This window comes from Arachis ipaensis, chromosome B1, assembly GCF_059453495.1.
Source record: "Arachis ipaensis isolate K30076 ecotype BB chromosome B1, ASM5945349v1, whole genome shotgun sequence".
In the NCBI taxonomy this organism is placed as follows: Eukaryota; Viridiplantae; Streptophyta; class Magnoliopsida; order Fabales; family Fabaceae; genus Arachis; species Arachis ipaensis.
The window spans coordinates 688,911-830,636 of record NC_142436.1 but is presented as its reverse complement, the minus strand read 5'-3'; the positions used below and the strand labels follow the sequence as shown (position 1 = coordinate 830,636).

Here is a 141,726-nt window from a genome sequence, read left to right as displayed (position 1 = left end):
ATAGCTCGTTGGTTTATATTTTGGTAAAACTCGCTTATGTGAATTTTATAGTTAAAAATTATTAAATAATTTAAATTTATTTTTAAATATTTTTATTAAAAAAGAAGTATTGTGTTTTTTGTTAACTAAATAAATTTTAATATTATATTTTATATTAATGACTTATATTTAAAATTTAAATTTTATGATTTAGAAATTAATTTCAAAGTTTTAGCATTTAAAATTTATGATTTAGAATTCAAAATTTAAGATTTAAAATTTAGAATTTTAACATTAAAATTTTCTACAACGTTATATTTGTAATTGATAATTTAATATATTTAACTAAATTATTATTTAACAATACTAAACTAACATGAGTTTTCACCTTATATTTGTTGTCATTTTGAATGTACTATTTAATTGTCTTTATTTTCTTAGAGTTGAATTTTTTCTAAACTAAAAATTTATTTATCCAATACACATGTTAAAAATTTTATTTAAAGTAATGCAGGAATCAACTTATCTAACAAAAATATTTTTTAAGACTTTTAGAATAATAAATTTTTTTAAGAAATAAAATAATCGATCTAAAATTTCTTCGGTACAATATAAATATTTGATCTTTTTTATATATATAGATTCATATGTTTGGATAATTTATTTTAAATTTCAAATTTAAATATTAATTATTTTTATCAATGTGATAATATTCTACGTAAAATCATGTACAATATTGATATATGGAAATTAAATTATATTTGGTATGTTGTTTATCTACTTATTACTAGTAATTATATTTTGCATTAAGTTTTTTTTATCAAGAAAATTGTTTCATTCATAATAAAGTCGTACAACATTTATAGATAACAGAGATAAATTAAATTTAAATCTAAAAAATTAAATATTTTTTATATTAAACAATAAACTGAAAGTAAATCGAAAATATATTTTCAAAAAATCTTAAAAAATAAAATAAAGACAACTCTATAACTATAAAATTTTTAGATTTACAGAAAAAAATAATATATTAAAAAATCTGCTTAAAATTGAACTTTCTTCTAATTTAAAAATATTTCCATAAACAAAAATCAAATATCTATATATCATTCTGTCAAATCTAATAAATGTGTAGCACCATACCTGAACAACTCATAAAGGGAACAATAAAATAATTAACTTAAGATCGGATAAAAGAATATTTTTTGGTGTCTATCAGATAAAAGAATATGTAATTAAAGAAGAGCAATGATTAATTTTGATCTTCTTAGGGCACTTTTTATTAAATTAATATAAAAATTATAGAAAATTTAACTTTTTATATTTTTAAAAGAATTACTAAAAATGTTTTGAATGAATTAAAAAGTTAAAGTTACTATTTTCGTCTCCTATCGGATGCCGTTGGATAATTCCACTAACACAATGGCCAAGTTTGTAATTTAATTCCTTTCAATAATTTTTTAAATTTATGTAAAACATTATTTGAAGTGTTTAGAATATTTAAACTTTATGGAAGAGAATATTCTCTATCTCAAGTTATTTAGTTACTTTTTGAAATTAGATACGTTCAAAACTTATTATATTTACCAAAATTTTAAGTCAAAAAGTTAAAAGTTAGATAGTTTAATATATTTGATTAAATTATTATTTAATAATTTTTAATTATTAATTTTATACAAAAATAACTCCATACGAATATTTACCAATTTTCAAAGTACTTGAAAATTTAAAACGTTGTATTTAGATATATCGAATTTTATATGTATTAAATTATAAAAATATATATTAAAAATCAGTTAAATATATGTATGTTTATACACAAATATTAATACATAATAAATTATTTTTTATGTGCACATGGTCTTTTTTATAAATGAATTATAAATTATAAAATTTGACTATAAATATATATAAATGTAGTTAAACTTTATGAATTGTATTGTTTATAAAATTTGATATTAATTATAAATATAAATATGAGATCATTCTGCATTATTAGGTGAATGCTTTCGGTGACCTCCATGTAATAATGTATTTAAAAAATATTATATATACACCAAAAATTAATTAATATACATTGTTATATATATATGCACATATTATTTTACGTATAACTAATATATATTTGATATAAATAATTAATTTTTATTGTAAACATCGTAACATATAGTTAAATAAATTTTTGGATAATTTAGTTTAATAATTCTCAATTCCTAAAATTAAAACACTTTTTTTTTCTATATTATTAAATCAATTGACTTAATTTAAAATGAGAAGACATCACATCCAACTCAAAACTTTAAAATGTCAAGTTAATGGGTCTCTCATCTTATAAACTCCTTACTCTTCCTTATTTTCTTTGATATGGGACTAATTTCAACACTCCTCACACTTGCAACACTAACATCAATTTAGATGTATATATACAAATCGAATTTAATTGATTCGATAACTGAACTCTAATCAGAATATTTATGTAATTTTAGATTCCAATCATTCCATTAATCTAAATTACTCTAGATTTTATCTTTGAACCCATATGGCGATGATAATTTGAAGTGAATTATTGTGCAGATCTACGTACTTTCAATTTCAAATAGTTGACCACCGAAGAGATAATGTTGTTAATTTGACTTGCATGTTCTATGTTTCTTGATCTTGACCAACAAAACCTCGTGTATGTTGTGAACGTAGTATACATGTTTTAAGAAAAGGTACCTCCAACATTGCCCTTTGCCCCAAGTTTTTTGCCGCTATTGTCGCCAAAACATAGCTTCTTCATTCTTCAAAATTTCAATATTCTTAGCTGTTATTAAGAGCATATCCAATGGGTTGGTTGAGTGTTCAGCTCACTTATCCACTTAAATAAGTGTCGAAGGTTCGAATCTCGCTTGTCGCAATTCGTTGACTAGCGGTAGACTCTTAATTTTAATTTATTTTATTTTAAATTTTATAAAATATCACATAAGTATTTGTGAGATTATATATCATAAAATTTGATTTAAAATTTAATGTGAAATTTATCGTCATAATATTTAGTCTTATTTCAATAATAACATTACAATAACGTTACAATATTTATTTAATAAATTATACAAATGATAATATTTTATTTAATTTTTTTTAAATGATCCGGTATATTCTTATTAATACTAGTATCATTTTAAAGATGGTATCTAATATAAATTTTAATTTTAAATAATTTCAATTACTGTAGATATAAAAAATGATACCTAAAATTAATTTCATTAGAGTTGCTCTAACTAACTATACAAGTAAAAATTAATGTTAGATACATAAAAAGTCAACCAACATATATTTATATTATTTAATTTATTTTTAATATATATTTTATATTTTATATAAATAACTGAATTTTAACATACACTATCAGGATTTAAAAAAATAAAAAAAAACTTCGATTTTATTTTATTTTGCTGACTTTTTAGTTTTTATCGTCCTTTCATGCATCCTTCTAGGTGCATTATTGCATTTTATTAATAAATACTTTATTTATTAATAAAATATTAAATTTTGCTAATATATATCTTAATAACATATATTCAGATTATCAGTTAAAATAATTTTTATATCAAAATATAAAATTTAAGTTTCCAAGTTATTATATTTTTATTAAAACAAAAAATTTAAAATTTTTTATTAATAATAATTATATATATAATTATGTGAAATATATACTAAAATTAATTATATAATGTAAAATATATATTAAAAAATTAATTAAACAATACGTATATGATAATTGATTGGATGATTAATTTTAATGTATAAATAATATTAGAGTAAAGTATTGTTTTTGTCCTCAACGTTTGGGATAAGTCCTATTTGTGTCCCTAACGTTTAAATCGTCCTATTTGTATCCTTAACGTTTATAAAAGTGATTCAATGTTATCCTACTATCAATTATACTAACAAATCAGATTATATTTTTCAATTATTCTCACTTGAATGTATTCATTTTCAATTAGATCTCACTTGAATGTGTTCGATTTTAATATTATACCCATTATTTCTGTTTAGATTCAATTATGTCCATAGAAAAGTGAATTATATAAATGTTATAGGAATTAGTTTTAACTTTTGATGAGCTATTTTTCGGAGTGGATCATCGATTCTATTCCAGACATTTGTATTCTAACTTCAAGAAGAAATTTTTAAAACTCAAACTAAAACGTTCATGATGTGTAATTGACGACAGGATAACATTGAATCACTTTTACAAACGTTAAGGATACAAATAGGACGATTTAAACGTTAGGGACACAAATAGAATTTACTCCAAACGTTAGGGACAAAAACGATACTTTACTCATAATATTATATATATGTATGTATGTATAAAATCCATTTTTTTTATGCAGAGATTTAGAAAATACACGTCTCTCATACTTTAGAAAATTTGAGAGTAGTTATCAATGTAGCATTGTCACATAAAAACAAAGGCGTGTATGATTTGTTTATAATTAATCACATAAAATACCCGATAATCCCTAAAAATAAAAGCCGAGTTGTCCCATCGGAGCTTCTAAAAGCTTGTGAAACAATTTTTTTTTATTTGTAAAAAACATATGGTGTACAAAAGATTATATTATCATTATTTTATTCATAAAAGTTTAAAATGCCTGATAAATTACATAAATGAACCAATTAATTTTGTATCGATTAAAATTGTAGTTTTTGTTTAACAAAAATATTCAAATTTTGGTTTCATTTATAGATAAATTTGCCAATATTTTAAATTTTTGTAAATAAAAATATTTACATTTTACAAAATTTATTTTATTCATTTATGACTAAATTTATCAGTATTTTAAATTTGTATAAATAAAAAAAAGTTTAATTATTCTACTGGTTTTTATAGTTTTGTAAAATTTTCAATTAGGTCTCTCTATATATATTTTTTTAATTGAGTCCTTGCACCAAATTTTTTTTTAATTGGGTCTTTACACTTTTTTTTCTTTTATTTAGGTTCCTGTACCAATTTTTTTTTATTGGGTCCCTATAAAATTAAGACAATTACTACTAAGAGGGACTTAATTGAAAAAAAAAATTGGTACAATGACCCGATTAAAAAAAAAAAAAGTATAAAGACCTAATTAAAAATTTCACGAAATTATAGAAACCAACGGCGTAATTAAACCTAAAAGAATCAGTTATTTTTCTTTTTATTGCAAATGAACGATCTAAACCTAAAGGTTAGGGAAGATCTTGGTTCGTGTGACAAGATTTCGTTATTAGATTATTGTTATCATAGCTAGATTTGTCTAGAAATTCAATCTTTGACGTGACTATGAACATATATATATATATATCTTGATATTAAGAATTAAAGTTTGTTATGGGCTATACAACTTAATTAATTAATTAGGATATTGTTAATTACTTCATTTTTGATTAAGACAATTGTCTTCTTTTATAGAGTTGCAAGTTATAATAAATGACCAAAACCATGAACAAATGGAAGAGACAAAAGACATACAATTAGTTAATAATAAGGTAAGTGTTGGTTAAAAAGTTTGGATAAATTTATAGAAAGGTACGTAATTCATAAATTTTAGTGTGATATGCTGAGGTGTGTATGTATATATACTGATGTACACTTGTATTGCACTACAAAAACGTATATTTGGATGTTCATAAATAAAATAGTTTTTCTAAAATTATGTTAAATTATTTAATTTTTCCTTATAACATATATATATGTATATATATAATATAATATTAAATATATTTTTTTATTCACGATAATTGATAGTATGCAGCTATATTTTATTAAAGGTTTAATTACTCTGTTGGTCCCTATAGTTTTGTAAAATTTTCAATTAGGTTCCTATACTTTTTTTTCTTTTAATTGAGTCCTTGCATCAAAATTTTTTTAATTGGTTCCTTACACTTTTTTTTCCTTTTATTTAGGTCCCTGTACCAATTCTTTTTTTTTAGTTGGATCCCTATAAAATTAAGCCAATTACTACTAAGAGGGATTTAATTGAAAAAAAAAAATTTGGTGCAAGAACCTAATTAAAAAAAAGGTATAGGGATCTAATTGAAAATTTCACGAAACTATAGGGACCAATAGAGTAATTAAACCTTTATTAAACTCAAGAAAAAATGATAGATAAATCACTAATTTTTAATTCAAAAACACATAAATTTCTAACTAATTAAAAATATAAAAATATTTATAATTTTTTAAAATATAAGACATTTAAGTTTTTCTATCTAAGATATATAAAGACAAATTGATTTCTCATAAAGATTTAGATGTTAGATGTCTCACATTTTAAAAAATAATTTTTTTTTTGTATTTTTAATTAGTTTAAAATGCATTTACACGGTTAATTAGGTTGTTTGGATATATGAGACAAAGTTTTTTTTTTTTTTTTTAAATGGTTTACGAACTGGATTAAAATAATATTTTATTAGTATCTTTTATAAAATCTTTTATTATTATTATTATTATTTTTAATTGTAAGTGTAATGGACGCGGATAATAATATTTGTTATTTTTTTTTTAAAATAAAAATGATTTAATGTTAAATAACGTTGTAGGCAGTTGGTTGGTCGTTAGGTGGTTTGCTTTCGGTTGAAGGATTCTTTCTTTGTTTTCGTCGGTTGCTTGACTGACTTATTCATATCTATCTTTGGTCCCTTTCCTCTCTCTCAGCTTTGACCAATAATTATATATTATCTCCTTCTTTTTTCTTTTAATTATATCCTATTTTCAAGAACTTTCTGAAAAGAAGCCAAATGAATCACACCCCTTTTTGTGAATACCATTTGCTTCAACATGGAATATCCTTTTCTTCCACACCACACTTTGAACAAATGCTGTGGGGAGACAAATCTAGTCATCCCCACTTCTATTCATGCTTCTTATATTATTATTACGATGAAAATTCAAGTACAGTCAAATTTTATGTGAAATTGATATTTAAAAATAATTAAATAATTTAATTAAATATTTATTTAATAATTTTTAATTATTAATTTTATATGAAATTGACTGTATTTAAATTTTCACTTATTATTATTATTATTATTATTATTATTATTATTAGGGTAAAGTATATTTTTATTCTTAAAATTTGGTAAAAATTTTAAAAATACCCATAAGTTTTATTTTGTTTTAATTTTGTCTTAAAAGTTTTCGATTTGTATCAAATATATCCTCGACGACTAAATTTTTAAAAAATTTAAGATTAGTCTAATAATAATTCATGAAAATAATGCTTGATTTGTTTGTGTTGAGGGGTTGTTCTTATGAAATTGTTGTTGAATCGGTTTTAAATTTTTTGAAAAATTAGCTGTTAGGGGTATATTTGATGCAAATCGAAAACTTTTGGGACAAAATTGAAACAAAATAAAATTTAGGAGTATTTTTGAAACTTTTATCAAATTTTAGGAACAAAAAATATACTTTACTCTTATTATTATTATTTGATGTGTATTGTTATTGTGAAAATTCTATAGATATGAAATTGTTTGAATAAATTTATTATTTTAAAAGTATTACAAAAGGCAAAAATTAAACGTAAAAATTTACATACAGTTATCTTTATGTGAAATTAATATTTGATAATTGTTAGATGATTTGACAAATTTAATTAAATTATTATCTAGCAATTTTTAATTATTAGTTTTACTTTTACATAAAAACAACTGTACGTGAGTTTTCGCAAAAATTAAATTATTATTAGATCAACTATATTATATATTATATAAATTGAAAAAATCAACAATCAATTAGTCACCGTATAAAAAAATATTAAATATTTATGAAAAAGTTTGATTATTATGAAATGATAGGTTTGATTATTGTTCTATATGACGGATTTCATTAAGAAAAAATGTGTAAAACATATATAAATATATATAAATATGGTAATTGATCGATTTATTGATAGATATTTTTTTTGTTCTTGGAGATTTTTGTTATTCGGTAACATATATATATATATATATATATATATAGGTTACATTTGTGTCCTTTGGTTTGTTTAAAGCATTTAAATTAACTTGTTTAGTTTGCTTAATTTAATTGGGTTGATTAGTAATATATTATTATATTACTACTATATACATTTACGATTTTTCACACAAAAACGAAATAATGATAATAAAAAAACATTAGTAACGGTGACATTTGCTGCATTCGAGTTTTAGTTAAAAGAATGTTGAAATAATAAAATATTAAAATGATATAATATTTGAAAGTATATGTGAGATTTGAAAGCTAAAGGTCACAAACCACATTGAAAAGTAGTCAACTTAAGGGGGAAAAAAAAAAAGAATACATGATTTTAATATTTATTTTATCTAAATTAATTATATCAAATATTTATTAGATTTTGTCTATTTGACGTTTTAAGTGAAGAGTAGCTAGCAATGGAAATAAAAGTCTCTTTCAACATATTTTTTAATTAGTAGCAAAAAATAAATTAAATGAATAATTAGATATTAGAAAAATAACTTCTTCCTCTTCATTCATTTATTTATTTATTGTCAAATAAGCTTAATAATATTTATTGGATATACAAATATTAATGGTGTATTTGGTTTGTATTTGTATTTTTTATTTTTATTTTCAATATTTTTTTGAAAAAAAATGAAAATAGATAACATGATTATATTTTTTTTTACTGTTTCTCTTTTTCTCAAGATTTTAAAAATCGAACCAGTGGTCGAACTAGTACAATTAGTGGTTCAAAAGTTTAAATTTCAATTGAAATTCAATAATTGAATCGAATATAATAAAATAATATATTTATGTATAAAATATATAATTTTTTAAAAAATTAATCTTTTAGTATTTTATTATTTTAAATCGGTTAATCGCTAAAAAATTAACTGATTACTTAGTCGATTTTTTTAGTTTTTGACTGATTTATTATTGATCAGTTTTTATCTTAAACCAAACTGATGATCCAATAATTAATTCTCAATCAAATTCTTAAAGTAGTGTTTTTTTCACTATAAAATTTAAAAATATTAAAAATAAAAATACAAATTAATTAAATACATTCTAGCTCGTTCCGTTCAAATCAAATGGAGTGGAAAACATTTAAAAAACACAAATGAATTATTCAAAAAATAAAGATTTAATTATTCTACTGGTTCCTATAATTTCGCAAAATTTTTAATTGGGTCCCTATACTTTTTTTTTCTTTTAGTTGAGTCCTTCCACCAAAATATTTTTTTAATTGGGTTCCTATACTTTTTTTTCTTTTATTTAGATCCCTGTATCAATTCTTTTTTTTTAGTTGGGTCTCTATAAAATTAAGCCAATTACTGTTAAGAGGGACTTAATTGAAAAAAAAATTGGTGCATGGACCAATTAAAAAGAAAAAAAGTATAAGAACTTAATTGAAAATTTCATAAAACTATAGAGAGCAACAGAATAATTAAACCAAAAATAAAATAAAAAATGGTGGTTTGTCATATGTAGAGATGGAGCATATGAATATGTTGTGATGATGCATGTTGAAGTTGGGGAAGTGAGGGACCGCATGTGTATCAATGTTCATAAAATAAATAGAAAGTGGGGTCCCTTTCTTATTCACAAGTTGTTGGGTGGTTAATTTGGCTCAAAAGAGGTTGTTGGGTAGTTAGATCTCATAAAACAAACAAACAACAGATCACAACATCATCATATATAATGGATTATTATTATTTCTTCTGAAATCTTGAGGATGTGAGATAAGCTATATAGGAATCCATATTAGAGTATCTACTTAAAAAAAAAAAATTTAAGAAATTAAAAAGTTGTCCTATATATATTTCATAAAATAAAAATATTACGTATAACATAAAAAATATCCACAAAATTAATTATCATGTACTTATCTAATATATATTTTATATGTATAATTAATTTGGTGACTAATTTTTAATATAAATGTAATATAATTACTATAAAAAATTAACATATGCAATTACAATTTATATTTATTAGATAAGTCAAATTAGCAAACCTACTTTTGGTATCCAATTTCAGTTAAACTTTTTGTGGAATTTATTTATGATTTTTGTTCACAATCCCTCATTTCATTTTTTTTTCTATTAATGTCACTCTCGATATCACAACAACTTCATTTTTTGTTATCATCGCTAATTTTAAATCATAAATTTTAAATTCTAAATTTAAAGTTTTAATATTGTTCTGAGGTATTATCTAAAATCAGAGTAAATTTAGACTCAGACGTATAGTTCAAGTGTCTTTAGGTGAGCTTCGACTTGTTCATAGGGATGACAGAAAATTTCAACATCCTTACTTGAACGGTGGTGAAAGTACTTGCAAGAGATTTCGATATTTAAGTTAATAAGAGTTTAAACAAGTTTTAAGTAAGATTGGATTAGAAAAAAATAGTTGAATATTGGGTATTTAACTATTTATAAAATACCATCAATGTAGGATTAAGGTCTTTATAGAGTAGTAATATACAATTTAATTTTTTTTGAGATGGACATTCACTTACAAAGAGTGAGAGTTAATCCGTATTCAGGTTGGTTATCACTTGAGGATGATAATTACAGTAGTAAGAGAACGTCTGACTTACTTCTCAAATCAGTTCAATTACACTATTATAGTTTCAGAGACATGTATCTAAGCTGATCCGACCTATGCGGATAAGACCGTCTGGGTTGGATTTGATCCTATTAGGTCAATTTTGTGTAATTCACTTTTAAATGTAATTTATCTGTTGGTCGATCCATATAAATAAGAACATATGAGTTGAATTTGATCTTATTGGATCGATTTTGTGGACCCACTTTTAAATATAACTTGTCTGATAATTTAGATATAAATATATATTAAATTTTAAACCTTTCAAAAAGTGAGGGTTAAAAAATAATGATAACACAGACAAAAATTTGACTAGTGCCGATTAACATATAAATTAGTTTCCAATATATTTATTTATTTATTTTTTTCTGTTGGAACAAATTAAATCGAAAATTAAGAAGGGTGTTGTAACTGCTTGTTCGGCTGTGCTATGCCAAACTAAGAAAAGCTATCATTACGTAGGCTTAGTTTGGTAAAATTTTTAAAAAAGGTGCTTGTATTTTTTAAAAGTCATGTTTATATTCGTATAAAAAAATAGATTGCCTAAATTATACTAATCGATTGTAAGACCTATTTATAAATAAAAGATTGCAACATGAATTGATATAATAGTTTAGATGCTATATTTTGTTGGTTATTCTCTCATTAATTAGAAAATAATAATAATAAAAAGTATACATGAATGTAACAAGGTGATAAACTACTTTTTAATATAATAGTGTTATACATGAATGTAATATTTCTTATTATACCCCATAAAAAATAATTAATAAAAACTTGTGACGGTTTTATTTTATTTGCTACAACAAAAACTTAGTATGTACAATTATATCATCAATATATTAAATATAATTTTTATTCATATATAATAAAAAAATTGAAGAAAGAATTAAATTAATTAAAGTGATTTTTTATTATACCAAAAAGTTTCATAGCCAAGAAAAATATTATCTACACTCTAAAGCTTATTTATACAATATACTAAATAAATACGATTTATAATAGTTTATATTTTAACTAATTTGAGTTAGATAAATAATTAGTTCACTTATATATTTAAATAAGTGTCAATAGTGTTTTATATACATTAAATAAATCTGAACTTGAATTGTAGAACTTTAATTATAAAATATGTCCATAATCAAATATATCATAGTCAAAATTATTATAAGTCTTAATTTATCTTCTTATTTTAAATAAAAAAATCATTTTTTTTTAATTTTTTTGATGTTTTCAAAAACTAATTTATATATTTGATTTTTTATTCATTTAAATATTAAAAAAGAAATTAGGACTCATAAATTTTTTGGGTAGCGGTTGTATGGTTCGCATGTAGAATCATATATACTCTTTTGAAACTTGGTTGAAATTTGAAAATGAATTTTGCATGTGAGATAAATAAATACACATGAAGTAAAGTTTAGAGGATTTAATTACATTTCTCCCTTTTAATATTATAGTATTCTCGTATTTATATGGTATGGTATATTCATATTTCTACATCTATCTACACATACAATTATTTAAAAAAAAAAAATCTATCTACACATACATTCCTACTGTAAATATGCTTTTAAGCAAAGGAAAAATCATATATTGAAAGTTTGATAATTATATTTTAAGAATCATCATTATTGTCGGGAAAAAAAAGTATTAGCATTATTGATGATGACCCTCCCCTGGAAAATTTAAATAACTATTTGTTTCTTTCTAATTTCACTGTCTTGATTTACAAAAGAATTCTTTTTTTTATGAAGAAAATATTTAATTTTCACAAAACTCTATTAATAACAAATGACCAACAAAATAAATTCTACTCGATGTTATTTGTGTTTTTATATGAAATCTTAAATTTTATATATATATAAGGTACTAAAAACTGTTAAAAAAAGGAAGGTAGAAGAAAAGAGAGAGGGGGGAATTTTAGTGAGTGATTATAGTTTCACATTCAACAACTTAAAGATCTTTACGTGCAAAATATTTATATATAGCTTTTAGACTTGATGAGCTGGATGGTTAATTACAACAAATACAGCAAGTCTCTAACAATAACTTTTTACATTCTTCTAATTTTTAACTGTCTTTTAGCTTTTAGATGCTTTGTTGAGTTGACATCTTATACAATTCTTTCATACTTCTCTAACTGTACTTACATCAACCCTGCTGCTTCATAGGTTTGTTGCCTTGGTCTCTTTCAGTTACCCTAAGTTTGGCTTTGAGCTGCAAAAATTGCGGTGCTGAGAGTGGCTTAGTCAGTGTGTCAGCAGTTTGACCTTGAGCTGGGATATGTTGAATGGTGATCTTCTTTTGGGTGACATAATCTCTAACAAAATGGAGGTTCAACTCAAAGTGCTTGCTCTTATTGTGTAGGACAGGGTTAGCAGCTAGTAGTACTGCACTCTGGCTGTCATAATAAAGATTTGGTATGGCTGTACATACAACATGCATTTCAGCAAGAAGATTTTGGATCCATATAATTTATGTGAGCCCTGCAGCAAGGCCTCTATACTCTGCCTCTGTAGAGCTCTTGGAGACCGTTGTTTGCTTTCGACTGGACCAAGAGACAAGATTTGGTCCTAGGTACACACAAAATTCACTTGTTGATTTTCGTTATCCACATCATTTTTCCAGTTTGAGTCGCATAACCCGTAAAGTCTGCAATCTTTCGATTTCTGGAATCGAAGACCATGGTGAACTGTTCCAGCAAGATAGCCTAAAATTCGCTTTACTGTCTTCCAATGACTTTTAAGAGGACAATGCATGAACTGAGAGACCTTATTGATGGCATAAGAGATCTCAGGGCGTGTGATTGTAGCATACTGGAGCCCACCAACAAGGGATTGATATAGGGCTGGCTTGGAAAAGGGTTTTCCTCCATGGGCTGAGAGCTTCAGACCAGAGGTCATGGGAGTGGGCATAGATTTTGCATTGGACATTTCAGCTTTGTGGAGGAGGTCTATGATATATTTGGTTTGTGAGAGATGAATTTCTGCATCATGGTGTCTCACCATTTCAATGCCTAAAAAGTAGCTCATCTCACCGAGATCTTTAAAAGAGAAAGTGGAATGTAACTGCCTGACCAGGTCCTGAATTTCAGAGTCAGAGGAGCCAGTGACTAAGATATCGTCAACATAGACAAGAATGAATGTTGCTGAGGTGGCGGTGAATTTAGTGAAGAGGGTAGTGTCTGATTTGGTGTTCTGACAGCCAAATAGGAGCGTGCTTTAGTTTTGTGAACTAGGCTCTTGGAGCCTGCTTTAGGCCATAGAGGGAGCGCTGGAGTTGACAGACATGTTGAGGGTAAGCAGATGAGATGAATCCTTCAGGCTGAGTCATAAAGACCTCTTCCTCTAGGTCACCATTAAGAAATGCATTATTGAAGTCATACTGACGAACCCGCCAGCCTTTGGCAAGTGCAATACTCAATACTATCTGAACAGTGGCCGGTTTAGCCACGGGACTAAAGACCTGGTCAAAATTGACGCCCTCCTTTTCATGAAACCCCTTCGCAACAAGCCTCGCCTTGTACTTCTGTACCGTGCCGTCAGGATACTTCTTAATGCGAAACACCCACTTGCAGCCGATGACAGGGGCGGTGGGTGTGGGCCTATCGGTGAGACACCATGTATTGTTACTTATTAGGGCTTCAAATTCTTCCTCCATTGCCTCGCACCAATGGGAACTGCGTAACGCCTCATCAACCGAGCTAGGGATTTGAAGCAATGGGTGAGAGGCATCAACCATCACCGTTGCAGGGGCTAGGGCTCGCGCGAGCTTGCCGGAGACACCAGCCGCCACCGCCACAGGGGCTCGAGTACTAGAACCACCGCCACCTCCGACTGGGTCAGCGGCTGCAACCAACGCCGTCACTGCAGAGGTGCAACCGCACCACCCAGAACTGCCATCCATCGCCGCCACGGGAGCAGGAGGGGCCGAATCAACATCACCTAGCATCCCAGGAGCTGGTTCGCACAGAGGGGCACTCGCACGGACCTGGGTACCCTCACGGACCACCAATGTATATGTGCGGGGCTTGAAAATTTCCGATTTGCTACGAGTCTGCATTGAGTGGCTATTCGCAGGGGGAACTCCGGCAGGCAGTGGGTGCGGCACCTGCAAATCTCTCAAAGCAACACTTGTAGGGGCATTAGAGTTGGGAGAACTTTCAACCACATTATTAGAAGAATTAGGATAACAAACAGATGCAGGAAGTTGAGATACAGGCAGGGACGGACCCAGGTAGTGAAATAGGGGGCATTTGCCCCCACTCTTATTATTTTTTTTAAATATATACATATATAATATGCCCCCATTTTAAATTTTAAATGACCCCATTACAAATAAATTTAGCCTAATTATTTAAAGTCTCAACTCTCAAATTCACTTTATCTTTCTATCATTTTGACTATTAGTTAACTTAATCAAATTTAGTTTTCTCTCATTCTCAAATCTCAGCCGTCATCACTCTTTTATTCTCTTAAATCCTCTTCTTAGTTTTAACCTTCTTTTTCTATTCCTTTTCTAGTGGTCATCTTTTCTTCATCAAAAGGTAAATTTTAAGTTTTCTATTTTTTTAATATAACTCTTTATGACTCTATGTATCTTTCAATTTCATTGTTTCTCTTTTTGATATTTTCAATTACAAATTATAATTCAAGCAATTATAGTTTAGGTATTAATATAATTTTTTATTCTCTTTATAAATTTATATATTTTATTTTATTCTTAATTTAGTGATCCTTATTATTTATTTGTTTATCTTTTGTTCTATTTTATTATATGTAATTATGTTGCATATAAATTTCTAAAGTCAATTGATCAATTTACTAATTTAGAATATATATTTTTTATTTATAAAAATAATAATGGAAAAATATTTTTTATTTGAATAATTAATATACATTTTTATTTTTTTTAATTTAAATTAATATATCTTTTGATAGTAATGTATATTATTTTTGCCCCATAACATAAATTTTCTGGATTCGTCACTGGACACAGGTATGCAATTGCTATTAGTATTGGAAATTCTATATGATGCATGCATGGAATTGAGGGCTGGTATGATGAATGCAGAAAACGGTGGGTATGGAAACTGGGCAGGAAAGGGCAGGGGAGGGGTGAGAGGATTGAGGGGGGGAATGTTGTGGCTGATGAGAGGGTGCTAACGGCTGAGGGAGGGGAGGTATAGAACCGGAAGCTAGATGGTCAGGGGAGGGGCTAGAGGGTTGAGGGAGGGGATGTTGTGGCTGATGAGAGGGTGCTAGAGGCTGAGGGAGGGGAGGTGCAAGGCAGGGACGGGTAGGCAGAATAGGAAGTGAGTGTCGGAGGGGACGTGAGTCGGCGGGAACCGGTGGTGCAGGAGGAGAGTCAGATAAGGTCGGGAAGAGATGGGGAATGAAAAGTCAAACTCATTGAAGATTACATCTTTGGAGACGAACTCCTTTCTTGACGGGGATAAGCATCTATACCCTTTCTGGTTGTTTGTGTACCCAATGAAGATACACTGGTGAGACTTGTGATCAAATTTGTGAGGGTTGTGGTGCTTGAGCAGGGGGTAGCATGTACAGCCAAATGGTTTGATAAATGAGTAGTCAGGTTTTCGTCCAATGAGGAGTTCTAATAGATACTTGTGGGAGGGCGTAGGGCTGGATAATTTGTTGATGAGGTAAGTGACAGAGAGACGCATCCCCCCAGAAAGATAAGGGTAAGGATGCTTAGGCAAGTAGAGTGAGAGTGGTTTTAGTGATGTGGCGATGTTTTCTTTCAACAGTCCTGTTTTGTTGATGGGAGTAGGGGCATGTTAACCTGTGGTGGATTCCATTAGAGGCAAGATAAGTTTTGAACGCAATTGAGAGATATTCCTTTGCATTATCTGTTTGGAGGGATTTAATCTTTAGACCTGTTCTATTTTAAATGGGCGCTTTAAATTTCACAAACGCGTCAAAGGCTTGGCCCTTTGTTTTTAATAGATAGGTGTAGGTATACCTAGTGCTTGCATCAATGAAACATACATAATATCGATTTCCTAGTCTACTGTAAACAGGGGCTGGTCCCCAGATGTCTGAGAATAAAAGTTTTAGAGGTTCGTAGGTTGTGTGGGGCTCAGGGTAGGGTAATTGAGGTAATTTACTGATGTAGCATGCATGACACAAAGTAGGAACAGAATTCTCTTTGTTTATTGAATCATGAGGGATATTACATTCTTTCACAAGAAGACTTACTATTTTATCACTTGGGTGACCAAGCTTTCGATGCCATAACTGTATAGCTTGGTTGCTATTTTTACAAGTAATGTTTGCATATACATTTCCTATAGAGCTGTGATTGTCACTTTTGTTCACATTTGTGATTGTTGTAGAATCAGGACTCATGCGATTAGCATCAGGGTCGGTAATCACAATGGCATGAAGAAAGGGTTCTGAGGTTGAAGAGGTGTGTAAGTTTGTTTTTCTGGTTTTAATAGATGCTTGGGTTGTGTTGTGTGTTGTGTAGGTGTTCACATTTACTGGTGTATAAGGGGACTGTGGGATGTTGTGTGTTGTGCTGGGACTTGTATTTATTGAAATTTCTTTAAATCTGTAGAGGCCATCCTTAAGAAGTCCTTGTAGTAGAATCTATCTGGTTATCTGACATTTCACATTGCGTAGATAAGGCCAAAACTCAAAGAAAACGCAGTTGTCCATGACAAACTTAGCTACACTTATTAAATTTTTTGAAATGCTGGGAACATGAAGCAGGTTCTGCAGTTTAAAAGGTCTATTTGATAGAGATGCATGCATTATAGAATTTTTAATATGTGTAATTTTCATACCTTGACCATTACCTCCATACACCTATTGCGATCCATCATAATCTGATCTTGTGTTGAGGTTGCTCTGATCGAAGGTAATGTGATGCGATGCACCAGAGTTCGTGTACCAGCCGGCATAAGGTAATGCAGAAGGCAAGGCAAGGTAGGCCTGGGGACTTTGAGCAATAGACTGGTGAGGACCAAATTGTGATGTGTGGTGTTGCTCCTGGCTGCCATTGTGGAATGCCATGGAAGGAGGAGGTGCCGCATTTAGAGGTTGTAGTTGTGGATTAGTAAAGCTCTGGTCAAAGCGGTGGTAGCATTGTAGAGCAATGAGCCCTACCTTTCCATACACTTGGCATTGGGGCCGGTTTCCTTGCCACTATGAGGATCTGCCGCCTCCACCTCTGAATCCTCTGGTACATTCACCTCTAAAGCCTCCTCTGAAGTTGTAGAAACTATTGTTGTTAGGTGCATCATTCTTTTGCGTTAGATTTGCTTGAACATATTCGAGCTCTACTTTCCTAAACCTTTCAATTAATTCTTCTTGTGTTTGCAGCGAAAATTCGAATTCGTTCTCAGACAATTGATCTATTCTTGCATTAGTCACTGTAATGAAGGTACTGTACTCTTCACCTAGTCCTCCAAGCGCTGCCTCAATGTAGTCCTCAGTTGATAATGGTGCTCCAAGCGCGTTTAGAAAATCAGCAACTTGATTGATTTTTGCCATGTATTTTGACACTGATGAGCCTAACTTCTTGAAGGTCTTCAGTTGTGCCTTCAGTTGCTTGATTTTTTATTTCACGCGTGCAGCAAAATATTCTTCAAGAGCGTTCCAGATCTGGTAAGCAAATTCATATTCAACCACACGATTGACAAAGGTTGCTTCCATGGACGACATGAGCCACGACACCAGGCATTGATCTTGCGCTTCCCAGTCAATGTATGATTGCGTTTCTGTTATGTTAGATTCAGTTTTGGAATTGAATTTTGAAGGAATTTTTCATGGATCTAAATGATTTTACAGCTTGTTCATCTTGATGCATGCTAGGGCTTGCTTCCTCCATACTTTGAAGTTGTGCTCATTGAACTTGATTGAAGAGAACGGAGCAAAAGTGCTTTGGCTAAAAAAACTCGTTGGAGTTCTTGAAGCGGCACTTTCATGGCTTTTGATGGGATTGGATTCAGGTTCCATGGATCATGCAGCTCAGATACCATGTAAGGTACCAGAAACTGTTGGAAAAAGGGAGGTAGAAGAAGAGAGAGAGAACGAAAAATTTTAGCGAGTGATTATAGTTTCACATTCAACAACAACTTAGAGATCTTTATGTACAGAGTATTTATACATAGCTTCTAGACTTGATGAGCTGGATGGTTAGTTACAACAAGTGCAACAAGTCTCTAACAATAAGTTTCTATACTCTTCTAAACTCTAACTGCTTTTTAACTTCTAGATGCTTTGCTGAGTCAACATCTTATACAATTCTTTCATACTTCTCTAACTGTACTTACAATACCATGACCCAAAAGAATAAATCTGTGATTCAGAAGTAATAGATCTACTAATTATGAGCTATTTAAACTAAGATGATTGGTCCAAAAATATTACATAGTACTTATAGGAACTTAGATTAGATCATTCGATCTACTTGAGGCACGGATACCACAACCGGTGTTAGACCCGACTTGGAAAGTAAGTTATTTCTCTTCACCACTATCTTTGTTAGAATTTGGATCCTCTAAATTTTGAATTTTCACTTTAGAGGATAAGGTGTGATCTCTCATTCTTAAATGGCTTTTTTCTTATATTTTTTCTTGATCCCACCTATGAAATAAAGGGTGAGAAATCACACTTTACCTTCTAAAGTGAAATTTAAAATTTAGAGGATCCAAATCTCTTTGTTATTATCCATATAATGATATTTACATAACGTGAAATAACTTCTTATGTATTAAGAGAATAAACTACTCACTATTTATACAGAAAAAATCGGAAATAATACTCAAGTCATCACTCTTTTTTATAAATAATTTATCAAATTTAAATATTATTCGTTTTCGATTCTCATGAACCTGTTTAAACTATTGCTAATTTAAATATTCGAATCTCTTGCTAATCCCACCATCATTTGAAGCTGACGTGGAGGCACATTCAAGATCCTAAACGCTACTTTCGATCTCTTTCTTTCAAGCCTAAATTATTTTACAAATCCGTTTAGGTACAATAAATAATAAACTGAATTTTTAAAAATTTCATGAATTAAATTCATAATATAAATAGACTATTGCAGAATCAGTCTAAGATTTGATTATTTCATATATAATAATTGTGTATGCTCCTTATATGAAGTTGGTCTATTGGAAATGAAAAATTTTGGTTATCAGAGGGCATTATTAACTTTTTTTTTTCGTTAAATTAGTCAAATTCTAATTACTATCAAATAATAACCTTTGTGCTGATAGTGAAATAAACACAAATTCATTACAAAAATGAAAAATCAGTTAGTTGATGTTGATGCAATATGCGACATTAACATTAAATGAATTAGGAAAAGTATATAGAACCAAGAGGTGATCAGCCAAAAAATAAACAACTTAACTAATTTATAATTATATTTAATTAATTTTATTTATTTTTAATTTATAATATTTGATATTAATTACTTCTCACCCTAAATTAAAATTCTGAATAATACGTTAGAGAAATAGGGGCGGAGATCACGGAACTCTACTTCCAACAATCCCAATTCTTAGTATATAAAAAAATTTATAAAATATATAAAAGAACATCCATTTAGTATGAAAAAGAAACATTCTGATACTTAGTAGAAGAAACATTCTAATGTCTAGTATAAGCACCATCTACGTAAAAATTTTAGATTCACTCAGAGATATTTGACTGATTTTTGGCTGGTACCTCTTAATTCCCTAGCATTGTTGAATGAATTAACATATAAGTGGGTAGTGTATTATAATTAATCTTAATATTTTTTCACTTTTAGAATATAATTAAAAAATATTGTGTACATTACTGATATACGCTAGATGATGTATCTTGTACGATACAGCATGAAATTTAATAATGGTCTCTTCAATATAAAGAAAATCCTCAAATTAAAGTAGTTCTTCTCTAATTTTGTACTTTTAACTTTAGCCTTTTCGGTGTTTCCAAAAAAACCATATGACTTAAAATACTACTTAGAAGGATATATATAAGGAGAATGAAAGAAGTAATCATTGTAATATATATTTATTTAATTAATTACAATTTATCTCTTTTAAAATATTGAGTAAAACCATATAATTGTTGAGGGTCCTATAATTATGAATAAATATCTTTTTCATCTCTTGATTATTTGTTTACAAAATAAAATGTATCTTCACAATTCAAAAATTAACTTATTTCTAATTATCTAAATAATTATTCTAAGTAATTTTTGTTATTGGATTTAGTGACCTCTATTACTAGATTAAGTAGTTCTTGACAAATCAATAATTTAGCATTTAGACCAATTACTTAAATTATTGAAAATTAATTATAAATTTTTAAATTCTATAAAAATATTTTATCTTTTAAGTAAATAGTCAAAAATAAAAAAGAGTATTTACTCTTACTATTAGTACCGGTCAAATATATATATATATATAAAATATGAAAAAAGACATGTTTGGGAAAATATTTGGATAAAATGTGTGTATAACACATATTATTAGGGGTGTTTGCCGTGCGGTTTGATTCGGTTTTAACAGAAAAAGTCATCCGATCCGAACGCTTAATTTATGTGCGGTGCGGTTTGGATTGGATGAAATTTTTTTGGAAATTCGATCCGATCCAATCCGATTACAAACGGTTTGGATCGGTTTGGATTTCGGTTTTTTAAATAAAAAAATTAAATACATATAACAAGTCTCAACATCAAATTTTAAATAATCAACAATGACATAACAAGTCTTAACAATATCTTAAAAAGCTAACGATAACATAACAATAGAAATAAAATTATAGGTTAGTTAAAATAAATAAATAAATAATATTTTGAACATAAAATATTTATTAAATAATAATAATACATAAATAATAAAAAAATGTATAAAAATTGAACATGTTATAAGTATAATTGTAAATATAATAATAAAAGAATAATATTATAGCACATTGTGCGGTTTGAATTGGATTGGATCGATTATGAAAAATAAATTCGAAATCCAATCCAATCTGCGATTTGCAAAAAATAGAATCCAATAAAATCTGAATTAGTATGATTTTAATCGATTTTCAATTTGAATCAAATTACATAAGCAGTTTAATTTGGATCGGTTTGAATTTGAACACCCTACATATTATTGGGTGGGTGGAACATTGAGATTGCAATGAGCCCCAAAAATTTGACAAATTAGCAGAATGGCCCCACCAACATTGGAGTCCTTTTTTCCTGCCGCCCTCCACACCAACCAAGTTTTAGAAATTCTTATAAATGAGTGTTTTAAAACAAATTAAATATCTAGATAAATAAAAAATAAAATATGAGTAAACATGAATACTTTTAGACAATTGAGTTCATCATAATTTATTGATTAAGTTCTTCACATCTCTCATTTAAATTTATAATTATGTTTTTGATTCATCATTTTTTTTTCTTCATTACCTTTGATGATAAACATATATATATTTATATTTAGAACATGTATTAAATAAATTTAAATAACCTAAGCTACAAAAATTTATATGGCAGGTATGTCTTGTGGTCCTAAAAATTTCGTTTTCTCTTTCCTAATTTCCTACATGGAGCTGACACGATGATATGTTTGAGTTTCAAGGGCAAGATTTCATTTTCTATAATAATAAAATATTTAGATGAATTTGTCATCTATTATCAGTTCATTGGTCAGAGTTTTCTCTCAAATTTAACGAATGTTTATAGAAATATTTATCGATTGTCTAATATGGAATTAATTTTCTTATGAAATATGTTTCCAGTCTTTATCACTTTGTATCGTATTTGATATATATTTTTTTCAATCACAATTAATATATATTTGTGTTTTATATGGAATAATATACAAAAATATATAAAGTACTTTTTTAGAATTTTTTAAATAAAAAAATGCATAGTATTTCTTATTATAATTTTTTTTAAAGTTAATTAAATTTAAAATTTAGCTATTTTAATATTGAAAATAATGAAAACAATGAGTAATAATTATACTTGTTTTTAAGATATAACAATTATTTATTAACTATTAATCACTAATGTTATTTAAAAAAAATCTTCAAAACATAGATTTCTAATATAACTATTTTAAATAACATTAGTGATTAAATTTATAGATATTTTTTCATAATTCATGAGTAAAATTTTTAAACATTCGCAATTTTGTATTAAATTTGATTTGAACAAGTACAATTTAATATGAAATAAAATTTATCCTTAAATTACTTTTTTTAATATCATAGCAAAAAAAAATATAGGTTAAATTACGCAGTTGGTCCCTACACTTTCAGTGAAATTGCAAATTAGTCCCTACACTTTAAAAGTTTATAATTGGGTCCCTAGAGAGAATTAAAATTTGTAATTTAGTCCCCGCCGTTCAAAAAGTGTTTGATTTACAGAATATTCTCAGAATATTCTGTATTATGAACATGTGAGCTGCACATGTTTGCAATAGGGACCAATTTGCAATTTTAGTCAAAGTATGGGGATCAACCGTGTAATTTAACTATTTGAAAATGACAAAAAATTTCCTAGACTATCTAAATCCATCCTACGCCTCCCCAGCTCTCTCACTCTCACTTTCTCACTTTTCAAAATGGCACCCCAACCCCGACGCTCTCTGTCTCTCATGCAAGATTTAATTCATGGCAAACTATATGTGACTAAACCCTAATTCCTTAGACCTTTTTAGTCTCCTCTAAAATTCATTAACCGCCAATTTCTTGGTCACTTAATTCCAATTAGAGGGTGAAGTTCAATTCTAGTTATATGCCACAAAAACCCTAATTATCCAAATATAAGATGATTATATATCACGTAAAATATATATTTTCTAAAACTAAATAATATATTTTTCTATTTTTAAATAAAATAAAATTTAAATCAGAATTAATAGGAGATTGCGTGCTTGCTTCTTGGAGAGTTGGGGACCACTTGATTCCTTAATAGTCCACGCCTAACTTGAGAAATCTCAAGTTAGGCTCAGCCTTGGCAGAATTGATGGAGAAGAAGTATGGACTATTATACATCGTTGGAAAGCTTAGGAAGTTAGCTTTTCAACGCCACTAGAATCACGTCAATTGGACCTCTGTAACTCGAGTTATTCAGGTTTGAGTGCAGAGAGGTCAGGGTTGACACCATCATTCGCCTTCTTCTCTTTTTCTGTGGAAACTCCATCAAATCCATCCGAATACTACCTAAAATAAACATAATTGCACACGACTTAAAGTAGCATCCATAGTGGCTAAAAGATAATTAATTCTTGGTTAAACTCTACAAATTAAATGCAAATTCACTAGGAAAAGGTAGGAAAGATGCTCACGCATCATTCGCCTCCGTCATCGCGCCGGATTCACTAATAAATTGAGTTGCTATTTTTGTGTTGATTTGTTACTATTTTTTTCTTAGACATTAAATTGTTCGCTTTGAGCATGCTTGGGATTGGAATTGTTCTATTTCATTTATCGTCGGTGTTCAGTATTGGGATTGGAAGAGAAGAAAAAGTTGTCGGATGAAAGAGGCGAGATGGAGGAAGGAGGCGAGACCCGACTCGGGAGCACAAATGTGGTGGATCCGGCGTAGCGACGGTGAACCAAGGTGAGAGATAGAGAGCGGTGGGGTTCGGTGTCGTTTTAGAAAGTGAGAAAGTGAGAAAGTGAGAGTGAGAGAGTTGGGGAGGGACAGGGTAGGTTCAGATAGCCTAGGGAGTTTTTGGTCACTTCAAATGATTAAATTATACAGTTGATCCCCATACTTTTACTAAAATTGCAAATTGGTCCCTGTTGTCAAACATGTGCAGCTCACATGTTCAAAATACAGAATATTCTGAGAATATTCTGTTAAATAAAACACTTTTTGAACGGCGGGGACTAAATTGTAAATTTTAATTCTCTTTAGAGACCCAATTATAAACTTTTAAAGTATAAGGACTAATTTGCAATTTCACTGAAAATATAGGGACCAACTGTGTAATTTAACCAAAAATATATATTATAATTTTTTTTTATTAAAATTTACCTTAAACTATTTTATATTCTAATATTATATTTATTTTTAAAATTAAAATAATATGACCGATATTATTACCTAATGAAATTTATCAAAATAATATTTTGTTTATTTTGAGTTAAAGTAGTTGTATTTGTACCTAAAAATTATTTTATATTTGTTTGTTAGTTTAAACTCTTATTAAAACTACTAAAAATAAGATGAATGCACAATTCAATGCACAATATATTATCACAACTATAACAAATTTATTGGTTCAAAATAATTTATAATATTTTTTCTATTTCAAGATAGATAATAAAAATTTTACTAAGATAAAATATGATACAATTTATACTTATCATTTGTGTATATATTAGCACCATTGTATATAAATTGCTCATGATCCCTAAAACAAATAGGTAAGTCAAAAAGATAAAGAAGAGGAGGCACAACAACATTCATCGATGTTATTTTATCACTTAATTTCTCAATTAAAAATAAAATTAAGCACATAAAAAATATAATTTAAATATTGAAAATTCTCAACATGTAAAGAGTTATGATAAATTATCTTGTATGGATAAAAATGATAAAATTTATAATAAAAAATAAAAAAATTTAAATAAATAAAAACAAAATAAAAGAAATAGAAGAGATAGAGTGTAACAACGAATGATAATGATTTATTATTTACAAAAAAAAATATAGAATAGAAATAATGAATTATAGGAGGAAAAAAAATTACCGAATAAAAAAATATTTGATAAAAAAATGATAATCTTTTTTAGTATAAATAATTTTTTATATTGAATATAATAAGTTATGAAATATAGAAATAAGTAAAATAAAAAAGAACGAATGAAATTATATTTTTTTAATAAATTAAAGAAATATTTACGACTATATATTAATGGTGGGCATATAACGATTATACAATAAATTGTAAGAAAACATTAATAAAAATATTAGATTTGATATTAAAATAAAAAAATATAAACGATGAATAAAAATCTGAAAATATATAAAAAATATTTGAGATTAAAGACCACTCAAATATTAACGTGATAATCAATTGAATAAAATAATATATATTTAAATTAATTAAATTAAATAATTGATATAATAAATTGGTTATAATTATTTGTCTCAATGAAATAAATTAAATAAATAAAAAATATTTTATAAGTATGTCATGTAAAAATTATTATAGCAATTTTAATAATCATCAATCAAAATACATAAGATGAAAAAATTAATACAAATTAAAACAAAATAAATTTATTTATTCCACTCAAATCAAATAATTAATGTAATCAAATAAAATATTAAATAATCTGACATCTAACTCAATCAAATTAAATAAATAATACTCTTAAAAATTATTAATCAAATTACACAAAATAAAAAATTAATGTAATTAATTAATTATAATTAATATGGTAAAAAAATATTAAATAATTGATGTATTTTTTTCAATCACAATTGCATTTATCGGTGTGGACCATATATTCTTATTTAATAAAGCATTTTGAGATGGGGTTTTAGAGTATATTTTTTTTTTTTTTTTTTTTTTAAAGGAAAGACAGTTTTACAACTATTCTAGTAAGATTATTTAATTTAAGTAGGATTCCTTTTAATAATAATAAAAAAGTAGACATGATTTGAAAAATAAATAAATAAAAAACTATTTTCTCCATACAGAAAGTGTGATGATCCAGATGTTTATAATAACTAATGAAATCTAAATTGAGTACATAAAACTAAAAGATATCTTCGTCATCAGTTTTTGTTGTTATTTCATTATAACTTATAAGATCATGCATGCATGTCGCTTGTTTATTAATTAAAAATGGAGAGTTGAGAATAGAATATAGTGATGTTGTTTAATTTATTTATTTTCTTCTTTATGGAGCATAAATTAAACTATTCTTATTTGGTAGCTGAATCCTGCATGGATCTGATGATGAGCTGAGTCAGTTCAATTCAGCCAAAATACTTTGGAACAACCAATTTTGGTCCTCACTCTCATTCAATTTTATACCAAATTAAAGATTAATTAAATTCGTCTGTGACCACAATTTTTACCTAATTAAACCAGCTTGATGTTGATTTTTTTTTTTACAAAAATATTTTATATATACTAAAAATTAATCATTAAATCAGTTATCATATAATTATATATTTTATATTTATTATGTATAAATATATATTTTTTAATTTATTTTTAATATATATTTTATTTTTAATATATTATATATTAATGACTAAATTTTAACGTACATTTAATATGATTGTTTTTTTAATTTTAAGATAAGACAACTTATTGAATTTGAATATACATTAATTAATTTGTGAGGCAGAAGCATTCTACATCTGATATGAAAATATTTAATAACTAAAAAAATATTAGAAAAAAATAATTAAAATTTATTTTATTTAATATTTATTAATCACTGTATCAATTAATGAATACTAAATAAGATATATTTTAGAAATTTTTTTTTGTTTCTCTAATATTATTGTTCTACATTATTATACATACATATTAATCTTAATAAGTAATGTTAGTAAGAATTAGAATAATATTATACATCTAAATTTTTTTATTAACGAAGTCTGATTAAATTAATATAATATAATAAAAATTAATTATGACTAGCATTATTTCAAGTCTTATTATTTAACTTAATTAGGTTTGATTTATAAATATATTTATATTTATAACACTACTTTTTTTTATAATGCTTTATAATTTCTAACACGTGAGATTTATTATTACCAGAATAGAATTCAGATATCATTAAATTAGGTAGTTGTACTCTTGTAAGATCTTATATAAATCTATCTAGATTAATCTATATATTATATGTTATTGAAATCTGGTTAATTGAGTTTCTTCAATTAATAATGTAGCTGATATATATCATATTTTAAATGTATTTTTAATTAATTTTATTTAATTCATTATTTAAATGTGTTAATTAATTAATTATTTATTTGATTTAACTAAGAAAAATATAAAATTATTTAATATTTTGTTTGACCACATTAACCGTAATTAATCAATGAACATTATTTAATTAATTTTTTTATTAATTGTTCTTTTATTTGGTAATATTTTTCTCCTATAATTCAGATATCATTAAATTAGGTAGTTGTACTGTTGTAAGATCTTAAATATTGTAGTTATAAAATCTAGATTAATTATCAAATTAAAATATACACTAATATCTACTCCTAATAATACAAATATATAATGTTGATTACAATATAGATATAAAGAAATGGATAATTGCAAATATACAAAATTGTGATAATATATGATAAGAATATTTGAATAATATTAATATTAAAAATATCATAAAATACTAAAATGTATGTAATGTTATATAAAAATAGATTTAAAAGTGTCATGTATAAAGCCAATGAATTATAGTTCAAATGACATAGTCTCTCCATACTCAATTAAGAGGTTGTGAGTTCGAGACTTCTATTTTTGATAAAAAAAAAAAAGTCTCATGTATAAAATACTATGATTTTACTTTAATAAATTTTAAAGTATGACCTTTATTTGTTTGTCATAGATAGTACAGTCAGCATAAGTCAGTTTATAAATTCAATGGTCAAATTCAAATTTAAGGACCTACATTAAAAATTGATAACTTTAATTTGTTCTATCCATTTTTGGATATGTGGCGTTTTCTAATAAAACTATGGAGGAAAAAAAAAACCTTGAATATATTGTAAAGAAAAATGTAACATAAATAATTGGTTTCAAGTATTCAACAATTATATAAAAATAAGAGACGTATATTACGTGATAATTAATAATTTTTTATCCATTGCTCATGGCTGTTTTTCCGAAGAGATATTTACTATCTATTATAACAATTAATTTAATTTTGTTAGTTTATAAACACATCAATAAACATACAGGACAATTATTTTAAAATATTAAAAATTTCCTATATCTAAAATAAAAATAAAAGATAGAATTTTTGACATTTAATTAAGGAAATATGAATTTCTTTAGCTCAATTCAATTATTATGAAACATAGCATTTATTTGGATATAAATGTTTTATGCCTATAAAATATGCATTTTCCTATTTTACTTTGGTAAATTTCAATATTTTCTTTTTAATTATTTTAATGTAAAAATATATCTATTTTAACCCTTTCTTTTTTTTTTTTTTTGGTGACTATTTTAACCCTTTCTTTAATTTGTTTATTTTTTATCCACCTTTTTGTCTGTAATATGAAATTGTTGTTTAATTTTTATCTTTTTGAACTCATCTTTAAACATTTTTTTATTAAATAAAAAATAATATTAATACATAAATAATATAAAATATTTTATAAAATTATTCAATTACAGCTAAAGTTTTTTAGCTAATCATATAGATAAACAAAGTAAAAAATAATTAATTTTAGTAATATAGTTAAATAATTAAATGTTCGACTCAAATCCGCAACTTCTAAATGAGTCTAAAAAGACTTATACTATTTAAAAAAGAGCTCGTTATCGATTTTATACGAATATTTAATTACTTAGTTTATTTATTAGTGCATCAAAATTAAATTCAAAGAAAAAGTATATGGAACCAAGAGGTAATCAGCCAAAAAGTAAACAACTTAACTAATTTATAATTATATTTAATTAATTTTATTTATTTTTAATTTATAATATTTGATATTAATTATTTCTCATCCCAAATTAAAATTCTGAATGATACGTTGGAGAAATATAGGCGGAGATCTCGGAACTTCCAACAATTCCGATTCTTAGTATATAAAAAAATTTATAAAATATATAAAAAAAATCCATTTAGTATGAAAAAGAAACATTCTGATACTTAATAGAAGAAACATTCTAATACCTAGTATAAGTACCATTTACGTAAAGATTTTAGATTCACCCAGAGATATTTGGCTGGTATCTTCTTGGTTCCTAGCATTGTTGAAACTCAAATTAAATTTATAAAAAAAAAAAAGTAAAAATTTTGATGAAGTCGACTTCACGTGAAGTTAATACCTAAAATCTGTTAGATAAAAACTTCACGTAAAATCGGCTCCACCCGTAAAAAATTGTAGTGTTTATTTTGTCTCCTCCCTCTTTCTGTGTGTGAAGAGAAATTAGAAAATATATGTCTTTGTCAATGGAATCATGAGAATTGAGAAGGAGCAATGCTAAGTGTGTGTGTATATAAAGCAATCCATTGCTACCACTTTCCTTCCACCTTCCATCTTTTCCGTTTTCCGTTTCCCTTTCTCTTCCCTCTCTGTTTTCTCTTCTTACCTTCTTCACTCACTCACTCACACGAAACCTAACAGCACAACGAATTGAATCGAAAGCGAAGAAGAAACAAAGAAACAAAAATGAAATATGTTTTGGTAACCGGTGGAGTTGTGAGTGGACTTGGAAAGGGAGTAACTGCTAGTAGTATTGGCTTGCTTCTCAAAGCTTGTGGACTTCGAGTAACCGCTATCAAAATTGGCATGTTTTTCTTTTCCTTCAACTATATTTAACCATGCACGCGCGATAATTATTACTTTCTTTTCGGATTTAGATTTACAAAGTGTTCAACTCTTTCTTTCAATTTTGGAACGGAACGAGCTGCTACGTTAAATTGAAGTCTCACATTCTGAATTTTGATTTACAGATCCTTACTTGAACACAGATGCCGGAACAATGTCACCATTCGAGCATGGAGAAGTGTTTGTGTTGGATGACGGAGGCGAGGTACGCAATTTCTCGCTAATTATCCATCTTCAATTTTCGATTTGACGCTAAAAATGAAAAGGAAAAGCATGTCTGTTTGTTTGAAGAGAAAATGAAGGGAAAAGGAAAAGTTAGTTAGGTAGCAACTTTAGGCAAAATTTTCCTGAGTGAATAGATCAAAAGCACATGGTGTTTGTTAATTTCTTACTTTTTTTTTAAGTAGAATTATAAAAAGAGAAATGATGAATCTTGATAGGTGGACCTGGATCTTGGAAACTATGAGCGCTTTATGGATATCAAGTTGACTCGTGATAATAACATAACCACTGGGAAGATTTACCAGGCAAGTTTCTTTTTTTCTTTCTTTCTTCACACTACAACATGTTTTCAATAATATATGATGTTGTTTACTTGTTTCAGTTCAGTGTTTTCTCCTCTTTTAGATTCTGAACCAAAAAAAAAAAAAAAAGAAATTGCAAATTTACAAAAGAACCCCTTGTTTATGTTTATCTCCTTCAGTTTTGGATTTTTTAAACCAGTCAAGAGTTAACAATATTCAACTCATACAATGAAAATTTGTGGTTGTGGTTGCTGATGCAGCACACATTAAGATTAAGACTCTGTTTGGATATTGTCACTGGAGATAACAAAATTCTTCTGTATTTCTGAAACAAAAATGCTATCCAAACACTAAAAATCAGCTATCAAATATGTTTAACTCATTTTTAATGTATATTTTGTATTACGACTTATATTCTATATGAACGACTGATGTTCTGTCTACGCGTGAAAATAGAAATAGAAAATATCTGTTTCTATGGTTTCTCCTTTTTTTAAAAAAAACCTCAGCTGAGCTGAATGTTATATTTTATTTTATTTTTATTTTAATTTTTATTTGTTTATTTATTTTTTGCAGTCTGTAATTGAAAAGGAGAGAAGAGGAGACTATTTGGGAAAGACTGTTCAGGTTCCACAGCTTAATTTTGTGATTTTCTTTTTAATTCTTTTTTCAATGTTTGTGGTGTCTAATGATGTTTTTGTATTTCATCTTTTTAGGTTGTCCCTCATATCACGGATGCAATTCAAGAGTGGATAGAAAGGGTGGCCCACATACCAGTAGATGGAAAACCAGGTTCAGCTGATGTCTGTGTCATTGAATTGGGTGGAACCATAGGTAACACACTTGCACTCTTCTAAACAATCTTTTCTTTTTCTTCTTCTTTTTTAATACATTTTTTAATGTCTAAGATAACATTATTACTAAATCCTTGGTTTTATTATATGCAGGTGATATTGAGTCCATGCCATTTATTCAGGCATTAGGACAATTCTCATATAAAGTAGGTAAGAATGATACTAAATTTTATGGCAAAGATTGTTTCTCTGATGAATACTTGATGTACAAATTGAAGTATGTGTATCTGTATCCGTATGGAGTACTTAAATACTACTAATTTTATGGCAAAGATTGTTTCTCTGATAATACTTGATGTACAAATTGAAGTATGTGCATCGTATTTGTATCTGTATCCCTATCCATATCGAGTACTTAATGTGTGTGTATGTACGTATGCAGGTGCTGGCAACTTCTGTTTAGTTCATGTCAGCCTTGTTCCTGTTTTGAACTGTGTTGGTGAACAGGTAGGGATAATAACACGTCTTTTGAACAATTCTTCAAGGACTGTGTATGATTCATGTAGAAGAGTTGTTTGGTTTCATCTGAACGTGGCAAATTTTGATTTTGATTTTGGTTTCAGAAAACAAAACCAACCCAGCATAGTGTTAGAGGACTAAGAGGTCAAGGACTGGCTCCACATATCTTAGCATGCCGCAGCACAATGGTTCCTTTCTCCTTCCCTCTCTCACACATGCGCACGCATGCACACACATACAGAAATCAATCTTGTCCGTGACAAAAAAAAACATACTGGTGACAAATTAGTCGTTCAGGATTTTGAAAGGCGACGAATTTGTCTCTCACTAGTTCTTTAGTGGACAAGTTTGTCCTTACTCATCTCGATACATGTACAAATTTTGTATGAAATGACTAACCTGTCGCTTTCTATTTTTAAATCCCGAGAGTTGGGTTTATACCTCTTATTAGTGAACAAATGTGCACAAAACACACAAGAATTTCAATGTATATTTTCATTTTAGGGGTCTAACACAATTGCTTCTCAGGTTCTGGATGAAGCTGCTAAAGGAAAACTCTCTCAGTTTTGCCTGATTCCGGTATGTGGTTTTAAGGATTAAAGATATTTAGATGATCTTAAGTTTTGAAATGATTATCAGTTTTCTGAATTGAAATTATGTATGTATTTATGTATGTTTCCAGGGAGAAAACATAATTACTCTGTATGATGTTCCCAACATCTGGCATATTCCTTTGCTTCTAAGAGTAAGTTTCTTCCTAAAACTGCTGAACTTCACAAATCATATCTTAGTTTTAGGTACCAATTTCTTACAAAATTTTCTTATTCTGGTCTATAGGATCAGAAGGCTCATGAAGCAATATTTAAAGTGCTGAACCTTAATTGGTTAGTTTCACAAACTCCCTCAAGAATTGTTCTATTTCTTGTCCTTGAATTAATGGAAATTGAGGATTTTTTTTGTCCTTTTGATCTTTCTTGACGGCTTAATTTGTGGTTTTGTATATACAGTGTAATTAAGGAGCCTAGATTAGATGAATGGACTAATAGAGCTGAGGCTTGCGATTTGCTGCATGAACCAGTGAGTTTCTGCTCGAAATCCAACCTTGTTCGTTGTTCGTGATTATTAGCGATAGTTTCAATGTTATGTCTTGCAAATTTCAGGTTCGTATAGCCTTGGTGGGAAAATATACAGAGCTTTCGGATGCCTACCTCTCTGTTCTTAAGGTCGAGTTAGTTATATAAACTCTTGCTGCATCATTATTATGATTTTCCTAAGATTCATTCTGCTATGAACATGTAAAGCTTATTTAGATTTTCTTAGAATTAACATTGTTACTTACAATATCGACTTTTCAGGCCTTAGTGCATGCTTCTGTTGATTGCCGAAAGAAACTTTTTGTCGACTGGATTCCAGCAAGCAACCTTGAAGATGCAACTGCAAAGGAGGTAACATCAATTTGATTCATTTACATTGCATGAGCATGTTATTTTTTTTTTTTTTTATAATCTCAGCTTCTTCTCATTGTTCCTTTTTTTAATGTTGCAGAATCCAGATGCTTATAAGGCTGCAAGGAAGTTGTTGAAGGTTTGAATTACAGTCTTTTAATATCAATTACCTTCTCTTTAATTCCAAGAAATTTCAATGTTCATTATCTAACTGGAGTCTTTATATTCAGGGTGCTGAAGGTATTCTTGTTCCTGGAGGATTCGGGGATAGAGGAGTGCAAGGAAAAATTCTTGCAGTTAAATATGCCCGCGAAAACAGAATTCCATTCCTTGGCATTTGTCTTGGAATGCAGATTGCTGTCGTAGAGTTTGCACGATCTGTTCTGGGTGTAAAAGATGCTACAAGCACTGAATTCGATCCGAATACCAAGAGTCCATATGTTATATTCATGCCTGAGGTGTCTATTCTTGTGTCAACTATGTTCAGTGCTAAGAAAAGTGTCTGTTATTCCTATGTGTGATTTTCTTAAACCAATTTTTTTAGGGATCGAAAACACATATGGGGGGTACCATGCGTCTCGGATCGAGGAGGACATATTTCCAAACCAAAGAATGCAAATCTGCAAAACTGTAAGTATTAATACTCTACAGAATTATTTGTTGAAGACCATTTTTGTGATCATGCAGGAGAATATGATCATTTTTAATTTTGCATTCAATAAGTAGATAAACATATACATATACATATATACTGTTATTAGGATTTTAACCTTTAGACCCTCCCTCTTAGATATGGCTGCAGAAGCTTCATTGATGAGAGACATCGGCATAGATATGAGGTATTGCATTGCCATGCATGAGAAATTATTATTCTGTAAAATTTGTGTATCGGACAGAAAATGATCGTCGCCATATATATGCAGGTGAATCCTGATTTTGTATCTCGCCTCGAAAATGCTGGTCTTTCGTTTACTGGGAAGGACGAAACCGGCCAGCGCATGGAGGTTAATACATTCTGATGGAACTTACACTTAGTATAAGTCTATAAGCATATGCTTTAAATCTAAATTCTTGTTTGTTTATTCATGCTGCAGATTGCTGAACTACCTAATCATCCATACTTTGTTGGTGTTCAATTCCATCCTGAATTTAAATCAAGACCAGGAAAACCTTCTCCTTTATTCTTAGGTAATTCTTTGATTCTTGTCATCCAAGTTAAATTTCAAGTTTATCATCTATTGCATTCTGGTACTAAGACTAGATTGAGACCTGCACGATGCATAGACAGAAAAAATGGATAGTAAAAATTTCTGTTTACATGATCTTGTCGTGCACAGGGTTTATCGCGGCAGCATGCGGCCAACTGGATGTGGTCTTACAGCGCTGTTCAAACGTTGACAGCAACAGTCTTCTAAAAGTCCCAGCAATCAAAACATACCAAAAAAAAAGTTCACTAAAGCCAAGTTATAGGCGAGAATATGTTTTGGAAAGTGTCAAGGGTTTGAATTTCTAAGTTGGCTATGCTGGTCTTTTGTTTCTTGTGAATTGGTGAAATTACTGTGGAGGGCTTTTCAGTTATTGTTGTTGTCTCTGAGAACCAAGTCTTGTACAGTCAATTGAACCTTGGTGGTAGGGTATATAGTGTTTTTCAGAGGATACAAAGAGAGAGAGAAAGAAAGAAAGAGCTTGGGATCCCTTTCTTTTTAATGGGGGCAAGCTTGTTTTATGTTTTTATTATAATTGTGTCAGCAGGGTGAGGAACTCTCTTTTAGCTTCCTTTTTATCTTATGTTTTAGTGCAATGGCAAAGCTTTGGTTTTTGCATAGATTTTCATGATGTCTATAGAGTGCAAAGAAATTTCTTGTGGACTTCAATGTTTTATTTCTATATTATTGACTGAATGACTGTAATGTTAAGCTTCTTTTTCCTTTAGGTTGTCATGTACTAATTATTTCAAAACCAGCATATATGTATCACAAATTTACAAAGATTAAGAAATGATTTAACCAAACCATATTGTCTTAGATTCTTAACCATCAAAGTAAAAAAATTGGTGCATCAACAGAACTTGTCATAAAGTTTGGTCCCCTCTCTTTTTGGTTCCCTAAGTGAAAGCTGAGGTGATATCCACATCAACTTTTTATTTTAACTTGTAAGGGGAAAGTGGAACCAATGCATGTGATGTTTTTCCAACTTGACAATGAATCCCTAAGTTGAGAAGGGTCCTCCTACTTACCCCCCAACAAAGATGAGGTAAACAACTAAACATACTACAACATCAGTCAACCAACAATTCAAGGTGGTTTGATATTTTTCGTTTGCCATTGCTCGAGTCTAACTGTCTAAGTTACTCTCATGCCTTTGGGAATATGGTGCTCACAGCACCTTAAAAAGAAGAAACATTTTAGTTTATTAACTAAAGATGTAAAGCTCACTTGAATTATTATATATTTTTTCTCACCTTATTCTAGTCTGACAAACCGAAAATTAATCCGCCGTAAATCTGAACTACATTTAAGGATTGTTACTGGCCAATAGGTTACTGCATATACAAAACATGATTCAAACATCCCGACACATGTTTTTAAACAGACGAGTGAACTCGACCAACTCAAATTTGTTAGCTCACTTGAATTATAAAATTTAGTCCCACATTTTAGTATGAAGCATTTTTTTTTCTTTTTTGGATGAAACAACTAACATTTGGGTTTTATTACTTGGAAGTAAAATCCTAACTAGTTCTGCCTGACCCAACGGAGGTCTCACAAAGGGATAGAAAATTTTCAGCCATTTTTTAAAAAATTATTATTTATTTCTAAGGATCAAAGCAAAGACCATTAGTTAGGGTGTTAAGATGATAGTATAATCTTTTTAAGAATTATTTCATTAAAAAAGTAGAATTGTCAAAATAATATTTTAATATAAAATTAACTACTAGTCTATATTATATTTGATATCTTTGATACTTAGCCAAAAAAGAATATATATTGTTTTTTCCTTATAAACAAAATTGTAAGAGATATTGCTATTCAATTCCAGAAGGTGGCCAAAGATATTGGTACTTAGTTAGAAGAAGAAAATATTTCTAATAATTTGATGTTCCTTATGATTAATAATAACTGTCAAACTATAGTAGTGTAATATAGACACAAAAAAAAAAAAAAAAAAAAGAAGAATAGTGTAATATAAAATTATAGAGCACCCTATATTATATTTTAAATATAATTCATTTGGTATTCATGGAGCATTTTTCTTAAATGTATGAAGTTTTTGATTTGTGATATACCACTCTTTTTACAAACACTTATTACTTGTTAAACCAAGAAGCAATAACTTGCACAAGGAAAAACCATCCCTTATTAGTGGTCCAAACCAATCTAATTTTGAGTTTGAATTGGATTTTCTTTTTCTTTTTTTTTTTTTCCATTCTTTGTCAGAAATTTAAGACACATTCATGGGTACTAATTTTAACAACTGTATTCACTAAATTTAAATTATAACAGAAACTCATCATTTTTTTTACAATGGTGGCACTGATACAAATTAGATTACAAACAAGTTATACAAAGTGACTAGCAACATATATGATATTTTTTAACTCTACAAAACATATTATTGATTTATTGTTGATAATCATAGCTAGGAAGCATGATCCTAAGAAAAAACTGTGGCTTTATTCAATGTACATAATACTTTCATGCTGATCCTTCACAAATTTGTTTGGATAATTGGATTTGGTTATGCTCTTCTATTGTAAGATCAAAAGTTGCAACTGGATTCAACGCAGAACCATAGACAAACTTTTTGTGCTTGAAGTCTCCATTGATTGATTCTTGAAGGATGGATCAGGCATGGTTCTAGACAAAGCATCTTGATGAGTAACTTGTGTTTAACCCTTTTCAGAAAATATTATCCATATCAATTGAGGTAGAAAGAACACCATCATCTTCCCACTTTATATCCTTGGCCACTGGAACTTTTTCTATCAATTTTAGAGGAGCCTCTAACGGAGGTGGATTCTGCATGAAAATAAGCAACTCAAAGGTTGTCAGTATAATAAACCTGCTACAAGTGTTAGATTCGAAATATTGATTTTGAGTTGAGGGGTTAGTAATTTATTTTTCACTTCGTTTTATCTAATAATTTTAGAGGAGCCTTGAAGCAATAATTGAGTTGTTTCCGTGTGAACTCAAGGTTATGGGGTTTAAGCTGTGTAATCAGTCACTGATGTAATATTAGGTTAGGATGTCAACATTACACCCTTTGGGCGTGACCCTTCCCCGGATCTTGCGTTAACGCAGGATGCTTATGCACCAGGCTTTCCTTCGTCTTATCTAATAATTAACCACTCTAATTCTGTTGAAGATTGAGGCTATATTTTTCGGACTATGTTATAGCATGACTTTATTAACAAAAGAAGGAAAGAGAAGGGAGGTTTCCCATTTTAAGGTAATAACATCCACTCGAATAATACTGATAAATTCATATTTTATGATGATTTTTAGATTGACAGGAGTGGAATTTATCAACTTAACTTGCACATATTCCTTGTAAATGCATGCTTTTGTGAATTTTCTCCTAATTATGCTTAATTGATTGAAACATACTTTTTAGGCTTTAGAATTGTCAAATTCGATGCCTTGATATGTTCGTTTAAGTTGTTTAAGGTTTAGGAGGCAACTACCATGTTGCGGATTAAAGGCCAATTGATTCCACGGAAGAATGGATGTTGTTTGATCTCATTGGCACCGGTGGTTGAGCCTAGACGACTGGCCGGATCTCTTTGCAGTAGTGCATTGATCAACTGCCTTGCTGCAAGGCTTGCCTGGAAATTTGCAGAAAGCTATCAATTGATGCATGATCATAGTATCCAGTGTGTGAACCGTTTATACATTTAGGTGTATAATTTAAATTTAGATATATAAAGTGATGAATACTGATCTTTCAATGCAAAATAATAATTTTGGTACCAAATAGAAATTTGAGAGCAAATGTCATGCATATGCTTAATTATATGCATTGTGTACTTCACTTTACTCAGAATTGAGAATTGCATGATGCAATAACTTATTAGTATTTTACCGGGATGCTGCTTGGAAAGGTAAGATCCTTGTGTAAGATGTTGGAAAATGTCCTCTGTCTATTCTTTCCTCGAAATGGTGTACGGCCGTAGAGCATCTCATACAACAAGATACCTATATTTAGAAAATCAAAAACATAATTTGTAGATATTAGAAAAACGGGTACATATTTGTTATTAAGAATTTGATTTGATGCATTGTTAGTATAAATATATACTTGAAGTTGAACGGTTTTCAACTGGAAAGTACACTAACAATATAATTTAATTATGAAATTATGATAATATAGCAATGAATGCTCCTCCATAATTTGTGTGCAAGCACAAGGATGGAAGAACTTACCAAGGGTCCACCAATCAATAGCACTACTATGCCCAGCTCCAGTAATAATTTCCTGTTATATAAGCACTTTAGAAACCTTGTACATGACAATGATAATGATGATGATAATACATAAACAACAGAATAATGCATTGACACTAGTCTTCTCCCTGGTTCGATTTTTTAACATAACAAACCTAATCTTTGTAGTGTACTAAGGTACTACAAAGAAAATACTGAACAGAAATTCACCATACAGGAGCTATGTATTCTTCAGTTCCAACAAATGAATTTGATTGTGTAACTGGCTCTGCAACAAATGTCGGAGGTGGTTGACTTCGCGATCTTCTTCTATTGCTAGGTGGAGGATGCTTAACAACCTGTAGGGATAACTTCCAATTTGAGTGTTCTAAATATTTCAAAGTACAACTCTAACATGTTGATCCATTCAATTCCCCTATGAAATGGTAGTAAAGATAAATGGTTTTATCAAAATGAATTCAATATGGCACAAGGATTTAAATAAGAAGGGCTATGTTTACAGAGAATAAGGATGCATACCTGGGGTTTACAATTTGTCATAAATGATAGATCAAAGTCAGTCAATACAACATGGCCTTCCTTGTTAAGTAATATATTTTCGGGCTTTAAATCTCGATAAATTATACCTAGACAGATGAAGTAAAAGAAAGCATTATTCATATTATTTAAGAACTATAATTTTTTTTTTCTCTTCTCTTTCTTATCATCATTGAGCATAGTGAGAATGTCGATGATTATATGCGAGCCATGTAGAACACACAAGCACAAAAGATATTATATGGAAGAAACAACCAGAAACACTGCCGAAATTCGTGGAAAGCTTGGAACTTGGAAGAAAGAAAACATGCCTATCTCAGTTGATGTGTCAGAAATCTTGGACTTAAGATTCTAAAATATGTCCAAAGGTACCATAGCAAATAGCAACACACAGATTGAGGATGTATTGAACACGAAACTGCCTAAGCAGGTGATACGAACCGATGAAAGGAGGAGATAATGATCAGCATACCTAAACAGTGCAGATATTCCAAACCAATCACAACCTCTGCTGCATAAAATCTGGAGATATGATAGAAGTTAACATCATATATAGGGTCTACAATATGAATTTATAATAAATATAGACATATATCTTTAATAATGTTTAGAAAGATTAGATAATTAGGTGAAGTGAGTATAATGATTTAGTAGCTGTAATTAGGCCTCCCAAGCTATAGCTTGATTTATTATATGATTAGTATATATCAGATCCATGTAACCGATTGAGGCACACAGTTAATATAGGAGTAATTAGGAACTACTCGTAATTAGATCATAATAACCAGTAGTTAACTAATTATAACGTGGCTATGTATTCTAACACAAATGCTAATTACTATTTTAACTTATAATAAAACTATAAGTTGTTAAGGGCATGAGATGATAGATTCCAATACTAGCAACCAAATAATGAAAAATGGAAACAAAAAGTACCTTGCTGAATCCTCTTTGAAAATCTTCATAGGTTGCTTGTCGAGCAAGGCAAACAACTCTCCACCGGCACAGAAGTCAGTAATCAAACATACATGGGTGGAAGTCTGTAAAGACAAAGGAAACATTAGAACCATTAGTCAACAGCCAAATGTGTGTATCATGCCGGTCGTTTGATCCTCCACTATAGACCACCTTTTTACTCTACTATCAAGTGAATGAAATAGATGGTTCTGATCGTAGACCTTGCGAGATGGATAGAACGATGAAGACAGGGAAAGTGTTGAATAGAAGCTTATAAACTAACTACTCCCTACCACTTTGGAAGGATCCTATGTCAATCATACTCATTAACATATTTTTTATGTAATTTTGTATGTAATACTTAATGGACTTTGTCATAAGTTTTGTCATGTTTTTTTAATAGATTCATCCTAAGTTCAAGTGACATGTTATAGCACTGAAGGGTTTCTGGATTTTAAAAAAGAGCCATGACATTTATACACAAAAAAAGAAAAGTTACCTCAAATGAAGTGTACAATGTTGGAAGAAAAGGATGATCTAGTAATGATATAATCTCTCTCTCGATACATGCTCGGTGAACCTGTAATAGCAATTACAGAAATTTATTATAACTAAACAAAAGATAGGCAAGAAAGATAACAATAACAGGATAGAAATTGGTAATTTGATATGGTGTGTTGAAAACAAAAATGTGAAATTATAACTACACTTGAGTCAGGTACTAGTTAATTAGTACAAAACAAAGCCATAGATTCATATAAATGGTATATATCAATCAAAATTTTCCCCACTTGTATTTCCAGAGACCTTGTTACGGTTTAACATTATAGACTTTTCCATTGCCTTCATTGCATATAGTTCGTCGGTACCTTGGAGTTCCACCAGATGAACACTGTCGCATAAATGAAAACACCAAGGTTTCAGTGAATTTAAGTCCTTGTAAATTTTAGTTTGTTGCTTATGTAGATTGTCAAGCACCAACTTTCTATAAAGCTTGAGCTACTAGATAAAGATACAAGAAGGCCTTTAGGCTTGAAGCACTAATAATGCATAATACTCTCTACTTAAATGTTGAAATTCAAATTAATTTGAAGTATGATGAAAACAAGGATTGAACTATTGACCACTTGATTAAAGAGGCCTTGATATTATGTCAATAATAAATAATCTTCTGTTAAAAGCTTTATCTACAAGAAATTACATTCAAATAGCAACATAGCCTTTTCAATGAAAAGGAAAATATTATCAATATCAATGTATTAAAGGAAGTAAAGATGGGAAAGAATCTGTTTAGAGAAGATATCCATAGTATGCATGCTACATATACAATTTATTCAGCCAAAGCATCTGAAAATTGTTACCTGCCAGTGTCTCCACAACCCAATGGCCTAATAGGCGAAAAATGATGCAGGCTGATTTTCTCACCCCTTGCAGCAATCTAAAATATTCAAACAAATAAATTCATAGAAAAAAATTGTAAATCTCACTAAACAATGTCTATAAATTTAAAAACATCACACATTTCAGATGTAAAAATTTGTGTTACTATAACAAGACTTATATTTCAAATAAGATAATTATATAGAATGGATCAAGTATTTGTCTGTCTTTACACCATCAAGGAACATTGCTGGTACAAGTTACATGAAACAAAGTTTATAAGAGAATACATATTATTTGTGTAACCTTGATGACAAAGGAAGTAAAATATATACATTGGTACCTTTTTTATTGCTACCCAGGAAGGATTATCCTTCTTGTGAGGTAGTGGAAAGACAGGTTGAGAATGAATTGCCCATAAATCTTCTGGTCTCTTCAATATAAACACCCATAAAATGTCAGTCTCAAAAATAAATAAATAAATAAATTCAAATGAAAAAACAATCTGCTAAGGAACCGTAGAATTCACAGGCAGAAAATCCTTTACCAAGTTGGCATCAGGAAGTTCTCGAACAGCTTCGTCAACATTTTCTGCAGTGGCTTTTACCTGGAGGAAAAAAAGAATTATTCAAGCAAAATCTAATGTTGAGCAAGGTTCTTTAGGAAAAGAAAATGCATACTAAACTAATAACTTCAGTAGCATCAGAGTCACCTATGAGTTCATGGTACTTGCTGCTATTACCTTCACACAAATAACATTTTCAAATATCTTTCATTTAACAATACAAGTTAATATTTTCACTAATTTTAAATATTTAATATAATTCTTAGATATATTGCATGCACAAAATATTTAGATTCTACAGAAGTAGAAATCAACAGGAAAATCTACAGAGTTTGAACAATTGAGCTAAAGGAGCATTTCTTAGAATTACACAACACTCACCAACTTAGCACTTTGTAGCTCAGCATTCTCAGACAGGCGATTTTTTAAGGGTTCGACATGATCACTTCCATCTAACTGAACGCCAATGAAGTATTGAAGTTCACCCTAAACACAAAATAGAGAAAATAATATTAATAAATGATAACAGATATTGACTTTTCAATATCAAAATTTATTTGTTTTCTAGGAGAATTGCAACACCTTTTGGTCACGCATAGGTTGCAAGTGAAATAAATTCCAGAACTTCTTTCCTACAGATTAAAAAAAAAAAACCAAGAACAGGAGGGGATTAGATTTAGAATACAAAAGCTGCAATGCACACATCAACCTGTTGATATATTATTCAAAGCTTTTAGGCATCCTTAAAAATGCAACTTTTTGTTTTCAGTTACTTATGCACACACACACAAAAGTGAAAATACTCAACAATTTGATCAAATGCTAACCACTCTTAGTATAATTGATCAACTGAACAGTAATTTCCCTCTGCTCTCTGATGGCATCTCTAATCTTTTGGACAGTTGCTTGATCTGTTTCTGGTCCTTGAAGAAACCTACACAATGGAACAAGGACATTACAGTTTCAAAATCCGAATTTAATGAAGTATATATCAATTTAAACTTTAAAGATCTAAGGAAAAGGACCTTGTATCCAAACCACATATGATTTATCAGTCACTCATTTATCTTTTTAATTTATAAATAGTAAAAATTGATTACCACAGAATTGAAAATGATAAAGTTTAAAGACTAGCTAACTCTAGTATAAAATAAACATCCAACAACCATAGAGGTTATTAAAAAAATCTCAACATTTGAAAGCATTCATATTTCTTTCTTTTATCACATGTTATTTCATATCTCGTGTTGTACATTTGTCTCTAATACTAGAACATTCGGTTCAAAGAAAAACTACTAGCAAGTGGTAGAGGACAACAAAATCAGGAAACACTGAAACTATATGCCTCGTAGTTAATAGAAAAAATTTAACTTTTATGTAGATAGAGTAAAATTTGTACCGACAATTTCTTCCCAAAATTTCTTCTCGAGTATATTCGGTAAGTTCAAGGAAGCTATCAGATGCAAATATCTGCACAGGGATCAATATTAATCACTTGAGGCAATGTTAGCAAACGCCAAAAATTAGTCACATTAAAGACGTCTGTTAAGTATATGCATGCATGTAGAACAATATAACAGTAACCAATTCAAGCTAAGATAATAAGATATTAGTATTACAAATACAATACCAGCTCCAATGTCATAAAGAAGAGAAGAAAAGACAATGTCATAGATCACAGTATGAAGAGTTTGATTAACATAACAATTGAACATGTATATCTGATATGTTTTCTGATCTCATAAAGGATGTAGAAGAATTAAGACTTCCATGATAATGTAGCTTAAACTTTATTTGTTAAGACAATCTTATTAGAGAAGAACAGAAGCAAGTGTCAATATAAAACTTCATCTTACAATTGGGCAATCTGGAAGTCTAGGATCAGAAATCACAAAATTCTTTTCTATCCGCTCCAATGTGGTTGCTAGATCTATTCCCTGCCTTATATCCCTCTCTCTTTCAGCGCGCTCCCAACTTTCGGTCCGGGTTATTTCCTGGGTCATCAATACCTCTGGCTCAATGATGGGTGTCTCCTCATCTCTCCCAGTAGAACTTGATCTCCCTTTAAAACTGGAAAAGGTTGGAAAACAAATTAAGCACATTTTCTGAACCCCACAAAGAACTCATACTCCCAAGCTAAACATTCATCCATAACATTGGATACAGTAAATACAACATGTAGTTACAAAGCACAAAAGTTCACTTTCTTTTTGTTTGTCAGTTAAATACTATTGAGAAAAGAGCTGAATTTTGAGAGAAATTTAAAGAAAATAAGTACCCCTTTAAAGAAACTCGTGCAGATTTTCTTGAAGCCTTGTTTCTCTCCTCATAAGAACTCAAGCGTGATGCATCAGTTTCAGAATTCTTGGGAGGAATTTGTTTGCTAAATTTACTTGTATTCCCAGCTTCAACAGACTTTGGCAAAACAAATTCAAAATCAAACTTCTCTTTCTCTTCATGCTTGGTAGCATTTTCTTCAATCATAGGCTTACTAGAGGATTTTGGATCCTTCACAGTTTGGACAACCTCAGTGATGGAACCTAAAGCTCTCTCCTTCTGACGAGCTGATAAATGAAATTAGATGATTAGATGATTATACATAAACTCAAAATCACACATAATGCTAAAAGGGTTCAATATTTTACCATCATAACGAATCAACGATGTAGGTAATCCATTCGGTCGTAACGCCTTTTCACTCAATCCTTCTGTGTACTTGCTCACCTCAACCTGCATTCTGTAGTAACAGTTGTATAAGACCAACCCTCTTGAAGCCTTAAGCTATTGAATAAATTTCCAAGGATGGTTATATTTCTCTAGCATCATGTTGCTTCAAACCTTTGGTTAGATAAATATAAAATCAGACCACATTTGCAATTAGTCAATGGAAGTTTCCATTAAGTTTTTACTAAAAATGCCAAGAGATCATTATAATTAAAGCTTCTAAAGTAAGAAAACCAGGTAGGTAAGCCTGGACTAACCCGATGAATTTGATAGTGTTGCCATTGTCATCTTTAATGGGGGTAATAGTGAGAAGATTCCAGAATGGAGTTCCATTTTTCTTGTAGTTTAAAAGCCTGCCACAATAACTTTTCCCATTTCTAGTTGCATCCCGAATTTTCTCCACTTCATTCATGTCTGTATCGGGCCCCTGAAGAAATCGACTGAAACCAGAAAATTGCTGGTTTGATTAAAAAGATAACAATATTTTCTAGCTCAATACCTACTAAGAACCACTCTCACAATTTAACCCCAACCCTCACTGAAAATCACTAGAAAAGTTTTCCATTCATTGTTTAGTAAACAGGTTTCGGTTGAGATCCGAAACTAAAGATGCAAGTAGACTCCAACAGCATATATATATAGAAGCAGCACACATGCTCACCAATTCCTTCCAATAACCTCCTTTGAAGAATAACCAGTCATATTGAAAAAGCCACTGCTGGCATACATGATAGGACAGTCTGGCTTGGTTGCATCCGAGACAACGAAAGTTTGTTGCAGCGTCGCCAACGCTTCTTTCAACTCTTGTGAGACTCTTGGGAACACCCCTGATGATGATTCAGATCCATAGTTCGAGTCCCCGGATGTCCTTGTTGATTCAACAAATCTATCTGATAAGTTTTTGGTTTTGTCACCATCAAAAGAGGAGCTTGTTTTCTCTGCTATTGCCTTTACACTACTTGAGTTCATTGGAAGACCCCATTCAGCAGTTCTCTCAGCTATGCTTGCTTCGGTTAAAGTTCGATGATTCGTGGAGTCATTGACTTTTGCTGCACTTTTAGCCCCTGAAAGATTGTTCATTGCAGAGTTACCATCATTGTTGAAACCAGAATCTCTGGAAAATGCCATCCACTTGTTCATAGTTTCTCTATTGCCGGAAGAATTAGAGGGTGCGATCGCCGGCACAGAACCCACGCCGTATTCCTCTCTTCTAAGATCTTCACTCACAGGAAGTTTAAATATTGGAAATGAGTCTGGATGATCACTGCCAGAAGAATCAGGATCACACTTAACAGGTAATTTGAGTTTCTCCATTTATGAATTTCCTCAGTCACTTGGTGTGCAAACTAAAGGGTACCACCTAAAATCATAATGAAAAAAAAAAAAAAATACATCAACATATAAACATATAAACATGTTCTTCAGTCTAATGGTCTTTGAATAACTGGAAACAACAACAATCATTGGAATTCACACAAAAAACTTGTGAGTTATATTAAATGTAAAATGATGAATGCAGATACATACTTTATCATAACTGCATGGTGCTAATGGAATGACAAAGACATTAATTTCATACAACATATCACACATTGCATAATCAGAAGCTATAAACTATAATAAGGAGTTTCTTAAAGGGAAAGTAAACTCTAAAAATGGCAAAGCCTTTTGAAACTAAGCTGAGGGATTAGTTGGAGGATGAGTAACCTGGACTGTGTCAGAGCTCAAGCTCCAAACAGAAAGGATAATGTTTCAGAGTTCACATAATAAATACAAGAACTTTGTCCTCAATAAAACATTATATGTATCTTCATAAATAATAATAATAATAATGTCTAAGAGTCTTAAGACACAGTTATGTCTAGTTAACCACTATTTTTTTTTTTTTTTTTTGGTTGTTGACTAGGACTTGGATGAATTACTATGATCCCTTTTGTGGTTAGGTGATATTAAACATAATAATATTTTAATTTTTACAATTGAATTTAATTTTGATGTATTGATAGTGTAAAATATTGGTTTAATTACTCTGCTGGTCCCTATAGTTTTGCAAAATTTTTAATTAGGTCCATATACTTTTTTTTCTTTTAATTGAGTCCTTGCACCAAAATTATTTTTTTAATTAGGTCCCTACACTTTTTTTCCTTTTATTTAGGTCCCTATACCAATTTTTTTTTAGTTGGGTCCTTATAAAATTAAGCCAATTACTACTAAGAAGGACTTAATTAAAAAAAAAATTTTGGTGCAGGAACCCAATTAAAAAGAAAAAAAGTATAGGGACCTAATTGAAAATTTTATGAAACTATAGGGACCAACAGAGTAATTAAACCTAAAATATTTTACACAATAATCTAATTACATTTGTTTTTTGGACGATTAATCACGTGGTTAATATAAAAAGTAGTTATTTTTTATGACGTGGTATTATATAATTGGATGCGCGTGTAAAACGGTTTTACAACGACAGCGCATTAATTTTTTTTTTTTTTAGAAAATAGAAAATTATATAATGTAATATCACCCAAACTTCAGGTGATATTAATGTCATATTTTACAAATATATGTAATATAATTGTTAATTATATTTATATATCACTGAAAATTTTACTAGAATCAAAATTAAATAATTTTCTTACAATTGGCCAAAAGTAGATTAATAAATTCAAGTATTATGGATAAAAACACAACTAACATGAAGAAATATCTTTTCCAGTATAATACAAAGTGTATATTGTATGTGTACCATTTACTACCATTTATTTATCCCATATTTCTTGGTTGGAGGAAAAAACACAAGAACAAAACATTAAAAATCATGGAAAAAATTGTGAATTTTTTTAATAAAAATAAAATAAAATTGAGGAGGTAAAGGGCTAAATATTTGTGAGGTCACAAAGGAATTGGCGTGGCATGTCGTTAAAGATAAATTTCACTATCATGTATTTAATATCTGGGTTCCCTTCTGAAAAATGACAAAGGAAAACGATATATACATGTATTTAATATTTAACATATAATATTAAATAAAATAATATTGCTATTTGCTATATGAGGTTAAGGAAGGTTGTGTTTAAATGGTGGTGGCAATTGGTGGTGTGGTGCTTAGAAGTTCCACGTCCATGGTTTCAACTTTCAATGGAAGAAGCTTCAATGGCTTGTCACCAATCACAAATGATCAAATATAATATGTATTGTATTATTTTTTTATTATTACTATTACTATTATAAGAGGGACATACATATAGATCTCACCATATTAATTTATTTATGGATTTAAGTTTTCTAAGGTAAGTATTATTGTGGAGTTAATTCCCATTTTGATATCTGAAATTGACGAATTATACTGATTTAATTTTTGAAATCCTAATTGTGATAATTTAGTTTTTAGATTTAAAAAAGTATATTACATTAATTCTTCGTGTATTTTTTGTTACCGAAATTCAACGCCATTAGTGATGTGACCTAATCCTTACTATGCTGGACATAATCAAATGATGTCATATGTGTTTTGGCGCTAAATAAAGATTGAAACGAAAGACTAAATTATCACAATTGGAATATCAAGAATTAAATCAGTAAAATTTATTTAATTTAGGATTAAAATAGGGCTTAACTCGTTGTTGTGTGAAGTTTAATAAAAAATAAAAATAATGTGTTTGGTTTGTATTTTTGTTTTTTATTTTTATTATTTAAAAAATTTTATATAAAAAAGTAAAAAAAATTAAAATAATATTTTTTTTCTGTTTTTGTTTTATTACAAAATTTTGATGATAAATAATATTAAAAATGAAAATACAAACTAAATACATTTTAAAGGTTGACCAAATCCATTTTTCATTTGACTTTATTATATATGATTACTAAGTATTCATTTAAAAAGTGAGATTTAAACTAAATAAGTGATATAAGAGAATAAATCATATATATGATATTGTAATGAGATCACTGAAAATAGTTGCATCTCTCCTAAGAAAACCTTATATAATATACCTAAAATTAAAGTTTTAACAAATCATCAAAAGGACTTATATTTAACAATGGGTTAGTTTGTTGTACTTATTTTTCATAGTATATAAACTTCAATAACATTAATATCTCACAAATGTTATATATAAATAATTAAGTCATGTATAATTTAATATAGTTTGATATGATTTTAGAAATACATTAAATACACAATTTCAATCATTTGTGATAACATCTTATCACATGTACATGTACCAAAGTATGTTTGTTGCATTATTAATTTTATTACTATTATTATCATCCAAGACAAAGACCATGTGAGAAGTCCCTTTTACATGTTGTGCTTTAATGTATTGACTATGGAGGCATGACCCAAGAATTAGGGCAAGAAGGAAATCCATGAATTGATTATGGAATTGACAATTGCTTGATTCATAGAACAATGTCGGTGAAAGATTTGGTTTTGGTAAGGGTAAAAGACTAATTGTCCCCTTCTTTTTTTCTCTTCATTAATTAAATAAAAAATAATAGAAAAAAACTCAAAACAGTGCTAACAATTATCTCGAAAGACAACGAGGTCCTTGACAAAAAAAAATTTAACCCGATCCCTAACAATTACCTCAAAAGGACAACGAGGTCCCTGCGCAAAAAAAAAAAAGTAAATGTTATTTTTTTTTGCATAGGAGCTAATTAATTCAAAAAAAAATTAGAGACTGAATTGAGTGTGTTTTTTTTTTGAGGCCTCGTTGTCCTTTTCAGGTAATTGTCAGGGATCGGGTAAAGTATTCACTCTAAATAATATTACATAACTAATAAAGTTATTATTTTTAACCAACAATTAGTCAATATTATAAGTTCTAAGTATTAAATTATAAATTTTAAACCCTAAATTATAATTCTAATGGTATAAAAATAAAATATTGACTAAAAGTATTAGCTAATATTGATAAAATGTGTTGGTCTTTAATATTTTTCTAATTAAATAAAGTCTAGTACATATTTGTAACTACATTAAATGATTTTTTACAATTAACATTGATAAAAATTAAGTTTAAATTAAACCTATATTTTTAAGTAAATAAAATTTATACAATTTTTTAGTACTTTAGACGGCACCATGAATCTATGATATTGCATCACATTACAACGATCAAGTAAGTAGTGACTAATAGTCTCTCCATACTCAATTAAGAGGTTGCGGGTTCGAGTCTTCATATCTTTGATAAAAAAAAATGATTTTTTTTTTTTTGGTTTGAGTGAATAACGAATATGAACTTGATATGTGATCTTGATAATGAAGCCCATTTCAAGCCCTTCTTTTCTCTCTGGGGTTTGGGCTTTTCTTCAACACGCATGGACTAACAAAAACGTTTTTAATGTTGTAAGAAAAAGTTGTTGGCAAAAATTTCTTCAACTAATGTATTATAACCAATTCCCATATTAGATAAGTCTTGGTCAAAGTCTTCAACCTTCAAAATCCCAATGGGTCGTGTGCTAAACGAAGGCCCAAGATCAACATAAAACACACTAAAGAGTTAATATTCCTTGAACCAAAAAAAAAAGAGAGTTAATATTCATTAACAAAAAAATAAGAGTTAATATTCATTCATACAAGACTATGGTCTAGTGATTATTAATGTCTTGCAATAAGTGTATCTGGGTTCAAAAATTAGCTGAGGGTATAAGAGGTTAAGTAGTAGATAAAACTCTTAACATTCATCACAAGGATGTTAGTCTTTAGTCTTTACTCGTTTGCTCTTACAACATGATTAAGGTAACAAGTACCAACCTAACCACATACCAAAACAAAAAGAAAAAACCAACCCAATCAAAATAAAGGTCAATGTGACTACTCACGGAAAAAAAAAAAAAAAAACTTCACTCTCTATTCTTGATTTGTATAAGACAACCTAATAATACTTTAGTTATTTTTATAGTCATCACAATTAGACTCTTATTAATACTTTTTTTTTTTTTACAATATCTTTTATCTCGATAAGTCAAAGTGGATTTGAACTTTATTTAAGGATTTATTATTGGCCAATAAATTACTATATACATAAGACAGAATTCGAATTTTCAACACTTATTTAAGTAAACAAATATGCTGACCACTTAACCAACCCAAATTAATTTCTCTTGTCCGATACTAACATTTGGGTCTGTCTAAAATCAGCCCACCTCTTATGAGCTTATCTGATGCACCATTAGATTCAAAGCGTTAGATTAAATTAATAAACGATCTAATGGTTTATATTTAAATCATTGTTAATTTATTAAAAATTACATTAAAAGATAACAACTCTTTTAATATTTTAATATTGCCCAATATAAAAATTCAGAACTAAACGCTCCTGCCTCTTCCCTCCACCCACTTCTTCTGTGTTCTTCGTCAAACGAAGAACCCCGTTTCTTCTTCTACCCCCTCTTTCCTCCGTTTCTTCCTCTACTCACTGTCCACCGAAGAATTGTCTATCCTTTCTAAGTCTTCTGGCGATGCGAATTCAGAGATTGTGAGCTACCAATTCACACTCGAGCACGAATTTCAGTTGGTACCTATGAACAACTCTCGTAGCAGTCTCAAATCCTGCAGCGATTCATGAAGAGGGGTGATGCTACCAGTTGTAGCAAGGGTCTGGGGAGAGAAGGCTGTCTTCCTCATCATAGGGTTGCTATGATGGACTCTAAACTCCTTGCTCCTCATTTTTACCGATGGGAGACCCATATATCAAAATTAGTAAGATTATTAGGTTAAGCCTTCTTCCACAACGAAAATTGGTAGGGTTTTGGTCAAACTCTGTTGCTCGTCTTTCGTTTATCTTCTCAAATTTTCGAATCTTTTGTAGGGTTTTGCTCAAAAGAAATTGATCTTTAATGGAGCCTCGAGTTGGAAATTAGTTCTGTATTGGTCGGAAAATTGGTAGCGGATCCTTAGAGATCTACCTCGGTGAGCTTTCTCTCCTCTCTCTTTTTAATCTTTTTTTGTGCATTATTGAACTTCTAATTTCCGAATTTTCCGATTAAATTTTTCCGATCAGGGAAGTATTCCATAGAATTGTGAGAAGCAGAACAGAAGGGCGTGATTCTCTTGGAAAGCAAAACCTTGCTAATTAACCTTTTTTATGCATACCCTTCAGTTTTCATTGTTGGATTTTGCTTCCTTAGAAGCCGAGAATGGAGATCAAAATTGAAAATTAAGCCAACAATAAAAAACTTAGAGGGAGGATTATTGTATCTAAGAACTGTGTAAAATGTATAGAGCTTAGATTATTTTATGCGGATCTTTTGTGATGTCTGGTGCTTTTTATTCTCTTGGTAGTTGTATCGCTATATGTTGAAATTTGAATTAATCTTGCATGCTACTGTTTCTTTTTTTTTACTTGGAATTCTCTCATGCTTGTGTAGTGATGCACACAAATTCTCTTGTTATGCTGAGTTTCGATGGCCTTAAGCAGGCTGTTGTTGTATTTCTATCCCATTGTTGTTGTCATGGAAAGACCTTTTCTGTGCAATTCATTATATGTGATTCTGACAGGGGATTAGGAGACCGTGGAAAGGTGTTCTCATGTTTGGGCCTCCCGGAACTGGGAAGACACTTCTTGCTAAAGCAATTGCTACTGAATGCGGTACCACTCTCTTTAATGTTTCTTCCGCAACTTTATCTTCCAAATGGCGTGGTGAGAGTGAACGCATGGTGCGGTATTTGTTTGATCTTGCAAGAGCATATGCACCAAGTACAATTTTCATTGATGAAATTGATTCTCTGTGCAATGCTAGGGGGTAAGTCTTTGCTGTTCTTTTCCCTACATAAAAATCTTGAGTTTTGCATCATGTATGCCATATTTTTATTTAATTGATTTACCTATGACACTGTCTTAAAGATATTATTATTATGTATTGCCTTTAATTGATTTCTTCGATGGATTCAAATGAAAGACATTGAGCATCTAACAAATACAAGATTATCAAGTCCTGGTGCAGAAGTTAAAATTCATTTCACTTCCTATAAAGTATTAGATGTACCTCTCTACTATTAAGGATGCCAAATTCTTCTATTTGCATCAGAAAATAAATGTGAATATGTTTTATTCAAAATCTAAACTAGTGATTTTGATGTCTTGTGTTTTTTTCTGGCTATGCTTGCAGGAAACTTCAATAAGAAATACATATGCAATGGGAAAGGTGAGGATGGTAGCTTCTGAGTTTGAAATTGTAACTAGAGTAGTGAAAAACCGGAATGCCTCTGGGTGCGCAGAGTCCAGTGGATTTGTGCTCTGGCAGATGAAACAAAAATGGGCATTCTGTGGTAACTCTTTTCAGGTTTGGGGAGATGGCTATGAGCCATACCAAAACAAAAATGGAAGAGGCATGGACAATTGAAGAGGTTGCATTCAATGTCCCAGGTCTCTCAGTAGATTGCTTCATTCCCCCGGTAGATTTGAGGACAGGTTCTGTCAGTTAAGCATTGGAGAAATTTCATAATTGCAGTGTTGATAATATGATCTGGAAGATGAAAATCTAATAATGCGGTTAGAAACATCATCAATTCAGACCAATTATTAATAGCAGTCACTAGTTTTTTTACTATTAAAGTCTAGAATTTGATGTACCCATCATATCTTTTCTAATATATATGTATTTCGTTTGTATTTTGATGCTGTTTATTATTACTTCTCAAAAAATGAAATGTACACACTCCATTGATTGTCTATTCAAGAAGTTTATGCATTGCATAAATGACTTGCTTACAAGCCCATATGGTATTAGCATATTGCCGGAATCTTTGTTTAGTTAATTTTATAGAAAGATGAAACTACAGAAAATTGAAAACTCTCAATTGGACATGCATGCATTTAATAATATAATTACGAAAAATGAAATTATGCACATTGTAACATGCATACGAATTAAGACTAAGATGAGGTACTCATACATCTTGTGATATAATAAGTTCTTAGTCTCTGGAATTTAAGAAGTGTACAGCACATACTTTATATTTATCTATTTGGTCATGACTACTGCATGTGTGGAAGCTTCTCTTTTTTTCCCATGGTCATGGTCAAAATAAGCAAAGCACTGGAAAACAGGGAACTAATGAAGGAATAATACTTTAATGGAGTGAATGGAAGCCAGAGGGAATTATAATGAAGAACATCATTTTCAATAATGAATCATCAAAACTTTCAGCTGTTATTTTCAATATCTTTATGACAGATTTGGTTGTAGACAATAATGAAGAATCAAATTTTGTGTAAAAGGGTGTTGTTTCTTTTTCGTGATTACTGAGGTAAAAGATGTCCTAAGGAAACTGAGAATTGATAATCCATTGAAGTGTTAAACCAATAAGGGGCTAAATAGGCATCTTGATTTTGAAAACCAACAATTTCAATATCTTGGTTATCTTTGCATCGGTGATATAACTAATACTATTTGCATAGTGTAGAACTACTGTGATCATGAATAAAAAGGCATTTCTTTTTTAATGAAGTGCATAGGAATAAAATAATACACTTGGGTGGAGTGATACTGGTAAGTTAAAAACATATAATAGTGGCTCTTTTTAAAAATGCTTCCCCAAGACAAGCATTCTTGTTTAAAAATTAGTTTCAATAGACTAAGTATACAGCAGAAATTGCCTCACCAACTGGTTGTTTCCAATCATTAAGTGGCAACACCATTTTATAATATTGTATTTGTTAGATTCAAATGAAAGACATTGAGCAGCTAACTAATATTTAAAAATTCTTATTTAGTCATAGGTTTTGATTACTTATTACAAGTAATGAGATCATTTAATTAAAGCACATAATATAAAGTTAAAATCAAATCCAATAATACACATAAGATATTATTAAAGCGCATGATACAATAAATGATATTTATTAAGATTATTTTTTGAATAAATGATATAATAAAATTAAATTAATTAGTTGGTTATCTAACTACTTAAAAATTAATTAGTGTCATCAATGAGATTCCTGCCTCTGCTGCCACCTTGACCCAATGTTTTGTGAGTCCATAAGGGTTGAATACTGCAGGATTTTCATGGCCTGTTTTTCATTCTCTATCTGTGAATATGTTGACTCTAAAGTGGAGGAACATTATGATCTCCCTTTGTACTATAAAAAATACTAGAAGTTTATCTAACTACTTAACAACAACCGGTTTATAACCTGTTGATTGTAATTTGTTGAGACTTGATTGTTCTTAAGATATTAGTGAATGTATGTTATTTTAAACAACTAGTAAGTCGTTAACAACTCGATTCGCTAAGCTCATGAGCTCGAGGCAACTTTTTAGCTTTTAGTCAAACTTGACCTTGGTTTGGTTTGGCTTAGCTAAAATTACTTAGCCTAATATAACTTTTATTATTAGTCTTTCATATCCAAACAATTGACTTATCTTGTGAGCTTTTAGTGAGTTAATGTTGAGTTTGGTCTATTTTAGCTTAGTTTGAATTATTTCTAACTTTAATTATCAAATTTTCAGAGCTGTTAGTTCGAACGTATCAATGTAATTCGCGCACCTCAACAGTGCACCATGAAAATGTATACGAGTTATCTACTAGGTCAGTAGTATAGATATTTTATTTTTCCGTTTTATTAAGAAGTTGTAAGTATAAGTACTGTTGAAATAAATACAAAAGTACTTGTATTTAGGAAAGAAAATTAAAAATAGAAAGTTATTAATAATTTTTTTTAAAGGTTTAATCTTTAAAATATTGATATAATTTTATTTATTATGAATCTATAATAATAACTGCAAATATGAAAAATCAAAGGATTAAATGATGTTCCATTTAGTGATAATAAATAAAATTACGTTATAGTTTATAGGTTAGTAATAACGCATATATTCGATTTTGAATTTTGAAAATTTAAAAACAGTTTGCTTTACTTGTTTTATTTTATTTTGGGGGTCAGGGTTTGCTTCTCACTCTCACGGAAGAAGCTTCGCAAAAGGGGAAGAAGATGCCCAACATAGATGATGTGAGAACAGAAGGGAAAATGGGAAGCACCACAACAATGGAGAAGGCCGGCGTGGGAGATGGCGACGAAGCAACTCATCATCGATGTGGTGTATGCCCTGTTAGGTAATTACATCTTCTCATCTCCTTTAATCACGCATTCATCTTCTTCTGTTATTGATTGATTACCTTAATTAGAGAAGATTTTGAACAATAAATAAGAAAGAGAATCTGCATTTAAGAAATCAAATCAATTTCAATTAATGGATTGATTGTGTCATATCTCTACTGATATTGAAAAAAAAATCGCAGAGATGATATCGATGGATTAAAGAAGTGTATGTGACGGGATCTTGCAAGAAAAGAGTCTGTTCAGAAGAAAAAACCTAGAGGGAGAATTGCTCTGATCAATGGCAACCAATAATAGCCATGGGTAAAGGCTACACTCAATTCATTACGTTTATTGTTATTTTTGCTACTACTATTGGTTGAATTATATCTTACTATTATCATTATTGGTTCAGTTTACCCAACTCATGTGCACCACCAAGTGTTCTGATGAACTCCTTTGAGAGAAGAGTTATGGCTGATTTAGAGGTATGTAAAACCAACAAATATTTGTGTCCTATTTTTAAGTTTCAATGCTGTTGTATTTTAAATTACCTATGATTTATCTGTTATCTGCAGGACATCAAAAGAGCTAACAATAGTATACGAGAGGAACAAATTCTATTGAAGTTCATGATTGAACGCATAAATTCCATTTATGTCAAGCCTGAGTTGAAGGAGAATGAAAGACTTCTGAAAAACAGCAAGACCAATCCTATCACCACCCCTCATAAGACATGCAAAATTACGGAAAATATCAAAAAGAGTGACAGCAAGTCAATATTTAATATGGATGTGGACTCAAATATATGTCTTGATATGTCAGATGATGAGGATGATGTCATGGAACTAGATCGAACAACCATAACCCGCCAAGATCCACGCAAAGTTGCTGTCCAAGTGATATAATTTAATTTAGCTTTCCCATGAAAATGCCAAAAGGGTGATCTGATCATATGAAGGCAGTTAGATTGAACTCTGTCTTATTTGACAACATTATTAATATTATTATGGCTTTGATTTGCTATACTGTTTAATTTATATGGTGTCCTGCATGGATCCGATTATGTGGATATTATTTCAGCAATTACTTGGATTGTAATATTATTTTTGGATACATTACTCAAGTCAATATGTGTTAACGATATAGCTTATATCCTCTTTTTCCAATATTGTCCTAGCCTCTTCAAACAAATCCGCGGCTTCATTTATAGCATAACGCTGCACGCAAGCAAGCCCCATTTGTCCTAGCCTCAATCCCTGTAACAGTGCTTTGTTGTCCAGGTGCATTACCATATATCTTCAAAGCCTTCTTCAAAAGCTTCAACCCTTTGAATCACAAATCAATGGTGGCAACATCTACTTCATGGCCATTTTCTGACATAGCCATGCTTGCAAGAACATAGTGCTCAAGTGCAGCCTCATAGTCACCCTTTCAAGAGCTGTCTGACAAATTCTTAAAACATTTATTATTAATGTATTATGTAAATCAAAGATATGATATGGCAGGTACTTTAAAATTCTAGCATAAAAAACTGAATTGGATTAATGTTTATGAATACTTGGAAGTTTCAAAATTATGAAGTATTAGCCATTTAGCCTCTTAATCCATGACAGTAAGGGATGGGAACTGTGTTGAGCAGAATTTGAAAATTGATCCTTTTGAGCATATGTACCCAATTTTTGTTCAGTAGATCTTATACGAAAAGCTCTCCCAAACTATTCTTACAACATTGGCTTTCAATCTCTATTTCTAAGTAGCAAGTTTCTAGCAAAATGAGTTCTAAGAAGAGTATAAACTTGTATAGTCCCTGACAAATATATATATATACACACACACTAAGCTCTCATAGTAATTTACTAGTTTGGAGCTAGCAAATATGTTCATGAAAAGAATAAAAGAGGCCACCCAGAGATCAACATACTTGATTCCTGTTTTTGAAAATTTTGAGGCTAATCATTTGATGAAATATGAGGAAAGCTTTAATGAATGACAAATAGAAGTAAGAACTAAAATATAACTTCAAGTGCAAATTCTAAATAAGGAAGGGAGTCAGCACACAATCATTAAAGAAACCAAGGTAAAAAGGACAAATTAATTCTTCTACAAATCAAAATAAGAGCCAGTAGAAGAGAGAACTATTGTCAAATAAAGATAAACCAATATAGCTTATGCTCAAATAAGGATGCAATGAAGTCAGGTCACAAGCATGTTGCAGATTAATGAGGGAACAACAATCCCTTATCTGAAATGAATAACTCATTCTCCTGTTCTAAAGTATTTAAGATTCAGAGTGATGTAACCAAGTTCCAACAGTAAAACTAATAGAAACAGAAAAAAAGTGCTGTTAAACTCCTCTTTGATTGTTGCAACGGATGGTTCACAACTCTGCATCATCATCATCATCATTTGCCCCTAAAATTTAAGCAACATATTTTTAAGTTTAAAAAGAGTAAACTAAGTATAACAAAAAATAAAAAATAAAATTTAAAACATTTTATACCACCAGAATCGTAATCCATTGAGGACTCAGTCTCGCCACCACTCTGTTCATAATACCTTGAGGAATCTAAATATTCCTGGATCAAAACAGCAAATAGGAAGGCTTATGAGCTAGCCATACAATATTATATGTAACAAAATATACTTGAACTTAAATGTATTGAACTTACATCTTCCTCCTCAAACCATTCAGTGTGAACATACTCATCACTTTCAGCATCTACGAAGGAGTAGTCTTCACCCTCAATATTCTCCGCAGCGTCATCATCAAATTGGGGAGTCCTTTCATCCATTTTCTTCATAGAACACGTAGCAATGTTATGCCCACCCTTGCGACAGTAGCTGCAACGCTTAGGCTTCCTTGTGGTCTCTATCTCAGTACTTCCATTCTTTGCAAGGTCTTCATACATGTATTCCGCATGCTCCTCCATCATGTTATTGTCCCCGCTATGAGCCCTAATACATGAAAGTATATTTACCAATGCATCTCGTGATTCATTAAAAATATCCCCTTTTAGGCACCCTTCGTTCATAATTTGTTTACACCAATGTGCCAAACATGCACGCCGACTGATAGCCAAGGAATCCTCCATCAAGCCGCCCATGTCATCATACCCACTAATGCCTTCCTTCGCTTTTCTAGTCCATCTTCGCAGCACTAATGATTTTGGCAGCTCTGCAATGTCTAGAAAACCCAAAACAGCAAGTATATGACTACATGGAATACCTATGGAGTCCATTCTCATGCATGAGCATTTAAATTCATCTTGCTCTCCGTGAAAAGACACATGCCATATCATATTAGGCTTGTAAAATTTTGACACCTGATAAATCTTGCAAGAACTCTTTTCCTCTTCATATATTACCTTCAATGTGCTGGCCTTGTGGAGCATTGAACGGAACAAGACAAAAATTTGCCGGGTATAAATGGTAGCTGCTGACCTTTCTAATTGTTGAAAGTGTGTCTGCATCACAGGTTGTCCAGTTGATGATTTAAAGTCTGCCAAATCCTCTCTGTGCCGCATGTAGCTCAAACAACGCTGGAAGTGTTGAACAAATTCTGTCAAATTATAGCGTGATTTAACATATCTTTTGAGGACAGCATGTAGACTTTCACACCTCGAAGTCGTTCTAAACCCAGCAAAGAATTTTCCTCGGATATGAGCGGTAGCCCACATGTTTCTTTTCCCATACATATCTGCTATCCATTCCCGATCTTCCACTCCAAAGAATCCAACCATTTCCTCCCACTTTTGTTCGAACACACCAACTTCGTAATCACCTAGCATTAACTTTGTAAACATTTTCGTAAACTGAGGTTTGTGAATATTGCTTGTTGCATTACGCATCAAGTGCCATGCACATAACCTATGATGTGCATTCGGAAACACCTCCTGAATAGCGATAGCCATCGATTGATGACCATCCGTAATTACTGAAGTCGGTATCTTTCCCTTCATTGCTATGAGAAGCTGTTTTAGTAACCACACATAGGTGCTTTTCCTCTCATTCGAAACTATCGCAGCACCAAATACAACGGTTTGATTATGGTGGTTAACTCCCGAGAATATTACCACCGGCAATCTGTATCTATTCTTCTTATATGTGGCGTCAAATGCTAGCACATCTCCGAACAGATCGTAATCCAACTGACACCGGCCATCACACCAAAAAATTTGCCGAAACACTCCTTCTCTGCCCTTTTCAACACTATAGAACAAGTTTCGATCCCTTGCTGCTAGCATTTCCAGGTAAGCCATTGCAGAGGTTAAATCATCAGGTAATTGTCTTCTTTGCTTCGCAACTTGATTGTGCATATCCTTAATTGAAAAATTAACGTTCTCGTACCCACCACACTGGCTAGCTAATGACCCAAATATGTTTGGTATGCTGATCCCCACCTCTTTCATATGGTTCATTTGACTAATGTCAGGCTCAGTCATTTTCTTGTGAGATCTTAACATTCTTGCTAACTTTGGAACAACAAGATCATGATTGTGTTCATCACAAAAATCTCTCACTACCCAACTCTCAATTACCGCATCAAAGAAAACATGAAGTTTACTCATACAACCACATCTTGTCTCTGGTTTTGGCTCCCTAACTCGATTTTTCATATGGTTCCATTTTTCTAATCTATACCCTTCACAAGAACAAACATATGCTTTTTCTCTAACTTTTCCATCAACTATTCTACTCCTACTCTTTCGCACACTGAAGCCCCTCGTCTTGGCATATGAATTATAAAATTCGAATGCCAAGCCAAGATCAGCAAAGTGCAATTGACAAATATTTTTCATAGATAGACTTGAAAAATCAATCTTACCAATATCTTCCCAAGAGTTTATGCGATATTGATCCATATCCACCGCATCAGAAGTTACGTCTTCATCCACATGATCACTAACATTATGCACATTTTGATCACTTGTGTGTCTTTGACTATTTGATGCTTCCTGCAATTTATAGTGACTAACATTAATTACCCAAAAAAAATAGCATAAATTAGGTACAATTTATAATCTAATAAGCAAAATTAACCAAAAACCATTGAATTTTCAAAAAGAATCACAATACTAATTTCTGAATTTTCTTATGGCAGCTTAAACTCTATCTCGTCTCATATTTTGGTGATTAAGATCAATTATATAGATTCATATATGGGTGGGCATGGTTTGGATTTTTATAAATCCAAACTGGATCCACTTCAGAACCAGTTTTATGGTTCATGAAACCAAACCAATACTGTGAACAAGAGGGATTACGATACAGCATTTTTACATGATCATTTCAAGTTAAACAAGAAATTTGTTTAAAGCTTAGTCACAAACTGAACTAGGATATAGTTAAATATATCAATAATAATAGATAACATTCAACAAATTCAAATTTAAGCATAAATCAACATTGTGGGTCTTCTTAGGAGACAAATATTCCTGCAGAGTTGCAGTAATACACGAATTTGGAATTACTCAGCACAAAATAAAACAACAAAATAACATTTAAAATTTTAAAGCAAGTAAAAGAACAGCAGTTATATGTGAGTATAATATTTTTTTTTTCCAATCCACTATTAACCTTAAAGATCAAACCTTAGAGAGAACAAGAACAATTATACTTTAACTAAATACGAATACAGATAGTCAGATATCACAATAGCTAGTTCAAGTTCTCTAAAGTCTTAATGACCCCAAAATAATCATAAGAAAACAATTTATATAAACAGTATTAATTTATTACCACATAACAATGCAACCTAAACAAGAAAAACCAACCTTCTATTCAATTTCAATCCTTCAGTTCTCTCAGTCAATGCTATTTAAATTTACGTTTCATAGTTACTTTTGCACAGTAAATAAATATTAAAAAATTATTCAGAGTCATGTATATTAGACGAAGAACCAACTTTAGTGGGGACAAAGAGGTGAGGAGAAAAGAATGACATGTTTCACGTGGAGCACAACTAGAAAGCCAAAGTCAGAAGGGCAGTCTAGGATCTCAAAAACTTGAGAGCTTTCAATCTAGCTATGCTGGGGAAGCAATGTTGGCGGCTTCTAACTAAAGATCACTCCTTATTCTACAAAGTTTTTTGGCAAATATTTTGGTTCTATAATTGAAAAGTAACTAAATGGCAAGTTGGTAACTAGTATTGAATCAATATCCATTGAAAATTAATTAGAGCTAATAATTTTACATATGAAATGGGTCAGGCAATTCATCGAACACCTGTAATGCAAGGCAGTGATGTAATAATATGAAGCATGTATAAGAAAGGGAATTACTGTGTGCAAAGAGAGTGTTCAGGGAATTTTAAAAAAAGTGTAGGAAAATTAATTTGCAATAAGTAATTTGTTTAATTTTGCACTGCTGTGAAAGAAGCTGTTTTTTTAAAATCATGATCTAGATGAACTATTTTCTTTTACTCATTTCATTAAAAAAGAATCATCTATAAATAGTTTGGCATTCTTCTTTTAATGCAAATTGCATAACTAACTAAACATTGGTTACTCAAAGACAGAATATAAGAACAGGTTAACTAAAAACCAGAACATCAGAGTTTGTTACATCACTAAAAAGTAAGAACTGAGAAATTTACTTCTTACGCAACCACATCCATTCTCGTACCATTGTTTGTAAAATCCATGAAGCCTCATGCCTCACTATGTTAGATACCAATAGAACAATAATTGGCATGAATCTTAGCTACGCCAACATACTTGTAGCACAAAACAGAACAAATATAGCCTACAATCCGTGAATCAGAACAAATAAATAGAACAAAAAAATTGAATGAAATCAACGAAAGGAAGCAATACAACAGATTCATACAAGGGATTGGAGGAATGCAACAAGAAGATAAAAGGAACAAAAAGAAAATTAAATCAATGAAGTAATTTCATACCTGAGTCTGAGGCTCCATTGTTACTCTGGAAGTGGAGGATGCAGGGGGAATGGAGCACCAGAGCGCTGACAACCACTCGAAGAGAGAAGAGAGAAGAGAGAAGAGAGAAGAGAGAAGAGAGAAGAGGAGACGGGGAGGGAGAGCCTACGAACGACGCTGGAAGATGGATTGGACGGCAACGGCGACGGCTTGGCTGAACGGCGACGGTGAATGCTAAGACCAGTGGAGAGTAGAGTAGGTGGCGGCAACTGGTGAGGCAACTGGTGAGTAAACAGGGGGAAAGGAATTGGGAATTAGGGTGTGAGTTTGGGGGTGGGGCTGAATTTGGATTAAGGGTTTTGTTAGTTAAAACATAAAAAAATTATTATTATTATTAAACCCCCATGTGGGGTATATTTTTAATTTATATTTTGTGTCTATTAGAAAAGCTCAAAAGGCTTGAGCTTACTAAAGACAGACCCCTAACATTTTAGACTGGCACTTAAAATCTAATTAATGAAAATTCAACGATTTATGTTAGCAAATAATGATAAAATTATCAGAAAAACTGTATCGTTTCACAATTCACAAATATTAATATCAGTGAACATGACATTCTTTTTGAGAAAAATTTAAAATAGCCCTTAACAATTACTTTGAAAGACAACGAAGTTCTTGACAAAAAAACTTCAATCCGGTCCCTAACAATTATCTCGAAAGGACAACGAGGCGTCTGTACAAACAAAATTAATGTTATTTTTTTGGCACATAAACTAATCAATCCCAAAGAAAATATCAGAGACCAAATTAGATATTTTTTTCTTAGCCTCGTTGTTCTTTCGAAATAATTCTCAAGGCCGCCGGTTGGGAATTCACTAAACCTTTTATGAAAACAGAGAGCCTTCAAATTGGCACTTCACTCCTTACAACATCTAAAATTTTCGGAATTTGGTGCTTTTTAATTTATTTAATTATTTTTTTTAGAACGTGTGTTTAAAAGCAAGTTGCAACTTGAAAGTAGAAAGGGATGATCTAACTGTCAGCTATGGCTTCTGCTACGTCTTTCTTTGCACTCTCTCCTACTTACTCTCTCAAACACCAAAACGCATACTCTAACCGTCGTTTATCCTCCTTCTCGCTTTCGCCTTCAACCACGCGTCGTTTTGTTCCCGCCACTATCTCTTGCAACCTCTCTAACAACCATAATTACGTCGACGACCGCAACCACAACAACAACAACAACACTGAACGACCCCAATCTAACGCAATTCAAGTTTACTCCCAAATTGAAAGGTAAAAGCTTCACTTTTTCGTTTTTTTTTTTTTAATTATAATTCTTAGTTGATTCTAGTTTGTAAGTCATGTTACTATAATCAAAGATTAACACATATAATTAAGGATGATTAAATTTGGTCTCTGAGATTTAAAATATAATCACCTTAGTCCTTGCAATCCGTTAATTGGATTAATTTAGCTTAGGAAATGAAAATATCGTGATTAATCTGATTGAAAGATTATGATAGTGTTCAAATATTGGGATTATTTTGATGGACTCTTGCAATGTTAGGATTTATGACTAACTTGACTATTTTCTTAGCATTTACCAGCATTTACAAATGGAAATAAAATAATTAGGGGAAAAAATGTGGCTTTTTTTTCTTGGATTCCAGGTTGGTTACGGATTCTGTTAGACAATCACAGGATGCCTGGTGGGGTTCCAGAGATTGGAGTGAATTGGAGGTATATGCTTACTATTATTTTGATTTAATGTTCTTTTATAATTTGAGTATGTTTCTTTCTAATTTTGGAAAATTTTGATTTTACAACTTGATTTTTGTATATGGTTGAAAACTGATTTTCCTTAGAAACTAATCTGCTTTTTGTTTTTTGAAGTAGTAATTATTTACCCTGTCCTGACTTAGTAGCTGTGAGTTCCTTAAACTTCAAATGCAACAACTTGACTTTTGCTTTCAAGAATTCATTTCTAGAGACAATTAAATCTTTCCATACCATTTCTGTTTTCAAAAGTATTCTTAATCAATTTAGCGCATCTTCATTGTACAATTTTTCAGGGAGCATGGATTATCAAACCCAAAAGTTCCAAACCAAAGTTTGTTGCACATTTTATTGGAGGTATATTTGTTGGAGCTGCGCCTCAACTTGCCTATCGGTGGTTTCTTGAGCGTCTCTCAGAAAAGTAAGTACCTGTGTTTTGTTCATGAAATATACGAATTCCAATCTGATCAGGCAATTCAGTTGAAAGATATTGTAATAACATGTTGATAGGGTGTCCCCAAAGCTTTTTTTCTTTTTCTTTCTAATTTCTTATTACAAATGCATATATTGTTATATTAGCATAGAACTGTTGCAATATCTCATATCCATTCCCTAACAAACTCTCCTCTCTTGTGTTAATTATCCTTATGTTTGGATCATGTGAGACTGACACTCATAGATCTAGGATCTGTCAATGAAAAAGGCTGATTGCAAAATCCTTTCTGTTACTAGGGGTGTAGTGATCATTGCAACACCATATGCTAGTGGGTTTGATCACTTCCTGATTGCAGATGAAGTACAGTTCAAATTTGATAGGTGCTGCCGTGCGTTGCAAGAAACGGTAAGTTTCTACTTATGATTCAAGGGCCAGTTTCTTTCTGGTTTAGTTTTTCCTATTTAAGTTAAAACGTTGAGTATATTCATTGATTCAGATCCAAGATCTTCCCATTTTCGGTGTTGGCCATTCTTTGGGATCAGTTGTCCACCTTCTGATAGGTATGTTTGAGATCTTCTGCCAAAGTTGATTGTGGAATATAAATGAATTTAAAGTTGTTTGTCTCAATAAATTGCTTTATTGTTTCAGGATCAAGGTATGCGGTGCAAAGAAGTGGAAATGTTCTGATGGCATTCAACAACAAGGTATTTAAATAGGGGAAAATTTTGAAAAACTTTACTGTTGACCTTTAATGTGTATCTAAATTCGTGGGTGGAAAAAACGAGAAAGTTGAAGATTATCCTATCCTTGTGCAATCTACCTAAATTTGTCACTATATGCAGTGACTTGGTATAAAGTCAAAGATCCAAGATGCAACATTTTTCCTAAAAATCTGTTTCAATAAGGTTTTGAGGTCTTCATTTGAAATATGGTCACTTTAGTTTTGTGGTGTACCAAAGTTGAATAGAACGTTTCTTCTTTTTTTTAATCATTGTTCATTTTATAAGTATTTCTACCATTTTAGGCAGTAAGCAAGATGCGAAGAATTCTTAGTATCTCCTATATAAGCTATTATTGATTGACTAGCTTTTGTTCCATTGTTATAGGAAGCAAGTTCAGCTGTCCCTTTGTTCTCTCCAGTTATTGTCCCAATGGCTCAAAGCATTGGTCCACTCCTATCAGATATTTTTGCTTCACCAACTCTACGTGCAGGGGTCAGTATTGCTACATAAACTACCTTGCTCGGATATTGAGAAGACATCTATTTATGTTTCATAGGAGAAAAATCAATAACCTCCCTTGAGGTATGTTAAATAGACTTTGGCTCCTTCACTGATTAATGTCGTATTACAACAACCTTCCCTTCAAGTTGACAAAAGAAGGGGAAGAGATGAAAGAACGGTCATATTAAGATGTAGACAAAAATTCTATAAATATCTTGCTCCTTTTGGTGTATAATCCTATAGGTCTATACTACAGGACCTTTTTTTCAGTCAAACTCTTAACATGATACTGTAACACATTGTTTTAGTCAAGTTCCTAGAAACTTAAGATGGTGTTACTTTATTTATGTGAAAGACAAATTTGCAATATTGCATTTTTTATATAAAAAAATAAAGGTTCCTTATGATGACAATTTGTTTCTCTTGCAAAAAGCTTTTGAAATTCAGGATAGGGAAATTGAATTGGAGAGTTTTACCATCGAATTAAAAGATGAACCAGCCTAGATTTTCTCAAGGGAGGTTGTTGCTATATGATGTTTATAAGTTAGGGAGTCAAGTGCTATATTGCAAATACGAGGGGAATTCCTCATCTTTTGACCATGTCTCAACACTCAACAAAGGGTACTATAATTTCCCTTGAGTGCAAAAAGTAATTTACTAATTGCATAAATTTCAGCAAAATCCTTGTTGTTTAATATTTTGAGTGTGGGGAAACTGTTAATTTCCATCCTGTTTGGAAGCACTGATAAATATGCCTTTTTCTATTGATGTTACTTCTTTAGATGGCTAATTTCACACACGAAACACTTGCAGGCAGAGATGACTCTGAAACAATTCGAAAATGTTAGTCCCCCCATTATGAAACAGGTTCTTCCTTTAGTTGAGCAGCTCCCCCCCTTGTACATGGATTTGGTCAAAGGAAGAGAAGAGTTTATACCAAGGCCTGAGGAAACACGTCGACTTGTATGTGACATCTCTGTTTGTTAATATGCTTCCCATTAAAGTAATTTTGAGAAGGATTTATTTTATCCCTTATGCCGCATAACCTCTCAGCAAGCATCTTGGTTTGTTGTAGTTAGTTCAGAATCCTTGTCTAAATTCTAAATTAGATTAGGTTCCTAACTGCATCAACTTCAACTGATAGTTATCTGAGGATTATTTTTTATACAAAAATAGAGTCCAAACACCAAAGTTTGTGAGGCTCTTATTGAAACTCTGGTTGTTAGGAATACATTAAATAAAATTGTATTTATGTGCTATTTTGTTTCTTGTTTCTTCAGATAAAATCATACTATGGCATATCCAGGAATCTTCTTATAAAATTCAAGGATGATTTAATAGATGAAACCCCAACTCTAGCACAGGTGCTTAGTTCAGAAGCAGCAATTAGCTCAGTGCTAGACATGTCAATTCGCAAGCTGCCTGGAGATCATGGTCTTCCATTGCAGCAGGTATTTCTAGTTCTTGCAATTATAAATTGATATCTATAGATGCTGCTACTACCATCCTTAAATTTTTATTACACTCCTTACAGGCCTTACCAGATGTTCCACCAGCAATGGCCGATGCCGTTAATCGCGGAAGTGAGATTTTGTCAAATCTTACGGTAGGAACACCATGGGAGACAGTTGCCAAAGAAGTAGGGAACACTTTTGGCATCGACTCACAAGTCCTCCGTGCAGAAGTGTCGAAGGACATGGATCAGCTTGTGGATGTGATATCTTCTTGGATGGCCTCCAACGCAGGCCCTAAAGTCTTGAGGCCGTAGGGTGCAAGTTAATTCGCTTATGCACCCTTTAAGTTTCAGCTTCTGTGTAGAAATGTATAGAAAAATCAAAGTTGGCATAAATATTGTGTAATACCAATCATGTGAATCAGTGAATCCTTACAGGTAAGTGATTAGAAGTTTAGAACTTTGTCTATCATTAGGTGATGTAAAAATGTGATATATGTTGTGACAGAAAAATTGATATGGAAAATAAAATTTGAGTATTGGAAGACATTCAAAGTTGCTTGTATGTTGTATGAATTTGAAGGCAATAGAGACCCTTTAAAGGCAAAATGTAATCTTTCATTATTTCTTATCATGGGTCTATTGTTAATAAATGTAACAGTTTTCTCATGTTTTTCACTAATAATGGATGTATAACATCACAAATTTCATTATGTTGATAGTATTATGTAAAATCTTTGTATTGTTCCAGGCTTATGCCTTTGATTATTAATTAAAAATGGAACTCTCGGTCCAAGAAGAAATTGTGAGCGAGTTCAGCATAATTGTTCTAAAAAAGCATGCAATAATTTCTTATTACGTGCTACTCGTCCATAAAACTGGATTACTAATTAGTTGACAAATGTTACCCAATTGGCCAACTCTTTGTTAAAACCAACAAAATCCACTAACATCTATGTTATCAGAAGTTCATCTTTTTAGCTGTGACCCGTTTATCCTTTAATAATTCAACAACCAGAAACAAAAATACACCATTGGAAAATTTCAGCCAAATTACTCTCTTTGATCTAAAGTACATGCAATGCTAGGGCAACATTAATTCATTGACAAAATTAAGATTTCAAATCTTGAAATTACATCTTAGCATAAATTATGAATGTTTCATGAGCCAGATTCTATTCAACATTTTCAAAGGTAGTAGTCTATATAGTAACACAATTTCCTTGCAGACACTTCATTCCTATTTCCCATATCACATTTGCCAAAATCTCCCTATGATGGCAAAAGCCAACTTCAGGCGACAGATCTCTGCTAATAGAGAACCTGAAATGTTCTTATTTGGTCCGTCTTCTCCGGTCCCGGTCCCTATCTCTGTCCCTGCTCCTTTCCCTGTCATGATCATCCCTCTCTCGGCTTCCACTCTTTTCGCGGTGCCGGTCCCTTCCTTTATCACTGTCGAAATCATGACTTCTATCTCTTTGCCTGTCTCTTTCCCTATCAAAATCATGTTCTCTATCTCTATCTCGACTTGATAATCTTTGATGTGGACTATGGCTTGGACTCGGGCTGCGGTGCCGTTTCCTTGAGACATCGTGCCTATCCCTCCTCTCCGAAGACGTTCGTCCTGTAATTATAAAATAACATTATTCGCCCTCTAAGAATTAATGGTGTGCTTGGCATTGGCGAAAATTGCGAGGCTTGTTTCCAGGTGTTGTTTACGAAGAATAAAGACAGGAACGGAGGATCAAATACAAAATTATGATTGGAAAATTTGAAAATTTTGTCATTAAAACTGAAAACAAGAAATTAAAAACTTAGGGTTTCCCTGAAATAGAAAGAACTTACTATTGCCTTGACCATCTTCGCCAGAATCTGATAAACCGTACTCTGATTGCAGCCGTTTCCGGTGTGCTTCAACTTTCTTCTCAATTTCCTCCAAATTTTTAATTCCCCTCTCTTCAAGAGACTCCCGATATTCAATTAGAGCAACCTCCAAGCGTCGTAACTTTTGTCTGTATAACAATGGAAAAGGTAAGCTCCATAAGCATCTAGAAAACAAAAAAAATAAAAAGATAACATTTTACTGAGATTCTGAATAGCTTTAGAGGGAAAGTGAATTCACAAAAATAATGACATGGAATAAGGGAAGAACAAAAAGGTCGCAACCTCTGCTCTTCATTCATTCCACTGTCAGTGTGAGCTGAAAAACTTGTATCTGCAGCAGACTCGTGTTCATCAGCTTTACTAAGACCGTCTCCAACATTCTCGCTACCAGAAGACGAGTAGCTTAGCCCAAGATTCTTTCCATCCCTCCTATGCTCATCATCACTCTCATCATCCTCTCGAGCCCATTTAGAGGCAGGCAAAACTGGATCATTCTTCTCCTTTTTTGTAAAGGCTTTAAGTTCAGGCTGTGGAATAGAAAGGGTTGATGCTAAAGGTGAAGACCCTTTGCCTTGTGAAGGCAAATCTTCATCCGAATAGTGGTTCCATCCAGATAATCCTGCTGGTTCAGGCTCAGCACTCGTATCCCGCCGAGTACTTGTATACTTCCCTGCATTTGCTTGGTTTTGAGCATATTTCAATTCGTCATCCAGTTCATAACCCCTTTGCTTTTCTGCCTCTTCAAGACTTAGCAACCGTGCAACCATCATTTCTCTGCCACCAACAAGTGACAATCCATTGTGTCGGCACCGTCTTTCCAGCTCGGCAAGAGGCAAACTCATTAGCTCCCTTGTTGCAGCTCCTCGGCCCATTGCCAATGCAGCATCTTGGTTGGCCTTGCCGCCAACCATATCTTCGGAAGTGGCCTTCTGTTCGATCTCAGGAGCATCACCACATATGGAATGGAAGGGTATAACACCGGAGTTCCCAGGTCGAAGAAAAGTGGCTCTTAAGCCATTCACATAAGCATCTGAAAAGAGGAACCAATCGGCCCACACTTGCAAAACTTTCAGTACTCGTTCCTGGAAATATTTCAGGCAAAGGTCAGAAACAAAACAAGAAAGAATAGTAAGAAATTATATAAAGGCAGTCATGATTGATCAGCTTACTTTAAGTGCTTCAGCAGTAATGCGCCCCATTATGCTACGATACAAGTCATTAAAACTCTCCATTACGTCAGGTAATGTTGCTTCAAACTTGGTGCGATATGCTGATGCGTTTCTTACAGGAGCACTACTATTGTGAAGAATATCAGATACAAGCATGAGCCTTGCAATTTTAGTTGGAATGGGGGTTTCTTTAAGCGTCAATGATTCTGTTAAAACTTCAACAATCTGCATGTTAAGAAAAGATTAGATTGCTACCACTATAAAATACAGATAATATGCAAAATTTAAATATTAAATGATAGCACGCGAACTCATCAAGGAAAGAAAACTCCAGTCATTTTTACCTCGCCAGCTGCATCGGCATTATCCAAAGAAAACCCCATGGCCTCTTTTATCTGGCTCCTCTCTAATGTTAAAGCCCGCAGCATATCCTCAAACTCGTCCCTCTGTGCATCAGTCAGTGTTCTTTCAGGCTCTACACGCTGCAAAATATAAACAAATGGAAATGAAATGAGTAAATCAGGAGAATGTTGAGAAACTGTATTCATCCTGATTGAAAATACAATTATAAAGAGTACCCTGCTTCTTCCTCCTGCATGTGTTGGACCAGACTCCTTCTCATGTTCTGGACTTTTTGCTGTTGGTAATGAGGGGGGTATCCATCTGGCAAAAAAAAGGATATATTTGTCAATCTGATGCGCATTATGTGTGATCAATCAGAGACAAATAGAGAAATCAAAGAACCAACCAACACACTTTTCCATTCGTTCCGTTTTCATTTTTGGTAATAAATAACAATAAACCTCGTACTCAAAAAAAGATTAGAATATTTACGGTACCTTCCACTACCCGTTATCATGATAAAAGGTTCAGTCCGCCATCGTTGAAGAGTATCACCCTGTATTGCAGGAAAAATAAACACATTTTCAGTCAACAATTCAAATACATCATACATGAACTCTTCTCTTGGATTCGTTAATCCAAGTTCTAATCAACACATTCATGAAAAGCAAATAGATCCTCACACAAAATCAAAATTGATGTACCTGGGCAAATGAGTAGAGTCTCCAAACATAGTAGGTGTGTTCCTTTGAGCCAAGAACAAACAAGAAGTTGAAAAGAGGATTTCCACGACCCCTCTCCATGATAGCTTGTTCAAAAGCACACCCACCATCCAGAACATATAAAGCCATTGTATCAATTACATGCCTCAGATGTTCATCCTCAGGAGGTGTAACCATTATATCAGGAATATTAGGAGTAAGGACCTATCATCATCAGGAACAACACATGTAATAACTGTTGTATAAGGGGAATTATGGACTAAAAAAAATTATGACTCCGAAACTGATAACTTACCAGTTCAGAGTTCTGATTAGGCACAGAAGTCACAGGTGGACCGCCTGATGGACCAGATAGGATAACAGTACTACCCTGCAAACCAAAGATTATTCTTTATAATTATTACATTGAAAAGATTATACAAAATAAAGATGGTCACTGTTCTAGTGTTTTTTTTTTATCATCACATTAGATACACATAGCAGGCTTTAAGATGAATAGATCAATAAACAATAACCACTTTAATTATTTACTCTATTAGAATTGAATAAGCTACTGAAGGGTTAATGTTCCCTGATTGAATCACGATACAAAAGGAAAACGATAATAATACCTCCTTACTCCTGATGGCCATATGCCCTGGTGGGGGTGCAGGTAGGGCTTGCGATGGGAGCGCAACAGACTTTCCCCACCCAATTTTCAATTCATACTCATAAACCACAACTCCTGCATAAACATTTGTCCAGTTTCGTATTAGATCTTTTTCCAAGCATAAACTCAATAATTATCCATGCAAATAGAAAGTCAGCTCAATAATGTTTTTCTTTAATCTCAAAACTCAAGTAAGATGCAATTGAGGAACAGATTACATAGCATCATGGATGTCGATCTGTTAATAATATTATGAAAAAAAATACAGAGGAAACAAGGGAGCCCTATCATATCTTCCAAATTAAGAGAATCAGACCTTGCATTTCATCCTTTGCAGCCTGTCCATCAGCTCTGTTCATGAAAGCCACAAAGCCACAGTTTCTTTGTCGTCTTCGCTCCTCTTCTGTCCTAGGCCACATTATCTTCACACTGGCAATAGGTCCAAATCTTCCAAAAGTACGGAGCAGAAAATTTTCATCAACCTAGAATTATAGAACAGCCAAGTTGAGATTCGTGTCCTTAATTCTCAAATAACAAGAAGCCCATATACTGAGGAGACAATCAAACCTTGGGTGAGAGGTTTCCAACATACAGATTCGTAGTTTGGGGATCGCCATCATCAAATGATCCAGGAAGTCTTCCACTTGGATCAAAGTCATCAGGTAGTTCGTCAAAGCGACTTGACTGTTGGAAAGGGGAAAACTATCAATAGGAATGTTTCATAAATTCATCAAACAAGCAAATCTAATTACAAGGGATAAACATATACTGACAATTACTTTCACGGAGTAAATTATATAAAGCACAATAGGGCATATTTGTAATGGACAAAAATATGAAAATACAAATACCCAATTACTTTAATATGTTTATGTAGATTTACCCAACATAAATTCACAAATCTACAAGCCATAAGCAAGTCATTTAAATATGGGACAAAATCCAATAACACACAACTCTATTCAGCATGCTGAGCATGATAAAAGTAACACTTACAGTGGAATGTTCTCCGTGGCGCCCATCACGCCAATTTTCACGTTCTTGGTTCCGCCTCTCCCTCATCTCTTGCTCGTGCTTTAGCTCCTCCATGAAATGATCAATGTTCCTCGACTTTCCTTTCTCTTTGTCCTTAGGTTTTTCCTCCTCTTTCTGCAAAGTACAACACAAAAGCATTAGATCTGTATACATGAAAACTCCTTAACAACAAAATCAGAGATCAAAGGTTGAACTGTGATACAGACTTTCCTTTCCGATTCTTTCCCCTTGGTTGCCATTGGAGGTGGTATAAAAGATGGAACATACCTGCAAAGAAAAAGGAATGATGAAATTACATGCTAGTTTACTAGCAATGTTATGACTAAATAGAAGTGTCAGACATATTACATTCATCATTTTCAAATAGTCCTTCGAACTTGGTTCTTTAAACATACAGCTAATTTGAAGCCTCAGGAATTGCGACTGGGGTAATCCAGCAAAATCCTCCAGAAGGCCACTAAGTTCCATCTCAACTACTAATCACAGTCAAAAAGCACAACTCCTCCACCTACCAAACTGGGCAAAGCACTACCCCGACAACACACACAAACACACAATAAACAAGAAATGGAAACATTTGCCCAGTATCAAATAATGAAGCAAGAACTTATTATTCTTTACTTAACTGGTTGCTTGTATTGTAAAATTTATCCAATATGACAATAGGTAATTAAATACATCGAGCATCATTGACTTTGGATCAAATAAATTGTATCCTAAGCATCATGCCATGTAGAACACTCTCTACTGGACTACCACTCAAATGCTAATATGAAAAGTCTCATGAAGCACTGAACCAAGAAAGTTGACAGCCAAATACAAAACAACTCCATACAGAAATCTAACGAATTATTTTAACAAAAGAATAACTTCATTAAGACAGATAGATTGAAAAGAGATGGGATGGTAAGGAATCCTCCTCAACACAGAACAAGAGAAAACAATAAAAGAGAAAATCGAAGATTACTATTGGCCAATCTCTCAGCATATATGCCAAGGAACCAAATTAAAGGGTTTGTGCTCCAAATCAACCAATGTCCACCTAAAGTTCTTTTAGGTCCTCATAGAAGTTCTTGGATTAACCCACTAACTTTTCTATCCCATTGTAAATTCTATATTTCAACACGAGCTACATTTATATTCACAACCTCACAACACATTTTCCTATGAAGGTTCACATATGGATTAATCAAGCTTCTGAGGATAGGATATAAACTTCGTCCTCTTCCAATATAATTATGTAAACCCACCTTCCCTTTCGCTCTCTATTCTCCAGAACTCTGGCATTTTTCTTCCCACTATAGGTGTTGATATTCTAACCTCCATAAACATTCCCACTCAAAATATGCACATGACACACACAAAATGACACAATGTAAGGTTGAAAAAATCCATCTATAACCAAATTCACAATTTGGTATTCTAAGTATAACAGATCTGGATCATCAAGTGCGAATGAAATTTAAAAATGCACACCATAGGTATCGGTCAAACCTACTCCATTTGTTAGTCTTATTTAAACCGCAATCATAGAAATATAAACATAGTTAAGGAAGAATTTATACTTGTCCATCTCTGCAAATAAATATAATTGCCTATTTTTCTCACTAGGAGAGTAACTTGACATAGGAGTTTACAGAAAAGGATTAATGGCGTCTCAAATGTCCCAACAAACAGCATTCCTAACAATGATACACATTTACAGTAGAAGAAAACAAATAAATAGTATAAATATGATATAAATATGCACTAGAAGATTAGATTATCTAAAACCTATGATACAACCATAATGAAACAACACGACTAATGCTTATGATGAGGTATATCAACCTGTAAACTTAGACAGGAAAGATACATTAGAGGTTTCCATTGCTCATATGCCACTTTTTTACTCTTCATTCTGTTACATGCAAAGGATACCTCAATGTGGAAGGTCAGAAACGTTGTTTACATTTTCTTTTGTTTCTAATTCATAGTATCAAGGAAGCTAGAAGCCAAAAAAGATCAACCATTTCATAAACCCGATTTCTATAACAAGCATGAAAATGACTTGGCTAAATTTCAAAGGCAATCATTTACCTATCATGCCAAAAATCAAATGTCCATAAAGCGATGCAATACAAGAATATTGATTTGTTATGCACTGAGAATGATACATATTTAATAAGTTGACTTTCAACAATTGCAAATGCACCAACTCACATTGTATAACAAATTTCCATCAGCAATTTAAAATTTCTTCATAATTAAAAGAATATATAATTCTCAGTCCTTGCAAACAACTATAATATCTACAGTAGCAACAATTAACAATCATCCACAACAAGCTTTAGCTTATGATTTATACAATGCATGATCTTCAAAAGCAATGTTAAGGGATATCAGTCACCAAGTTTTTATCTATGTAAACTGAACATACCACAAATTAAAGATGGAAAAAAACTACATCTTTTTCATATACATGAGCAGATGAGTGATACCACAATTACACAAATTTTGTTCCCATTATTTAAATTATATCATTAGATGTACTGCTATTCATAAAACTAAATTACAGTATTCATTCTATTATTCAACAGCTACAACCCTAACAAAAGTATGCTATACCTGAAGACAATGACATGTGATTTTTCTAATTATGATGCCTGATTAAAAGAGCACATAAACATTGTTAATCAAAAGCATTTATTTACCTACTTCCCTTCTTTGGACCAGAAACCCCATCTTTGGACTTTTCACCTGCCATCCGCGAATGAATAAGAAAGGTCCGTATTTTTATTAAATTTATTATACAAAATAATAGCAAAAACTATGTATTTATCCACAACAGGAATAACATTATATAATCAAGACTTCCAAGAGATAAAGCAGAAGAATATATTGAATGCTAGGAAGTATAGAATTCATACTAACCCTCAGTATCATCCTTCAATTTATCATTGGGATTAATTGTTCCTCCTCGTACAAAAGCCTTTGACCCAGGAGTGGTATCACCTTGAAATGACTCTACAAATTCGGCATACAAACGAGCAGTCTCATCTTCAGCTCTCTGCAGGAGACAATACCCATTATGATCATTAGCAAATGTCCTTACTTAAAATTATAACAAGAAGTAACTACTAACTACAATGGATAGATCAACCCTACCTTCTTCTTTGCCTCCTCCTCTTCTCTGTGCTTCTGGAATGGTGTCTTTTTCCGTGTGATGGAGAAGGAACTCATCCTCACATTAGCAAGAGAAGAAGCCTGCCCAAAAATTTAACATGTTACAATGACCTTAAGTCAGAAATAGCTCCCAACCTTTTTCAACCCATCATTTTCCCTTCTCAAGTCGAATTTCTTATCATTTACAAACTCAATTTGGTCCTCAAAAACAAATACTACAACAAATCCAATTGCAATTTCTAAACCCCATTCAGGCAATGCAGGACAAAAAAAAGTGATAAAAATGCAGTTGCCACTTTCTCAACTCAGCCACCAAATACAAGTGACATCTTTAAAACCCCACCTCATGAATAATAATTTTAACAAATTAAAGCACCAAATCTTAACAAAAGGACATTCTTCTGAACTTAGCTATGCACCACTACCTAATGCTATTAAGAAAGAAACACAACAACATTGACAGAACATAAATATATTTAAGCAAACATAAATTGGCTACTCAATTAAGGGCACGTTTGGGGTCACATATAATCGCTTTCAATTCAGAAAAAGAAAAAAAAAATCGATTATAAGCTATTTTAAACAGAATTAAAAGCTAATCCGAAAATAAGCAAATCCAAAACACAAACTTTAATGTGCACATGAGAAAAATCCGGACCTCAGCGAAATCAGCTACACACTTGAATGAGTGAGTGATTGAGCACTGAAATCAGCAACAACTTGAATCCGAACAGAGGCTGAAGAAGAACGAATGTGATGAGCACTTCACTGAACGCACGAAAACAAAATCAATCTCATTATCGCATTCTTATTGTAATAATTGTTAAAATCATATTAATCGCAATTATTTATTGAGAAAGCATTAATAAAAGGGTTTTTTTTATATATAATCGATTCAGAAATCGGTTGTTTGAAAGAGGGAAAGAGAAAATTTAAAAAAAAAAGCTCACCTTTTCTTCTGGGTTTGGTTTGGGTTGGGTTTTGATGTTTGTTGAAAGTGGTGAACGGAGAGAGAGAGAGAGAGAGAGAGAGAGAGAGAGAGAGAGATGCGCAGTAAAGTAGCTTAGAAGAAGAGGAAGAAGAAGTAAGGCAAAGGGCACACAGCATAGGGTAATGTTTTTTTTTTTTCTTTTTTTTTTTTGGGTTTTTGGTGATGATAGCATAGGGCAATGTTAAATGTGATTATAGGAATATTCATTTTTTTTTGTTTTTTTTGTTTTTTTTTTACCAAAGATACGAGACTTGAACCCGCAACTTCTTAATTGAGTATGAAGAGACTATGTCATTTGAGCTATTACTCATTGGCTTGTTTTCCTTTTTCTCTCCTTATTAAAGAATTGGGTTGGATATAAATAATACAATTATGCTAAGTATATATCAAAAGAGAAATTATTGGGCAGGAATTTTTTATATTTTTTTTTATTATTTGGTTAGTAATTTAGTATAAGTGTTTATTTGGACGCTATTAAATTAATGAAAAAAAAAATTAATAAAAAGTTTTTTTTAGCGTATATAGTAAATTTTTAATAATAAAAGTAAAAATACTAGAAAAATATAAAAAAAACATCTTTTTTTTAAAATTACAATTTATATATTTTTTTAAAAAGATATTTTTTACATAATAAATCAACAAAAAAGTACTTTTATTTTATTTTATCTAAATATAATTGATAGATAAAAATATATTTTTACATGAGATATCTAAACATAAAATCATTTTTACTTTTGTAAAAGATCTTTCAAAAAAAGATCATTAAAAAAATATCTTTTTTAAAAATAGCGTCCAAACAAGTCCTAAATATTAAATTATTTTTAACAAATAAATTTTATTAATTTATATGTGTAAATTCTAAAAAAAATGTGAGTACAAATTGTATTGATTCATATATACAAAATTCTGATAAATATAATTATAAACTATATATTTTTTGTGTACAAAACATTTATAAAATTGGTACAAATTATTGGTGGCTAAATACTGATTAAAAATAATAATATTTACTGTTCATGTAGTATTTGTTCATATAAAAAATTAACTAGTGTATAGAAAATTAGCAATACATATTTAGTATTTTATAAAAAATTTGAATTATTTTACTATGATAATTTGATTATTCTATTATAACAAATTTGATCATTCTAATGACTTATTATTTAGTTAAAAAAGTATGTGAACCAATATATATACACACACAAAAATATAGTTATTAATTTTTTGTATATACATAATATTAAAATATTTTATATGCACATAAATTAGTGATTAAATTAGTTATTATATATTTATGTATAAATATTATTTAATTTATTTTTAATACATATTGTATAATTTATATTTTCTAAGAATAATTGATTTAATGATTATATTCTGTTTACACCCACTTTAGTTGTTTTGTAAATCATATTAGTGTTACTTGATTGATTATCAATTTATCATCAAGTAAATTTTTGTCATACCAACTAGGTTTTAATAATTAAGTACATAGGTTTTGATATGGTTATTCGTCAAGAAATGGTTTGAAATAAGTTATATTGAGAGTTTATTTTGAAAAATTAATAGTATATAATAACTAAAAAAATGCATATTTTGATGCGTATACACTCTTAAAACTTATTTTTATGCGCCAGAATATTTTTTTTTGGTGACTAAACAAGGAAAGAAACAAAGCAAAAACTATTCTAAATCCGAGCGGATGATTCGTTGGAGATCAACACTAGGCTCAGACCAAATAACATGATTAGAGTTACTCTTGGCACCATATTTAGCCATCCAATCCGCAGCTCTATTTGCTTCTCGGGACACCCATTCAACGTGAACAAGCCAAGGACGAGATAAAAGCTCCTGAATCTTGTGAACCAAATCTGTTACTTCAGATGGATACCCACTTGTAAGCTCATGCATGATGGGCAGAATGTCAAGGCAATCTGTTTCACATATAATATCCCTCAAACCGCAATCCCAAGCTAAAACCAGCCCCCTCCAAGCAGCAAATAATTCACATCTGATTATAGACCAAGGGGGAATGCTTCCAGAGCAGCCCGAGATCCAATCTCCCTTAGAATCTCTAATAATACACCCAAATCCCGCTAAATTTGAATCCATATACAAGCTTGCATCACAATTAACTTTAAAACTATTGCCTACCGGTGGTTCCCAACACAGGCAATTTCGGAGAGACCTAAAGGCATTGCTTCGATTCCTGTAAACCTGTAAGTCCTTGGCGGTAATTCTGGCCAAGGCAACAACCTTATGGTCTGTCCAAGGGTTGTCAGTGTTGAATATGTCATTGCACCTATGTCTCCATACCCACCAAAGCCCTGCACCAAAGGACGCCTCATTGTTAGCCAAGGCCTTCCGAAACCACTCTTCAAGAGCAGTACCAGCCGTCGAGTCCAGGATACTAGGATCCAACATATACCAGATTGCCTTTGATCGTTCACAGTCTCTAAGGCAATGCTCCATAGTCTCCTGCGCCTTGTTACATCTCTTACACATATCTGAAGAAGCTAAATGCCGCTTGAATCGAAAGGTCTCAGTTGGTAGAGCATCATGTAAGCTAAGCCACATAGTAAATTTGAACTTCTCTGGAATGTTTGTGTTCCACAACCAGTTCCAATTACTGTTAGCATTCCAATTTAATGTTTTCTTTAATAACCATCTGTAACCCTCCCTTGCACTATACTTTTTTGTTGCTGCAGGCCACCACTCCCACTGTGGCTCCAACTCAGTCAAACTAGGATATCTCAGACCACAAATAAACTGCTTAATCTCATGCGGAATAGGCGTGGTAAGACTATCAACCTCCCAAGACACCCCTTTCCACAAGTCAGCCACCATGAAATCTGATTCAGAAATATGTACATAAGGAACAAGGTTGCAAAGCTTACCAAAAGGAGTCCACTCATCATACCAAACTGATTTGTGGACATCTCAAATATTCCAATGAAGCCCTTCCTTGAGATGCTCATAGGCACTAACAATGTTCTTCCAGGTAGCCGATGAAGAATTTCTACTGTTTCCGTTCATACCAGATTGATTCCTGAGATATTTATGCTTCAGAACCTGCACCCATAACTTCTCACTATTATTTAGACAATCCCATACTAACTTTCCCAGAAGCGCCATGTTAGCACAGGAAGTATCCCTAATACCCAATCCTCCTGCCTTTTTAGGAGTTATGGCGACCTCCCACCTGACCAGAGGCAGCCCTTTTCCAGTCGCTTGACCTTTCCACAAGAATTGTCTCATCAAGGAATCAATTTTATTACATGCATACTTCGGGAGAAGAGAAATTTGCATTTCATAAACTGGGATAGAGGCCATAACCGATTTAACAAGACAAAGCCTCCCTGCCTTATTCAGTAGGCGTCCTTTCCAACTGGAGAGCTTTCTCGAAATTTTTTCAATAATCTCCTGAGCCGTCTTCCTGGAAGCTCTGGCATGACCGATGTTAATTCCCAGGTATTTACCCAAATCATTGCAGAACCGGATGTTAGAGACCCCTGAGAGAACCTCTTTTCTCCTCTCCGACACCCTCTTGGAACACTGGGCCTTTGACTTATGAAGATTTACCTTTAAACCTGACGCTCTAGAAAACAAGTCCAAACAATGCATGACCTCTATTACTTGAGCTTTTGATGCCTTACAGAAAAGCAAAAGATCATCTGCAAACATCAAATGAGAGAGTCGTGGTCCATTCCTAGAAACCGCAACTGGGTTCCACAAACCTTGGGAAACTCTATGAGAGATAAAGCAGGCAAGCATTTCCATACAGAGTACAAATAGATAAGGAGACATAGGATCTCCTTGCCTCAACCCTCTCTTCGGATTGAAATTTTGGAGCCTGTTCCCATTCCACAAAACTGCCAACGAAGAGGAAGTCACACAATTCAATATAAGATTAATGGTAGCCTTTGGAAACCCAAACCGGACCAAAGTAGCTTCCAGAAAACGCCAGTCTACCCTGTCATAAGCTTTTTCCAAATCAATCTTGAATGCCATGGTCCCTTTTCGAGACTTGGTGTTCCTCATGAAGTGCATAATCTCTTGAGCAATGATAATATTCTCTGTGGTTCCTCTTCCTGGAATGAACCCTCCTTGCAAAGGACCAATGATCTCCGACAGGAAAGGTCTGAACCTGTTAACTAGAACCTTTGTGACAATTTTATAAATTACATTACATAAGCTAATAGGCCGAAACTCCCGTAAGGAAGAGGGAACTTCCACTTTAGGAATTAGAACAATGAGAGTATCGAAAATAGCCGCATTCAATGGCTCACCCTCAAAGGCTCGCTTGACCAGTCTACACACATCGTTGCTAAGAGAGTCCCAGAACTCTTTGTAGAAAATTGCTTGAAATCCATCTGGCCCTGGGGCTTTAAATGAACTCATGGTCATCACAGCTCTTTTAACCTCTTCAGACGTCACTGGTTCCACTAACTTTCGACAAGCCTCAGTACTAAGAGACGGGCAAGGAAAAGGCCCCATAGCGTCCAGGTCAATATCCTCCCTTGTAGAAAAGAGCTTTTGAAAGAAAGAATTTGCCACCAGTTCTAGAGTCGTAGTCTCCGTGGTCCAAGACCCATCCTCCAAAAATAACCCATGAATTTTGTTCCTCTTTCTCCTGATAACTGTCTGCAGATGAAAAAATTTTGTATTTCTGTCTCCACATCTCACCCATTGTTCTCTAGATTTTTGATACCACAACAACTCTTCTTGAAGAAGGACAGCATTCAGTTCCTGATGCAAAACTTGCTCTTTGATCCTAAGCTGTTGATCCTCCTGACTTTCCAGAGTAATCTGAACGTCATTCAAAAGCCTCTCCAACTCCCTTTTCTTAACAAAAATATTGCCAAAAACCTTTTTATTGAAGCTAGTTGCATCTTTTTGAACATCCAACAAACATTTAACTACATCCGGAGCTCCTCTATTCCAAGCTGTATCAACAACATTCCTAAAAAGAGGATGAGTCATCCACGCAGCCTGGAATCTGAACGGACGATGGCCCTTGGTAGCCCTCTTTGCCATCTTGCACCTAGTGAATAATGGGCAATGATCAGAGTGAAGGCGCGCCAGCACCTCAGTATAAGCCTCTGGAAACATTAGTCGCCAGTCCTGGTTGATGACTGCTCTATCAAGCTTCTTGGCCACCTGCACCCCACCTTTCACCTTCCTGTACCAAGTGAATCTTCTCCCAATAGCCCCCATATCAAACAGCCCACAATCCTCCAATGTTTCCGCAAATTGTTCTGCTCTGGCAAGTCTAAATTGCCCCCCTCTAACTTCACTCTGCAACAAAACATCATTAAAGTCCCCTAACACAATCCAAGGTCCGTAGATCATATTAGCAATCCTTGTCAAGTCACCCCACAGTTCTTTACGCCGATGTATATGCGGATTAGCATACACCGCACTGCAGTAACTAGATGTATTGCCCATAGTGATTTCAAAACTGATACATTGATCAACTACATCCAATACTCTCACAGAAATATTTGAATTAGAACATAGAACCCAGATACCCCCACTATGACCATTAGCCTCAACAATACCAACACCCTGGTAACCTAGATTATTCCAAAAAGATTTCATCCTCTCGAAAGCAATATGGGTTTCAAACAGAATGAAAAAAGTAGGATGAAATTTATTCGCTAACTCCTTACTATGAACCCGGGCCAATTTATTAGAGGCACCTCTAATATTCCAAAATAGAAAGCTTAAATCTAAATAATCCATAAAACAATTTGTATTGTAAAAAGGACCAACCTCAGCTGAAGTCTAATTATGCGCCAGAATATGATACTATTATAGTATTCTTCATGTTTTAAATATTTGTGAAATAGAGTTTTGTAACATTTTATTTAGAATTTCGTTCTTTAATTTTGAAAGTCTAATTAAATTGTTGATTGGATCCAATTTCTTACCATGGATGACCGAAATATTTTGTAGAACATTAAACCTATGTACGATTATTAGTATATAAATCAAACAGTTCGACTAAATCCGTTGTAATTTAGAGGGAAAAAAAATACTAGCTGGACTGTAGACAAGTTATTTTTGTAATTAAATTTAATCAATTTTTTGTCTTCTTATGTCTCTTTTTCTTTTTTATCTAAAATTTTTTAATTATCAATCCTTAAATTATTGAACTAATTTGATTAAATTTAATTATCAAAATAAAAGGGGTATTTATGAAATTATAAACAAAAATTTAATATTTAGTCATCTTTATCGAACGAAACTTATCTTGTATGGGTATAATTTTAGTTTTAATTTTTTATAGTCAATTTTGTCAACGTCCAAATCTTTTATGGTAAAAAATGTCTATTTACTCTTAAATTTAAATTAATTAAATGTTATATAATAAATAAACTAGCATATTTTTAGAATTTAAATTTAAAATTCAATTTTTGGCTTTTTAAATTACAGGTTCTAAATTTTGTTACTTTATTTTTTAAGCTCAAATTCCAGTTGGACCCTCTTCAATATTGCTACGAGGGATGGCAATGCTGGGAGCAGTAGTTTATTCCACTTCTTTTTTTTTTTTAGGTTTAATTATTCTGTTGATCCCTATAGTTTTGCGAAATTTTCAATTAGGTCCCTATATTTTTTTCCTTTTAATTGGGTCCCTGTACCAAAATTTTTTTTTCAATTAGGTCTCTATTGACAGTAATTGGCTTAATTTTATAAAGACCCAATTAAAAATAAAAAAATTGGTACAAAGACCCAAATAAAAAAAAAGTGTAGGGAGTCAATTAAAAAAAGTTTTTGGTGCAAGAACTTAAATAAAAAAAAAAGGTACAAAAACCTAATTAAAAATTTCACAAAACTATAAGACCAACAGAATAATTAAACATTTTTTTTATCATCTAACAAGATGCTTCACTAGATTGGACCAAATAAGTTCTAAGTTTTGGTATCATAGAATGGACCTAGTTTACTCTAAAATTTAGTTCAAGATGCGAAGAATATCTTAAATTTATAAACTTTCTAAAAACATTATTCGTAAAACGTAATGTTAGAGAGACAAAAAAAAAATCAGAATTTGTCTTATTTAACATTCATTAATTATTACAACAATTAATAAATATTAAATTAGACAAGTTCAGACTATTTTTGACAAATTTCTTTTGGTTACCAAACATTTCAATTCTTAAAAAAATGTCGGATTTGTAATATTCGGCTAATCACTCTCCCAACTCAAACTTTTTCCATACTCAAACTCAAAAGCACTTGGAAGGGAATGAACTTGCCTACCAATATTGGTACAGCCTCTTCAAATTCAGAATGCAATTCATCAAAGCAAGTAATGACCAATAATAAGAATCATAAAGGAAAAGAAAAAAAACTAACGAAGCAACCAATATAATTAGGTAACAACTCATGTGTAGTTGTTTTTATTTGAATTTGATAGTTGAAAATCGTTAAGATATAATAATTTAATCAAATATGTCAAATTATTTAACGGTTTTTAACTATCAATTCTACATAAACACAACTGTATCTGAGTTTCTACCATATAATTAACATGTCTTCAATATGGCACTCATAGTTCTGCATTTTGTGACTATTTACACAATGAACTTCATCTATGAAAGGTTCATTATGTGTAGCAACTAGCCCTTTATTGCAAGCTAAAACAAGAAAAACCTCCATTCTTTGGAGCTTGAAACACTTTTTCTTTTTACCAACTATTAGTAACAGAAGCAGTGTAAGGCTGCGTTTGTTTGCAAAAACAGGACACTGAGACACAAAATCATGTTTGACAGATAGACATAGATAGAGACAGTGTGTCCAAAGATACTGAATTAGTGTATTTTGTGTCCATCCTGACAGAAAGGACACGAGGACACTAACAAAGGACACAACTTATTTTTCATTATTTTTGTTAATTTTTTATAATTATATTTTTTTATTATTATATTTTTCATCTCAAATTTTTTTAGTGAAAAAAAATATTAGAATAAATTAAATTTTCATAATTTGTTCTAGTTTATCATCAAACAGAATACAAGAACACAAAATTTTGTGTCTTTGTCCATCAGTGTCTTGTCCTGTCCTGTTCTAAAAAACAAACGCAGCCTTAGAGATGACAAGCTTCAGGCCTCTTCATCTTCCTCGTCCTCAATTCCGACCCACCTTGTAAACGCGAAAAGGAACTCCTTGAAGTTCACCATTCCATTTTGATCCCAATCCATTTCTTCTGCAGTATTTTTGTAGATAATATAAATGTTAATTAAAAAAAAAATACAAAGTTAACTTTTTTTAGTTAATAGTGCATAGAAGTTACTGATATGAAGTTATGAGTTTGATCATTGAAATGAAATATTTATATCCAAATATGTATTTCACTGGCCCTCTAAAGGGAAGTTCTTAGATTTTATATGAATGTCCAAAGAGTTTAATTTTGATGCACTGACAGTGTAAAGCGTTTTACACAGTCGTGCAATCACATCCGTTCTTTTGGATGACTATTCAAGCGGTCAATGTAAAAGATGCGGTATTATGTAATTGGATGCACGTGTAAAACTACTTTACACTGACAGTGCATCAAAATTAGATTCATGTCGAAATATGTATAAACCCTTATGCTAGATGCAGTTATAAAGAAAAATATAAGGAAATAAAGTTGAACTCTTGCTAACAAGAATGGGGACAGATAACTGACCAAATCTTTTCATTGCTATTCTTCCAGAAGAACGCTCCCCGCCTTCATTTATCGCTTCAATCATCTCGTTTTTGCTGACATAACCATCCTTGTTCTTGTCCAAAAACACGAACGCATCCACCAAAGTCTCGAATGTGGACTCCAGATTCGGCAACCCAATTCGTGATTTCTAAGGAAGTCATGGAAATTTCTCTTTTGAAAAGATAGCAAGGGAAATTTATAAGAATGGCATACACAAAATCTGTTCATATTATTTTCATCATATGACAAAATTTCTCAAAGCTACCATCACATGTTAATGTCAATGCATGAATGGTTCATTAAGTCCAAACATCTGTAAACAACTTAAACATCAATAAGAGGTTAGAGCACATAAGATTCAAGGAGTAAACATTACTAGTCTACCTTCCACTTTTGAAAGTTTTATGCTGATAAAAGCAAAAACTACACTTAATCTTATTCCAAATTCAAAACTTATAAGAATGTCAAATAGCCTATGGTAAAGAAATTAAGATAGCGCGAGAATTGCGTGCAAGGATACAGTGTGAAGGGCTGCTGGATCGTCTGCGAGAAGGTAGACAAGGCAAAGAAGTACAATGAACTCATTGAACTCCATTCCCATATCCTCATTGATGTCACATGCTTCAAAGAGATCATTCAACTCCTCCTCAGTAAAAGAAATTTCCAGTTTACTGAAACTTTTTTTCAACTCTTCTCGGTCTATTACGCCATTCGAATCCTCATCTATGAGCAAAGCAAAAAACACACATCTATTAGCAGTTATAAGTTTATTTACAAATAAATATGAATATGTCAATTGTTGTTAGCATGCAGAAACCATACAAATTTTACTCCAATCAGAAAAATAAAAAACTAGCTAAGAGTTTCAGAATAGGTTAGATCCAATTGAAATTCGAATAAATATCGAAAATTCCTAATGTATGATTAGCTACATCAAGTAAACCAACATCGAGTCGGTCTAATACCCCGAGCTGGATTAGTTGATCCGAATGCCGGGTAGAAAACTTAACAAAAAAAATGTACAACAATAGAATTCTGAGAAGACAGTGACCATAAATTTAGCAAAAGCATAAATTTGAAATAGAAACCTACCAAACTGCTCAAATATGGCTTTGCATTTTCTAAAGCTTTGATCAATTTTTGGGAATTTCAAGATTATAGTGTTGAACGATTTCACCGAACATCCTTTAGATTCCCTCTTTTGCAATGCTTCAACCATTTTAGCCTCAATTTTGGTTTCCGGAATCCAACCAACGGATTCAGCCCTTCCAACTGCACCTCCCATTGAAAATTCAATAAACCCAAGTAGGATTCAGAATCCTCTGCTATCTTCCAAGCAACTGTTTCAAAAATTTAGAAAACAAAAAAAAATTCAAATATTCATTTTGCCATCACACAAAGATATGAAATTCACCCAAATCAAAATCATTAATTTTCACTTAATATGTCACTAATTGCATGTCTCTCTAAATACATTTCATCATTGTTTTGTTCATCTCATAATTATTTGCACACAACTTCAAATGCAAATCCCTTTGCCCTAAGCATTTCCATTTTCAGCAAAACTTGGTAGATTCTTCCAAGAATGGATCAAAAATGCACAATGCAAACTTAGCTAAAGATTATGATGGTGAAAAGATATAATTAACCTATACATGCAAGTAAAGATCAATTCAACTTCCAATCTCATAACCTAATTGTAAAGAAGAAGAACATGGAGGAGGGCATTGTACAGAAGAACCAATACAACTATTCAAAGGAACATAAATCTAATTAACTAATTAATTAAACAAGATTAAGAAAGTTAATTAACTTAACAAAATGGATATAAAAAAACAAAATCTTTGAAATTGAAGAGAATACAAACATTATGCAACATGCATACCTTATGATAAGGAGCAAGAGTTTTCTCCCAAGCTCCTTAAAGTCAAACCTGTGAACCTGAAAAATGTAATGATGATAAACAACAACAATAAATGGAATTGCAAAGAAGGTGGTGGTGTTGTTGAAACAAGATGTTGTTAATCCAAGGTTGGATTTGGATTTAGATATTAGTAAAAAGAAAAAAAAAACAGTGTGTTATGAGAGAGGGTTCCTTGTTTCAATGTTGTCAAGTGTGTGAAGCTATGTTTGTGCTGCTCCCACCACGTACTGTGGATCTAACCGCATCTATTGCTACATTTTTCAATTATTTTATTCATCAAATTAAGCCACTTACTCACATTTTCTTAGATCATGTACTATATTATATTTTTTTTTGTTATCCACGCCCGGATCTGAGCTCTTTTTAAGGGTTTGTCGTGGGCTAAGTGGTTGTTGTATGCACAAGGCGGGAATCAAGCTCCGACACTTGCTTAAGCGGACTAGTCAGCTAACCATTAGACCAACCCAACTTGGTTATATACTATATTATATAATAATATCCTATAGATTGATTGACTGATTAAGTAAGTAATGTTTAGGAAAAGTTTTGGTTTGTTTTATCTTTGAGTAATACCTCAAATAGGTCCCTAAAAAATTTACGGTCGGACAGATTTGTCCCCAACAAAATTTAACTAAAATTTTGACCCTGACGTTTTTAGTTATACACCAGATACGTCCCCATGACAGTTTGACCAGATCAGGACGTCCTACGTGGAGGATAACGGGCTGATGTGTCAGGTTAACTGCCACGTGTCACCTCCAGGACAATTTAGTCCCCATCCAAGCTGGACAAAACGACGTCGTATTGGATCATGAGGCGAACGACGTCGTTTTGTGGAGGACAAATTCGTCCCCACCATGGAAGGTAGAGTTGCGAAACGGCAACATTTTAAATGGGGGACCTATCTGCATGATGATTATGCTTCTATAGGGAGCTTTTTGTTTGATAACCTAATGTTTGGGGACCTATCTGACCTATAATTGGTGACATTACCGTCAAATATATTCATTGTCCTTTTTTGGTTTCATTGAAAACACAGGCTGATGTATCTGGACCTGGTAGCTTGCAAAATTCTAATCCTCCCTCTCATGATACTCAAATTAAAGATTATTCTTCACATGTCACAAAAAAATGTCTCAGACAATCTCAAAGTATGCTAATTTTGAATGACTTAATGTGTATGTTAAAATTTGTATGAAACATCCTCATAATAATTTTGTTAATTCCTGACTCAGCAACCTTTTAGACGTCCAAAGCAAACAGTAATCAAGGCCAAGGTTCAGAAGAGTGCCATGGCAGCTACAACCAGTGGCAAAGCATTTAGATTGTTGAAATTTATTCTAACACCGGAATTGAAGCAGTCTACGAAAAAATGATGCTTTTAAGGATTCCAACACCATATTTTATTATATTGGATGAAATAGAGCTTTTGTTGTTTGAGTTGGTTTGGTTTAGTCTATATTGAAGGAAATAAATATTCTTTTATGAGATTTGGTTTATGTTGCTACTGAACTTAGCTACTTGTGTGGTTATAATATTTTGATTATCAGTTATGTAATTATTTTGATAAATGGATGAAATTAACCAAAAGCAATGTGTTTCTTTTATACTATTTCACCACAATTGATTTCATGCATATCCATCTAAATATAATGAGACATTTCAATTTAACAATTTGATAATCAATACAGATTAAAATTTGCCTAAACAGTCACCACATACATATAAAACACAACTACAACTACTAATTCCCCCAATTATTATACCCTTAAACAAAGCAAAAATGGTATGCTTCTTCACAACTTGGCTTTGCTCATTCTTCTTCAATAACAGATTCTCCAACTGATTCACTCTCTCCTCCAAGCCATCGTTCAACATACGCATTAAGTCATTCAAAATTAGCATACCTTGGAATTGCCTGAGACATTTTTTGTGACATGTGAAAGAGAATCTTCAATTTGAGTGTCATGAGAGGAAGGATTAGAATTTTGCAAGCTATCAGGTCCAGATACATGAGTCTATGTTTTCAATGAAACTAAAAAAGGACAATGAATATATTTGACGGTAATGTCACCAATGATAGGTCAGATAGGTCCCCAAATATTAGGTTATCAGACAAATAGGTCCTTATAGAAGCATAATCATCAGGTAGATAGGTCCCCTCGAACAAACAGATAGGTCCCCCATTTAAAATATTGCCGTTTCGCAACTCTGCCTTCCATGGTGGGGACGAATTTGTCCTCCACAAAACGACGTCGTTCGCCTCATGATCCAATACGACGTCGTTTTGTCCAACTTGGATGGAGACTAAATTGTCCTGGAGGTGACACGTGGCAGTTAACCTAACACATCAGCCCGATAACCTCCACGTAGGACATCCTGACCGGGTCAAACTGTCATGGGAACTAAAAACATCAGGGTCAAAATTTAGTTAAATTTTGTTGGGGACAAATCTGTCCGACCGTGAATTTTTTGGAGACCTATTTGGGGTATTACTCTTTATCTTTTATCAATGATATTTAAACCCTTTTATTAAGAATTTGAATATTCAAAAAATTGTACTGTCTATTTTTTAAAACTATTTTTTTCTTTATTCTTAAAGTTCAAATTCTAAAATTTAAACAAAATTTTTTATTTACAATCATTTTAGAAAAAAGTTTCATTTTCTGTTTTTGTTTTTGTAATAAATGAAGAGTGTGTGAGTTGAATGGAAGATTTCATGCTTATTAAAATATACAATAGTCTAGTCAGAGTATTTCATTTACAAACTATATGTTGTAATGTGATGTTACTTATCTCATGTATCTAGTTTGTAGTGAGAACAAGATAATTGTAAATGTTTTTCGGTTACTATATAAATGAGATCTGAACTGCCAAAAATTGATATTTATACAAGTAGATTTATCATCTCAAATGTCGCTTCCATTTAATCAACTTCTAAATGAAACTTCTAAATGAAACGTCTACCAGACAGGACCCAACTATTTTTTTTTTTGTTTTCTCACAATATTTCAGCTGAACAAGTCAAAGATTAATTCATCGCAGATCAGAGTTCAGCTGAACAAGTCAAAGATTAATTCATCGCAGATCAGAGTTCTATTTAAGGGTTTGCAACTAACAATTAGCTGCTACATGCACAATTCGAAATTCAAACCCCCCATCATTTGCTCAAGCAGACTAGTAAGCTAACCACTAGACCAATCCAAATTGGTTAAGAGGTAAGGCCCAACTAAATTGGAATTGATAGACTTTGATATCATATTAGAAATTGAATGTGTTTAACTTACCTAAAAAGTTAGCTCAAGAAGTATATAATGTATCAAACTTATAAACCTTCTAATCTTAACCTTGGAACTCAAACTTTTTCCATACTTGGCACTTGGAAGGGAATGAACTTGCCTATCAATAATAGGAATAATAAAGCAAAAGAGAAAAACTACTGAAGAAGGCTGTCTAATAAACATGGTAGCAGTTACAAGGTAAAATATTTTAACACATCTTCAACATAGCACTCACAGTTATACACACTTTTCTGCCTATTTACAAATGAACTTCATCTATGAAAGGTTTATTGCAGATCAAAGTGTAGCAACCAGCCCTTTATTGCAAACTAAAACAAGAAAAGCCTCCATTTTTTTAATTTTCAGGTTTCTTTGGAGCCTGAAACATTTTGTTTTTTTATTACCAGCTACTAACAACAGAAGCAGTATAAGGCACTTATAGATGACAAGCTTCAGGCCTCAGGCCTCTTCATCTTCCTTGTCGTCGATTCCAACCCACCTAGTAAACGCGAAAAGGAACTCCTTGAAGCTCACCATTCCATTTTTATCCCAATCCATTTCTTCTGCAGCATTTTTGTGGAGAATATAAATGTTAATAAAAAGAGAATATCTTATGATCTAGCTTGATGACTAAATGTAACATAAGTTTTGTGTTAGTTTCTTATAACCATAATTGCCAATTATTGCATGGTGCCAATGCCAACATGATTATGTCTGTGTTTAAACTAGAAAATGCCTGCTTCAGTGTATATGATATGCTTATTCAAACATACAGGAATGGGGACAGATAACTGACCAAATCTTTTGATTGCTATTCTTTCGGAAGAACGCTCCCGGCTTTCATTTACCGCCTCAATCATCTCGCTTTTGCTGACATAACCATCCTTGTTCTTGTCCAAAAACACAAATGCATCGACCAAAGTCTCGAACGTGGCCTCTAGATCCGGCAACCCAATTTGTGATTTCTAAGGAAGTCATGGAAATTTCTCTTTCGAAAAGATAGCAAGAAAGGGAAATCCAGGGATTATAACTTATAAGTATGGCAAACGCAAAATCTGTTCATATTATTTTCGCCATATGACAAAATTTCTCAAAGCTACTATCACATATTAATGTCAATGCATGAATAGTTCATTAAGTCCAAACATCTCTGAAGAATCTACAATCATTTTCTTGGACTTGAATTTACAATAATAAATCTAAACAACTTAAATATCAATAAGAGGTTAGAGAACATACGATTCAAGGAGCAAGCATTACTACTCTACCTTCCAAATTCGGAACTTCTATGGTGATCAAAATAAAAAACCACCCTTAATCTTAGCCAAATGGCCGAAAAGGGTATTCCAAATTCAAAACTTTTACGAATGCGTATATAGCTTATCATAAAGAAATTAAGATAGTTCAAGAATCATGTGCAAGGATACAATGTGAAGGGCTGCTGGATCGTCTGTGAGAAGGTAGACAAGGCAAAGGAGTACAATGAACTCAGAGAACTTCACTCCCATATCTTCATTGACGTCACATGCTTTAAAGAGATCATTCAAGTCCTCCTCAGTAATAGAAATTTCCAGTTTACTGAAACTATTTTTCAACTCTTCTCGATCTATTACCCCATTCGAATCCTCATCTATTAGCAAAGCCAAAAACACACACATATTAGCAGAAAACCACAAAAAAAGCTGCAGCATGTACATGAAGTAGGCATAATAATAGGATTCTAAGAAAACACTGACCAAAAATTTAGCAAAAGCATAGATTTGAAGTACAAACCTACCAAACTGCTCAAATATGGCTTTGCATTTTCTAAAGCTTTCATCAATTTTTGGGAATTTCAAGATTATAGTGTTGAATGATTTCACCGAAGATCCTTTAGATTCCCTCTTTTGCATTGCTTCAACAATTTTATTCTCAATTTTGGTTCCGTAAATCCATCTTTTATGGCTATCATGCCTTCCGAATACACCTCCCATTGAAAGCTCAATAAACCCAAGTAGGATTCAGAATGCCTCTGCTATATTCCAAGCAACTGCTAACAAATTTAGAAAAAAAAAATCCCAAATATTTATTTAGCCATCACACAAAGATATGTTGAAATTGGAATTTCCCTTTAACATGATGTTAAGGGTAAATTACACAGAACTTTCTTGATTAAAGGTGATATTACTCTCGACACGCTTTAATGCATAGCAGAGGTTAGGCTTGTCTAGTGTCATGACAGAAAATGCAACTGATATAGAAACAATCAAAATGTCTCTATCCTCAGATGAAATTTGCCTAATACTTTGTCTACTCCAAATTGAAATCGATAAAGATAAGAACAGATACACAACTTTTCTATCTTATCTCTATCTTTGTGTCTTTTGTTCTAACCTTAAACACTTACCAAACGCAATCATAGTGCCATTCTTCATAAAATAGAATGATACCAAATGTCATATAACTTAAATCCCTGGAAAGGTTGGCCTAGAAACTTACAAATGAGGAGTGTCGTGCGTAATATCGCCCAACTTCAAGAACAGTCAATGAAATTCACCCAAATAGTAATGATTAGATGATTAATTAACACTTAATATGTCACTCATTGCATATCTCTCTAAATTTCATCAATCACACACAACTTCAAATGCTAATCTAAGTAATGAGGGGGTAAACTGGTAAAGCCCTTACCCTAAGGCATTTCCATGTTCAGTGAAACTTCTAGCAGATTCTTTCAAGAATGGATATAAATTGCAGTATGGAAACTTAGCTCAAGATTATGATGGTGAATAGATATAATTAACCTACATCACAGAGAATAGCTATACATGCAAGTAAAAATCAATTCAACTTCCAAATTCATAACCTAAATGTAAAGAAGAACCAATACAACTATGGAAAGGGAACACTAATTAATTCATTAATTAAACAAGATCAAGAAAGTTGATTAACTTAACAAAATGGATACAAAAAAAAAAAAAAGCAAACTTTTTGAAATTGAAGAGAGTACAAACATCATGCAATAATCAATGTACATACAACCTTATGATAAAGATTAAAGGGCAAGTTTTTTTTCCGAAGCTCCTTAAAGTCAAACCTGTGAACCTGAAAATTGAAATGATGAACAAAACAACAACAAATGATTGTGTGTGGGATTAAGAACAACAAGATGGTGGTGTTGTTGAACAACAAGATGCAAGAACACAAAGGAAAAAAAGGATTTTTAAGAAGCTATAAGCTAAAGTTGGAAACTTGGAATTGGATAATGGATTTAGATATTAGAAAAAAAGCTTGTTTTTGTGATGCTCCCACCACTTATTATTGTCTTCTCTCTGGGGATTTAAATAAAAAAAAAATCAAATTTTATTGATGAGTGAAAGAATATTAAAAAATAAATTTAATAGGACAACAAATATAAACTGTTAAAAAGAATAAAAATCTAAAAATACTATCTATACATACAAATGATTAGTAATTAGTTATTATATATTTGTGTATAAATATGTAAGTAATTTAATTTATTTTTAATATGTATTTTATATATTAATATATATTTTGTACTGATAATTAATTTTAATAGATAATTTTAGTATATATTTAGTTTAATTTTATGTAAACTAAAATTACATAATTTAAGAATAATTATATTATATGTATATAAAAATGATTATTAAATTAATTATTTATATAAAATATATATTAAATTATAAAATATATATTAAAAATAAGTTAAATAATATTTATATTTATATAAAAATATATAATAATTAATTTAGTGATTAATTTTTAGTGTATATATAGTATTTTTTATTTAAAAAATAAAATTTGATATGGTAAAATATATTGCATTATTCTATCAAAGGAATGTAAGTTGGGGAGGTGACTCACTCACATTTTCTCAGGTTATATAATATATTATATACAACAAGATCCTATACATTATAGATAGTCACCAAAAAAAAAAAAATAGCCTATACATTATAGATTGATTAAGTAATTTTTGGAAAAAAAGTTTTGTTTTGTTTTCTCTTGTCTTGTCTTTTATCAGTGATATTTAAACCCTTTCATTAAGAATTTGAATATTAAAAAAAAATGTACCATCTATTTTTTTTTTTAACTATAATTTTTTTTTGTTTAATCTTAAAGTTCAAGTTCTAAATGCAACAAATTTATTTAGTTAATTTTAGGAAATTTTAGTCCCTTTTCTTTAAACTTTTGGTCAAATAAAAGAAAATAAAACTTATTTGAATTTAAAAAATTTAAACAAACTAAAGTATTTTTTACGAAATCTACAAATTTAAAGAGTTTAAAAATTAACTCTTATTTATTGAACATATTTTTTTTTTCTTAATCCAAGAGTAATCTACAAGTATTTTCATATAATCATGTTATTTTTCTTAAAACCTTATCAAATGTCTTATCAACAATAATTACCGACAGCTATAAACTAGTATATCATAATTGTTATATATTTAATGTGTTATTTAAGTGGACCATAATCTTTCACAGATGAATTATCAACAATTTCTAAAACCCATTATCATTGGGTTCCCATTTTAGTACGACAACCACCTCCAAAATCTATAGTGCATGGGGGGAATATTCTCATCATGCCATCATCAAATTCTGATTTTGAGTAAAAAAGAAAATCCTAACATATATCTTTTCTTAGTGATATCATCACCCCTTCTTTATATGATTTTTTTAATAAATTAGTTTTTATTCTGTTAATCATAATAATAAAAAAATCTTAAATTATTTGGAAATAATATATAATAAATGAATAACATTATCGATTTGACAATGACAATATCTATTCTTTTTCAATTTTTTTGAGTCAATTTTTTTGAGTCGAGCTAACATTTATTTATTATGAAATAAAAATAATCTATTTTTTGGGGTTTGAGATTAAAATCATTTTTTTACTATATTCTCTAATTCGATAGGTCAAAAATTAATTTATTACGAATCTAAGTTTTATTTAAAAAAGCTAATAGAAGATTAAAACAAAAATCTATTACGCTAATAATATAAAATGAGTCACTCCAACTCCAATAAACCTAACTCATTAACATTAAGTCTTTTCGGAAAAAAATGAATTGAGAAAAATTCTTAATTAACATCTAAATTGTGTACGCATATATTGATAAATACAATTATACTAGTATTAATATATTGGATCTATCAAAATTCCACAATTAAACGTGCTTGAATACTTTTAACTAATATGATCAATTAGGTAGTGTAGTGTTTGTTATGAGATATTGAGATTGAGACTCAGTATCATGTTTGTTGGTTTAGAGATTAGTACTAAAATTTTTGTCTCTGTCTTTAAAATTTCAGTATTTCAGTACCTCTAAAAAGTGGGGACACAGGGACTAAAATTTTTAGAGATGGAAATTGAAACTTTAATAACAATTTATACCTAAAATACCCTCATTTCAATTAATTAATTCTAATTTTACCCTTTGTGCAAATTAAATTACAGTTTTATTCTTGTTTCAATTTCTGTCTCCCATTTTGCACCAAACAAAATACTGAGATTTATTTCAATTTCTATCTCTTAGTCTCTGTCTTTTAGTCTCAGTCTCAGTCTCAGTCGTCTCTGTTTCTCTACCAAACGTTACCTTATGCTGCGTTTGTTTGATGAGACATAGACACTAATACATAGACACGGTGGTACACATCTATCGTTTGTTTGCTGAGACACGAATTTTTGAAGGACACGGTGACACACAAACATACATAAAATACATGTATTTGGTGTCATTTAAAAAAGATGAAACACAGAGATACATTGATGAGACACAAATACTTACTCTTTTATCCTTAGTAATTCACTCTTGTCCTTATTTCATTGATAATGATATAAGGGTAAAATTGATATTTAGTTTATACTGTGTGTCTTGTTTAGTATCACCAAACACAATAAAAAATTTATGTATCTTTATGTATATGTCTCTTTGTGTATTTATGTTTGTGTCCATGTATTTAAAAGACAATAAACAAACGCAACCTTAGAGTGACATGCATTATCTCCTTTAACTAATGTTATTTTCTATTGGAAAATATTAAATAATATTCTCTAGGGAATCTCCAAAAATAAAATAATGTGAAGTAAAAGAATAAAAGAGAATAGCTATAATTCCAAAAGGAAAAAGAGTATTTTGTCGCCAACCTTTACAACCCTTTTTTGATAAAGATTGAAAATTTCCAAATGTAATGTAGTATCTTGCTACCTTTTGTATGTCACAATGCCTCTATTATGGAAGAGGACCATGCTATGCCTCCATAGATTGCGCCTTTTTCCATTCAAAGAACCTTCAAAGCTGTTGTCTTTTGAGCATTGTCATGTTTATATATCAATATCATCAAAGTTTGGTCCCCCTACATGATATCATATTTTCAATAAAAGAAAAAAAAAAAATTGTTGGCTTCATATATAGTTGTTTCTACTTTCCACTTTTCTACCTTGAAAATAGTTGCCATAGTGAAAGTGATTTATTTAAAAAAAAGAGTGAATATCACATCCGATCCCTGACAATTACCTCGAAAGGATGAGGTCTCTAAGAAAAAAAAATATTCAATTCGGCCCTTGATTTTTTTTGGGACTTTTTAGCTCCTGTGTCAAAAAAAATAATATTGATTTTTTTTACATAGAGACCTCGTTGTCCTTTCGAGGTAATTGTCAGGGGCCAGGTTAAGTTTTTTTCTTGTCAAGGGCCTCGTTGTCTTTTGAGGTAATTGTCACAGTTATTTTAGGTTTTTCTCTAAAAAAATGTAATATACAAGGTTTTTCTCTAAAAAAATGTAATATGAAAGTATATTGAAATGTCAATAATATCCATAGTGATAATAGTACAATCATTTTAAAAAGAGTTTATTAGAATTTGAAATGCAAAAGTATTTGAATGGCAATAGGTAATAATTCAAGGTGGAAATTAAATTTTTTGTTGGGAAAATCTGTGTTTGGATTTACATTGAAAGGATTTATAAATTTCAAGAATTTTTATTGAAGAATTTTAATTAGTTAGAAATAGGAGTTTTTAATTTCCACAATTCCACCTATAGTGTGAGAATTTTAATTTTTCTTCTCTTTATCTCACTTAAAATTAACAAAAAAATAATAATAATTCAACTATATTAATAAACAAGAGAAAAACAAACTAATATATCTATTTCATTCAAAATAAAAAATTGTAATCGAAGAAAATTCAATTAAAGCATTTCAATTTCCAAGCAAAATCTTAGTAAAAATTTGTCTATATAACAAAAATTTTACAACTTTTTGTTAAATTGTCTTTGGTAGAGAATAAAAGTAAATTAAGTGAAACTAAAAAATCAACCTTTTTTAAAAAGTTTACAAGGAGAGAGAAGAAAAAGAAAGAGGAAGATAAAAGAATAAAATTAAGTAAATATTAGTAGAAAAAATTGAAAGATTAATGCACTTTTAAAGAATATATAATTGAGAATTTATGATTACAAGAATGGCAAAAATTATTTTTAATATAAAAGTAGAGATGGTATTTTGTTTAAATATTAATATTTAAAGTATATTATATTATTGTAAAAATATTCAATACATTTTTTGTGTATTGACTGGAGTGTTGCCACGTATTGCAACACATTCCTACGTGTTGTAACACGCTTACAAAATCCACCTATATGTAATTACACCCAATAATTTTATTTTTAACAAAAATACTAATATTTTTTTCATATAAAAAAAAGTTGTCACAAAAATGACTCAATGTATTCAAATGTCAATACTTAAAACATATTATTAGTGATTTCATATGATTAAGAAAAAAATTATTCACTTAAACACCATAGAATATTAGATGAGGATATTATCTTTGGTCAGAGACAATCAGCGGCGAAGTTGGAGGTCTTTGATTATTGATTATTATGTTTGGTGGCATATGAAGAAACCATTTTTTTTTAATTTAAAATAAAACAACCATATTATATATATCACTAACTATATAATAGTTGATTTTTAATATGCCCATTTCATTTTTTTTAATGCAAGTGGTAAAATATTTTCATACTTAGCAATAAAATAATAGTTTAGATAAAATTAGAAATCAATAGGAGGATTTTTAGTTTAAATATTACACTTTAATGAGTAAGAGTATAATTCACTTGTAAATCTCTTGTGAGTTTTGCTAAACATTATAGTTAAAGATTTTAAATGTTACTCTATTTTTGTTTTCTTTAAATTACTCAAAGCTTTAGATGAAAGATACAAGTTCTCATGGCTTATTTTCGGTAAATGATAAAACTTTTAAAATCAACTTCATTCATATTTATACCTAAGATATTATGTAAATCACTAGCAATTTTATATGAATATAGTAGTTACTAAAAAAATAAATGATAATCATACACAATCACCCACAAATAGTAAATAAATAGTTAAAAACTTTGGTGGCAAATGAGTACTTTCACAACAATAATCAGACACAACAGTCAAATTTTAGATACAATCATGGTATTGCATTATGTATAAATTAAAAATTAAATATTAAATATTAAATCAATTATTTATAAAAAATATATATACTAAAATAATTATATTAAATATATATTAAAATTAATTATTAATATAAAATATATTTAAAATATATATTATTTATAATTTGTATATATATACTAAGACTAATTTTAATGTATAAATAATATTTTTAATATATATATATATATATAATAACTAAATTAATGATTTTTTTTTTGTACATCTCAATCTCATATATTTTTGTTTTATTTCAGATAATAATATACATCACATGCCGTAGATCTGTCTTTCATTGATCCATTCCCACACACCAACAAACACAGTTCATAACAGCATTTCCAGCAGCTTGTTATGTTCTTTTGAGTTTTAACTCTCTCCTTTCACACTCATTCACTTCACTTCAATGCCAACAACAACAAAAATTTCTCTGCCATCTCTCTTCCATGTCCACTTCTTCATCTCATAAACCATTATTTCCATTGCCCCCTTCTCAGGTAACTTCCCATTCCCACACCACAAGAAAAAGTTCCCATTACACATGCTTCCTTTTGTCCTATACTCACATGGGAACACTATTACCCCATAAAAAATGAACTCTTTTCAGTCTCTTTCATGATACCCAGATCTTAATTCTCCATTTTATGCCACCCCATTATCTCAAAATCTTAACTTGCTTCTGGGTCACAAAAAAGATAAGATTTTTGTTTTTATTTATTTCCCTTTCAGATAAATGAAAACTACCCTTATGGTGATACTAGTACTAGTACTAGCTTCAGCTACATTTCTTGTAATTGTTGCACTTTATGTGTTCTTATACTTGAAAAGATTATCATCAAGAGATGGAAGTGAGAGGAAGGATATAGAGAGCTCAGAACAGCAGAAACAGGAAGAAGAAGAAGAGGAGGTGGCTATGAAGGAGGACTTGATCATCTTCCATGGTGGTGAGGATTTGACAATTTGTGATATTTTGGATGCTCCTGGTGAGGTTATTGGGAAGTCCAATTATGGAACTTTGTATAAGGCTTTGCTTCAGAGGAGCAACAAGGTGAGGCTTTTGAGGTTTCTGAGGCCAGTTTGCACCACAAGAGGTGAAGATTTGGATGAGATGATTCAGTTTCTTGGAAGGTTGAGGCACCCCAATTTGGTGCCTCTTCTTGGATTCTACACAGGTCCAAGGGGTGAGAAGCTACTTGTTCATCCTTTCTATAGGAATGGAAATCTGACTCAATTCATTAGAGGTAATGAATCTTTTGCTTGTTAAATTCTTCTTTTTTGTTTGAAATGTTCATTTGATGAAGTGTTCTGATTTTGTCAAGATAAGGATCTAGAAGGCATTCACAGTGCCTGATCTCCTGAAAATTTTTTAGATAATTCAATTATTCCATGTTTTGTTTGGTATCTCTAATTGAGATGAAGGATGTTGAATTATGGGAATTATGGAAGTTACAATGCTGAAGAAACAACCTATTTTGTCTTGTAACTCTTAATCTTAGTAGCTAAGTAATTCCCTATTTCTAAGTGCTTGATATTTGTTTCAACTTGAATCAAATAGTTCTGTTTTGCTTTGCTTTCTGTTTTTGCATTTTTAGTGAATATTTTGATCTGTTGGTAAACATTGCATTTTTCTTAATTGTACCCTTAGTTTGAACTAGTGATCAAATAGATAGATTTCAGAACTTGCTATTTGAATCATCAACCTACTCTTCCCCTATTTAAATAGGTCTCTTCCCCTATTTAGATAATTACTTTTTCTGTTATATATATATATATATATATATATATATATATATATATATATATATATATATATATTGAAAACTTTATGTTATAATTATTGATGAACAATGTTCACTTAACAGATGGAAATGGAGAGTGTTACAAATGGTCTAACATATGCAAAATATCCTACGGTATAGCCAAAGGATTAGAGCATCTTCACACTGGACTAGACAAACCAATCATCCATGGAAACCTCAAATCGAAAAACATCCTTTTGGATCGGTCTTACCAACCGTACATCTCAGATTCCAGCCTCCACCTTCTGCTGAATCCTACTGCCGGCCAAGAAATGCTCGAAAGCTCGGCTGCTCAAGGATACAAGCCACCAGAGCTCATCAAGATGAAGGATGCAAGTGAAGAGACTGATATATACAGCCTTGGTGTGATCTTCCTCGAATTGCTTTCGGGAAAGGAACCTATCAACGAGCATCCGACACCTGATGAGGATTTCTATCTTCCCAATTTCATGAGAAATGCTGTTCTTGCACATAGAACTGCTGATCTTTACCATCCAGCCATTCTCCTTAGAAACAGCAGAGATGACAAGAAGAATTCGGTCAGTGAAGAAAGCATTCTCAAGTTTTTCCAACTTGCAATGGCTTGTTGCTCCCCTTCACCTTCAGTTAGGCCTAACATAAAGCTAGTCCTTAGAAAGCTTGAAGAGATTATACACTAGGAAAAGAAATCTATAGTGGTAAACCATTATTGCCCTTTTGAAGCAGTTTACAACTACTATAGTTCTCTCCAAATTCATAATATACATTGATGTGGTTGAATATACTAACGTTTATGGATTCAGGCTCCTCTAAAGTGCAGATCCGAATGCACTTCGGAGAGTAAAGTGCAATGTCTGAACAATTGATGGGAAAAAAATTGACGACACAGATTGCATGATTAGTTACTCTGGCCGTTAATTTTCTCATCAATGGTCTAAAACATTGCACTTTACCTCCGCACTTTAGAGGATCCAAATTCAAGATTTATATATGAGAAATGAGAGAGAAAAAAAAATGTGCTGCTTACAAAAAATGTGGAATTGGCTACCAGACAAAGAGTTCAAGAACAGTTGATGCTGATGTTGATGTTAAAGGTTAAAAAGTCAAGTGTGAAGAAAAGTATAGCTACAAATTGAACACATTAAATTCTTGCTCACAAATTAAGTTACTGACTTCATTTTTGGGATGAGATCATTATGTTCTTTTGAACAATTGAGAATGTGACATGGACAGTGACACAAGGAACTATTCATGTGATGTTATCATGTCACCTATTCTTAGTAACTTTTGGTTATTGTAGAGTTTTGAGGGGAGAAAGAAGACACTTTCACTGTCAAGAATTTGTAGCTATTCTCTCAGATTTGTAGTTGTGGAGAGACAAGAGAATCTATCATGAAGAATGCAAATTTTTCAACAGTGACTAACTCCTGTTCAAGTTTTCATTGCTGGAAAGCTTAGACACTGAGAGTGCAAAAGTGCAAAGGAACCTGAAGAATTGAAGTGGTTTGATCTCACAGCATTTCCATTTGATTATGCCCTCTATAATTATCATTATTATTTTTTGTCAATATTATATGTCCTTTATTTACTTACATTAGACCATACTTCTCATTCTCAATTGGTAGGATTATAATCTTCATCAGACAAAATATAAATTGATTTTGATGTTGATGTCCAAATACTTTAAAAGGATTTTATATTATCATTCAATTGGACTAAAGTAACATTTTATTATCCAATATAATTGAGTTTGATATTGATATTGCAACTCATCAGAAAGGGAAATAGAATAATATCTAATACAGTTGCCATTTTTAATTTCTCATTGATAACTTCTAAGGTGTTGGAGAGTGGTAGTTGGCAGGTAGGTATGGTGAGTAGGGTCTGCAATATTCATTGCTGTTGGTAACATCACAATCTACTTAAGAAGCAATTAAAGTGATATCATTATCTACTTAAAAACTAATCAAAGTGGTTTTGAGATTTTTGTACCCTCCTCAAAGAATATTAAACATTTTTTTTTTATATATATAGTATCCTTTAATCTAATATACTAATGACTAATTTGTGCTAATTCAAGCTCTATTTAAAAATATATTGCTGATCAATTAATTACACAAGGTGAAATTTAAATTTTAAATATTTGATTAAACAATAAAATAAACTAACCACTCAACTAATTTAAGTTATCTATTTATTTATTTATTGACCACTAAACAATTTAGTATCATTGAAATTGCAACTACACACAAATCAGCATGTGCTTTTTGGAATTGTGAATGCCACCTGGAGTTCTAATGTTGTATGACTGACCACTCTATGTTAAGGACCAATAAACCATAATTTTGTCAACATAAAATAAATTGGAGGACATGTGGGGCATAAGGTCATTGTGGATAACATAAAGCAATCATATGATTCCAGTTTTTTCTCCTTCATTTATATTGGTAGATTTGTAGATAATTACTTTATGCATAATATAGTCCTGGGGATATGAAGATCAGATATGACTGACACACACAAAAGGGAAGAGATTCTTTCATATTTGACATGTTTGTAGAATCTAGTATAATAGGGCTCACAAGAATGTAAATAGCTATTTGCGGATTAATTATAAAATTATTTATCAATTAAGGAAATAATTTATTATGTTAATATTTCATTGTTTACTATAAAAGGTAAAACTGAACAAATATTTACTGTACGTCCTTTGATTAGTTCTTAAACGTCATTATGGTAAAGTGCTCCATAAGTTTTGTTTTTTTGCCTTTTTTCATGGGCTTTCTAAAAATTGAAACCAACGAAAAAGTTGTTAGAAAATATGTAGTTGAACAACTTTACATAATTAATAATTTAATATTAACATCATTGCAGTGTTTGATTCTACTTTTGTATGTTGTCCCAAAACTAAGGTGATTCCACATGGTTTTGAATATGTCCTTAACCAACACACATGTTACTATGTTAGTGTTATTATTGCAAACATACAAGGGTTCTGAGATTTATTGGGGTATTTCAAGCGTTTGAGTTTCTTTTATATACTATCAATGTAAAAATGTTTTAAAATAACATTTAGTCATATATTACCACAAATAAAAGTAGTTCTTCATGTTTTTCTAAAAGTTTAATTTTCATACGCATTGTCATAATGTCATTCAATAAAAATATATTACCATATATGATCATGACTAGTTGCACAAATCTATATCTATATGTATAAATGTAAAATTCACTTAACTTAGCAATTAATACTTTAAATAATTAATGTTCTTTGTTCTTATTATACATGTATTTCACTAGACAATTTTACTATGTCTACACTCTCTAAACCTTTTATATACTCATTTAATCATTGTTCTTATAATTAAGATATTACAATATTTGTTATTAACTTATTATCATATTTTAAAAATTAATTTCAAAACTCTAATTTAAAATTCACAACCCAATTGTTTATATACATATATGTTGGAATTTAAAATGATGTAATCATATATGAAATTTTTTTAGTAAAGACAAAAAAATGTAGAATTGTCATAGATAAATGAGAATATACAAAAATTAGAGAAAAATAGAGAAAAAAAATGACATGGTAGTTCGTTTATTGTAACTGAATGGATTATATTTCTTGAATCTAACAACTTTTTTTTGGTTATTCTTTGCCTTACGACAGTGGCGGAGAAATATGTGTTCAGACTTCTATTTCTGGTGCATATGCAAGATTCTCTGTTTTTATATATAGAAAAATTAACACGAGCTAAATAGAAAACATGATCCAGCAGCACAATTGGTGAGGGAAATTAATAAAGTAACCACCGGAAGAAAAGCCTGTTTGCTACACTGATTATCCCAAAATTGGCTTGTTTAATTTTAAAGTATGACTATAGTTGTGATCATTTTTACAAGCAAATAATAAACTCAATTATGTAAGACCAAGTACTTACCACCTGGTACTAATGTCCATGAAGTGTAGTTTCTTAACTCAATTTTGCTAAAGTAAAAAAAGGGTGAGCTTTCTTTCCTTCAAATATAAATTGTGTGGTGTATTAGGGACTTTGCCAATATTACTCTAGGGGTGAGATCATGGGTTTCTTTATAAGGTTAATAATTTTTGGGATCATGGGGTGTCTAATGGTGGAGAAAAGCAAGGGGAAAAGGCCCCAAAGACATGGGTCAAAGTAGCGTTGCTCAAAGGGCGTCTCTCTGCTAATGGCTTAACATGGGAATAAAGGTTAGGCATTGGCATTGACAAGTGTTCAGTGTTGGGTTTGGAAGCTGGATGGTTTTCATCAATGGGGACAATAGAATCAACCTTTGGAGAAAACACATCCCTATTTGGCCACACAAATACCCCTTTTGGCTTGCAAATTTGGAAGCCACTTACCAAGCTTTCCATATTTTCAGTGCTTTTTTCTTGCATCAGTGCATCATCCCCTGAATTTGCTGATTCTGACATTGTTGGTTCCTTCAGCATCCCTAGTTGCTCCTGCATCAAATGCCTTCCATTAGCAGCAGTGTCAAGCAAATAGGATTCATTACTTTCAACTAGAAGAGTTTTACTACTGTTCATTTTGTGCAACTCTTTGCAGGTAGTACTAATCAAAATTCATTCAACCCAAAACCCAATGCAAAATGAAGAGTACTGATAAACTAATGGCTATTATGTTACCGCCATGGTGCTCAAAGTGAGGGAAATTTCCTTCAGTTGTTCCTCAATTTTAACCTTCTTATTCACCAACTCTACATAGATCTCCTGAAATTTGACAAATAACCTAAGATGTTAAAAGCAACACACTTTCTATGTAACACTCACATGAGATTCCAAAATAGGCTATTATGAATTCACAAAATTAAGTGTACATTAAAAGTTAAAACTATATACTAACCAACCTTGGACAATTTAGGAAAAAACAAAAACAAGAAGTGTCTCTCTGGTGTATGCATGTCATCAAAGTTCAGCATCACATTTCATGTACAAATAATTAAGCTTAGAAATTAGCACTAATTAACTAAGCCTTATTGTATGCACACGGATGCATTCATGCAGAATTCACCTGCTTTGGACCCAAGGAAGCATTCTCCTCGGACTGTAAATTGGACAAGCATGAAGTAGGGGTGGTGGCCAAAGCTTCCTCTCCCTTCTTTGCTGCAAGCTCCCTCATTTCCCTGTTACATGCATAATCAATCAATCAATAAATGACTTACCATCTCACAATTTAGGAAACAATACTAATTATGGGCTTAAATCTGAATCAATGAATTAAGTAGTAATTACTGCTTCAACTGAAGAATTTCCTGCTTGATCTCATTGAGTTGAGCAACAGCAAGAACATGATCATGTGGAGAAATGATAATATCACCAATGCTCCAACCAGGAGGAGGAGTCCAGTAAGGGTCCTGAACCCCTGCTTGGCGCCGGACATCGACGAGATCAGCACTCTCCAGCCAATACTCCATGGCGCCCTCGGCATTGTGGCGCCGCCGGAACCTCTCAGTTCCGCCTGGTGCCACCTTGCCTGCCATGTGCTTGAGCAAATGGTCCAATAAACCAGTGTCCCCAATGTACTTCCTTGCTTCTGATCTCAGCTCTGCCCTCATTATTGGGTTCCCAAACACTGCCCCCTTCTCCTTCATGACCCTCAACATATTCTCCTCCGCAGTCTTATACCTACGAACATCAATTAAATCAATTGATTCCAATAATTAAATCAACAAACAAATAATAATTTCACTACTAAATTGAAGTGCACTTATGACTCTGACTAATTACAATGAGATATACTTAAATTTCAATAATCAAACGAAAAACGAATAATAACACTTAATGATATGATTCTGATTATGTTATATACCTTTGAACTGACCATCTATCAATGGCGATTTTCCGGCGCTTGTTTTTCGCTTTGGTGTTTCTGTTCGATGCATGATTCGAAACGACGTCGTTTGCGGTTACAACAATCGCATTGCATTGACGAGTTGTCAACTTCTTCTTCGTCTTCGTTTCTTCTTCTTCTCCTTCGTCTTCTTGATCTCTTCCGTTTCTCTTCTTGTTCTCCTCCGTGTCATCAACGGTAGCTAGTTGAAGTTGATTGGGCCGTAATTGGGCCTCATGGCGGCCCAAGAAGCGAACGTGGCGTCGTTGGCCCCACTGAAGCATTCCCGTGAACTTGAGGTGAGACCAGCACCGACCTTGCTTGCATGCTATTGTACTATTTGCTCCTCCACCGGCGGTGGCAATGGGCTTTTCTTCCGGCGAGGCCCAAAAGGCCCACGACTCTCTATTTTCGACGAATTCGAGGATCGGGACTATCCTGAAGAGTGCTTTCACGGCGGAATTGAAATCCATAACGCATTTCTCGTCGAGCGCTGGAATCTTCTTGGCTTCGGGTTTTCCGAAGTTGGGATTAGTGAAGTGAGTGCGAAGAGAGTGAAGGCTTGGGTACCTCAACGAAACCAGATTCTCCTCTCTGTCAATCTCACTCACCTGGTTAATTAATTAATCACATTCATTCATTCATTCATTGATTCGTAGTTCAATTAATTGACATCTTAATCATGAAGAAAAAAAAGCTAATAATTAAGTAATTATTACGATGATGATGATACCATTGCAATGCGAACGGATTTGAGCTGAACGGGGGAATCAGGTGGGAGCATGGAGTGAAGGATTTCATGGAATCCACCGACTTGTAATTCATCGGAACCTGCTGCAATGGTGGTAGTGTTCACCATTATCAGCCACACTTTGTTTCAGGTGAGAGCATGTTAGGAAGATGAAGAGATTATATATGAGAGTTGTGTGTGTGCGTGAGTGAAAAAAAAAAGATTTAAAAAAAAAGAATGTAATGATGATGGTGATATGGTGCAAATGTGTGCGTGCGTTGCAGCATGCAACGCTGGGTTCGTTTATTCGTTACACTCTCACAATGATTATTTAGCGGGGTCGTGGCGCGTTTGATATAGTGAGAGAGGTGAGGTTCACGTGCTATGGAAGCAGAGAGGGTGTGTGTAGAGAAAAGCGCGTAGGAGCGCGTGTTGGTTTCAGTGACTCATTTTGTCAACTGTGCCAAACGGGCAACTTAACAAACGAGAGAGAGAGAGGATCAGAATGATATCGTGTATTCGTGTTGAGTATAGTAGCAAGAGCAGCAATGGAGAATCACTGAAACGGACACACACTCGTCTCTGCAATTCAAAGAGCTAAAGCATTTGTGGCATATGTAGTAGTAAACTAGTAACTACTTTTATTGTAACCAAATTTCAGTATACTTTATATAATAGAGTATTACAATGCTATTTGTACCATCAAATTACTATATATTTATGTATAAATATATGTGTTTGTTAACTTATTTTTAATATGTATTGAATGCAACCAAGCAAGTACCTTTTGCTTTTTGGTGTTGCTTCTTTCTTAACTAGATTCATGTTTTGAGCTCTTCCACTCTCCCAGTGATGAGCAATTCTAACCTTAAAACTACCCCTCAGGTTCATATGGAAAATATTTGCAGTGCATCTCCTCTGTGGTTTGACGAGACCATGAACAGGAAGAACACCACAAGGAAAGGAGAGGCTAGCTAGCGTGGGCTGTCTCTGCCAGGCCTGTTTTGTGCTTATTTCTCTTTTTTTGTATCATCCCCTCTGTTATAATTGGGCCTAGGCCCAATACTTCTATTCTTCATCAATGAATATTGGGCTGAAAAGTTACATGGTTCCATATGTTAGTCGGTTTAGCTTTGCCTATGGAAAAACCACCAAAACGACGTGCCGTTTTAGGTGTAGTTCAGTTCCCTCCTTCCCAGTGGCAAGTACTCAAGTAGTGAATTATTCGAAGGTGGAAGTGGAAGAAGCATCTTTGTAGAATTGTAGTAGTTGGTCTCCATTGTAGCATAGCATCTCCATCATAATCACATAAACCTTTTGTTATTATTATTGATTCATTGTTCAGCTCAGCATCTTACTTTCCTTTCGTTATTCTCTGCTTCGAAGACGAAGAAGAAACAGAACAAAGATGGAGGAACATGAGAATGGCACTGCCGGTAATGTAACTGAGGAAGAGCCCGCCATCGGACCCGGCCCAGCCCCTCGAGCCCGCCCCAAGCGTCCCCTCCAGTTCGAGCAGGCTTACCTTGACGCTCTCCCCTCCGCCAACATGTCTCTCTCTCTCAACCGTACTTTTCTTTTTCCAATTAGGGTTTTAGAAACTCACTCACTCTCTGAGCTTTGATGCAATTGTTCTTTCCGTTCTTTTACAGGTACGAGAAAAGTTATATGCACCGCGATGTGGTTACGCATGTTGCTGTTTCAGCTGCCGAATTCTTCATAACTGGAAGTATTGATGGTACGACATGTTGCTAATTCTACTTTAAAGTTAGATTTTTGTGTAACTAGTTAGTAATTCATCATAATTATGTATAATGATTTAAGATTAGGTATATTTGGCTAATTTTAATATCACTTAAACATTGTTGTCAGGGCACTTGAAATTTTGGAAGAAAAGGCCCATTGGTATTGAGTTTGCCAAACACTTCAGATCTCATCTCGGTCCGATTGAAGGTCTAGCCGTAAGTTAATTGATTATCACTTCAATTATTGCTTGCTTGTTGTCAACCATGACTTATTTCAGCTATGCAGGTTAGTATTGATGGTCTGCTATGTTGTACCATATCACATGACCGTTCTGTCAAAGTATATGACGTAGTGAACTATGACATGATGGTAATGATTCGTTTGCCATATATCCCCGGTGCTGTGGAATGGGTTTACAAACAAGGGGATGTCAAAGCTAGGCTTGCCATTAGTGATAGGAACTCATCTTTTGTGCACATATATGATGCTCGATCGGGTTCAAATGACCCTATCATTTCCAAAGAGGTAGCTGACTTCGAAATGTGTTACTTTCATTTTCCACAGTTAGTTACATAATTGTGTCATTCCTTGCTTCTATGTGTAGATACATATGGCTCCTATTAAAGTTATGAGGTACAATCCTGTATATGATTCTGTAATTTCTGCTGATACAAAGGGGATCATTGAGTACTGGAGCCCCACCACGCTTCAATTCCCAGAAGATGAGTATGTGCTTACTGTTAACTTCTACTTCATCCATCTATTTATATTAATCAATTCACATACAATTATGCCAAAACATTTACAAATTTTTAGGTAATCCAAACCCTTTGTAGTGCTATGGCACTCCTTTATTGTTGTACTGTATGGATTACGTGATTTCAAACATTACAAAGTCTGTGTTTTATTTGTTCTCAAATTCTCATTCTATTTGTTCTCCTTTATGGTGCTTTTAGGGTCAATTTTAAGCTGAAGAGTGATACTAACCTCTTTGAAATAGTAAAATGCAAGACTTCTGTTTCAGCTATTGAGGTATTTTTCTTGTCCAAACATAACCCATAGTTTTGGTTACCATATATGCAATCAAGACACTACTTGTTCAGTTTACAGTTTACTGTTACTGGTATTCATTCAATGTATTTCACAATGTTTTAGGTCAGCCCGGATGGTAAACAATTTTCTATCACATCGCCTGACCGCAGGATACGTGTCTTTTGGTTCAGAACGGGTAAACTAAGAAGAGTTTATGATGAATCTTTGGAGGTAATAATTTAACAGAAATTTTCCCTGAATCTTGTGCTCTTTATGAACATGTGTTACAGAATGAATTGCTTTACTGATAGGTTGCTCAAGATCTTCAAAGAAGCGATGCTCCATTATACCGGCTGGAAGCCATTGATTTTGGCCGAAGGATGGCTGTCGAGAAGGAGATAGAGAAAACAGAAAGTGCTCCATTGCCCAACGCAGTTTTTGATGAAAGTTCTAATTTTATTATATATGCAACCTTGCTTGGGATTAAAGTAAGATTTTTTTTCCTGTTTACTTACCTTATAGATTAGAGCCAATTCTTGATCTGTGCAACTATTTCACCTTTTCAAGTTATCTGATCTCTCCACATACATAACTACATAAGTTTTCCTTGTTTGCTTATTGATACCGTGAGGTGAGTGGATGAAACTTCATTCGCTAATGTGTATTTCATCTTCTTTATGTTTATAGATTATTAACTTGCACACCAACAAAGTTGCTCGAATACTTGGAAAGGTGGAGAATAATGATAGGTTCTTAAGGATTGCATTATATCAAGGTGATCAAAGTAGTAAAAAAGTAAGAAGGATTCCTTCAGCTGCTGCTAATGCCAATGAAAGCAAAGAGCCTTTGACAGACCCCACTCTCCTGTGTTGTGCTTTCAAAAAGCACAGGATATATTTATTCAGGTATAGAAGATCCTGATAGTGATAAAACCCGAATTTTACCCCAGGTTTATCGTCCAAAGTTATGTAGTAGTGTTATAATTCCGTGTATTATCTCATGTGGAGTGGGTTTCATTGCATTTTTCTCAGTACATTGAGGCTGTACTTTTTTTACCTGCATATCATCAGTCATATAACATGCAAAATATAACTCTTTATTGTATCTAAGTTTTGGAGTTTGTCATGTATCAGTCGGAGAGAACCAGAAGAGCCTGAAGATGCAACTAAGGGAAGAGATGTGTTTAATGAAAAGCCTCCTGCTGATGAGCTTTTGGCAGTTTCAGATATTGGAAAGACTGCGACAACCTCACTTCCTGACAATGTGGTGAGTTATCTATGTTAGTATGTAAAAGAGGCACACACACACAATGTGTACAAATAACCAACCTTATGTGTATCAGAACCTGTCTCTTATTCTTCTCTATCTTTCTTTCTTTTTTATTTTTTTTTTTTTTTTTTTAAATTGCTACTTGATAGCAGAAAGGAGACTGGGTTTCGTTTGTGTGGTTTTTCTTTTTATAAGTTTTTTTTTTCAAATCCCATTGGTCACCTCTTTCCCTGATAAAGAGCTTTACAATTCCAATTATTCCTTTGCAGATTCTACACACCACCATGGGTGATATTCATATGAAATTATACCCAGAGGAATGTCCAAAAACTGTGGAGAACTTTACAACTCACTGCCGGAATGGTTATTACGACAATCTTATTTTTCATCGTGTCATCAAGGGCTTCATGATACAAACGGGAGATCCTTTAGGAGATGGCACTGGTGGGCAGTCCATTTGGGGGAGGGAATTTGAGGATGAATTTCACAAAAGGTCATTATTTTTGTTTATAATGTTATTATGTCAACGAGATGCTATATTGATTCTGTTCTCAATAGAATGATTACCTTTGTGCTGATGGCCTTTGGAATTTCCTGTTATGGTTTAGTTCATGGGACATAAAGCAAATATCTTTTTCTCTCGCAGTCTAAGGCATGATAGGCCTTTCACGGTGTCAATGGCAAATGCTGGTCCGAATACGAACGGTTCCCAGTTCTTTATCACCACAGTAGCCACTCCTTGGTTGGACAACAAGCATTCTGTATTTGGTAGAGTTGTGAAGGGAATGGATGTTGTTCAGGTACATCGACTTCAATTCTTGTATAATCATAATCATTTAATGCAATAAATTATTCAGCACTGTTTATTAAGGGATTTGCTTGCATGCTCCTATTCTGATTCACTTGCAAAATAATTTCCATGTTGTGATTTGAGCTTTTAAGTGTAATTTAATCATTTTCCTTAGATTTCTCAATAAATGTTCTCGCTTAAGTTATTGTCTACAATATATTAGGTTACCATTTATTTTTAGGTATTTGATTATTGAGAACCTGCAGTCCGAAAGAAACTAACCAATAAAAAACTTTGATCTTTGACAGTCTATAGAGAAAGTGAAGACAGACAAGACAGATAAGCCATACCAAGATGTTAAGATCCTAAATGTCACTGTACCGAAGTCCTAAGGTCCATGGTTTGTGCGGCTAATTCTGTCGGTCAGTCCTTGCTGGCACTACAAGCTGGGCAGACGAATAAGCTTCAACATGAGTAATTTTAAGTTTCTTTATAACAACCATTTTAACAGGCCTTGTACAAAGAGCGGCTCTTATCTTCATGTACCAGTCTCCAAGCCAAGCAGTTCAGACTCGGCGAGTCGCGATCACCTTGCCATTATTCCGATTGCTTTCCAAAAACTCTCAAACATTTTTGCACATCAAATCTTCATAAGCCATGTCAACGCCAAGGACTTGCCAGACTGTACTTAATATGTATGCATGTCCAAAACATGAAGCAAGACTTTTCTTATGAAGTGTTTTTCTGGAGTTTTGGACATATATTGACTGTATTCGGTGTTATTTATTCTTAAGGGACTACTAAAGTAGTGATTGTTACTTGTTAAATAACGTTTACCAACCACTCTAGTCTACCTCGTCAAATATTTAATAAAAAAAAAATTATCCATAGCCGAGAACATAACTTACTAAATTTTTCAAATGATTTCATTTTTATTTAATTCATTGCAAAATTTCTGTACTTAGATAAAAATATATAGATATATCCATTTTTAAATAAACCCAAAAAGACACTATTAACATGAAAAAAGTGTAGAACCTATATATTATCTGAGTCTCAGTCCTCCAGCACCTCTGATTTTCGTTTATTCTAAACTGTTAGTAGAAGTTGCAAAATTTTAAAATGAAGATGTTACTAAGAATCATCAAATAGAGATGTTGAATTGTTTATAAAGCTTTTTTGAATATATTAAAAAAATTCCATTTTATTACCTAAAAAAAAAACATTCCCTTTACTTTCCAAAGTTTTATGCGTTGAACTCAATACTCTAATCCATTGACATGTGCATAAATCGCATGCTAGCAGCACAAGCATTTAAATGAACTAGTTTTCTAGTCAGAGAGAACAAAGCAAAAGTGCAAAACTGATAAATACCGCAAGCCTTATTTTTCATAATAAGGAAGAGCATAAATGCAAACCCATAATAAGCATAAATTCAAAACACGACTAAATTATATAGGGCATTTTGGTGTCATTACATCGTCTCAAGTCAAATGAAAAATGGCAAAACCCATGAAACCTAAAAGTATGTGTAACTTAAGTAACAAAACCTTCTGATTTGGGTTGAAACTCTTAACTAAAACCGAAAATGTGTTGTTGTACACATGAAACACTTGAGATCTTTCTAGTCGAATAAGCTGAAACCCATATCCTGTAGAAAGAATAAGAAACATAAATCAGCAACAAATCATGAATTTACTAAATACCAATCAAATAGTGGTTTAATATTGAAACTTACATCATCTGACTCTTCCTTCTCTTCAACTTTCTTTTCCTCCTTTGCTTCGGCAGCAGGTGCAGCGCCACCCCCTCCAGCGGCGGGAGCAGCAGCAACAGCAACTGCACCGCCACCAGAAGGCACTGCAGCCAACTTCTCCCTTCCACATGCAATTAGCTCAGTGACATCTTTGCCCTCCACTTGACTCAAGAGCAAGTCAATCATGCCATCATCAGCCTCAGCTCCAACTATAAATCATAAACAAAAGTGGTCAACAATTCAACAGCATGGAAGAGCATCCTCGAATGATTTAAAATTCAATGTTACATGTACTCCAATTCAAAGATTTCAATACATTATACTTCATGTCTCAAAAGAAAAAAAAAACACACACTTAATTCTATATGGAGAAGAAAACTGTAATGTCTACTACAACTGAATACCAAAACAATATAAACAAATCAACAAATCAAATAATTAGGAATAAAACACCAACTAATGCATCTGAGTTAATTAACATATGAAAATGCAACCAAACTTGATTTAACTCCAGTAACATATCTTATATGAAAGTCAATGTTTTACCAATCAGATTCTCAACTCTAAATTAACAATAACAATAAATCTCCAACTATGCTACGTGTATACCAAAACCAGCCATCAGTATAAAATACATGTTGGAATACAAATATACATTAAAAATAAATTAAACCATACATGTATTTATACATAAATAAACTCGAGACTGATATTAGTAGCAGATTTTGGCGTACGAATAACATTTTTTATTACAATAACATAATAAATAAGAAAACCATACATCTAACTCATAAAACAATTGACCATGGTAAATCCAACTCATACATCTAACACTTGACCAGCTCAAATATTTAAAATATAAAAAAAAATAAAAATAAAAAGAATTTAAGATGTTGGAAAATAGGGACCTGAGGAAAGGATGTTCTTGATATCATCAGCTGAAGGGGCAGTGTTGCCTCCCAATACGGCCAACAAATACGCAGCAATGACCTTCATTTCTGAAAAATTGATTCCGAAAAGAACATAGCAAATTGCAAAAGTTAGTTACTAACAAAAAATTCATAGAACATAGTCAACGAAAGAAAGAGACTTTGAAATTCGTCGTGAGTGCACGAAATCGTACTTGCTGGATTTGAGTGCGGGATCCGACTGGGTTGCGATTTGGGCGCTAGCTAGGGTTTCTGCTGAAAGATAGGAACTTGGCTCTCTGAACTTATTTTATAGCTAGGGTTTTCAGCTTATTCAAGTTTTGGATTCCCGGAAATACCCTCCTATTGCGCCTATCAAACATTTTGAATTTGGGTGTAATTGTAAAAGTGGGAAAATGCGTGACTAATTAATACTTAAATCAATAATTTCTAAATAAAAGAATTATTTAAAACTCTAAAATGTTGGGAAGATGTTATTTTGACCAAATGTCTTTTGTTTTTTGAGGTTTTGTTAAAAATCTAATCTAAAAGAAAAAAAAAATAATACAATTAGCGTTTATCACTTAACAAAAAATGTTATTTGTATATTAAAATCAGTCATTAAAATTAGCCACTAATGTATTTATGTATAAATACATGTGTGGTTTAATTTATTTTTAATGTGTATTTATATTCCAGCATGTATTTTATATTGGTGGCTGACTTTAGTGGCTGATTTTGATATACACCGTAGTATAACCCTAAAAATAATTATCAACATTTGTAGAACAAATTTGTTTAACTTATATATATATATATGAATAAGGGAAATTCTATGGTGCTTACACTCAAAATCATCATGTGATGCTGATAATAGGTGGTGTATTATAAAACTGCCACGTGTATAAAAATATGTTGTCCCTAGTACGTTATTTATAGTAGCATTGTGATAAAGGCCAAGGGATTCTCTCTTCCGTTATTTTTATGGTAATTAATTAGATATAAGTAAATTGTTGTCTAATGGAAGTGGATTGGGTCGCACAGTAGGCTGTAGAAATTCAGGCTTTTTTGGTGGTAACATATTGGGTAGTGGTGTAGAATTGTAACTTAGGAAGTTTTTAATGTCTTCATCAAAGTAGAATAAGCTTTGTTGGCCATTTTTTTTCAATAAGAACATTCTACCTTAGTCCTCATATCTAATTGAAAGAACATTCAAAGCAACATTTATTTTTGTCATATTGATGAGAGTATGAGAGACAAATTTGACTTAGTAAAATTGCAAAAATATGTTTACCAAAAAAAAAAATTGCAAAAATATAAAATACCGACTATATTAATTTTGACTTCTAAATTATTAATTAAGTAAAAAATGCAAAACATAAAATATGAATTTTTAATTAGATTATACTAATTTTGACTTACAAAAATTGAATTTCAGTATAAAAAAATATTAATTTTGACATTTATTTTCAACGTATATTTATACCACAACATGTATTTTATATTAGTGACTAATTTTAATATACACTTGGCATAATCCTATAAATAAATATCCTCGATGCATAAAACTAAAAAAAAAAAATATGATGGACTGTACACAAAACAGGGATTTAAACTTATGAACATTAAGGTTAACATATGTTGTGATGTGTGACCTCAATCACATTGACTTCCTTTTCAACCGGTTGCAATAATAAAGTGCTCAACTATTTCATTCACTGCAAAAAAAAGTTTTTATAAGTATATCCATGCATTAAGAATGTTCCAATGTGAAAATGTTAAATTTTTGTGGTTGATTTTTGTCAACTCATAATAAAAATTTAGTAACCATGTCTTCTTAGTAACTATGTTACTTGATCTCTCTCCATAATAATAACAATTTCTATATTAATATTATTGTTATATAGTTTTCGATTGTATGCTCACATAATAAGAAATGGTTAAACATATATATTAAGAATTAAAGAAACAAATTTTTAGAGAATCTATTATATTAGTACTATGTTGGTTTTTTTTTCTTGGTCATCGTGGTAATTTAAAGGCCAAGTTATAATTTTATGCAAATTATCCAATGTACCTCCCATCAAAAGATAAAAGCCCCAATTTCCACGGTATTTTTCGCGGCCCAATCCACTTTCATTAGGCAACAACTAATTATACTTAATTAATTACCATCAAAATAACGGAAACAAAACCCCTTGACCTTCCATCACAATGCCAATATGAACGGCGTACTAAAAGTAGCACAATTTTCACACATGTGGCACTCTTATAATGCACCACGTATTATCAGCATCACATGATGATTTTGAGTGTAAGCACCATAGGATTTTCCTATGAATAATTGATTTGGTAGTTAGTTGTTTGTAAAAATAGTGAATATTTTATCTATCTTTATATATTAGTCTTGAATAAGAGTAATTTAGAGTGTAAGATGCATTTTAGATGATAAAGAAAAATGATGTTTATATGATTAATTTTTAATTATTTACTAAGTTGTATTTAAGTTGAACATGAGTTATACACAACTTAAGATACAAATAATACCATCCAATAATAAAATAAAACATGTGAATCTTTGATAAAAGAAAAAAAAAAGGGTTAATGATTTCATATTATATAACTAGTTGTGCATGCGTTTTATAACTTGATAAAGGAATGGATTGATTATCACCTTAACTTTTTAGATGCTTCACTTTAAGTACAGCTTGCATTTTGAAAAAGTCAAATTAATCTAACATGCAAAAGTTTAATTTTTCACATTTTAGATCTTATTAAGAGTTTATAATATAATAGAATTTTTTTATATATTTATCTAATTAATTAATGTTCAAATAATTTTAGATGTTTATTTTTTTATTTAATTTTAATATATTAGTAATATAAAATTTTTATATAATTATTTAACCACATCTAATTTTTTAATGATAATTCATATGTTTAAAAAAAATTTATTTTACTGATATAATATTATGTAATTAGATACCTATATAAAAAAAATTGTATAGTTACAGTATATTAAAATTAATTATTTTATTTTATTAAAATTATTTTAAAATATAGATATATAAAAGTAAAAAGTAAATCATTTAATAATGTTAAATTGATACCTAATTTATTATATCAGAAATAATAAGGCCCAAAAATAAAAAAAAATAAAAAAAAAATTCAAAGACTGGAAACGAAGCGTTTAGATTTAGAACATTGAAGAACACAGTGTGCAGGTTCGTCGATCTTCCTTCGTCTATCGTCATCTTCTTCTTCTTCTCCCTTCGCGTTAGGGTTTCCAGATATTCAATTTCCCCTCTTTTCTTAACCCTCCTTGCTCCAATCATATTGCAATTTCTCGCAAATTTCATCTCTGCAATTCATCAATTCGCGATATATTGGCCTTCAAGGTACCGTATTCCTCTTTGAGATGCAATTTTTATTGTTAGTTAGCTTAGTATCTTTTCTGGATTTACAATTCACTTCAATTTTAATTAAATTTATTTATTTTTAAATAATTTCAGTACACTCTAATGTTTGTGAATATTAATTATATGTGCATGATTAATTAAGTAGGTGTGGATTCTTTTTTTTTCTGTGCCTGTAAGCTACATTGTGAAGTTTGACTCTGTACCTGAATTAAAAAAAAATTATGATCCACGAGTTATTCGAGTGAGTTGCAGCTGAGGCATATTTTTTATTCACAGGGAAAAAAATTGATTTTTGTTGTTGATCACAGGGAACTAAATCTTGTATCTTTGGTGCATTTGAATACCATAGAATGAGCATATACTAGGGTGAAAAAAAATGCAGGCTGAGGCACAAATCTCGGTTAATCCGGATACTAACCTTAACCCGGAGAATGCTGTTTCAATCCGAAATGCGGATCCTGTTGTTTCCTCATCTCTTTCAAATGCAACCACAACTCAACAGCCAGGTTGCTTGTTTACTTTCGTCCCTAATTTGTTTCATTATGACTTACGAGTGATGTCAGGCTTTGATGATTAATATGTTTCATGGTTGAGAAGTAAAAGGTATCATTCCCTTGTCTTTTGTAGCTCCGAAGAAACCGACAAGGCAGTGGGCTGCTTGGACTCGTCAAGAAGAGGAAAGCTTCTTCACTGCGTTACGACAAGTTGGGAAGGTATATTTATATTTACTGATTTTGCTTTCCCTGTGGTTGTTTTGTTGTTAATAATTACTAATTGCATTACTCTTAAATGTAGAATTTCGAGAAAATCACTTGCCGTGTGCAGAGTAAAAACAAGGATCAGGTACCTGTTACGAGGCTTTATCATCCGCTTCAGCTTGCCTACATGATCTTTTACCCCTCATTTATAAGTTTTGGGTTTTATTGCCAAGCTAATAGCCTTCGTTGTTTCCCACTTTTCACTCTTTGTTTCTCCTGGATGATGATTTGCAGGTCAGGCATTATTACTATCGGCTTGTGAGACGGATGAACAAACTTCTTGGTCCAGGATTGTGTTTAGATGCCAAAAACTCAAAAGATACCAATGCTGCAATGCTTCGCTGGTACACAACTGTCTCAATGGGTTTTTGTCAAATGAAGTGCATATGTTATATATATATATATATATATATATATATATATATATATATATTCGGAATGGCTTAGAAGTAGAAGAGATCTAATTCGTCTTTTTAATTTTATCATTTCATAGTAAATTCCTGAATAAGATTTGAGGAATAGTATCATATCAATTGATAATTTTGCATTGAAAATTTCTTAGGAATGATTAAGATACTCTCCTCAAATTATCTGACCTTTGACACAGGTGGTCTTTATTAGAAAAGTACAGCTGCAAAGCCTCAAAGCTTCACTTAAAGCCCCGAAGGTTCAAAGTTTTTGTGGAAACCTTGGTTAGTCAAGACTATACATTTGTCTTTGCATTTTAATTTTGAATATCTTAGTATGTTTGGGAACTCACCTATACTTGTTGCCATGAAGGAGCACCAACTTTTGAAGGACAGGAAGAAGAACGTAAAAAAGAAACCTCTGCAGGCGGTAAACTGTCCTCCTCCTGCTCCTAACACAGTTTCAAATCAAAGTAGAGCATCGGTAAATGATCCTCGTGCAGTTAAACTGGTTATTGTTGATAGTCAAAATATTTTAAAGCTTGGGCCTTCAAAACCACCATTGAAGCGCAACATAAACATGGGTGTTAACCGTAGTAACACAAAGGGAGATTCAATTACCATGAAGCCCTCAAGGCAGCGAAAGAAATCTGGTGATTCTTTTTCATTTCCCCTTTGAGATATGATAATATAGATCTAAAATAAATTCGTGTATCTTATTTTACATTTAAAAATAAACGGAAATTTACTCTTTGATGTTTCTATCTATCAGGTGTGATCACAACTGCAGCATATAAAAAGTGGGAGAAGGCTGCAATTGCTGGTGTTTCTTTAGTTGCAGATGCTGCTGAGCATTTGGAGCGAGCTTCCTCTGGTAAGGAGGCTGAAAATGACCAGGAGAATAATCTAGGTAGTTGTTACCATGAGAGCTTTATCTAATCTTTGCTCCCAAAAGGGCTTACTATAGCTATTCTGCGATTTCACACTTATTCTTCCATCTTTGTCCAGGAGAAAAATGTTCTGATCCTGCTAATTATGTACTGCCCCCTTTGCCCACATTTCCACAAAATCATGTAGATAACAATGTACATAATAGTATGAAACTTAAGCTGCAATTATTCCCAATTGATGAACCTACTCGAAGAGCATTGGAAATGGTGAGCATGAAAGAAAACCAACTAACATCTTACGGTAGTACTGCAAAAGTGCTTTAGAAAGCGATTTACATATTCATTTTTCTTCTTTCTTTCTTTGTTACTCCTAGGATAAGCATAACCCATACCTGGAGCTTACACTTAGTGCAAGAAAGAAGATATCATCAATTTTGGAACATCTAAACCGTAAGTGGGGGAATTCAAGCATAGCAACGGGAGAATTAATGATTTTTCCCTATGGTACTCAAAGGGAGAACTTGGTAAACTATCATAGATGGACCCAGGAATCTACTCTTAGTGCTGCAGATATATATGCAATGATTGGAAGTCCACACATATTTCGTTTGAGGTACCTCATTTCATTTACATGTTGCTCTCTTGATTTTATTTTCATATAAGAAGTAACTAAACATCAATAGTAAGACATGCCACCTCAACCTTGTATGAAAAACTAACCATATCAACATTCTAATATTTATATATATTCTGTGAAGGTATGGCTGGATTTCCAACACTGAGCTTGAGTTATTAAATATGCAAGCCCCGGTAGTAACTGGCAGCATGCTTGGACTATCAAACAATAGTGTGAACAATACTATGGGTCAGATGCTGAATTCTGAAGCACTCCCTATTCCTTCAACTAACAATCATTCCTTGGAGCTCTCTGAAGAACGAGGAACGTCCATGATCAGAAACTGTGCTAGCACTACTTCCACTGCTTTGCCTAATACTAGAGACAACAGTGAATACCTGAATACAAGAACTGATGATTTCTGTGATCCTACAGCAAATGTACCATGGCGTGGAAAAAATGTTGGGGATAGAACTGTGACTAGACAGTTGGAAGATGCGGTATTTGTTGTTCTCTCATATTTTATTTCATTAGCTCTGAGATTATACTGTAGATTTTCACCCTATTGTACTTCTTTGGCTCTTCTGCATAAATTTTCATATTTCTCCTTGAGATCTTGAGCATAATCCACTCATCTTTTTAGATTGTGAAGATCTAAAAAGCTTTGCTTTTAAGTTTCTGGTTGGGTTTGTATGGTTTTGTTATGATGTCTGATGTATAATTACTAGCATCTATATCTATAATGCTACTTGTTTGTATTCAGGATGAGATGAAGTTAAGCAGTGGAACTGGTCTGTCAGCTGGTGAGTGGGCTGACAGCCTTACCAACATTAGTGTGGGGGACCTACTTTCAGGAGTTTCTCAAGATCTTGAAGATAACTATGTTGATAATCGTATTGCTGAAAATTGTCATGGTCTTCAGCAAATTCCTTTCAGTAGTGATTCTTTCGATGCTGCTATTGCTGCTCACATCTCTAGACACCAAGACAGGATGGGACAACCGACCATGGCATCCCACATGTCTTCCATATGGGATGGTGAAGAGACATGCGATGCTTTCTTATTTAAAAAGGATCCTATTCCTCATAAAGATGGTACTTGTCTATCACCAATTGCTACCTTAGATTCTGAAAATGTGGTCCTTGGAGGGTCCGAGAAATTTGAAAAGGTGACTCTTCTTCCTTTTGTTTTCTATCAAACATTCTTTGCAAATTTAAATAAGATTTAATTTTCTCCATTCTTACTGCAGCTGTCACCTGAAAGAGAGAGGCTTGTGGATGATTTTGCTCAAACTGACCATATGGATAGTGGTGAGTCGGATGCAGAGGCCCAGCATCAATTAGCAAAAGATTTCAATGGACTAGCGGATATCTATTGGGTATGTTCCTTGCTGCAAGAACCTAAATAACTACAAATAGGGTTATAACGAATATGTTCCGCACTCTGAACCATCTGTCAACACTAGCTCTATGAACTTAAATCTTTGAATCATTATTGCATTTTTGAAACTTTCTTTTTTTACACTTAGTGGCATCTGATTTTGAAGAACATATTACAGAATACATATATGTTAGTTTATTCCGACCTAATCTTTCTTTACTATCATCATGTTACAGCCTGATTCTCTGGGACCGTTGGATCTGGATATACCATCAACCAAGTATCACAGTGAAGATCTAATTCTGAGTGATAGCCTTAGTGGTCTGAACCGCTTAATAGCCAGCAGCTTGGATGCATTCCAGAACTGCTCCTTTTTCGGGTTTGACAAGAAGGAAGCATCATCAGCAGTTGAGGCTCGAGAAGTTTCTCCTCTTTCGGATTTTAAAATTGGAAGTGAAAAATGAGCCTCAGCAGTCAGCATGATCGGATCATCTTGGTAACATAATCGTTTTTCGGCATGAATTTTTCTGGTTGAATCAATGTTCTGATTAACATTTTACTTAAACTTACTTGACTTGAGGTGTGCAAGCTTAAAATGAGACGCTTCACACTTCCTGTATATGTTTCTCTAATCTGGGTCTTTCCCCTTCTGTACAAAAAAGAAGTTCATCAAAGGATTTCACTGTATCAACCCCTTGTTTGATTGTGTTAGCTTCTGTAGAAATACATCTGTTGTTTTAAGAAATCTTAACCCCTCTTTTATTCTTAGCTTCTATACGTTGTATTTTTTTAGTAGAGTTCATAATGTGGGGCAGGGTAAAATTAAGATTCTTTCAAAGAATGACACAAACTTTTGGTGGAAGTGTCTTCCCTTTTGTTAAACAACCAAACAAGCTATCATATGAATCTTTTCATTTGATTTCTTACCGCTTCATCTCTTTTTTCCCATATTATTTTAGATCTTACAAAAACTTTTCGTCCTTAAAATTGGGTTGGTTTTGATATTAAAGTATAAAAGTAAGAGAAAACCACCACCATATATAAGTTGGATTAGTTCGGAAGGAATCGTTATATTTGCATTTCTTTTGAAGGAAAATGTATAAGTTTGAATCCCTAATTTGTATCCCACTATCCCAAATATATTAAATACAAGAGTTTAATTTTGATGAACTGATCGTGCAAAATATTTTATACAATCATCTAATCCAACTTATGTTTTTAAATAACTTCTAAAGAATGAGATTGAAAATTAATTACCTTTGCTTATGTGATAGTACACGATTAATACTATTTGTGTAAAACCGACCATATATGAAAATTAAATTCTTAAAACAATACATTAACAAACTTCTAAACTAGTCATGTAATAGCCTTGCTTACATCATAAGCAATTATAATTGTTTAGACATCAAAACATTGCCGTTTTATTTATTTAGCCATGTAAAAGGTGTATTACTTGTACCAAATGTGATTATAAGATCTTATAAAGGATTAAGTCATCCTAATCCTCAGCTACATATAATCGTTTGGTTTAGTGTGATAAGCAATAAGCAACTGATTAATAAAAGGCGCATGTTCATAAATTTGAATTTATCGGCTAACTTTGTAAATGGAATTTTGCCATATTAGCTTTATATGGCGAGTAACTTTGTAAATGGAATTTTGCTATATTAGCTTTATGTGGGGGACAGGAGAGTAAACACTTAATTCGGTCTCTGTCCATTTTTTTAAAGTATAAGGCGATTTTTGTCCCAAAAAAAAAGAACATTTCAGCCTCTAACAAAATAATTTTGGGACAATACGACTCTTTTGTTTAAATAGTAACAGAAATTAGTATTGTGGGACTTTTATTTGTAATTTGTGGGGGTTTTAAACCTTTCAATTTTTTTTTTCTACAATAAGACCAACTACTATAATCACTATCACCGGCTTTTTTGGCGTCATCGTTATAATTTCTACCTATACTATTTCAATTATGCAATTATATCTTGTCATCATCATTATCTCTTCTACCATCATCAATACCAAAAGTAACACCATCATCTCCGTTCTCTTCTCTCATTTCTTGTGCGATACTATTTTTTTTTTTTTTTGAAAGATTTTAGTATTGTAATTACTTTTTTTTCTTGTGATGTCACTTCTTGTAATAATCTTTCTCCACCTAACTACCACTAGCAAAAAAAATTTTAAAAATAAATTTATTAATAGTTTGTGAAAATTTAAAATTTTTACAAATTATAAATAAAATTCTTACAAAACTGATTTCTGTTACTATTTAATGAATTTTTTAATTTTTAATAGAAGAAAAATTCATTTTTTAATAAAAGAATCGTATTGTGAGAGGCCGCAACCGAGCTGGATGTTTAGTCTTATATGACTGTTGTTTTCCTTATAATTTGATTGCAATAACATTTTCGTCCATCGGCTTATAATGGGCGGTCTTAAGTGCTTGATACACAATCCTTAGCATTCTATACATTAATATCTAAATGTATTAAAATAAAGGGGAGAAAAGAAAATGACGATAAAAATTGAAGGTAGTACTTATACAACTGGTGCGTGTTTGGATTTTGGTGGCACCCTAAGTCAATGGCACATGTTAGTGTGTTACAATCTTGACAGTTGACACAATCGGATGTTGAATCTTGTCTTCAACACCACATGGTAGGGTAAGGTTGCTAATTAGCTAAGGTTGCAAAATTGCTTCAAGATAACCAAGATAAGAAACCCATTAGTATTTCGGTTAAGGTTGCTATTATCCTTTGTATTTATTCTCACTTAAATGCATATTTTTTTCTCTTTCTTTTCTTTTCCTTTATTGGTCAATCACAATGCTTATATTTTTAATTAATATAAAATAAGATTTTAATCAAAGGATAATTCATCTTTTCATGATTCTTTTTTTTTTTTAAATAAAATCAAGACTGTTAAAGAGAAGTATATGAAAGATGACATAAGGCTTCCATGGGAACTTGAAACTCATAGGCTATCTCCCTGAACAAGGTAGTGCACCAAAGTAATGTTAATTGAACTGTATTCTTCATATGTGGAATCTACCACCAATGGATCATAGACCCTGATAATTAATTACCACAATTCGGCAACTTCAAGTGGCCACTAGCCTCTAGTTAAGCTTTCAGCCAAAAAGAAATGAACTGGAGATAAAAATCCATAAGTTACAGTCAAAGTAAAACCATTACTCATCTTGAATGGGCACATTTTAGACCAAGCATGGCATAGAAACAAGAACTACAGCAGAAACTCCAGAAAATAAATGTCGAAATAGCTACCGGTCGAGTCGGGTCTCAATGGAAGTACGGATCACATGCCAAGAAGGAGCATTCTTGCCGACTAACACTTCTATACAATTCCTAGTCTGGTCCTTGTTTTTCTCATTTATGGAGAAACGCCCACAATCTCTGATAGACGGATTCATGCACGCGGTTGATTATGACTAAGATTCATACCTGTAACGGCAATCTACAGGGAGGATTATCAGGAGAGGCAGCTCTTTCAAATAGGAAGCTGGTAACTCCATAAGCATTGTTAGTTCATTGGTTAAAATGTCAGTGGCTGCTTTTCTCGTTCCTAGACTTTGAAGCAGCCCATTTAAAGTAACCACAGTTTGCTTCCGGGTTAGACGAAGGCCCCTGTAAGAAGAAACACATGTTAATATTTAGTTACCATGAAACACAAGTCTGAATTGGAAGAAAAGATGCATGGTTTGCAGCAGAAGCATGATACTCAAAACCACTACGGAGGTGAATTACCTCAGCACGGGAGCAAACGTAAAACCGGCGTCCACAATTAGGTCCTTGTTTCTTCACTACCCGAGCAACACATGGTTCCTTATGGCCCTTGCAGAGTGGTATACTGTTCTGCATCAATTGATGTATTCTTTGCCATTCCAGTGAAGCCATATTACTCTTTTCTTTCTTTATAGAACTCTCAGTTAGTTTAGCTAAATTCTGATCACATGCATCAGTATCCAACCTACATTGCTTGGGACTGTCACTATTATCACACACCGACTGAGTTTCAAGTTCGCAAGGGTCAGGTTGTGAGGTTTCTGTCTTATTATCTGAATTATCAGTACAAGAGTCATCGGCACCATTTTCGATATTTGAACTTTTCTTGAAAAATGACATAAGGGAGAGCTGGGACCATTGATTTCTAGCCTTTTTCTTGGATACATTGCACTGCATGGTTATTGATTTTGTATATTCACTTCCTGATTTTGAAACAGCCTCCTGAGAAGAACTTCCACAAGTATCATTGAACTCCAAAATGCTACCTTCAGAACCCTGGCTTGGAGGATAATTACTATTATCACATGGAAACATGGCAGGCAAACCAGTTTTTTCGACTGGTTCTTCGATGCCCTCAGAAACTTGTCTTTTCATCAAAACTGACACTGGAAACAAAAAAAGGCTCAGAAACAACAAAACATTAAATTCTTATTTTTTTATTTAAATGTCATTCATGTTTATACCTATAGTTTGCTGTAAGCCATGAACCATGGGAACATATCTAGAAGATAAAGAGGGAGTACTATGTAAAGAGACATCAGGAATATCAACTAAAGTCATAAAAACTGGGGCATGATCAGATCCTTCCAGCTTAATGCTCCGTCCTCCTTTCCACCTGTGTGCACTGAGCATATCATAAAGTTAAAAACTTATATTCTAGTGTCAAGAAAGGCATACAGCACTAATCTTGATCATATGATACAGTACTGCTAAAGAACCACATAAGTGGGAAGAAGATGCACAAATATATGTCAACTAAACAAAAGAAACACAACTTGCAAAAGGAAGGAGATGATATTTGCAGCTCCCATGTACATAACAAAGGGCATGTTATGGTAGAACCAAATATTTAAAATTATTTTCCAAAATAACTCAGAATAAATAGCTTACAACTTACATCATATGCAATGCATGCATATTACCTTAGTATGCTTTCAGGTTTAGCCCGTTTATACTGTGTCAAAATGTCACACTCCTGAACATGGCATCTTACAAAGCTATGGCATTGCATGTCATCTGATTCATGTAAGCATGAACCAGCACAAAGAATATGGTCAATTCTACTGCCGAAGTTGAATACTTCAGCACCTGTACTTTGCGACCAGCATGTATATGCTTCCCTTCTGCATAAAATATCGAAACGTAAAAATTGACTAACAGTTTTGGCACCATTGACATCGAACAATAAATGTAGCTCAAGCACCATACTTATCAGGATGCTTTGTTCTGAAGACATCAGAAAATTGGCCTCCATTTTCAAGTAATATTGATCTGAACCATCTTCTAAACCTACACAAAATTCAGGTGAAGAAATGATTCGCAGCATATTACTGATATTTAGAAGTAGTGAAGTACTTCATATATAACTCTGGCATTCAGCTTACTCATTATTGTCAAACTCAGGTCCTGCATCACATCGATCAATTGCAGATGGCGCGATGTTGAGATCACCAACAACAATTATTCTCCTTCCCATATGCAGAAGAGACTCCCATCTTTTCTAATAGAGAAACTATAAATATCAATGAAACAGAACAAGATAAACACTAAAACATAGAAAATTCTCTGCTCTTCAAAACAAAGAAACAGAGGAAACAAAAGTGAGTACAAACGTTGATATTAACATATCCAAATTTTTGAAAACTAAATACAGTTTCCTAAGAATAATTTACAAGCCAGCATACACCAAAAAAAACAAAGAGAAACTACCAGATTTAATTTCAATCAGGTTTATGCTAAATATATGAGAGGCAAATGGTTTTATGATCACCTTTTTACAGTTGAATAAGCTAATTCAAATTTCACCAATTAGTTTGGATTGGAGAATCCCGAACGTTGTTCCCAAATTATACACTAGTCATATAATTCATTTGTTCCGAAACCATATTAACATTTTAAATACCTGTAATATCTGGTAAAATTTTTGTTTAAACTGAATCCTTTCTTCGTCATCACCTCCGGCTCTTGGTCCATACACATTGAAAAGAACTGGACAGAACAAATATAAATTCATGCTAAAATTGTAACCGGGTAAACAAGGGAGCGAGCTTTCTGTTCTAATTATTTCAATAAGCATATGTACACAAGACACTCACCAAAGTGATCGTGATCAGTGATAACGCATCGCCCTTCGCTATCAACACTAAGAAGCTCATCTTGTGAAAATTCCTCAATATCTTCCGCTAGGAAAGGTAATTCGACTTTGCAAGCTTCGGAGTTTCCCATAAGACCAGTGAAGCCTTCTTCTGCTGATACTGGCAAGGCTACTTCACCACTTGCAAATGCCAACTTCACACGACAAAATGTGATGACACCTACACAACACAATCAACAGAATTCTCACTGCTTTAAAGGAAGAATGCTATTCCAAAAACTCCTCATGATGAACAGTACTAAGGCATCTTTGTAAAAAATAGTATTCTTGAGAATAAAACTACTCTAAGCTTTTGCTTTTTTATTATAAGCCATTTCAAACTCAAAAAGATATGCTCATTCAAACACACAATGCAAGCAAATCAATTTTTCAACCAATCAGCAAAAGAGGTTAACTTTTACAACTATAACATTACAAAGGATTTTGAAGTTGTATACTTTGATTACGGTCGCATTTGTTTCTCACTTTCAAAAAATGTCATTTTTATTTCTCAACACAGTTGACAAAGCTGAAAAATAGTTTTTTCTTATTAGAAGCTACTCTAAAATTTGATTTTTCTTCCAACTCTCATTATTTTACAGAATTCATACAATTATTTAAAAGATAAACAAAAATTTCCACTCGCCCTAAGCAAGTATAGATTGGGGAATGCGATTTGAGAGTTTTGATTTGCATGGAAAGTGTGAAGGGCGAAGGAAGAGTGTTGCGAAGAGGTTGGTTACCGGAATAGCCGGTACGGCCTTTCTGGGAGGAGCGGGAGCAGGAGAAGAAGGATTCATAACCGTGGGCCATGACGAGATCGGCGGTGAGTTCTTGACGGCGGAGCTTCGTCTCCTGGAAGCAAATGATGTCGGCGTCGAAAGAGTTGAGAAGATTCCGAAGAGAACCGAACTGCGCTATGCGCTGCCGAAGGCCGTTCACGTTGTACGTCACTATCTTCATTCTCTCTCTCTCTCTTCGCGCCTTCCTTTCGCGGTTCTGCTCAGCTCGCAGCGTGGACGGTGTGTTCCTAACGGGGTTAATATTGTAATTAGCCCACGATAGATTTTTTTTTAGAAACTCAGGTGAAGTCGATTTCACGTGAAGTTGATACTTAAGAGCCGTTAGATGATTTGACTGATTTGACTAAATTTTTATCCAACGACTTTTAGGTATCAACTTCACGTGAAGTCGACTTTACCTGAATTTTCACTTTTTTTTTTTTTAGTTGTCGATAATATTTCTAATCCGATAGATCAAGCGCTAATCTATCGTGAATCTGAATTCTATTTAAGATTTTGTCATTATTCAATAAATTATTACCTACACAAAGCAATATTTAAATTCTGATACTTATTTAAATAAAAAAGTGAATAAAACTACTTGACCAATTTAAATAGGTTAATTTAACTCATGATAGATCACCATAACCCAATACTAAAATCCAAATTCAAGACTTTAATTTGATCCAAAAGTACGTCAAGGAGTTAAGTTGGTCTTTTTATTAGATACTTCTTGCTCAAATACATATTACAAGTGTATAAAGATAGAGAGTTAGAAAGAAATTATTGTATGGATTTCTCTTCATTTTTTTTTTCCATTTTCCTTCTTTCTTAACAATAAATGCTTCTATATATGTACAACGTTAATCCGTATGTGCGTTTCCCTTTCTATTAATTTTCTAGTTGAATTATTATCATTAAGTTTATTAACATAATATATTAAAAATATGATACGTAACAAATTTTATCTTATATATTAATAATTATCAAGTCCATAGCATAACTTAATAAAATAATTAATTTAATTCACGTGAGTATTTTTTTAGATTAATCTTTAAATATTTTAGAAATTTAAATTTTTAAAATTTTAAATTTTCATTTGAGAAAGTAAAGTGTGATATTTTACTTTTAAATAATTTTATATTTTTTTTGTTTCACCTATAAAATAAATAGTGAAAGATTATACTTTATCCTCTAGAATAAAATTTAAAATTTAAAAAATTCAAATTTTTTGTCAATTAAATAAATTTTAACTCTATTTTTATAGTTTGCATTAATAATTCAGATTTAAATTTTAAAATTTAAAATTTAGACCTCTACATTTAAAGAACACTATACTCCTTATTTTTTTTTTCGTAAGGTATTAGCATCAACCTTTTACCAACATCAAATTGAGGTATAAATCTTTAAAAAATACAGTTATACTTAATTTTTTTAAGGACCAATATCAACAATAATCCATTCTCAATCTAAAGTTTACCAATGAGTCAATTATATATTTTTTTTGAAAGAAAAAGTTCAACACATAAAGTGAAACAAACAACCTGCAGATACAAATCATAAAAATAACCAAACAACTCCTATATCATTTTCGGCATAACCATCAACAACATGAGTTAAAAAACCACACCAATCCTTAGCACAACAGAATGATCTAGCAACATGAGTCAATTACATATTTTTCTTTTATTTTTTCATAAAACCATCCTGCATAGAGTATTATTCAAGTTATTCAACAGACAAATTCCTCGTCTTTTCATATTATGTCAAATACTTACAGAAATACTTTTAAATAAATCGGTTAGCAAAGTGATCCTTACAAAATAATAGTATTTAATATTTAATAATCTTTCTAATACTTACTTAAATGTATTAGTACCTTGTAAAACTTCCTATATTTAGCTGTTAGGATTTAGGAAGAGTATTTGTGAAGAAGATTTATCATTATCCATTATTGTTACATGATTCTACTTCTACCTCAGTCTGGTTAGCAAAATCCTATCATCAATACTGGGAAGCTTACTAAGATGTTTTTGGGGTTTATGTACAAAAAAAAACTCAGTTCTAATTACACTTCATATTCAAATCAGTACACACCACATGTAATGTAATCATTAGCACAATACCAGGTCAAACTTGCTTTTTTGGGAGGAAATGAATAAACTAAGAAAAGTTTGAAAAATGGCAAGACAATAGAACTCTATCAACATATTTCTTGTTCATTTGCTGCTGCTTCCTTTTTCAATTTTTCCCCCAATTTCTGACTAGAAGATATATTTATTTATAGTTACACAATATTACATGAATGACAAACCAAGAACACCCCCCACAAATAAATCATGTACACTGATGAAACCTGAAAATATTTTATGCACAAAATCTACCAAAAACCTCTTGACGTAGTCCTTAAGGAATATAATCACTGTGTGGGGCGCACGCCACTGTAACTGGAGTTCGAGTTCCATAGATTGTCAGAGCAGACGAGCGAAAAGAAAAATGCAGAAATAGATAACAGTCTTAATGGCTTCAGCACAATCTGCACAGAAGATAATCTTAGAAGGAACTCTACTCCACTCACAATACTTACTTAACTGAGCCTCTGACTCCGAAACAACCTCTATTCTAAGATCGTAGTGCGCCGGTTGCCGCTGGGGCTTGGCAAATTCCGAGAACCAATGCTTGCAGTTCTTAGGAGTCTGCGAAATTCTGGAAGGCTGATTTTTCCATCTTTGTCAATGTCAGCTTCCTCAAGCAGAGGATCAATTGAACCTCTTAATCCTGTATGCTGAAAATGGCCAAAGGGTTACATTAGTTGCAGAAAATCATAGATGCAAATATTGGTGAGCATTCACCGGGAAACAAATCTTAAATAAGGTTAAATTACTTTGGAAACCTTTATAGTATCTTAATCAATTTTTAATTAGATCCTTCTAGTTTAAATATTTATAATAAAATCCCTATACTGTACAAACATTTTCAACTAGGTCCATTTAGTTTAAAACTTTTCTGATTAAACTCCCAAACTAGACAAAAACTCTTTAAAAAAAAACATGTTTTAGTAAAGGGATTTGGTTACAAGATTTATTAATTAGAGAGACCTAGTTGAAAAATATTTGTTAATATAAGGAATTGAGTAAAAATGTTTAAACTATAGGGATGTGATTGAAAATTGTTGTGAAATTAGAGGCTTAATTGCAAATATTTAAACTAGACTTCCAGAGTAATTAAACCTTTAAAGAATTGAGAGAAAAAACTTCTTTAAAAAATGTTTGGGTAGCTTTAAAAAAGACAAAGACCAACCATTCTTAGTTCCTCCGGAGTAATATATCCATCCTTGTCTATGTCGAATTTCTCAAAAGCAGCCTGTGATCGTCGCTGCCACTTTGCAGAGTCATGTTCCTCCAATTGGTGAACGTGTAATGTAGCAGCCACAAACTCAGTGAAATCCACTAGCCCATCTGTGTTGCTATCTATCTGCAAATATATAAGATTGAATTTTACTATTTTAACAAACCAAAGGCAATATTAAGATTCCTGAGATCACTATCATCAATCACCAAAGAAACTCCATGTCTTAAAAGTTGAATTATGGCTGATTATGTGTACTGTCTGCACAATATCACGCATACTCACCGCTTGCAATATCTCTAGAACGCGCGATTCTTTCAACTTCCAAGGTAGATCTTTAGCAAGAGCCTGAGCAAAAGTGGGGGAAACCGTAGTTAAGGGAATAATTACTCACTAATTGGTAATGTATTTAGATACTAGTTAAAAAGCAAGTAAATTTAACAGGCTACCTGTCTCATCTCTTCCAGACTAATTGAACCATTTTTGTCCACATCAATCGCGTCAAATTGATCTCTTAGATCAGCCAACTCTTCTTCATTAAGTGTACTCGCCAATGCCTGAAAGATTATCAGGTAAGAGAAAAGCAGGACGGCTGGACCTGTCACATTCTATGCCTACTGCCTCATATAACATGTAAAGGTTATAACTTAACTAATTTGTCTTACCCTCAATGCAAATTGTTTCAACCGGCTATACTTCACAAACTGGCGCATGTTGCTCAGAACTGATATATCAATAGGAATCTCCGATGCTTCTCCTCCTTCTCTAACCCATGGATGTGCTGGAAATATCAGGAATTTACAATAAGTCAAAGCAATTAAACATCAAGGGAAGCTTTTATTGTAAATTAACATATTAGAGTCTTCTTAATAAAAAAATGTAATAAAATACACACAATTGGATACATACACAAAGCCTGAGCAGCAGTTAATCTTGCCCGAGGATCCTTTACCAACAATTTCTTCACAAAATCCTTTGCTGCACTGCTTATAGTTGGCCATGGTTTCCTGCGGAAATCAGGCTTGTTACGTAAGACCTGCATGGACAGATTATATCAGATCATACATTTAATGTAGCAACAAACAAAAGTTGTAAAACAAATTATTTGATCACAATCACTAGGCAAGGAAAGTAAGGGGCCAAAGATTTATTATTTATGCCACTAAAGAAACAAGAATAGATCACAATACCCCAAAAATTGTAAAACTTAAAAGAATGGACTAATGTTAATGTATAGTACCTCCTTGAAAATACCATCCTCGGTCTTATCCCAAAATGGACGTTTCCCACAGAGTAATATGTAAGTAATAACACCTATGCTCCACACATCTGACTCAGGGCCTGACTTGCGTTTTAAAACTTCAGGCGCAACATAGTAAGCACTGCCAACTATATCATGAAATTTTTTTCCTGCATTTTTTCCCCGAAAAATAACAAATAATTGTCAAATAAAGATCACAAAGATGTCTGATAACTCAAACAAAAAAAGGAAAATGATGGTAATAATAATAAAAGTAATAAAGTATACCGTGTTTGATAGAAAAAAAAAAAAGGGGGGTGGGGCAGGAAAAACAATCATGCACATTAAAGTATTTCCTCACCAGGTTTTATGAAATCTGACAAACCAAAATCTGTAGCCTTTAAAGGTGAGTTTTCTTTGGTTGATTTGAAAAGGAAGTTCTGCATGCAAAGAAAAAACATATAATTTTGACAATGGCTCCATATGACTCAGATTTGCTAGGTATCCCAAGGAACTTAACCCTACCTCTGGTTTCATGTCACGGTGTACCAAACCATGTAGATGACACTCAGCAGCAACCTTGAGCATCTGCCTGACAACCACTGCGGCATCTTTTTCACTATACCGACTGTTCTTCCTGATTAAAGCAAATGAAGAAGTGAGTTTTGGTACGATAAATCGAGCTCAGACGAAAATTGGAGTCATTAATGGCCCCGTCACTGCAATATCAATATGAACTCAGAATAGACACCTAGCTCAGTAAAATACTGATACAAACAATACTTACTTGGCCAATATCCGATCTAGCAGTTCTCCACCCTCGCACAACCTAATAAAATAAAGGAGGTGAGGCTTAACTCAAGTACTCAACATTAACATGACAATAATACATGATTTTATAGGATAAATTCAGACTACATTGCAATAAATTACTAGTCAAAACCAAATGAACACAAAGGAAAAAAAGGCCAAAAATGAAACCAACTTACTCCATAACTATATACACATAGGAATCATCTTCAAAAGCATTGTAGAACTGAACCACATTCTCGTGGCCAGCAAGTGCTTTCAGTATCTTGACCTCTCGCTTGACGTCCTCCACAGCTATAGGAAGAACCATCTGCCAACAAATTCAAGAGATAATAAATTTAGAAATGCATGATTTTATCTAAGCTCACATCACTTCTGTGTGGCTAGACTGACACTAAACACACAACCAAATAGCTGCTTAGCCTTAGGAATGCAATACACAGGTAAAAGAGAGAACCACAGTAACTACGAGCCGAGCAGCTACAATTAGAATAACCAACCACAACCTGAGAACTTAATCTCGATGCAGTTTAACAAACCTTTTACACAGTCATCCAATTATTTACTCAAGTCACTGCGGTTTAGGAATAGTTGACTCTTTCAATAATAACTACCTCAAAACTCAGTCACCACTCACCTATACACCATACATTTTATATAATAAGTTGACAATGTAATATACCAACATTATTAGTGTACAAAAATCAAATTTCCAAAAAATAAAAAATAAAAAACCATATTCATACACCAGAAATTTCAGCAAATGAAAGTCAACATTCAACAAATCTGAGCACACCATCAGCATCATCATCATCATCATCCAACAACCAAATCAAGAATTGCAGAGCCTCAATCACCCAAACCGCAATAGCCATCAAATTTTCTATCGACTTCACCACTTACGCTTGAAATCTCAACAAATATTCCAGCTGTAATAACTGAAATCCTAACTAACTAACTAACTAACTAATCATAACTAAATAAACAAATCTACCTTTGCCTTATCGAGCCTCTTAACGGCGACGCGGTGGCCATCGGCCTTGTCAATTGCGACATAGGTGTAACCGAATTGACCGTGACCTAACAACTTGCCAAGGGAGTAACGGTCATCGAAGTCTTTGTCGTAACCGAAATCGGTTCGCTTGCCGCACGGCACGTGCTTGTGCGTAGGCCGTTGCTTCTGCTGCTGGTGATGCTGATGCCGTTGGTGTTTGTGTTTGTTGTGATGCGACGTCGTATTGGAGCCGCTAACGACTTTAGATGCGGAAAAGCACGCGCCCATGATTGAGTGTTAGTGAAAAGAGAATAGTTATTGTTTGAGATGGTGATGCGGTGTTGGGAATAATAATAATGAGGAGTGTTAGTCGTCGTAGTAATAATAATAATAGGGAGTAGGTAGTAGTTGTCATTCATTTGATGAGAGAATAGAAAAGATAATAAGATATATGAATTAAGAAAGTGTTGTGTGTGTGTGTGTGTGTGTATCTGTGAGAGAGAAGAGGAAAGGTTGGAGCAGGGAGGAGGAAGAAGGGAAGAAGGAGGGGAGTGGTCAAAACGGACTTTTGAATGGAGAGTTAGTCAGACAGACTCTACTACTCTTTTCTGTTGATTTTTGGTCTTAAATCATTTTTTTTTAAGTACTATATGTAATTATTGCTTAAGAGTGCGTAGATTAACCAATAACCATGTTAAATAATCCAATGGACTTCTGACTTGTGAGTTCTGAATTAATCCAGATCTAAGCGAAGGAAATTTTTTTAAAGTAATGTTACGTAAATAAAATTTATCATTTTTGAGTAATACTTATCAATATTTTAAATATTAAATATTAAATTTTAATTTTCAACCTAAAATTTTAATGTTATAAAAATAAAATATTCGTTTAATGTGGAATATTATTAATTATTTATTCCAAAGTCTAAAATAGACTTATCATGTGATAGATCTAATAAAATTCGTCTAAAATCTACGAAACACTGACACTTTGTTGAGTTGTCGTGTCCGATACATTTTGGACACGATATTTATCGATACTCGTTTGACACGCGTATTTGTTGTATTCAACCGTCCAACCGTGTCTTAATAAAAAAGAAAAAATTCTTTTCCGAATACGTCTGGACACACCTAAATACCATCACGTATCAGCGTGTCCAGTCTTATTTTTAACTTATATTCTTAAAATAAATTTAGATATAGTATATATTATTATTTATTAAAATAAAAAATATTTTAAATACTTTATATAATTAAAATAAAATATTAAAAATAATTAAAAACTTTAATTTATATTTTATATGTATATGTGTCCCCGTGTCATGTAAGATTTTAAAATTTGCATATTAACATATTTCGTGTCGTATCGTATCCCGTATCCATATCATGTCAGTGTCCGTGCATCATAGTCTAAAATTAAAGAAGATCACTCAAAAAACAATACGAATTAATTTATCCAGACTTACTTAGAATATGAGTATCATGACTCAAGTCTGACCCGACTTAAGGAGCAAGAAACGACTCCTCTCCCGCTAATACTGTTATTATCCACGTAAAAATAAATTTGTGACCTGGACTAATTTTCTATGTCAAAAAAAATTCATTTATTTTAGATAAGATCATAAATTTAAACAACTAAATCATTATATCTCTCTATAAATATTTTTGTTTGTACTTTTCATTCATCATTTTTTAATTAATGTGAAACTGTCTAAGATATCTTTAGTATTAACTTTGACCTCATTTCATAAGTCTAATTATTCACAATACATTTCAGATACACTTCAAAACATTAGTAAAAAATATTAAACCTAACATTCTCATTTTTTTCTTAAAAAAAATATAATATAGAATATTATACAAAAATATTATATACCTATTTAAAAATTAATTCTTAAATAATTATGTATATTTATATTTGTTTTGCATCTATATTTTTAATGAAATGGTTAACTATTAAAATAATTAATATCAAGTTACTTTTTTTATCTTATAGTATTACGTGAGTTTTTTTATTTAAATAAATAAAAAAAATATTAATTTCTAAAATACGTAGGGATAGAAAGACAGACGAAAATGCATAGGACCACTTTAGGAGAAGCACCCACAAAATGAGTTAAGCCTTCATTCACCATCAAATTGAATTTGATATGACAAAATCACTTTTGGCTCGGCGCCAGCGAAATGGGCACATCAAGTAGGGTAGACACGAAATGGTGTCCAACTCATTGGTACTACAAACAAAATAGTACAAATAAGGTGTACCGCATGTGAAATTGGTTCCGAAAAACGCTTGTGGCTACCAGTGTGTTATCATACACGGAAGGAACTATTCTCCTGCAGTCTCTTCCAACTCCAAAATCTCTCTTCTACCTCTTTACTTTCTTTCTCTCTTAAATATCGTGGTTGCTAGTTTTGTTATGTCTATGACTTCTGAAAACATCTATGTCATCATATTTTCAAATGAAAAAATTTCTCATACAGCAGAAGGTATTACATTTGTTTGTGATGATCCACTTTGGATAATGATTCCACCACAAACATCATTGCAAGAACTGAAAATTTTGATTCTCATAAATATTTGTATAGTTGGAAAAAATAAAACCACGAAGTTGACTTACAAGATGTCAGTTACACTAGCCAACTCATCTGCGTATCAGAAAATGCAAATTAAATCTGACTAGCATGTTTCGATGATGTTTTCTTATCATCGTAGCATTGGAAGTATCTATTTGTTGGAACTTTGTGTGAATCTTCAAGATATTGGTGGAAGCTCATCTAGTTCTAATAATGTGGAGCAGGTTAGAAATTTGGGATTGGCAGAATTTGTTTCGTTTCAAGATATTGGTAGGGGTCGTAGTCCCACCTTTAATGCCTTTGTGATGCCAGAACAAAATATAAAAAATCGTCATGCACGTCCCTCCCCTTCCAACCTTGTTGCATTCCCAAAAAGTCATGCGGATGGCTTGGTAGACACATCTCATGAAGATGAGATCGAAGATTTTAGCGGTGACGAAGCAGAAGTTGTTCCCAAAACCCAACCGCTTTATCGCGAGACAGTTCTTCCAATTTGTGCCGAATCGGGAGGTGGGGCGGGGGGTGGTGGTGTATCTAGCAGCACGTCAACACACTATCTGTCTTTAAATCTTGGAGCAATGAACTCGACATCCGCAAAAGACAGACCCGAGCAACTATGCTTTGTCGGGTGAGATGGAGCTCGAGATTGGGTTGAAGTTTCTCAATAGTGAAACAACGATGCTTGCTGTCAAGAATTACAACATCTGCAGAAGTGCGGAATACAAGGTGGTAGAGTCAGATCAAAGTTGGTATGTATGTCGATGCAAGCAGTTTAAGGACCAATGTCGTTAGATGGTACAGGTTGCAAAGATCAGGTCTTCCATATTTTGGAAAATTCGAAAATACCAAAGGCCTCATGGTTGTTTGGCAAGCTTGATGTCTCAAGATCATGCTCAACTTGATAACAATGTCATCTGCCAGCATATATTCCCCATGGTTCATGCTGATGCGACCATTTGCATAAAGGTGTCGCAAGGATCAATCGAGTCAGCATACGAGTACAAGATTTCTTATAAGAAGGTTTGACATGTGAAGCAGAAAGCAATTGCCAAAATCTATGGTGATTAGTAGGAGTCATACGACCAGCTGCGGAGATATTTCAACGCTCTACAAGCGTTCGTTCCAAGTATAACTAGCAAGTCATACTTATTGGACTTTGTTATTGATGGTGGTTTTAGTCGTTTCTCTGTTTTACTAATTAAGCATTGTGATACCCAGGACAATTGTTGATTTACAAACGCGACCGTACTATGTCGGCACCACGTTGGACCGTGACAGTGTCATGTTTTATCAAGTTTTCTGGTCGTTCCCGTCGTGTGTTGAAGCCTTCAAGCACTGTAAGCCACTGGTCTCAGTTGATGGAATGCACTTATATGGTAAGTACACAGGGACCCAGGGACCCTGCTGATGGCCATAGCGCAGGACAGGAGTAACAACATTTTGTCCATCGCTTTTGAATTGTTGAACTGGAGAATATAGATTCATGGTACTTTTTCCTTACCAACCTAAAGAGGCATGTAGCGACTCAATCAGGAATTATGCTTATCTATGATAGGCATGCAGCAATAAAGGCAGTTTTAGAGCGAGATGGGTGTGAATGGAAACACAATGTTTACTGTGTGAGACATATTGCTTGTGTCCCAATCTTTTTATTAACCCACAACACATTTTTTTCCCACAATCCTTTTTATTAAACTTGATTTCCCTTCTACTGCATGTTCAACTTGGTCCCCTCCCCCTTCTCCCCTTTTATATCCGTCCCAAACCCCTTCACCTCTACTCATGGCCACCCAGTTCAACCAGTGCATGCTCGTATGGGGACTGATACTCACTGGAATTTGCAGCTTTGACTAACGGGTCGCCATTTCATGGTCGCCATACACGAGTTGTCCAATTCGTGTGCGCCACCAATGGGTTGTTCCATTTTGCTGCTGCAGCATCTGAAATGGGCCACTTCGTAAGCGTCGTCCACGACTTCTTCCAATTCGTAGTCGCCAGCAATGGATTGAGTGGTCAATCCTTCAGTCTGCCATCTCAGAAGCAATTCGCGAGCGCCCCCTCTGAAATGAAGACTTAACCCATTTTCGCGGGTGCCTCCTTTGAAGTGGCCTTGCGTATTTTCGTCCACCTTTCTATTCCTGCGTATTTAGGGAATTAATGTATTTTTTTGTTTATTTAAATAAAAAAATCAAGGCGTAAGTCTCTATTTATGATTTTATAATTTTGTGGAGATGAATATTTTTAGTAATCAGTTGTTCGGAATTGATCATTTTGTGAGAAAATATCCCTTCTCTCAAAGTTACAAAACA

At 32.2% G+C, this 141,726-nt stretch overlaps 15 protein-coding genes across 29 annotated transcripts; 6 read left to right on the top strand and 9 right to left on the bottom strand.

The window, feature by feature from the left end:
- Positions 1-29,640: 29,640 nt before the first annotated feature.
- On the top strand, positions 29,641-35,289 carry LOC107626170 (uncharacterized). The gene is made up of 21 exons (XM_016329016.3): positions 29,641-30,056; positions 30,223-30,302; positions 30,538-30,624; positions 31,198-31,248; positions 31,338-31,455; positions 31,569-31,625; positions 31,858-31,922; positions 32,039-32,122; positions 32,463-32,513; positions 32,617-32,679; positions 32,772-32,818; positions 32,942-33,011; positions 33,095-33,157; positions 33,290-33,379; positions 33,480-33,518; positions 33,610-33,837; positions 33,924-34,009; positions 34,170-34,218; positions 34,303-34,383; positions 34,474-34,567; positions 34,717-35,289. The coding sequence occupies exons 1-21, from the start codon at positions 29,939-29,941 to the stop codon at positions 34,890-34,892; spliced, it is 1,797 nt and encodes a 598-aa protein (XP_016184502.1). The 5' UTR covers positions 29,641-29,938; the 3' UTR covers positions 34,893-35,289.
- A 1,547-nt stretch (positions 35,290-36,836) lies between these two features.
- PHOT2 (phototropin 2) lies at positions 36,837-46,827 on the bottom strand. 2 transcript variants are annotated; one of them, XM_016327598.3, is made up of 23 exons: positions 46,694-46,827; positions 45,648-46,346; positions 45,244-45,426; positions 44,908-44,999; positions 44,541-44,826; positions 44,119-44,332; positions 43,662-43,732; positions 43,090-43,196; positions 42,845-42,894; positions 42,644-42,748; positions 42,245-42,304; positions 42,041-42,130; positions 41,679-41,755; positions 41,125-41,209; positions 40,817-40,897; positions 40,297-40,400; positions 39,833-39,882; positions 39,343-39,449; positions 39,039-39,161; positions 38,803-38,854; positions 38,462-38,574; positions 38,064-38,204; positions 36,837-37,398 (listed from the first exon to the last, which is right to left on the bottom strand). In XM_016327598.3, exons 2-23 carry the CDS (start codon positions 46,298-46,300, stop codon positions 37,279-37,281), a joined length of 2,964 nt encoding a protein of 987 aa, XP_016183084.1. In that variant the 5' UTR covers positions 46,301-46,346; positions 46,694-46,827; the 3' UTR covers positions 36,837-37,278. The 2 variants fall into 2 exon arrangements, with proteins under 2 accessions (XP_016183084.1, XP_016183161.1); XM_016327675.3 differs by having other exon boundaries at positions 46,514-46,695.
- Positions 46,828-56,329: 9,502 nt separating this feature from the next.
- Positions 56,330-56,936, top strand: LOC107626031 (uncharacterized). Its single transcript, XM_016328838.3, has 3 exons — positions 56,330-56,352; positions 56,444-56,516; positions 56,607-56,936. The coding sequence occupies exons 1-3, from the start codon at positions 56,330-56,332 to the stop codon at positions 56,934-56,936; spliced, it is 426 nt and encodes a 141-aa protein (XP_016184324.1).
- Positions 56,937-58,372: 1,436 nt separating this feature from the next.
- Positions 58,373-63,196, bottom strand: LOC148575524 (protein FAR1-RELATED SEQUENCE 5-like). Its single transcript, XM_088500748.1, has 4 exons — positions 62,933-63,196; positions 58,701-60,986; positions 58,532-58,607; positions 58,373-58,443 (listed from the first exon to the last, which is right to left on the bottom strand). The coding sequence occupies exons 1-4, from the start codon at positions 62,948-62,950 to the stop codon at positions 58,409-58,411; spliced, it is 2,415 nt and encodes an 804-aa protein (XP_088356874.1). The 5' UTR covers positions 62,951-63,196; the 3' UTR covers positions 58,373-58,408.
- Positions 63,197-63,845: 649 nt separating this feature from the next.
- Positions 63,846-68,348, top strand: LOC107625349 (Gut esterase (DUF1350)). Its single transcript, XM_016328000.3, has 10 exons — positions 63,846-64,204; positions 64,582-64,651; positions 64,984-65,108; positions 65,420-65,528; positions 65,620-65,683; positions 65,772-65,827; positions 66,230-66,337; positions 67,160-67,309; positions 67,627-67,797; positions 67,881-68,348. Exons 1-10 carry the CDS (start codon positions 63,957-63,959, stop codon positions 68,112-68,114), a joined length of 1,335 nt encoding a protein of 444 aa, XP_016183486.1. The 5' UTR covers positions 63,846-63,956; the 3' UTR covers positions 68,115-68,348.
- Positions 68,349-68,884: 536 nt separating this feature from the next.
- Positions 68,885-77,920, bottom strand: LOC107625161 (protein RRC1). 6 transcript variants are annotated; one of them, XM_088500746.1, is made up of 20 exons: positions 77,716-77,901; positions 77,424-77,502; positions 76,748-76,846; positions 76,514-76,649; positions 76,294-76,339; positions 73,949-74,128; positions 73,807-73,867; positions 73,562-73,714; positions 73,133-73,249; positions 72,882-73,047; positions 72,528-72,640; positions 72,212-72,286; positions 71,899-72,120; positions 71,692-71,750; positions 71,431-71,515; positions 71,197-71,334; positions 70,853-71,077; positions 69,966-70,765; positions 69,645-69,811; positions 68,885-69,423 (listed from the first exon to the last, which is right to left on the bottom strand). In XM_088500746.1, coding segments are annotated over exons 6-20 (2,673 nt in total). In that variant the 5' UTR covers positions 73,951-74,128; positions 76,294-76,339; positions 76,514-76,649; positions 76,748-76,846; positions 77,424-77,502; positions 77,716-77,901; the 3' UTR covers positions 68,885-69,133. The 6 variants fall into 6 exon arrangements, with proteins under 6 accessions (XP_088356872.1, XP_088356871.1, XP_088356868.1 ...); XM_088500745.1 differs by having other exon boundaries at positions 77,424-77,533; positions 77,716-77,858; XM_088500742.1 differs by lacking the exon at positions 73,949-74,128 and having other exon boundaries at positions 77,424-77,533; positions 77,716-77,920.
- A 7,198-nt stretch (positions 77,921-85,118) lies between these two features.
- LOC107625888 (putative calcium-binding protein CML21) lies at positions 85,119-88,597 on the bottom strand. The gene is made up of 6 exons (XM_088500741.1): positions 88,340-88,597; positions 87,547-87,794; positions 86,975-87,177; positions 86,434-86,602; positions 85,848-85,968; positions 85,119-85,482 (listed from the first exon to the last, which is right to left on the bottom strand). Exons 2-5 carry the CDS (start codon positions 87,737-87,739, stop codon positions 85,865-85,867), a joined length of 669 nt encoding a protein of 222 aa, XP_088356867.1. The 5' UTR covers positions 87,740-87,794; positions 88,340-88,597; the 3' UTR covers positions 85,119-85,482; positions 85,848-85,864.
- Positions 88,598-91,832: 3,235 nt separating this feature from the next.
- Positions 91,833-95,018, bottom strand: LOC107625514 (putative calcium-binding protein CML21). Of its 6 annotated transcripts, none has more exons than XM_016328348.2 (6): positions 94,681-94,980; positions 94,330-94,442; positions 93,437-93,691; positions 93,087-93,289; positions 92,456-92,624; positions 91,833-92,222 (listed from the first exon to the last, which is right to left on the bottom strand). In XM_016328348.2, the coding sequence occupies exons 3-6, from the start codon at positions 93,630-93,632 to the stop codon at positions 92,119-92,121; spliced, it is 672 nt and encodes a 223-aa protein (XP_016183834.1). In that variant the 5' UTR covers positions 93,633-93,691; positions 94,330-94,442; positions 94,681-94,980; the 3' UTR covers positions 91,833-92,118. The 6 variants fall into 6 exon arrangements, with proteins under 6 accessions (XP_016183834.1, XP_016183969.1, XP_016183897.1 ...); XM_016328483.3 differs by having other exon boundaries at positions 94,330-94,460; positions 94,681-94,958; XM_016328411.2 differs by having other exon boundaries at positions 93,437-93,688; positions 94,681-94,958.
- A 5,427-nt stretch (positions 95,019-100,445) lies between these two features.
- Positions 100,446-103,610, top strand: LOC107625433 (Protein kinase superfamily protein). Its single transcript, XM_016328098.3, has 3 exons — positions 100,446-101,394; positions 102,016-102,629; positions 103,232-103,610. Exons 1-2 carry the CDS (start codon positions 100,887-100,889, stop codon positions 102,609-102,611), a joined length of 1,104 nt encoding a protein of 367 aa, XP_016183584.1. The 5' UTR covers positions 100,446-100,886; the 3' UTR covers positions 102,612-102,629; positions 103,232-103,610.
- A 2,100-nt stretch (positions 103,611-105,710) lies between these two features.
- SWI1 (SWITCH1) lies at positions 105,711-109,120 on the bottom strand. The gene is made up of 6 exons (XM_016347535.3): positions 108,538-109,120; positions 107,784-108,415; positions 107,207-107,599; positions 106,986-107,097; positions 106,601-106,684; positions 105,711-106,417 (listed from the first exon to the last, which is right to left on the bottom strand). Exons 1-6 carry the CDS (start codon positions 108,661-108,663, stop codon positions 106,049-106,051), a joined length of 1,716 nt encoding a protein of 571 aa, XP_016203021.1. The 5' UTR covers positions 108,664-109,120; the 3' UTR covers positions 105,711-106,048.
- A 564-nt stretch (positions 109,121-109,684) lies between these two features.
- Positions 109,685-114,198, top strand: CYP71 (cyclophilin71). Its single transcript, XM_088500740.1, has 13 exons — positions 109,685-110,085; positions 110,187-110,272; positions 110,407-110,495; positions 110,566-110,805; positions 110,885-111,006; positions 111,237-111,312; positions 111,436-111,543; positions 111,624-111,800; positions 112,000-112,217; positions 112,446-112,578; positions 112,851-113,074; positions 113,228-113,381; positions 113,680-114,198. The coding sequence occupies exons 1-13, from the start codon at positions 109,943-109,945 to the stop codon at positions 113,761-113,763; spliced, it is 1,854 nt and encodes a 617-aa protein (XP_088356866.1). The 5' UTR covers positions 109,685-109,942; the 3' UTR covers positions 113,764-114,198.
- A 597-nt stretch (positions 114,199-114,795) lies between these two features.
- Positions 114,796-116,396, bottom strand: LOC107624788 (large ribosomal subunit protein P2B). 2 transcript variants are annotated; one of them, XM_016327282.3, is made up of 4 exons: positions 116,251-116,396; positions 116,036-116,125; positions 115,110-115,336; positions 114,796-115,022 (listed from the first exon to the last, which is right to left on the bottom strand). In XM_016327282.3, exons 2-4 carry the CDS (start codon positions 116,121-116,123, stop codon positions 114,996-114,998), a joined length of 342 nt encoding a protein of 113 aa, XP_016182768.1. In that variant the 5' UTR covers positions 116,124-116,125; positions 116,251-116,396; the 3' UTR covers positions 114,796-114,995. The 2 variants fall into 2 exon arrangements, with proteins under 2 accessions (XP_016182768.1, XP_020968930.1); XM_021113271.2 differs by having other exon boundaries at positions 116,218-116,321.
- A 2,770-nt stretch (positions 116,397-119,166) lies between these two features.
- Positions 119,167-124,250, top strand: TKI1 (TSL-kinase interacting protein 1). Of its 3 annotated transcripts, none has more exons than XM_088500736.1 (14): positions 119,167-119,433; positions 119,763-119,960; positions 120,082-120,167; positions 120,250-120,297; positions 120,447-120,556; positions 120,820-120,904; positions 120,993-121,272; positions 121,392-121,529; positions 121,628-121,776; positions 121,884-122,122; positions 122,268-122,625; positions 122,889-123,293; positions 123,375-123,503; positions 123,742-124,250. In XM_088500736.1, exons 2-14 carry the CDS (start codon positions 119,831-119,833, stop codon positions 123,967-123,969), a joined length of 2,385 nt encoding a protein of 794 aa, XP_088356862.1. In that variant the 5' UTR covers positions 119,167-119,433; positions 119,763-119,830; the 3' UTR covers positions 123,970-124,250. The 3 variants fall into 3 exon arrangements, with proteins under 3 accessions (XP_088356862.1, XP_088356865.1, XP_088356863.1); XM_088500739.1 differs by having other exon boundaries at positions 119,219-119,433; positions 121,392-121,493; XM_088500737.1 differs by having other exon boundaries at positions 119,234-119,433; positions 119,731-119,960.
- A 2,275-nt stretch (positions 124,251-126,525) lies between these two features.
- On the bottom strand, positions 126,526-130,736 carry LOC107624490 (endonuclease/exonuclease/phosphatase family protein). The gene is made up of 9 exons (XM_016327171.3): positions 130,411-130,736; positions 129,630-129,848; positions 129,437-129,522; positions 128,919-129,034; positions 128,743-128,823; positions 128,457-128,657; positions 127,998-128,158; positions 127,276-127,919; positions 126,526-127,155 (listed from the first exon to the last, which is right to left on the bottom strand). Exons 1-9 carry the CDS (start codon positions 130,628-130,630, stop codon positions 127,072-127,074), a joined length of 1,812 nt encoding a protein of 603 aa, XP_016182657.1. The 5' UTR covers positions 130,631-130,736; the 3' UTR covers positions 126,526-127,071.
- Positions 130,737-132,642: 1,906 nt separating this feature from the next.
- Positions 132,643-137,513, bottom strand: LOC107623623 (calcium-dependent protein kinase 28). Its single transcript, XM_016326302.3, has 12 exons — positions 136,842-137,513; positions 136,027-136,157; positions 135,825-135,866; positions 135,563-135,674; positions 135,399-135,477; positions 135,038-135,207; positions 134,707-134,833; positions 134,463-134,578; positions 134,247-134,354; positions 134,083-134,145; positions 133,750-133,923; positions 132,643-133,234 (listed from the first exon to the last, which is right to left on the bottom strand). The coding sequence occupies exons 1-12, from the start codon at positions 137,127-137,129 to the stop codon at positions 133,067-133,069; spliced, it is 1,578 nt and encodes a 525-aa protein (XP_016181788.1). The 5' UTR covers positions 137,130-137,513; the 3' UTR covers positions 132,643-133,066.
- Between the last annotated feature and the right edge of the window lie 4,213 nt (positions 137,514-141,726).

Bases quoted from the DNA above. Each gene is read 5' to 3' on its own strand.
- LOC107626170 (XM_016329016.3), top strand. From the start codon at position 29,939: ATGAAATATGTTTTGGTAACCGGTGGAGTTGTGAGTGGACTTGGAAAG. The intron at 31,456-31,568 runs GTAACACACTTG...TATTATATGCAG, and splicing joins TGAATTGGGTGGAACCATAG to GTGATATTGAGTCCATGCCA. The intron at 31,923-32,038 runs GTAGGGATAATA...TTTTGGTTTCAG, and splicing joins TGAACTGTGTTGGTGAACAG to AAAACAAAACCAACCCAGCA.
- PHOT2 (XM_016327598.3), bottom strand. From the start codon at position 46,300: ATGGAGAAACTCAAATTACCTGTTAAGTGTGATCCTGATTCTTCTGGC. The intron at 42,305-42,643 runs GTGAGTGTTGTG...TTTTTCCTCCAG, and splicing joins AGCTACAAAGTGCTAAGTTG to GTAAAAGCCACTGCAGAAAA. The intron at 38,205-38,461 runs GTAAAATACTAA...GCAAATTTCCAG, and splicing joins CCTTTCCAAGCAGCATCCCG to GCAAGCCTTGCAGCAAGGCA.
- LOC107626031 (XM_016328838.3), top strand. From the start codon at position 56,330: ATGGCAACCAATAATAGCCATGG. The intron at 56,353-56,443 runs GTAAAGGCTACA...TTATTGGTTCAG, and splicing joins GCAACCAATAATAGCCATGG to TTTACCCAACTCATGTGCAC. The intron at 56,517-56,606 runs GTATGTAAAACC...TGTTATCTGCAG, and splicing joins GAGTTATGGCTGATTTAGAG to GACATCAAAAGAGCTAACAA.
- LOC148575524 (XM_088500748.1), bottom strand. The intron at 58,608-58,700 runs GTAAGTTCAATA...GTTTTGATCCAG, and splicing joins AATGGTTTGAGGAGGAAGAT to GAATATTTAGATTCCTCAAG. The intron at 58,444-58,531 runs GTATAAAATGTT...CTTAAATTTTAG, and splicing joins AATGGATTACGATTCTGGTG to GGGCAAATGATGATGATGAT.
- LOC107625349 (XM_016328000.3), top strand. From the start codon at position 63,957: ATGGCTTCTGCTACGTCTTTCTTTGCACTCTCTCCTACTTACTCTCTC. The intron at 65,109-65,419 runs GTAAGTACCTGT...TTCTGTTACTAG, and splicing joins CTTGAGCGTCTCTCAGAAAA to GGGTGTAGTGATCATTGCAA. The intron at 65,529-65,619 runs GTAAGTTTCTAC...TCATTGATTCAG, and splicing joins GCCGTGCGTTGCAAGAAACG to ATCCAAGATCTTCCCATTTT.
- LOC107625161 (XM_088500742.1), bottom strand. From the start codon at position 76,822: ATGAGTTCCTTCTCCATCACACGGAAAAAGACACCATTCCAGAAGCAC. The intron at 73,868-76,293 runs GTAAATAAATGC...TTTTCTTTGCAG, and splicing joins GGTCCAAAGAAGGGAAGTAG to GTATGTTCCATCTTTTATAC. The intron at 71,751-71,898 runs GTACATCAATTT...CCTGCAATACAG, and splicing joins GACTCTACTCATTTGCCCAG to GGTGATACTCTTCAACGATG.
- LOC107625888 (XM_088500741.1), bottom strand. From the start codon at position 87,739: ATGGGAGGTGCAGTTGGAAGGGCTGAATCCGTTGGTTGGATTCCGGAA. The intron at 87,178-87,546 runs GTAGGTTTCTAT...CTTTGCTCATAG, and splicing joins AGCCATATTTGAGCAGTTTG to ATGAGGATTCGAATGGCGTA. The intron at 85,969-86,433 runs GTCAGTTATCTG...AAAATACTGCAG, and splicing joins AATAGCAATGAAAAGATTTG to AAGAAATGGATTGGGATCAA.
- LOC107625514 (XM_016328198.2), bottom strand. From the start codon at position 93,632: ATGGGAGGTGTATTCGGAAGGCATGATAGCCATAAAAGATGGATTTAC. The intron at 93,290-93,436 runs GTAGGTTTGTAC...CTTTGCTAATAG, and splicing joins AGCCATATTTGAGCAGTTTG to ATGAGGATTCGAATGGGGTA. The intron at 92,625-93,086 runs GTATCCTTGCAC...TGACTTCCTTAG, and splicing joins ATCCAGCAGCCCTTCACATT to AAATCACAAATTGGGTTGCC.
- LOC107625433 (XM_016328098.3), top strand. From the start codon at position 100,887: ATGAAAACTACCCTTATGGTGATACTAGTACTAGTACTAGCTTCAGCT. The intron at 101,395-102,015 runs GTAATGAATCTT...TTCACTTAACAG, and splicing joins TCTGACTCAATTCATTAGAG to ATGGAAATGGAGAGTGTTAC.
- SWI1 (XM_016347535.3), bottom strand. From the start codon at position 108,663: ATGGTGAACACTACCACCATTGCAGCAGGTTCCGATGAATTACAAGTC. The intron at 108,416-108,537 runs GTATCATCATCA...TTAATTAACCAG, and splicing joins AATCCGTTCGCATTGCAATG to GTGAGTGAGATTGACAGAGA. The intron at 106,418-106,600 runs GTAACATAATAG...CATTTGATGCAG, and splicing joins TCACTTTGAGCACCATGGCG to GAGCAACTAGGGATGCTGAA.
- CYP71 (XM_088500740.1), top strand. From the start codon at position 109,943: ATGGAGGAACATGAGAATGGCACTGCCGGTAATGTAACTGAGGAAGAG. The intron at 110,086-110,186 runs GTCTCTCTCTCT...GTTCTTTTACAG, and splicing joins GCTCTCCCCTCCGCCAACAT to GTACGAGAAAAGTTATATGC. The intron at 113,075-113,227 runs GTCATTATTTTT...TTTCTCTCGCAG, and splicing joins GAGGATGAATTTCACAAAAG to TCTAAGGCATGATAGGCCTT.
- LOC107624788 (XM_016327282.3), bottom strand. From the start codon at position 116,123: ATGAAGGTCATTGCTGCGTATTTGTTGGCCGTATTGGGAGGCAACACT. The intron at 115,337-116,035 runs GTCCCTATTTTC...TATGATTTATAG, and splicing joins CAAGAACATCCTTTCCTCAG to TTGGAGCTGAGGCTGATGAT. The intron at 115,023-115,109 runs GTAAGTTTCAAT...TTCTTTCTACAG, and splicing joins AGAAGGAAGAGTCAGATGAT to GATATGGGTTTCAGCTTATT.
- TKI1 (XM_088500736.1), top strand. From the start codon at position 119,831: ATGCAGGCTGAGGCACAAATCTCGGTTAATCCGGATACTAACCTTAAC. The intron at 121,530-121,627 runs GTAGTTGTTACC...ATCTTTGTCCAG, and splicing joins TGACCAGGAGAATAATCTAG to GAGAAAAATGTTCTGATCCT. The intron at 122,626-122,888 runs GTATTTGTTGTT...GTTTGTATTCAG, and splicing joins CTAGACAGTTGGAAGATGCG to GATGAGATGAAGTTAAGCAG.
- LOC107624490 (XM_016327171.3), bottom strand. From the start codon at position 130,630: ATGAAGATAGTGACGTACAACGTGAACGGCCTTCGGCAGCGCATAGCG. The intron at 129,849-130,410 runs GTAACCAACCTC...TGTGTTGTGTAG, and splicing joins AGGCCGTACCGGCTATTCCG to GTGTCATCACATTTTGTCGT. The intron at 128,824-128,918 runs GTAAGCTGAATG...AATTTTGTGTAG, and splicing joins CCTGAGTTTGACAATAATGA to GTTTAGAAGATGGTTCAGAT.
- LOC107623623 (XM_016326302.3), bottom strand. From the start codon at position 137,129: ATGGGCGCGTGCTTTTCCGCATCTAAAGTCGTTAGCGGCTCCAATACG. The intron at 136,158-136,841 runs GTAGATTTGTTT...ATTTGTTGGCAG, and splicing joins AGAGGCTCGATAAGGCAAAG to ATGGTTCTTCCTATAGCTGT. The intron at 133,235-133,749 runs GTTGGTCTTTGT...GGCCATTTTCAG, and splicing joins CTCCGGAGGAACTAAGAATG to CATACAGGATTAAGAGGTTC.